Source organism: Schistosoma haematobium, chromosome 2 (genome assembly GCF_000699445.3).
Source record: "Schistosoma haematobium chromosome 2, whole genome shotgun sequence".
In the NCBI taxonomy this organism is placed as follows: Eukaryota; Metazoa; Platyhelminthes; class Trematoda; order Strigeidida; family Schistosomatidae; genus Schistosoma; species Schistosoma haematobium.
In genome coordinates this window covers 3,433,731-3,577,909 of record NC_067197.1, presented here as the reverse complement: position 1 = coordinate 3,577,909, position 144,179 = coordinate 3,433,731, and the positions used below count along the sequence as shown (strand labels likewise).

General features: G+C 36.8%; 4 protein-coding genes across 4 annotated transcripts in view; 2 read left to right on the top strand and 2 right to left on the bottom strand.

The window, feature by feature from the left end:
• Positions 1-6,543, top strand: part of MS3_00000217 (uncharacterized protein) — a 9,818-nt gene extending 3,275 nt beyond the window's left edge. Inside the window, exons 3-9 of the mRNA XM_051208068.1 lie at positions 359-456; positions 1,780-1,940; positions 2,681-2,811; positions 3,843-3,893; positions 4,949-5,023; positions 5,938-6,011; positions 6,366-6,543. Of these exons, the coding sequence (XP_051067285.1) occupies positions 359-456; positions 1,780-1,940; positions 2,681-2,811; positions 3,843-3,893; positions 4,949-5,023; positions 5,938-6,011; positions 6,366-6,462 (687 nt within the window). The 3' untranslated portion in view covers positions 6,463-6,543. The remainder of the gene's footprint in view (positions 1-358; positions 457-1,779; positions 1,941-2,680; positions 2,812-3,842; positions 3,894-4,948; positions 5,024-5,937; positions 6,012-6,365) is intronic.
• Positions 6,544-24,071: 17,528 nt separating this feature from the next.
• On the bottom strand, positions 24,072-32,291 carry MS3_00000216 (uncharacterized protein). Its single transcript, XM_051208067.1, has 9 exons — positions 32,103-32,291; positions 31,977-32,054; positions 30,217-30,314; positions 28,733-28,893; positions 27,862-27,992; positions 26,780-26,830; positions 25,649-25,723; positions 24,661-24,734; positions 24,072-24,306 (listed from the first exon to the last, which is right to left on the bottom strand). The coding sequence occupies exons 1-9, from the start codon at positions 32,190-32,192 to the stop codon at positions 24,210-24,212; spliced, it is 855 nt and encodes a 284-aa protein (XP_051067284.1). The 5' UTR covers positions 32,193-32,291; the 3' UTR covers positions 24,072-24,209.
• A 33,319-nt stretch (positions 32,292-65,610) lies between these two features.
• Positions 65,611-121,546, bottom strand: MS3_00010719 (uncharacterized protein; the record flags this gene model as incomplete). The annotated part of the gene is made up of 19 exons (XM_051219113.1): positions 65,611-65,969; positions 68,288-68,636; positions 71,340-71,471; positions 74,798-74,866; positions 76,317-76,402; positions 78,860-78,938; positions 82,095-82,283; positions 88,890-88,979; positions 90,484-90,561; positions 91,858-91,976; positions 95,767-95,878; positions 102,671-102,874; positions 103,652-103,827; positions 104,571-104,627; positions 106,372-106,550; positions 107,699-107,776; positions 112,553-112,658; positions 120,326-120,438; positions 121,488-121,546. The coding sequence occupies 19 exons, from the start codon at positions 121,544-121,546 to the stop codon at positions 65,611-65,613; spliced, it is 2,634 nt and encodes an 877-aa protein (XP_051067283.1).
• Positions 121,547-125,728: 4,182 nt separating this feature from the next.
• On the top strand, positions 125,729-131,281 carry MS3_00006048 (uncharacterized protein). The gene is made up of 2 exons (XM_051214148.1): positions 125,729-126,174; positions 126,217-131,281. The coding sequence occupies exon 2, from the start codon at positions 127,402-127,404 to the stop codon at positions 129,070-129,072; it is 1,671 nt and encodes a 556-aa protein (XP_051067282.1). The 5' UTR covers positions 125,729-126,174; positions 126,217-127,401; the 3' UTR covers positions 129,073-131,281.
• Positions 131,282-144,179: the final 12,898 nt, after the last annotated feature.

Genomic DNA, 144,179 nt, shown 5'->3' with positions numbered 1-144,179 from the left:
ACAGTTGTTTGCTTCATGTTTGTCCAGTGTATGTTATACTGTCACCAACAGAATGTAGACTATCGTGAAAATATAAAAAACGCACTAGTCGTTTTGAAATGAACTATCGTTTAGTATGCATAGTTTATATCTGATGCCAGTATCGTTTTAATTGATCTTCCAAGCAAAAGTGATCCGCCATATCGGTCAGTTTGTCGCTGTTATTTTATGTGCCTTCCATGGAATGGCAATGAAATGACTTCTGCATTTAAAGAAATGAACGTTGATATGTTGAAACATCTGTACGATTACGATTTCCTTCATTGAATAAATTGGTCACTTTGAAAATAATGAAAAAATCATTCTATTTCTGTTTCAGAATAAACTTTCTGCAGATAACTATTTTATAAATGCATACTACTCGATGAAAGCTAAATTTCTAACATCATTGAAGGCCACTTCACACAGAAACGAATTGTGAGTTGTACTTTGTTACTATGGCTTTTTAATCACTACCCACTCTCATGTAAAATAAACTCTTTGTTGACAGAACAAACACTGTTTATGGCATCGTGATTCACAAGTGGTTATGTTTCAAATAGTGATTTTATGAATAATGGTAAAATGGGTGACATCGCTCGATTTATTTGACAGTGAACATTAAAATTCTCTTTTGTTTAGAATATTGTCGTACCAGCAGAAGAAAACGAAATGTGTTTGTCAGTATTTCAGTGTAATGTAGTTGCATAGCATTTAGGGACAAAACTTCAGACCGTACAATCTACTTTGATCTAATGTAATTAAATAAGGTAAATTTACAACAAATCAATGAACGTGTAAGCACATTTAATTAGGCGATCGAATATGATCACAGAGTTTTATTGATACTATTAGGTGGGATTCAATAAGTTGTTACTCTAAAATAATTGACAAATTCTCGTTTCATACACCTTAATTCAATTTACCAATGTACATCTACTTTGCAAAATAAGTATGTCAACAGAATCGAAACATAAGGCACCAGTTTTTATACTATTCATCCAACATTACTTCTCCTGCACACCACATATAAGTAGATTATGACTACTGTGTTGATTTCTGGGACTTAAGTCTTTCGATACATAATCACTACTGCATGTGTAGTTTTACTGGTCCTATCCACACATCCTCAAAGCTGAACATGAGATAACTGGGAAGATAGATTTTCAACATTGAACACGATGAGAAGGCCAATAACGGTGAACGGGGGAATACTCATTCAATTTGATGACATGGCTCAGCATTGCAGACGTGATCGTTCTATATAACTTGTCTTTATTCGCATTAAATATATTATCCTTTCTTCAGCTCAGATGTGTTCTTCAAAAGTGCCAAGTATTATATTGTCAATTGTTACAACACAATGAATCAGTATAGATAATGACTTGACTTCCACGTAAGATCTTATAGATTAGGCAGTCACATCATGACATACGTAAAATGTTAGGACTAAGTCTGTTATCATAGCAGTGCTAATAGCGATCTCTGACATATTATCATACATATTCTCTCATTTTGTGTCGTACTTCGGATGCATCTATCATCATGAGGACGGTTGATCTGAAATAGTTGCATTCGGTTACGCAAATTGAATCCCATTCCTTGAAATAGGATATTCACTGTACAATATATCATTAATAAATAGACTTACACAAAATTAATTTATTGACAGGTTCATTCATCCACTCATTTTTCACGATTTATTAGTTCATTGATCTCTCTGAATCAATTAATGTTCGTTGCTTGTTTATAAATATTTAGACCTGGTTTCTTCACTTTCCAACCGCACATATTTGACAAAAATCTTACCGTGGTTATGACATCCGGATTATTACATCCACCGTTTCTAAATACATCACAAATAATGCCGGAAAAGTATGGAATTCTTGGTTGGCTTCTCGGTCGTCAGATTATGTCTGCAGGTAGGTTTCAAGATATCACTCCATGTCGGTGAACCACAATGGTATCACAATCAGGTATTAGGAATTGGTCACTAACAATTGAGAAATGTGCGTGTATGTGAACTGTTTCTGTGAACCTACGAGATCTGTGTGAAGTGAGATCAATAATGCCTATAGTAGATATTTTCGCGCAATTTCAATACTGACGATGATGTTATTTCTCTGTATTACTCATCCGGATGCAAACAGTAAGAATGAAGATGTGCCATCCACATGCAATCTATCCAAATTCACAAGACAGTGGTTCGGTTAAGTTCTTCACCCAAATTCAAGCAGTATTAACAACGAATAATTGTTATTTAAGCTTGTATTATTAGATTTGACGGCATCTGATTTCTGTGCAAATTGAAACTTTTTATTCCGAATATTCCTCATATTGATGTCGAACTATTCTCACATGAATGTGGCAAGTGGAATCTGAGTGTAGTTATTCTGATTTGATATATAAGTGATTGTATCTGCAATACGATGGACAGTAATATCCTCAGGTATAAATATACTATTTTAGGTCATCAAGATTTAACATGTTAAGAGGAATGGTTTTCATTGCGATGTTGTCTTGTTAGCTGTAATATATGAAATACTATTCACACTTGACATAGAAACCACTATAGCACTCATCCTATTTCCAATTCACGTTATATATACACGTATATTGATTCTCGAAAACCCAGTGCAATAAACGGATATTTACATTATAGTGTTTAGAAATGAACACGTACAAAATCAATCAGAATATCAGTCAAAGTGTTCACCATATGCTTCTACACCGTTAAGAACTCAACTATGTTGTTTATCAGAACAAATCAACTCTGAAAGACTTCAGAAAGAAGTAAGAAAAATTTAAACGTGCTTTTAATCCAAGAATTATTTCGAATCTTCACACAGTTTTCGGCATTTCAATTTCGAAATGATTTTTAAGGTATCCATACTGAAAGATGACTGGTACATATGGAAGGTGTAATTCATTCAAATTGTAATGAATATTATAGTAATAAAATACAGAGATATAATGGACTTGTCATCTGTACATAGTTTCCGAATGATAAGTTGATCAGTCTTTCAGTAAAATAGAAAAATAGTTAAAAGCAGATGTGAATATTGATATCAATAACTTGCTAGAAATATCAAGTTAAGGAAAACTGTAGAATTGTATTCATCCAATATGTGAGTTCAGGTGAAATGTCAACCCGAAACAAAATTTTTTTGACGGTTTATCGTGTCCATTTTCCCACTGTTGCCTTTGTCGAGTTTCTTGGGATTATTGTCAATAATATTGAAAACTTCAATTAACAAAACGTCTTACAAAATGAACTCTTCTTCACAATCGGAAGTTATAAAGATCTATTATAGTGTCATGTTGTTACTTCAGGGAAGACAAGTACAACGACTTAATCTTATATGAGGATCCACAAAACTTGATAATATTTGACTCGTTCAATTTGTCAGGCCAACACAGTTGAAATCACTTAACTTTGTTGTACTTAAATGTTCTAACAAATGCAGTGAATCACATATATGAGCAGTTGTTAGTGTAATAGTCATCTTAAAATCAGTTGTCACATACTGTGCAAAGATATTCAATATCTTCTCTGAAATATAACTAGAATGATGAACGTAATTAATTGAAACCTTCCGACATTGCCAGAAATGTCGACAACTGATCAATCTCATGAGTAGCCACGTTGTATTTCAATCTACGCACAGACACCTAAGAATTCAAATTCTTTGAGCGTTTTTCATGCCTAATCGTTACATTTTACTTGTCAACGAGACTATATAAGTTGAACTTAAAAAACGTGATGTATATGTGACAGACATTATATAAATTTATGTGATCTCAACTATTTTCATACTCACTAGAATTTGGAACAATTGTCAGCTGGTATAAATGGTCTTATGCTATCGTTCGAAGTAAGTGAATTTGAATAACACAGTATTCATTTTATTCCTCAATCGCTAATATTGGCAATTAACACATGCATTCTGTATACGCTCTCTAGATTCAGAGTAAACGAACTCATTGCTTAAATTTGAATTTCTTTGAATAATTTTCGAATGCAACATACAGTTGACCACACTCGCATTTCACAATAAAATGATGAATAAATCGATGATCTTTCGCTAGTGTTTGATCAGCTGTCTAACACGACGAAATTATGATATATTTATGATATTCAGGAGAGCGGAACATAAGATATTTGACTTTCCGGCATTTATTTTAGGTCGGTTCTCCAGTGTAGATAAGCAAAACTAGTCGATGTCAGGGACATGACTGGTCAGAGCAATTTGTAGATGGTGAAGATAGGATCTGTCATAGACGTATTGAGAGAATGACGAAGCTGTCCGATGTCGGAGAGATGCAGGCAAAGGCGACAATCATAGAAATAATGCTGGGGAGCAGGTCGTGGGTGACGCTTCATAGAGTGATTCTTGTGGACAAGATAGAGTCTTGGGATGTCCTCGATACGAATAAGCATGAAACATGATGTCAGATTTTTTGAGTGTAGAAACGTCGTAATTTATAAATGACGGAAAGGAAACTTATTTAAACGTTGCCACATGCCTTTTGTTCTTTGGAAGGAGCTTGTGGTTGTCGGATTACTCGGTAGATGTTCACTGTACAAAAGATGCGAGTTAAGGGCAACTTGTGAGCTTGCATATTTGATACGAACGCAGCAAAACCGTTGATAGACGAAGAAAACTGTGATAGAATAAGTAGTCTAACGTTCAGCGTAATAAAGTAAAAGCACAAGGGCGATAAAACACTCGAAAACCAGACTCGAAGAAATTTCTAGCTGCAGAAGGCACGAAAAGATTCAAATGAGTGACCGAAGTGTATAGATACTTATTAACTAAACACAGAAAGCTCTCTCGTCAACATTCGCCTACCAAATGCCTTGTTCAACAGCGCGATACGTTTCAATATATAATATTCTTTATTGTTAATTTACTCACATTTATTTCAGACATACAAGAAAAGTTTAACTGGAAAACGTGAAAGCTTAAATGAAAAGAAGTTGTTTTTCTCAGCATTTGCAAAAGTAAGTTAAGCACACTGTTCAAAATTCATTTGAATGAAATCTCACTTTCCAATGATTCATGCTAAATGTGGTGAGCTGTACTCAATATTGAGCATAGTAGTGGCACATTTACATTTCAACCAGCTTATGAGTAAAAATGTTATGCACGAAAGAAGCTGACTACAGAGACATCTTTGAGTAAGCGGAGTATACCACTTGAAAAACAAAACTGTGAAAGACAGATTCAGAAATGGGCATTTGCGAACAACGAATATTAATTGTGAAGGAGAGATTGCGTGACGTCATAAGATGTAGTGTTGAATTTGAGATGAACTATGATCAGAAAGAGAGTGGACAGGCTTGTCAATAACTCACGATTTTAGAATTATAGGGTTGATTTTCAAGCAATCGGTGGCAACCGGTACAATTTGTTTACTGTGTTTTATTTCAATACAAGAGTTTATATGTAAGAATAAATTATCACTCCTTCAGTCAACTGTTGTTTCTCTGCTTCAACAATAACTTCACTGGAAATTTTAGAGCCTAATATGTCAATCATAATAAGAATTTCCATTCATTGACAGCCGCGGTCCAAGATCTACTGACACTATAAAAGAAGGACAATTACTCACTGAGAAACGACAAATATGTCACATCTTACAGAACCGAAATTGATCATGTTGATTTTCGCGTTGGTTCATTTATTTGAATGAATAACAATTACCCAGTACTTCGGTGTATTCTCGTTCCTTAAGTTGTTTATCTTAATGTGTAAGAAAACATAGTTCAAGGTGTCTTTCCAGTTTTCTCGAAGTAACTATCTTGTTTCATGACGTTGTGAAATGATCATTAGTTACCTTCATTGAATTATAACTACACTGCACCAATACACTTTTGATTATTCTCTTTATTTCGCCTATCCTTAATAACTGAAGATGGTGTGCGGCGGCCTATCATCACAAATTGTTGATGACGATCTACGGTCGTCAATCCAAGTCTACAAATCTGGGTAATTCATTTGTATTTTCATAATTTCATTCGAAAATGTGGCCATGACATATATTTAAAATATTGGCAGTCAGTTGTGGGCTGTAACCACTATCATGGAATCTTTGATTTTCACTCAGTTATTTGATACAGGAAAAGCTCATGCTACAAATATGCTCTAATTTCAAGTGTAGTCTCAACAATGCATATGTGAGTGTGAACGTCATCTAATGCAAATATTTAGCATACATTCGTTGACATTAAATAAATACTGTCAACATTTGCGTAGTGTGTTCATGAATGAATTGTCGCAATAGCATATTAACTTTTTCATTAATAGTTCCATATAGTTCGTTCTAATTTTCTTCGTTTTCAGTGTGAACGATGTTGTGAAACACAGTGGAGGATTTTCAGAAACGTACCAATGTAAAAGTGGTTCTGCAATGAATCCTATGCGCAAGTGCATTCTTTAAATGAAAACGTTAACCGTGTGTGTGTGTGTGTGCAAAAATATTGGTTTTTCTGTTTAATTGATTCCGTAATTAAAACTTTTGTAATGTCTCACTTTAATTCATTGAATAATAAACATTTTAAAATTGCAAGTGAACTCGAATATTTGATTGTTACAGTCGGATGAATCGATTCTGACAAGCCAACTAATGGGGACATTATGGTTTTAGTTCAGTTGATGAATTACTCTGAAATATTGTTTCCACAACATCCAAATAAGTGTGCAGATCAAATAAATCAGTTGTATGTTGAAATTTCGGGCGACTACATTAGTGATATATTTTTGAGGAATAGTTAGACGGAGAGTAGGAACCATGTGACTTGGAAGAACAATTGTCACTTAACTGAAACAAAACGCTTTGTACATATTGGCAGCAATCCTGAAACTGAAATGTAGGAGTCCTGTAATAATAAACCTGATTTGTCTAACATTAGTGTCAATGTTGCAGTGATGTTGGTTCGAAGCGAGTTTTCCAAGTTCAGCAAATGTTTTGTTTGAACTTCCAACAAAGTAGCATCTGGTAAAAAACCCATTAGGAAAAATTTTCGAGATGGTGGAGGAGATTTGTAGCTCACATAGATCATAGACGACTAGAATTTGTAAGCTACAAATGACACTCACGTCAAAACATTTGGAAATCTTGACAACAGCCATCGAGAGATCATTCGAACGACACAGAGAACAAAGAAGAAACACCTTAAGGAAAAAACAAATCAAGAACTCAAAACCATTCATGTAAGAAAACACAGACAAGTTCGTGGTCGAAAGAACCACTAAAAAATACGGAAGAACACCTACTGCGAAAAGGAATAAACCACAACACAAGCAAGGTTTCAAAACTAGAATTCTTCGCAGCATTTGAACCATCACTCAAAACTTCCGGAATCAGCAAAGAAACAACAAGAAATAAGACAACCTATAGTACTGCTAACTCAACAGGTGAAGGAAAACAACCAACTGACTCCACAAAAAGAAAAAGCTTTGAAGAAGCCTAGAACTAGAAAGGATATTGTCATAGTTCCAGCGGACAAAGGACGCACCACAGTAATTATGCACAAAGAAGGAAACGTCAAAAACTCAAGGAACTACTTGAAGATATGAGTACATACAAACGGATGGATATAAATCCCGTAAAAAAATTGGACAACCGAATCTCAAAGACTTTAAACAAGCTAATCAAAGCAGGAGAAATAACAAAACAAGACCAATAGAGGATGAAATCCAATGGACCAGTACTCCCTCGATTCTACGGCAGACTCAAAATACGCAAACCAAACATTCCACTACGTCTAACTGTAGCGATCCCCGGAACGCCAAGATACAATTTGTCAAAAGGAATTTCACGAATAATGAAACATTTAGCAGATTCATCCAACCACTCCATCAAACCTTCAACGTAATTCCCGGACCAAATTAGAGAAATTCAAATCAACGACGACGAACTGATGATATCCCTCCCAGTTAAAGCGTCATTCACCTCAATTGAACCGTGGTTAGCAAAAGAAACTATATCCCTGCTTTTCACCAACGAAACAAATCTCTTTTCAATCAGTTTTTCATCATGGCTCTACACTAATATATATATATATATATGTTTTACAATAATAATATAATACTCATCGAGTAGATACGTTACGTTATAATTACATAATGACATTTAAATTAACATTGATTAATTGGAAGAAAGAGGATTATTAATATTCAAAGTGATCAAGAAGTTGCTAAGTTGCGTAATGTAAGAAACAAAGAAGGAACAGAATTTTAACGGATGGTCAATAGGATGGTAGTTACGTAAGAATCAAGAGATGAATGTTGAGAAGTTATTAAGTTCAAAAGCAACAGAAATAAAATTACAAAAGTTAAAAAATGAAAAATAAAAAATGGAAGAAGTATGAAAAATAGTTCTTTTGAAGGAGATCTTAAACTGATGGCCAGGGCAGGGAAAGTGGTTGTACGAATCTCTTTTGAATGCAAAGGTCAGGTTTGTAAACATGGATTGCGATGGCTTCCGCAATGTGCAAGAGGCGCACTCGTAAACCATGTGGCAAATTAGATGGGATATTGTAGATAACCTTAAAAGCTTTATTCAATTCGACTTGATGACCTGTGTCAACCAAGTGAGAGAGAATAGAACTTTTAATCACTTTTACCTGTCCTTTGTTTAACCACGACGGATGATGTTCAGTAATACGATGACGGACTTGCCGAATTGTACGCCCAATATAACTGGCTCCACAGGAGCAGTTGAAACGATAGATACACATAGATTTGGCGAATTCAGGCAGTCTGTCTTTGTTGACTGCTCTTATCTTGGGATAGTTGTAGAAGATTGCATTTATTCTGGCAGCATTAAATGTTTTTTGTACGACTCTTCTTAGTTTCTGAGTCAAGATTTCTTCAATGGTGTCATTTATGAATTGTAGTTTTATGAATAGTACCTTCTTATGGGCAGTGGGTATCTTTGTCCTTGTTTTCTTCTCCATCATATGTTTGTCGATGAATTTCATGGGATACCCATTCATGCTAAGTAGGTTCCGAATATTATTCAATTCTTCTTCGATGGTGTCTTCAGAGCAAATTATTCTAGCCCGATGTGTCAGGATTTTTATCAAGTTCATTTTGTATCTGATTGGAACTGCACTATAGAAATGAGTGTATTGTCCTGCTGCAGATTTTCTGTGTACCCCTCTTTTTAAAGTTCCGTCTGCTCTTCTTTTTAGTTGGACATCCAGAAATGATATGCTGTCGTTCTGTTCATCTTCTGATGTAAAATTAATTGATGGATGAACGTTATTAAATGTATTAAGTAAATTGTCCTTATCATTTTCTTTTTCTAGTACTATGAAGGTGTCGTCTATATAGCGGTAATAAGTTGGTAAATGGCTAATTATGCTTTTAAGTGGTCCGTTTTCCAGTTTTGCAAGGAAAATATCAGGAGTGCATAGAAACCAACTTATATCCAAAGTTGTATTGGAAATCTTTACGTCGCTCTCGAGTTCGACCAAATGGGAGGACTCTCAAACGCTACGCCCTTAACCAAATCGATTCTCTAATCTCATACATTGCTGAGATGGTAAAAAATATCAACGAGAGAATTTATGCTGTAGATGATCCTCCTGATAAATTAAGAGATCAGTATCTGGACTATGTTGAGATGGTTGTTAACTCAAGAAAGGAAAAGAAAAGAATGAAACTTAAGAAAAATCTAGACAAACAGATCCCAGAAATGAAATTTCCAACTTATTACCGCTATATAGACGACACCTTCATAGTACTAGAAAAAGAAAATGATAAGGACAATTTACTTAATACATTTAATAACGTTCATCCATCAATTAATTTTACATCAGAAGATGAACAGAACGACAGCATATCATTTCTGGATGTCCAACTAAAAGAAGAGCAGACGGAACTTTAAAAAGAGGGGTACACAGAAAATCTGCAGCAGGACAATACACTCATTTCTATAGTGCAGTTCCAATCAGATACAAAATGAACTTGATAAAAATCCTGACACATCGGGCTAGAATAATTTGCTCTGAAGACACCATCGAAGAAGAATTGAATAATATTCGGAACCTACTTAGCATGAATGGGTATCCCATGAAATTCATCGACAAACATATGATGGAGAAGAAAACAAGGACAAAGATACCCACTGCCCATAAGAAGGTACTATTCATAAAACTACAATTCATAAATGACACCATTGAAGAAATCTTGACTCAGAAACTAAGAAGAGCCGTACAAAAACATTTAATGCTGCCAGAATAAATGCAATCTTCTACAACTATCCCAAGATAAGAGCAGTCAACAAAGACAGACTGCCTGAATTCGCCAAATCTATGTGTATCTATCGTTTCAACTGCTCCTGTGGAGCCAGTTATATTGGGCGTACAATTCGGCAAGTCCGTCATCGTATTACTGAACATCATCCGTCGTGGTTAAACAAAGGACAGGTAAAAGTGATTAAAAGTTCTATTCTCTCTCACTTGGTTGACACAGGTCATCAAGTCGAATTGAATAAAGCTTTTAAGGTTATCTACAATATCCCATCTAATTTGCCACATGGTTTACGAGTGCGCCTCTTGCACATTGCGGAAGCCATCGCAATCCATGTTTACAAACCTGACCTTTGCATTCAAAAGAGATTCGTACAACCACTTTCCCTGCCCTGGCCATCAGTTTAAGATCTCCTTCAAAAGAACTATTTTTCATACTTCTTCCATTTTTTATTTTTCATTTTTTAACTTTTGTAATTTTATTTCTGTTGCTTTTGAACTTAATAACTTCTCAACATTCATCTCTTGATTCTTACGTAACTACCATCCTATTGACCATCCGTTAAAATTCTGTTCCTTCTTTGTTTCTTACATTACGCAACTTAGCAACTTCTTGATCACTTTGAATATTAATAATCCTCTTTCTTCCAATTAATCAATGTTAATTTAAATGTCATTATGTAATTATAACGTAACGTATCTACTCGATGAGTATTATATTATTATTGTAAAACATATATATATATATATATTAGTGTAGAGCCATGATGTAAAACTAATTGAAAAGAAATTTCTTCGCTCAATGCGTTCCTTCTTTATTTACGATATGGCAAAATGGGAATTTTCACTATATTGAATCAAATCTCACTAAGTTTACGAAGCTCCAAACTCAAATTCTACTACAACTCATTGAATTATGCCTAACAACATATATTTAATTCAACAACAAAATCTACGAACAAACGAAAAGGACATCAATGAGATAACAAATATCAGAATGTGATGATCAAGAGTATGTGAATTATAGTATGAACTAAGAATTTCAGAAATAACGCAATCCAATCAAGAAGTATCATACAAGCACGAACGAATTTACTGTGTTTAGAATCTGAAATCAAGTATCCAACAAGTACAAAGGAATCACTAATTCATTCAAACACCACATCCGCCACCGCCTTAATTGGAGTCTGTCCGTAATTGATTCTCCGTCTTCTTCTTAAGTTCATCCTGTGTTTGTCCGACAGTGTATTGAATATAGACTCTGTATTATCTAGGATGTGTTCATTAGTATTGGAATTAACAACCGAAATCGGAACAGACTCATCTGCTTCCCGGGATTTTGTACAATCATCATGTCAGTTGTGTACTGAAACCGCTGCTACCTAGAATTTCAATCATAGACTTTTAGACTATCCTCCCTCACCAAATAATGTTAAATCTTTATATCCCCTATTTATGAGTGATGTGGCTTATTATGAGTTCCAGTTAACTCTGAACTGCTATATGACTCTACACTGTCTTTTGAAATCGTTGATAAGGAAAAATGATCTTTAAGAACACTAGACTTAATAGAATCAGAATCACAAGACTTAATATTCGTTGCAGCAAGATGAGCAGTAGTACTACAAACTGACTGAATATGTCCAATATCACTACATTTAAAGCACTCAGAATTACGAGATTTACATGAATTAAAAGAGTGGAACTTGCCACAGGGCAAACATTGACCAGACTTGTGCCCATCTTCGTGAATTGCATCGCAACTCCTCAATGAATTGTCTACATAACCTTCAGTATGCACTGGGCTGGGATGACGTATTGTGGAGGAATTTTTTATATCCCCATAATCATTCTACGAAATCTTCCTCCCTTACCACATTCGACATTTGTATACTTAACATAGTCTAGCAGTAGATCCTTGAGAATTGTATAAGAAAGCGAAATGGGTTTTCCCGATAAGGCGAGAGTTTTTAATAAGCTATATGCTTCTTATCCGATGAATGTGGGGAAATGTGCTACAGTATTAGCATCCTCATCATCTTTCTTGGTCATAGCTCAAATTTCGAATCTTTCAAAGTATTCCTTAAAAGCATCAAAATCTGAATGAATGTCCAACCGTTCCATCACAGGCTCCATAGTTACGCTCATGGAATAAATAGGAGTATTTAAATTATAGTATGAAATAAGAATACCAGAAATAACGCAATACAATCAAGAAGTACTAGACAAGCATGAACGAATGTACTGTATTTAGAATCTGAAATCAAGCATCCAACAAGTACAAAGGAATCATTAGTTTATTCAAACACCACACAGGACTGACCGCAGAAGCAGTGATGCAAAGACTAGAAGCCACGATATCACCAGTGATAAAGCCAAAATTGTGGATTCGCCATGTAGACGACACATTCGTCGTCTTCTAAAAGAATGAGCTGGAAAACACTTGCAAGCTGATGAACAACGTTTTCGATGACATTAAGTTCATAATTGAACAGGAGTCAAACAACAAACCATCATCCTTGGATATATTATTCACTAGAACCGACACAGGAAAAATGGAAACTCATGTGTTTAGGAAACCCACCCACACAGATCAAATTCTCAGCTACAATAGCAACGACCCAATAGGTCACAAAATCAACTGCGTACAAATTTTGTTCAAGAGGTTGGAGACAAACTGCAGCACACTGACAGCACGAAAAGATGAAGAGCAATACCTGAGGGACGTATTTCAAAAGAACTGCTACTCAATAAGTTTCATCGAAAATTACCAACGGCATGCAACATCAGAACTCAAGTCACGCACAGAAATCAACAAAAGGATCGCTCCACCATACTAAAAGGCATATCAGAAACCGCAACGAGACTGCTGAAAACCTTCACGATAGGTGTGGCATACAAACCGACAAAAGTAGTGCAATCAATCTTATGCAAATCAAAGGATGAAATAACAAACGAAATCAAATATAACATCATCTACAAAACAAATAAATAGATTGAGATCTTAATTGTTCAGACTTCGTTAAAAACTGGTCCATACAAACATATAAAGAAAATTACATTACTGTTCAGGTACTTCATGGTTCTGACAGATACCTTCATTGACAGCACACCAATTGTGTGATCGTGGCTGTGTATATTTTGATAACATTATCATCAAGAGGTAAACTGTGGATAATATTGGCAGTTAACCATTTTGCAATCGATCTTAAAGAAACTCAATTTGCTACTTTAGTTTGCTGGTTCGGAAATGATTATATTGGTGATGTCACAGGTATTCAGTGTTTGACAACGCTTCTACCAGTAACACCTTCTAATGTATTTCGTTACCACCAAGAGAAATCAAAAGACAGAGTCGAGGAGATCGGAAGAGTATATTTGGCGATGACCAATATATCGGAATTCTCTGATCTAATCTGGCTAGCGATTGCGGTTGATGTTGAGCACGGCGTCACCACACGTGATCTGGTGCGGATGCCTGACCGAGCGCCTTCAGCTAGATGAGTCCACTAAAACATATGGTCAGCATCCAATGTCGAAAACTTACAGGGCTATTTATTTTGGGGGTTTATTTACCACTACAGATCACTCCCCCCTAGTGGGGCAGTGACGACCCTAAGACGTGGCCAGCCAGAAGTTTAAACCCAACGAGTTTGTCGTTGGTAAACACTCTTCTGATAGCTTGCTAGGATTAACAGCGTCTGGTCGTCTTTCCTTACTATATGGGACCGAGGTACAACATAGTAAAAAAAGAAATTGTACAATGAAAATTTCAGCTCCTCATAAACGTCATCGTTCTTTTCCAGCCGTCCTGGAAAAGAAAAAAGAAAATGCAAGTGCATGTCGAAATACACTCGTATGTTCGTAAAAACACAATTTCGGCGAAAAATGGAAAATAAACTCAAGCACACGTAATAGCGTTAAAAAATAATTTTGTTTTTTTTGTTTTTTTTTTAAAAAAAAATATAAACATATAGGCATATTAAAATTGTTTTGTTTAAAAAGAAATTATATATCGTAAAAAGAAAGATCGAGATAATATAAAATGTCGAGCACTACCTTACGTGCAGTAGTCGTTTAAATGTTCTGGAAATCTTATTCTTCTTCCAGAACGCGTCGTTTTAGGTTTATTTTCAGATACATTCGGAGTATCGTCGCTAGTGTTGGTTGTCGGTTGGGGAATTATGAGTGTAGGAGTCGTGTTGTGCGATTGTACTGAAGGAAAGTCGACGTGAATAGGATTTCCTTCTAAATTCGCTGCTTTTAAACGATCGATGCTGATGCTATCGTTTGTTCCGTTCTTATCGACTATATAGTACTAAGATTCACGTTGAAGAACTTTGAAAGGTCCTTCGTACGCTGATTCGAATGGTCGTCGATGCGAGTCTCGACGAACGAAAACGTGTGTACTATATCGTAAGTCAGGTTGAACGAAAACATCAGTTGATTGAGGTCGAGTGGAAGCAGGTTTAACTGAACGCATTGCGTTTGTAAGCCTGTTCGTGTAGGAGGTTAGATCCATGTTCATTGAAGAGGACGAAGGGTCCACGAATTCTCCTGGAAGTCGAAGTGTCGTTCCATAAACGAGTTGAGCCGCAGTGTATCCAATATCAGCTTTCACTGCATTGCGGACACCTAGTAAGACAAGTGGAAGAGCGTCGGTCCACTGTGAAACGTTTGCAGCTGATAGTGAAGCTTTTAGTTGTCGGTGAAAACGTTCTACCAACCCGTTTGATTGTGGGTGGTAGGCGGTCGTTCGGAATCGAGTGCTTCCTAATAGTGTGGTCAGACGACGGAAAATTTCAGATTCAAACTGACGTCCGCAGTCTGTAGTGATGGTTGAAAGGCAGCCGAAGTTTGCTACCCATCGTTCGACGAAGGTGCGGGCCACTGTTTCAGCAGTGATGTCCTTGATAGGTACTGCTTCTGGCCATCGAGTGAAACGGTCTACGCAGGTTAAGAGGTAAGAGTATCCATTTGAATCTGGTAAAGGTCCTACCAAATCTAGATGAACATGGTCGAAACGAGCATCGGGAGTTTTAAATGAGCCTAAGGGACATTTATTGTGTCTGATAACCTTAGATTTTCGGCAGCTTACACAGGAGCGTGCCCACTCCCTCACGTCTTTATTCATACCAGGCCAGCAAAACCGTTCTGCTATGAGCTTGATGGTTGCACGAACACCTGGATGAGAAAGTTTGTGCAATGTGTTGAAGACATTGCGTCGATAATGTTTCGGCACGATTCGGCGATCCCTACCAGTAGATGTGTCACACAGTGAGGTTTCCTTACCTGTTCCCATTTGTTTGATGCGTAGTTTAAGGGTTGTGGACGATAACTCGTGCTGAAGATCAGTGTCTTCTTTTTGAAGCTCGGCGAGTTTAAGAAGGTCGATTCCTTGGAAACTGTTCAAGGAAGTTATGCGAGATAAGGCGTCTGCAACTACATTGTTTGCTCCAGAGATGTGTTGAATATCTGAAGTAAACTGCGAAATGTAGTCCAGTTGTCGAGACTCACGGGGAGAGTACTTGTCAGAAGGAGAGCTTAACGAGAAAGTGATCGGTTTATGGTCGGTGAAAAGAGTGAATTCACGACCTTCGATGTAGTGTTGAAAATGCCGTACAGCACAATACATAGCTAGGAGTTCCCTACCGAATGTGCTGTACCTTGATTCAGTGTCTAGCAACCGTCTAGAGAAAAATGCCAAGGGTTGCCACGAGTTGTTAACCCATTGTTGTAAGACTCCTCCGATTGCCCAGTCGGATGCGTCTACTGCGATACTAATGGGTGCTTCGGTGTCCTGATGTGCGAGCATTGTTGCTTTAGCAATCAGTTCCTTGACTATGGAGAATGCTCTTCGTGCGGTGTCGTCCAAATTAATGGATTTCGCATTTCCACGAAGTTGGTCGGTCAGAGGTTTCATAAGTAATGCGCTTTTCGGTATGAAACGTCTATAGAAACTTACCAGGCCGTTAAACGTGCGTAATTGCTTGACGGTGGTCGGTTCTGGGTAATCCAGAATGGCCGCCACTTTGGTTCTAAGGGGTCGGATACCTTGAGCATCGATAGTGTGCCCCAGAAAGTCTAATGAGTCGGTTCCGAATTGGCATTTCTGAACGTTTACAGTTATGCCATGTTTTTGTAATCGTTCGAAAACAAGATCCAGATGCTTGAGATGTGTTTCTCTGTCCGGACTTGCGATTAGACAGTCGTCAACATACGCGTGTACGAAGTTGAGACCTCGAAAAACGTCGTCTATGAATCTTTGCAATGTTTGAGCAGCGTTCCTTAGACCGAAAGGCATTCGCAAAAATTCATAGAGTCCGAAAGGAGTTATGATAGCCGTTTTCGGTATGTCGTCAATAGGCATGGGGATTTGGTTATACGCTTTAACCAAGTCGATTTTCGAAAAGACAGTTGTACCTTTCAAGGTAGCTGTCAAATCGTGAATATGAGGCAACGGGTAACGATCGGGAATGGTTTTCGCGTTCAATCGCCGATAGTCGCCAGTTGGACGCCAATCGTTGCTGTCCTTTTTAGGGACCATGTGCAACGGAGATGCATATGGGCTACTTGACGTTCGTATGATTCCTAAGTCTATCATATGGTCGAACTCGTTTTTCGCTAACCTCAGCTTTTCAGGAGCTAGTCGTCGAACTTTAGAAAATACAGGTGGTCCTGTAGTCGTGATGTGATGTGTAACATTGCCGGTTACACACGGCAGTTTCGGTTGAGTTTGTTGTATCCCAGGGTACTTGTCGAGTAGTGGTTGATAGAGTGGGTCTATCATATGCTTAACTGTGACTGGGGATACTCTGCAACCAGTAAAAGAAGTTACGCAAACGGACAAATTAGTGTTTCCGTCTACTAGCCTCCGTTTGAGAGTGTCGATGATGTAGAAGGTCAATACCAACGATTGGCATAGAAACATCTGCAACAACGAAAATCCAGTGGATGGGTTTGCGTAAACCAACGTTAAGGTAAACGTACCTTTTGCCATACGTAGCGATCGGTTTTCCGTTTGCCGCCTGTAAGTTTGGAGCCGAATCTTGAAGCCGATCGTTGGGATTTGCTAGGAGAACGCTAACTTCTGCGCCAGTATCGACGAGGTAGCGAACTCTCGTTGTCACATCTGTGACGTATAACAGACGGCTATGTTCGCCGGCTACGGTTGCCGTTAACGCGTGCCGGCTTGGAAGTTTCCCGAACTGTTTTTCGAATCAGTCGGTTTCGTGTTGGGAAAATTGCAGGGTTTTCTGCAATTTCTGGAAGACTTTCCATACTGGTTATGATACCAGCACCAGTCGGGGTTATCTGTCTCTCGTGGTCTAGAGACAGATCGCTTACGAGAAATGCTTCTACGTGGTGTGCGCGATCTCTTACGGTCGGTACGAAGACTAAGATAACGCGTGAGTGTGTGACATAAGTCGGTTATATCATTCTGAGTCGTGTGAGGCTTTTCTTTGACTGAAAATACCTCGGTAGTGGATTTCATAATTTCTAGAATGCGTTCGGCGGATGCAGCTAGCTTGTCTAGGGCGTTGTTGTGGAACGAGACCAGAATTGCCTGCACCTGTTGGGGAAGTTTTGACAAGAAGAGTTGTTTGAATAGACCTTCGTCGAAAGTTCATGGGTCTATAACCTCTCTCATCCGTTGCAACATGTCTGTCGCAGAACCGTGTTGCAGGTCGATGTCATTGAAGAGTTGATCTAACCTTTGTCGACCGGTTAGATCTCCTCATTTAGGAGTCGAGCGTTTTAAGATTTCGTAAGGGTCGGAATCATCACTAGTAAACATACTAGGTGTTACGTACCTGCTGAATTCGCGCGGTAGTGCCTTGACTACTGCGAGGAATTGTGCACGTGTGTCGATCACGCCGTGCTCGGAGAAGTCGGCTTCTGCGTAGCAAAACCAGGCTTCGATGTTGTCGGGCCAGAGGGGCATCAGTTGAGACGAAGGTGGAGACAAAGTCTTAAGCTTGAGTACTTTAGGTGTCTGTTCAGTCATGATGAAATATAAAGTACGATAATGAACGAGGGGAAAATATATATATCCAGGAAAAAATACGAAAAAAAATCACGATGTTTAAAAAAAAATTAAAAATAAGGCAATGATATATAAAAATCCCAAAAAGTAACAGACTCACAGTTGCAATAAGGTGTACCAGATCACGTCGGTCTCACCAATGATGATGTCACAGGTATTCAGTGTTTGACAATGCTTCTACCAGTAACACCTTCTAATGTATTTCGTTACCACCAAGAGAAATCAAAAGACAGAGTCGAGGAGATCGGAAGAGTATATTTGGCGATGACCAATATATCGGAATTCTCTGATCTAATCTAAGGGCGGTTTTTAGCTGACGGTGAAAACGTTCTACCATCCAATTAGCCTGAGGATGATATGCAGTGCAGCGTATCCTATTGGAGCCTAGAAGTTTAGCCAAGTTATTTAATAGTTCGGATTCGAATTGCGCTCCTCTATCAGTCGTTATTGTTATGGGTGTACCAAAAATGGTTACCCAGTTCTGCATGAAAACCTTGGCTACTGTTTCTGCTGTGATATCCGCTATCGGGATGGCTATAGGGAATCTGGTAAATCGATCTATGCATGTAAAAAGATAATTAAAACCGTTTGAACGTGGTAAAGGACCTACCAAGTCGATATGCACATGGGCAAAACGTGCATCTGGTTGCGAGAAAACACCTATGGGTGAATTTGTGTGACGATTAATCTTTGATTGTTGGCATGCTGGACACTCTCTAACCCATTTGTGTACATCCTTCTGTAAATTCGGCCATATATATCTGGCATTGATTAGTTTAGTTGAAGCTTTTGCTCCAGGATGAGACAAAGAATGAAAGTTATTATATATCAACTTTCGCATATTTTTGGGAACGAAAGGTCGCGGCATTGCCTTGGTCGTTTCACAGTAAATTAGAATACCATCGATAGGTGATGGGAACTGTTTTAAATTAAGACTTGAATTGTTTGTTTTAAGTAGGTTTTGTAATTCTAGGTCCTGTTCTTGTTCGTGTCTCAACGTCTCGAAGTTTACTGTAGACTGCTGTAGCACGTTCATTTCTAGTCTGGATAAAGCATCTGCCGCCTGATTGTCCTGACCTTTGACATGTTAGATATCGCTTGTGAACTGTGATATATAGTCAAGGTGTCGGACTTCTCGAGGTGAGTATTTATCGGCTCTCGCTTTTAATGCATTCGTCAGTGGTTTGTGATCCGTAAACACTATAAATTCCCTACCTTCTAACATGTGTCGGAAGTGTTTAATGGTCAGGTAGATTGCAAGAAGTTCTCGCCCGAAGGTAGAATACCTTGTCTCGGCTGGAGCGAGTCTTTTCGAGAAGAAAGCAATTGGTTTCCAGGCGTTTTTAACCAGTTGGTTAAGGGTACCGCCTACTGCTTTATCTGAAGCATCCACCATCAAAGCAAGTGGGGAAAGAGAATTCGGATATATCAACGTAGTTGCTTGAGCCAGTTTATCTTTAAGCTGTTTAATAGCTTCGATGGCGTCAGAAGACAGTTTGAATTCTTTTGGTTTTCCTTTAAGTGAATCTGTCAAAGGTTGCATTAATTGTGCACAACCTGGTATGAATCTGCGATAAAAGTTAATTAGGCCTAGAAAACTTCTCAGTTGTGTTAGAGAACTAGGTACGGGGTATTGTTTAATGGTATCCACTTCTTTTTTGATAGGTTTAATCCCTTCAGGGCTTATTGTGTGACCGAGAAATTCTAAAGTTTGAACACCGAAAACACACTTACTTTGATGTATGTTTATTCCATGTTCATCCAGTCTTTTCAACACTGCTTGTACATGCTGTTCGTGTGATTGCAAATCGGGGCTGGCAATTAACAAGTCGTCTATATACCCCTGCGCAAATGGCATATCTCGAAGTAGGTTATCCATGAATCTTTGAAATGTCTGTGCCGCATTTCTCAGGCCGAATGGCATGCGTACAAACTCGAATAAGCCAAAGGGTGTAGTAACAGCTGTCCTGGGAATATCTTCATCAGCCACCGGGATATTGTGATATGCCCTGACTAAGTCAATTTTAGTGAATATGTTCATACCCTGTAAACCGCTGGTGAAATCTTGGATATGAGGTTTTGGGTACCTATCTGGTACGGTTTGACGGTTAAGGGCTCTGTAATCCCCGCACGGTCGCCAGTCACCTTCATTCTTCTTTGGGACCATATGCGAAGGGGATGCCCATTGACTATCTGAGGGACGGATAATACCCAACTGTAGCATATAATCAAACTCGGCCCTAGCGATTTTGAGCTTATCTGGTGCTAGTCTCCTGGGTTTTGCAAACACCGGTGCACCTTCGGTTTTGATAGTGTGACTTACTTTTAGTTTGTCTTTGGAAGGCTGTGGGTTTGGTTTAGTTAAGTTTGGAAATTCCGCGAGTATATCTTGGAATTTCGCTGTTGTTACTGGGGGAGTTTGAATCAAGTTAAGAGAGCTGATGTGACTTTCTTTGCCTTTTGTGTAATACGAAGTTTCTTTTAGTGTTAATCGCCGTTTCTTGGTGTCAACTAGAAATTCGTATCTCTCTAGAAAGTCCATCCCCAGTATTGCCAGATCTAAGTCGGCTACCGTGAAAACCCAAGGGAATTGCCTCCTGAACCCCAAATCTAGGGTTAAAGTTTTCTGCCCAAATGTTGCGATTTTAGTTTTATTTGCAGCTTGAAGTGTAATTGATGATGTTTCTCGACTAATCTCAGTTTTATTTTGAGGGATGATGCTAAGAGCAGCGCCAGTATCCACCAAGAAATTCAAGCCAGAGTTTCTGTCTCTAACATAAAACAAGCGACTGTTTAGGCGCCCCTCCTCAGTCGTCGCGACCTGGGGAGGGGTTACTCGTTTCCCGCTGTCTTAGAATTATGCTTAGGCCAGGCGCATGGTTGCACGCACTTGGTTGAGTTGACACCAAACTTCCAGTGGAACCAACAAAACTGCCCAGATTGTCTGGACATTTGTGACCTGTTTTGTGACTTGGCTCGTGGTCGTTGTGGTGACCTGCTCCTGTTTCTATGACCCATTTGCATTCTGGTGACAGCCTCAGTGAGACTCTTAACACTCGCAATGAGTCCTTCTATTACGGGGTCTTTTGCTGATTCTACTTTTTGTGTGTGATTTATTGTGCCTGATTCAGTTGGAGGACCTCTTTCCATTATTCTATCGGCTATACGCGCTAAATGAGATAATGAGATTTCAGGATCTTGTGCATCCAAACAGTGTTGGACGTAGCATGGGAGAGCTTGTATCCATCCTTGTTTTAGGACTGCTTCACCCACTGTGTTATCACCCACTAAGACTTGGAGGTGACGTAAAAACTGTGACGGCGACCGATCACCTAGTGTTTCACCTTGAAAAGTCTTTGGATTCTTTGACTATCTGATAATGATAAACGGTTCATTATCTCTCGTCTTAAGATGGTGTATGGTTGTTTAGATGGTGGATCTAAAATCAAGTCACGGACTTCTTTGGCGACTGAAGGAGGAAGGATAGAACACAAGTCTCTATAGCGAATCCCTTCAGATTTGATATTGTGTCTCGTGAAATAATGCTCTAGTTGAGCAAACCACAACTCAGGATCACTACGATCAAATTCTGGAAGTCGGGATTTCGTAGTCATAACAGTGTCTATCTCCACTGGTGACAAATCCTCCAGAATATGGGTTTCTATTGAGTCTGACATGAGGTATGTGACAAATATAGCAATAAAGTTAGCACGAAAAAATGGTTTCTATAACACGAATAACTTAAGGTAATTAAAAAAAGAAAAAAACTATTTATATATCCAACTTAGTTTACGGATAATCAGGTCTACTTTTACGATTGAGTACAAAAAATATAATATTAATAACAAAAATGAGGTTAAATTTGTGTTCAAAAGGGCTCAACAATTTCGTGTCTATAGGTAACCCTCGTGCTATTGATAGAAGAAACCAGACAAGTAGTGAATAGGTCTTTATTTCGATCTTAGCGCAGTCACAGTGGAGCGTGGGATTATCTGTTCAGACAAACAAAGGCTCTCAACATTCAATATAAGATAATAGAAAAAATAACGCTTATAAAAAATAAGGAAGTGAATGAATATTTGAACAATACTGTTTTGGCATATGCTTGGTTGTTTGTGGTCGACTCCAAGCCCACCAACCTAAGCTGTTACACCTAATGTATTTCGTTCCCACCAAGAGAAATCAAAAGACAGAGTCGAGGAGATCGGAAGAGTATATTTGGCGATGACCAATATATCGGAATTCTCTGATCTAATCTGGCTAGCGATTGCGGTTGATGTTGAGCACGGCGTCACCACACGTGATCTGGTGCGGATGCCTGACCGAGCGCCTTCAGCTAGATGAGTCCACTAAAACATATGGTCAGCATCCAATGTCGAAAACTTACAGGGCTATTTATTTTGGGGGTTTATTTACCGCTCCAATATTCAAAACGATCGTATGTACTTTGGAAAACTGAAGAGATGGTATTCGCGAATGCGTACTTATTTGAAATCCCGTGTCTAGACGAATCAACTATGCATCTCCTTCAAGTTTTCGATGGTTGTTTAACTAAGGACAGGCGATATAGTGGACTATTCGATTCTACAATCAGGACAAACCCAAATGCTGATGAAAATATCAATTGAAGTTTAGTCTATCAATGCAAATATATGTTTTGCTCTCGTTTGTTCTCACTATCACACTTAGTCTCGCGTTTTGATTCAGAATATTTTAGCTACAGATAGATCATAACACTTCATAACAGTGAGCATTATGTTTTTAGGAAACGTCAAATTGACATTTGAGAAACTGGTTCAACAATGTACCCGAAAGTTATTCTTATTGCGCGCACTATTTCCATCTCTTTAATATCAAACAAATGTGATTTGTTATCATGTTGTTCTGAAACATATACGACTACATAGTTTATACTATGAGACTGACTTAAAAGGTTTCTTCATCAAAATTCCAACGAAAGATGATGGATGCATTGCCAGTTTACAAGCAACGTTCTTCCTGAGTTTCACGGACACCGTTATATGGTGACCGAGATTGTTTTCTGTGACACACGTGAGAAACATTGACCGGGCAAGCATCTTCATTTTGTCAGGCCGTATCTCAAAGATTGGTTCAATAACATTTATGCTGAAATTGGCAAGCTGATTTCCAGGAACGAATCCGTGCTACCGACAGATATAATGTAGGACAGCACTAAGGTGTTTTCTCAAATTCTCTATAATTGCAATTAACCTGACAGTATCGTCGTTGTGCCAATTTGTAAGCCTGTGCACTATTATATAAAACATATTATCAACTGTCTACGTTTTACATATTTGAACGAAGAAGCGTACCACTGTGATGTTACAGTATGTAGAACGTTTGTAGCCTGCTATCGCACTCCAGTATGACTTGCATCCTCCTTTGTCATTCATCATTGATACTCATTTCAAGCAGAACTTCTCCAAGTCTTGATGCTAATTGCTTGCGTGAAAAACGACTGATTTTCGCTTGCTTACAGGCCTAATATTCTAATGCACTACCTTCCTGATTGTAGCTCTTACAATAAGTGTAATCTCGAGAAAACGTTTTGCGAATTTCTAGTGATTTACCAAGATTCACTACAGTACCACTGGAACTTCTGACGAAATGTAGAAATGATATTACTTGAGAAAATTTCACGAACGCCCATTATAGTAAGAAGTACAATTATAGTGACATAGTGTGTAGAACCTATTAAAAATCACTATGAGACTATTAAATCGACACAACATACAGATTTAAAAAGTTTACTATTCAATGAATTAAAGTGAGATATTAGAAAAGTTTAAATTACGGAATCGATTAAACAGAAAAACCAATATTTTTGCACACACACACACACACGGTTAACGTTTTCTTTTAAAGAATGCATTTGCGCATAGGATTCATTGCAGAACCACTTTTACATTGGTACGTTTCTGAAAATCCTCCACTGTGTTTCACAACATCGTTCACACTGAAAACGAAGAAAATTAGAACGAACTATATGGAACTATTAATGAAAAAGTTAATATGCTATTGCGACAATTCATTCATGAACACACTACGCAAATGTTGACAGTATTTATTTAATGTCAACGAATGTATGCTAAATATTTGCATTAGATGACGTTCACACTCACATATGCATTGTTGAGACTACACTTGAAATTAGAGCATATTTGTAGCATGAGCTTTTCCTGTATCAAATAACTGAGTGAAAATCAAAGATTCCATGATAGTGGTTACAGCCCACAACTGACTGCCAATATTTTAAATATATGTCATGGCCACATTTTCGAATGAAATTATGAAAATACAAATGAATTACCCAGATTTGTAGACTTGGATTGACGACCGTAGATCGTCATCAACAATTTGTGATGATAGGCCGCCGCACACCATCTTCAGTTATTAAGGATAGGCGAAATAAAGAGAATAATCAAAAGTGTATTGGTGCAGTGTAGTTATAATTCAATGAAGGTAACTAATGATCATTTCACAACGTCATGAAACAAGATAGTTACTTCGAGAAAACTGGAAAGACACCTTGAACTATGTTTTCTTACACATTGAGATAAACAACTTAAGGAACGAGAATACACCGAAGTACTGGGTAATTGTTATTCATTCAAATAAATGAACCAACGCGAAAATCAACATGATCAATTTCGGTTCTGTAAGATGTGACATATTTGTCGTTTCTCAGTGAGTAATTGTCCTTCTTTTATAGTGTCAGTAGATCTTGGACCGCGGCTGTCAATGAATGGAAATTCTTATTATGATTGACATATTAGGCTCTAAAATTTCCAGTGAAGTTATTGTTGAAGCAGAGAAACAACAGTTGACTGAAGGAGTGATAATTTATTCTTACATATAAACTCTTGTATTGAAATAAAACACAGTAAACAAATTGTACCGGTTGCCACCGATTGCTTGAAAATCAACCCTATAATTCTAAAATCGTGAGTTATTGACAAGCCTGTCCACTCTCTTTCTGATCATAGTTCATCTCAAATTCAACACTACATCTTATGACGTCACGCAACCTCTCCTTCACAATTAATATTCGTTGTTCGCAAATGCCCATTTCTGAATCTGTCTTTCACAGTTTTGTTTTTCAAGTGGTATACTCCGCTTACTCAAAGATTTCTCTATCATCAGCTTCTTTCGTGCATAACATTTTTACTCATAAGCTGGTTGAAATGTAAATGTGCCACTACTATGCTCAATATTGAGTACAGCTCACCACATTTAGCATGAATCATTGGAAAGTGAGATTTCATTCAAATGAATTTTGAACAGTGTGCTTAACTTACTTTTGCAAATGCTGAGAAAAACAACTTCTTTTCATTTAAGCTTTCACGTTTTCCAGTTAAACTTCTCTTGTATGTCTGAAATAAATGTGAGTAAATTAACAATAAAGAATATTATATATTGAAACGTATCGCGCTGTTGAACAAGGCATTGGGTAGGCGAATGTTGACGAGAGAGCTTTCTGTGTTTAGTTAATAAGTATCTATACACTTCGGTCACTCATTTGAATCTTTTCGTGCCGTCTGCAGCTAGAAATTTCTTCGAGTCTGGTTTTCGAGTGTTTTATCGCCCTTGTGCTTTTACTTTATTACGCTGAACGTTAGACTACTTATTCTATCACAGTTTTCTTCGTCTATCAACGGTTTTGCTGCGTTCGTATCAAATATGCAAGCTCACAAGTTGCCCTTAACTCGCATCTTTTTGTACAGTGAACATCTACCGAGTAATCCGACAACCACAAGCTCCTTCCAAAGAACAAAAGGCATGTGGCAACGTTTAAATAAGTTTCCTTTCCGTCATTTATAAATTACGACGTTTCTACACTCAAAAAATCTGACATCATGTTTCATGCTTATTCGTATCGAGGACATCCCAAGACTCTATCTTGTCCACAAGAATCACTCTATGAAGCGTCACCCACGACCTGCTCCCCAGCATTATTTCTATGATTGTCGCCTTTGCCTGCATCTCTCCGACATCGGACAGCTTCGTCATTCTCTCAATACGTCTATGACAGATCCTATCTTCACCATCTACAAATTGCTCTGACCAGTCATGTCCCTGACATCGACTAGTTTTGCTTATCTACACTGGAGAACCGACCTAAAATAAATGCCGGAAAGTCAAATATCTTATGTTCCGCTCTCCTGAATATCATAAATATATCATAATTTCGTCGTGTTAGACAGCTGATCAAACACTAGCGAAAGATCATCGATTTATTCATCATTTTATTGTGAAATGCGAGTGTGGTCAACTGTATGTTGCATTCGAAAATTATTCAAAGAAATTCAAATTTAAGCAATGAGTTCGTTTACTCTGAATCTAGAGAGCGTATACAGAATGCATGTGTTAATTGCCAATATTAGCGATTGAGGAATAAAATGAATACTGTGTTATTCAAATTCACTTACTTCGAACGATAGCATAAGACCATTTATACCAGCTGACAATTGTTCCAAATTCTAGTGAGTATGAAAATAGTTGAGATCACATAAATTTATATAATGTCTGTCACATATACATCACGTTTTTTAAGTTCAACTTATATAGTCTCGTTGACAAGTAAAATGTAACGATTAGGCATGAAAAACGCTCAAAGAATTTGAATTCTTAGGTGTCTGTGCGTAGATTAAAATACAACGTGGCTACTCATGAGATTGATCAGTTGTCGACATTTCTGGCAATGTCGGAAGGTTTCAATTAATTACGTTCATCATTCTAGTTATATTTCAGAGAAGATATTGAATATCTTTGCACAGTATGTGACAACTGATTTTAAGATGACTATTACACTAACAACTGCTCATATATGTGATTCACTGCATTTGTTAGAACATTTAAGCACAACAAAGTTAAGTGATTTCAACTGTGTTGACCTGACAAATTGAACGAGTCAAATATTATCAAGTTTTGTGGATCCTCATATAAGATTAAGTCGTTGTACTTGTCTTCCCTGAAGTAACAACATGACACTATAATAGATCTTTATAACTTCCGATTGTGAAGAAGAGTTCATTTTGTAAGACGTTTTGTTAATTGAAGTTTTCAATATTATTGACAATAATCCCAAGAAACTCGACAAAGGCAACAGTGGGAAAATGGACACGATAAACCGTCAAAAAAATTTTGTTTCGGGTTGACATTTCACCTGAACTCACATATTGGATGAATACAATTCTACAGTTTTCCTTAACTTGATATTTCTAGCAAGTTATTGATATCAATATTCACATCTGCTTTTAACTATTTTTCTATTTTACTGAAAGACTGATCGACTTATCATTCGGAAACTATGTACAGATGACAAGTCCATTATATCTCTGTATTTTATTACGATAATATTCATTACAATTTGAATGAATTACACCTTCCATATATACCAGTCATCTTTCAGTATGGATACCTTAAAAATCATTTCGAAATTGAAATGCCGAAAACTGTGTGAAGATTCGAAATAATTCTTGGATTAAAAGCACGTTTAAATTTTTCTTACTTCTTTCTGAAGTCTTTCAGAGTTGATTTGTTCTGATAAACAACATAGTTGAGTTCTTAACGGTGTAGAAGCATATGGTGAACACTTTGACTGATATTCTGATTGATTTTGTACGTGTTCATTTCTGAAAACTGTAATGTAAATATCCGTTTACTGCACCGGATTTTCGAGAATCCAAATACATGTATATATAACGTGAATTGGAAATAGGATGAGTGATATCGAGGTTTCTTTGTCAAGTGTGAATAGAATTCCATATATTACAGCTAACAAGACAACATCGCAATGAAAACCATTCCTCTTAACATGTTAACTCTTGATGACCTAAAATAGTATATTTATACCTGAAGATATTACTGTCCATCGTATTGCAGATACAATCACTTATATATCAAATCAGAATAACTACACCCGGATTCTACTTGCCACATTCATGTAAGAATAGTTCGACATCAATATGAGGAATATTCGGAATAAAAAGTTTCAATTTGCACAGAAATCAGATGCCGTCTAATCTAATAATACAAGTTAAAATAACGATTATTCATTTTCAATACTGCTTGAATTTGGCTGAACAACTTAACTGAACCACTATCTTGTGAATTTGGATAGATTGCATGTGGATGGCACATCTTCATTCTTACTGTTTGCATCCGGATGAGTAATACAGAGAAATAACATCATCGTCAGTATTGAAATTGCGCGAAAATATCTACTATAGGCATTATTGATCTCACTTCACACAGATCTCGTAGGTTCACAGAAACAGTTCACATACACGCACATTTCTCAATTGTTAGTGACCAATTCCTAATACCTGATTGTGATACCATTGTGGTTCACCGACATGGAGTGATATCTTGAAACCTACCTGCAGACATAATCTGACGACCGAGAAGCCAACCAAGAATTCCATACTTTTCCGGCATTATTTGTGATGTATTTAGAAACGGTGGATGTAATAATCCGGATGTCATAACCACGGTAAGATTTTTGTCAAATATGTGCGGTTGGAAAGTGAAGAAACCAGGTCTAAATATTTATAAACAAGCAACGAACATTAATTGATTCAGAGAGATCAATGAACTAATAAATCGTGAAAAATGAGTGGATGAATGAACCTGTCAATAAATTAATTTTGTGTAAGTCTATTTATTAATGATATATTGTACAGTGAATATCCTATTTCAAGAAATGGGATTCAATTTGCGTAACCGAATGCAACTATTTCAGATCAACCGTCCTCATGATGATAGATGCATCCGAAGTACGACACAAAATGAGAGAATATGTATGATAATATGTCAGAGATCGCTATTAGCACTGCTATGATAACAGACTTAGTCCTAACATTTTACGTATGTCATGATGTGACTGCCTAATCTATAAGATCTTACGTGGAAGTCAAGTCATTATCTATACTGATTCATTGTGTTGTAACAATTGACAATATAATACTTGGCACTTTTGAAGAACACATCTGAGCTGAAGAAAGGATAATATATTTAATGCGAATAAAGACAAGTTATATAGAACGATCACGTCTGCAATGCTGAGCCATGTCATCAAATTGAATGAGTATTCCCCCGTTCACCGTTATTGGCCTTCTCATCGTGTTCAATGTTGAAAATCTATCTTCCCAGTTATCTCATGTTCAGCTTTGAGGATGTGTGGATAGGACCAGTAAAACTACACATGCAGTAGTGATTATGTATCGAAAGACTTAAGTCCCAGAAATCAACACAGTAGTCATAATCTACTTATATGTGGTGTGCAGGAGAAGTAATGTTGGATGAATAGTATAAAAACTGGTGCCTTATGTTTCGATCCTGTTGACATACTTATTTTGCAAAGTAGATGTACATTGGTAAATTGAATTAAGGTGTATGAAACGAGAATTTGTCAATTATTTTAGAGTAACAACTTATTGAATCCCACCTAATAGTATCAATAAAACTCTGTGATCATATTCGATCGCCTAATTAAATGTGCTTACACGTTCATTGATTTGTTGTAAATTTACCTTATTTAATTACATTAGATCAAAGTAGATTGTACGGTCTGAAGTTTTGTCCCTAAATGCTATGCAACTACATTACACTGAAATACTGACAAACACATTTCGTTTTCTTCTGCTGGTACGACAATATTCTAAACAAAAGAGAATTTTAATGTTCACTGTCAAATAAATCGAGCGATGTCACCCATTTTACCATTATTCATAAAATCACTATTTGAAACATAACCAGTTGTGAATCACGATGCCATAAACAGTGTTTGTTCTGTCAACAAAGAGTTTATTTTACATGAGAGTGGGTAGTGATTAAAAAGCCATAGTAACAAAGTACAACTCACAATTCGTTTCTGTGTGAAGTGGCCTTCAATGATGTTAGAAATTTAGCTTTCATCGAGTAGTATGCATTTATAAAATAGTTATCTGCAGAAAGTTTATTCTGAAACAGAAATAGAATGATTTTTCATTATTTTCAAAGTGACCAATTTATTCAATGAAGGAAATCGTAATCGTACAGATGTTTCAACATATCAACGTTCATTTCTTTAAATGCAGAAGTCATTTCATTGCCATTCCATGGAAGGCACATAAAATAACAGCGACAAACTGACCGATATGGCGGATCACTTTTGCTTGGAAGATCAATTAAAACGATACTGGCATCAGATATAAACTATGCATACTAAACGATAGTTCATTTCAAAACGACTAGTGCGTTTTTTATATTTTCACGATAGTCTACATTCTGTTGGTGACAGTATAACATACACTGGACAAACATGAAGCAAACAACTGTGTAAACCATAAACAATTCAATCTTTTGAAGATTAATCTACATATGCTCGGAGATTTGAGGTATATGAAGTAGAATAGCTTGATGGAAGACTTTCATTTCTATTGTTGTACAACTGGCTTAATTCAGTTACAGAAGTAATGGGAATTGTTAAGGTTACCCAGGACACATTGAAATAATTTCTCTGAATGATGGCACCTCTGAAGAATAATGTGTGAGAACAAGTGAAGTTTCTTCTACTCTCTATATTTCTTTCTTATGAAAAGTCTCAAACCAAAATGCATTTCACAGACATACCAAATAATCAGTTAAGACAGTGAAACACGTAGTATAACAAAGGACATACTCAACAGCAATCATTGACTGAATGATCGATACAGAATCGAACGAGTAAGAGTATCATATCTGAAGCTTTGTCGTCACATATTGATATCACTTCGATAAACTCCACTCATGTGCAAGTAATTATGAATATTTATTCTATTATTTATAAGAGTTTATGAACGTCTGTAAATGTTTTCTAAACAACTTGACACATCACTTTTGGTTCAAGATAGTGTTTTATGGATATGCGATGTCAAATTTATACGCCATTCTATTCGTTTAGTAGTCTTTGCTTCTATCTGTCGTTCTGTTTAGCTGCAAAATAAGCTTGTTTGCAATGCGTCTTGGATAGCAAAACGCTTTGTGTCGGTAACGTTAGACAACGTAAGGCGAACGTCATAGACTGTCTTAAGTGAAGTGGGTGTAAGACGTGAAACCGAGACGTTAGCAATAGGAACCTTCAAAAGAAACACTAATACGTCTGCATGGAGTGAGCACTGAGGATGCCATTCAGGACGAATAAATAAGGCACTGCAATCAAACCATCTAGCTTGACAAATTCAACACTTCGAAATATGGTAATACTTATATATATATATATATATATATATATATATATATATATATATATATATATATATATATACTTATATTGTTCTATCCATGAATTGAAAACAATTACATAAGTCAGATTGTGAATAGGTTGATAGAAATGTCATAGTTTTCTCTACACAAAACCTAACTGTTTATTGTCAAGAGTTACTTGCATCGAGATGATTTATTTTTGAAACATATACAAGTCGTGGTGCTTGCGGAAGCGTTACGTTAGTCTTCTCAGATTTACCTTGGCCGTAAATGACACGCTCGACAGCTGTAATAATACAATCATTTAAACGAAAAAAAGTCGGTCAATTATTTAGCTGAGTCATTGATCATTAAGTTAAGCAATAATAAAATATTTAGTGTTACACTTGAGGAACGTACTTCGAGTATTTTATCGCGGCCTTTGTATTCCTCACTCAAGGATTCTGAATCCATTATTGCTACTTTCATATTGGAAACCTGAATAATGCAATCGGTTTTTATTCACACTATCAAAACTAAACAAACCGTTGAAATAGCTTTCTGTTTGTCATCTTCACTGCTCCACGATCCTTGAGAGAATAATTCAGTCAATTTGCGCTTCATTTCGTCAAACATTTGAATCACCTATTCCGTACAAACAGATATAACGATCAAAGTGACAAAATAAACGATGCACGTTATCAGAGATTATTTGTATTTTATTATATGACTGTAAGCTAGTTAGGAACTGAATAAATAACGGGAGAATTGATTTACACTCTTTACTATTATTTAGGATATCGCATAATTGTTCCAGTTGTTGATTAACACAGACTTAGTTAAACCATCCAATCCGATTTATGTTCACAGAGAAAATTAAGCTTTCAAAATACGCCTTACATTATTCGCTAGTTTCTTCAACACAATATGTAAATCGTGTCATTGTAATAACCTGTCATATTTGCAATTACGAACAATAGATAAATGATAAATTATTGAAATCGGAACTCACTTCATCTTTTGTACTCTTACTTATACTAGAATATTCGCGCTGCTTGTTTATTGTCCACCAGAAATTCTCCTTCAATTCCTGAATGCAACTTGGTGGCTTTTCATCTGAAATGTTTATTGAAATACATCAACATGTTGTTACACATACTTCAAGTTATAAACAGATAACTTTCAACATTAATAATCATAATTAATTGAAAGCAACACAACCTATTTCATTCTCGGATAATATGGATCATGGTGTTCATAATTCGTCTACTGTATTTGTATATTTTCTATTAACGATACAGTTTGAAATGACAAACAACGTCATGACTTTCAGTTGAACAATCTGACTGAAGTACAAGATTTGACACTTTAAGAAGTCTCACTATGCATTAAGTGTGGATAAATGAAGCTAATTTATCTGCGAATTTGTTTACTGGCTACTTGATCAGTTCTCCCAATTACGTTGTCCAGATTTGTTTTCCGGCTTGTATTCAAATAAAGTTGACACATATCTTGTTGGATGTATCGGCAAATAACAAAACATGGTTTATGTTTATTTGTCTTCTATCTATTTTAAAACTTTGTTTGGAGATAAAGCAATTAGTCTAGAAAACGTCCATGAATAATTATGTTTATGTAACTAGCAATGGTACTTACCAATATCTGAAGGATAAAAATCTTCGACATATTTCTTCAAGTAAGGTCGCATTTTGTACAAGAAATCTATCACTAACATATTATGTATACTTCTGCAAGAAAAATTACAAAATCCATGTACAAATTGCATCTTATTTAAAATCAACAGTGATTGTCGTTCCTAAAAGTCGATGTCGATATACTTCAACATCTAGTTTTATCAGAGAGACGTGATATGGAATGAACACAATAAACACTCTTCATATATTTCCTTGTCCGTAGTTTGGATGGGGAATCGACTGATATAATAGTCATTTGTATACTCTATATCTATACAGTGATTAAAGTGATTTGAACCAGGTCATATGATAATCTTGTCATTTTCAACACACATCATTCTTCCTACATGCTATGAAGCAAATTGTGGTTACAGATTGAGAGGATCCTGTAGATAATCATACACCTCCAGTCCATATGAAGATTGGATGAGGACAAAACGATTGATATGTACTGAAAGACATGTCAAACTGTCATCTTATTTTCTAATGAAAATTATTATCGTTGTTACCTTCTACGCCTAATGTGTATATATTGAGACTCAAATTCCGCCGGTTATAATGTTGATTTAAGTAACTAATGAGAATAAGTCAGTCTGTTGTTAAGTATAACTACATCAAACAGTATTTCTTATAATGAACATAGATGAATTTCTGAGATTCTCATGCATTATGCACATGTTCAACTAAATTAATTTGAAGGTCGTGTACATGAATGAGAACAACGGGATGCAGACAGGATAAGATAACATGGTATTCATGAAAGCAACTTGTTTCGGTGAGACTATAATTTATGGACGAGACGATGACATGCGTTTAGGGAATATGAAAATCTCAGCGTCAATTTGAATACCTGATTCTTACGTACAATCTGTTCACAGCGGATGTTAGAGAAGACGTGACAACTGAGCGGCTGCAACAAATGGGACTAGTAAGACTTTCCTTTATTTGTAATTGGGGTAATCACATGACATATGGACTTTGTGCAGACTAACATGATGATGTTGTTTTTCAACGTAATATAAGTTAAAGGAAGAAGTCTGATGGGATAAGAACTCTTTTGCTCGATCCATACTGAGACTAAGGCAAGCCATCATAATTGTTGCAAACCGTATAACAAAGGCTGCAACATTTGTAAATGTTACTGAAGCTTCTGCTGTTCAGTGGTATGAGTATTGTAGAAATATATACGTCATAAAAATGACAAGCTTACACAACCGGACTACACACAAATAATACTGAAGCTATGTGGTCGAGGTTGACAGAGTTTTACAATCATATCATGGCTCCAACGGTCGACAATTATGGAGCCATATGGATGAGTTCCTCTACCATATGCATTTGAATTTTGGAACATCTGACCCACTTTCTAACCTTGACAAGTTTTTGAGCCATGTTCAAGCAGTGTATCCTTATTAATTTTTTAGTTTTGTATACTGTATTTATACTCTGCACTAACTGTTTCCTGATTGACTAATATACTTCAGAGTGACTAAAGATTCGTTAATGGTCGCCCATGAAATAATGTTTCGCTCATGTTTATAAAAGCAAAAAAAAATTTTGATAAAATTACTTTTTCCCATATTTATATGTCATTTCTGATCTGAGAGTTCCGCAAATCTTCTTCAAGGCTTCTTTATGTTGGACAATAACTTGTGATTTGTTATACGATTCATTCATGTATACATTTTCGAATAAAACCTTCCAATCGATCTGATCAAAATGAATAATTCGAATTTAATTTACAAGCTCAACGAGGCAAGTTATGTTTGACAACAATATTTTCACATATTAACACAATATTCCACTGTTTTCATGTTGTCTGACACAGTCATTTACGTAGACTGCATACTGTTGTGTATGCTGGGTTTATCTGTCGACCTAAGCGGTATGTAACAACAATCATAATTTGGATGCCTGTCAATAGAAGACTGAGAAGATTGCACTTGAGAAAACAGGAAGGGAATCATGAAGGAATTCAGCAATGGAAGAAACATGAGGGATGTAAAGGACAATTGATAAAACATTCGTAAACGATGTGTTCACTGTATGGTTTTCACAAATTATGTAAGACTTTGCATTAAATAATGGAATGGTTATCCCAACCGAGTATTTATTCACTGCATACATATCGCTCAAAAGCTCTCACTATAATGTTTTATCTGCTCTCACGAGCCAAACTTGAAGGAAGTGTTCTACCCTTAGATCCCCCAATTTTTGATTGTGTTTTGCCTCGTTCTCACCATGGACATAACCACACATTGACAGCAAATGAAGTGACTCTTAATAGGATATTTTAATCAATGATAGTCATACATAAAACTCTCAGTTTAATCTGACCTTCAATCCATCGTCATCTCAAACACCTGAAAATATCATATAATCTTTGTATTCACACACTTGCGAATTGGGGTAAAGAACATCGAATTCCTCACATTATTAATGTAGTCAGTGAGTTAGCATACTACTGTGAAATCGACCTCATTCTCAACTTACTATTGAACAGAAATCTTCCAGTTCCTCAATCCTGACAGGCGTTGCTTCACCAACAGTGGTTTCTTCCTGTATCTAAGACATGATAATCAATACCAGTTATTTCATGCATGATATTCAAGGAGATTTAAAGTGAATGATTATGAATTGTCGTTGATTTCAAAACTTGACAAAACTGTTGCTCAATGCTTGTTAGTTTGCACTGCTCCATCGACTTGGTGTCAATATTCCCAGGAATTTTATTAATCTAATTTTTCAGTCTACGTTATACGATCGTGATCGGTATTGTCGAGTTTTCTGACAGCCTCGTGTTTTTCAACACCACCAGTATTGGTTTGATCTACCGCGGTATCTGAAGTCTATGATCGTTTGCGAAAATGATTCATTAGTTTCATAGTTATCTTTGTGATAAGAAAATCACATACTGTTTACATACTCAGCAGGAAACATACTCAAATGTGTCATTGTGAAGTAGGAAATTGAGTGTTCATGTATTCATGTGTTCCTGCAATTTCTGAACCTAAAGTTCTACCTGATGATAACTGATAATGACCTCTATTGTACTAGCTAAATGCCATGGTTTTCCATCGACTGAATATAAGTTCTACTCAACTACGACTTATTTCACTTATTTCTGTTAAGTACTGTAATCCATAAAAATTATTTGAAATTACCACTGTGAATAAAACTTGACAAATCATTGTCAGTTTGCTCACTTTTTTAATTTTCGAATACAATTTCAAAATATTGTTCATTATTAGATTCCTATCTTTACGAGCTCCTACGTTTTGAAGATAATTGAAAATTAGTTCTCCGACCTCGTAGTCCGGTCGACCTGACTGTTGGAAATGAAAAGCGCAAGACACAAATTTGTTTATTATCATATACCACACGAATTCAAAATATCATGATGTGGAGGATAAACACCATGGGCATGATGGAGAACACCAAATACGAACGCTTCATATCATCACGTGTACTTGTGGAGAGAACAGGAATTGCGAGTGGTTGTTGTCTGCATGTGTTATTGAAAACTAAGTTACACGTAGTAACGATCTCTTTTACAAATTCACATACGAACTATGAAAATCCCAACCTTCGAGCCGACACGAAGTCAGATAACACATATTTTCGTTAATAGAGGGCTAACAATGTGCACGGAAGACGTCAGAACAAAGAAAGGACATGTTACGCTACCGGACCATTACCTGGTCGTGGTCAAACTAAACATGATAATGAATAATCGTTGGAGAGTTGCACAGGTGATAATACGAGGGTTCAATAAACCATCTTTGATCACGAGAGAGCATTCGACAGCGTGTAAATGGGAACCTGGTGGGGAGAGATGAAATCTTTGCAGATGTGAGGCACAAAGCACTAGGATAAGGAAAACGTTCTCGAAATCGAGGTTGACCTGAAACCCAAAAGAAGTGTTAAACATGACCAAAGATAGAATTTTCAACACTAATGTCAAGGCGGCTCCATTGTACAAAGCTAAAACCTGGATAACTATTAAGACCATTAGCAAAATAAGGAATATATATATATAACTGCCTATTCAAAGTACTCCGAATCCATTGACCGCAAACCAATAGCAATAATCTACTCTGATATACAACAAACTAGCATTGCATGAGATCCCACGGATATTGTTTATGGGAATCTTTGAAGTGAAATGGAAACACAATCGACAACAATATTGAATTATTAGACGCTCAAAATTGTCAAATCGTATCATCGGAAGTTTGGCTTTCCTCGTTCTGTTTATCTGTATATTACCTCCTGCATTTCTCATTACTTACCCTCAAATCATCAGTTACTAGTCACTTTTAAGTGTTCCACGTAATCATGGTTGAGGTATCGAGCGATAGACAAGACTCTGTTTTGGTGAAGTGTTGATGAACATTTTGTCAAAAGACGCCTGAGGATAACGCTCAACCTGACCAACGTGTAAATCCATTCAAACATCAACATGAGGAATAGTGTACACAATATTACCTCAGTGGAATCATTTCATGAAATTCTTCGAACCGCGTTTACTCCTCTCGTTGTTCAAATAAACTTGACAAACTATTTCGTGTTTTGAATATCACAACTAGCAACATGTTAACAATAAACTAATAAACAAAAATTTCTTAGTCACTGCAATGAATATGATTGAACACGTATGTCAGTTTCATCGTACCATGTTTAATTTCTCCTCGTCAAATGCGTCAAGCGATCCTGAATAAATCTGGAAGAAAGTGCCAAAATAAAATGTCTAATAACCGCATGTTATTGTCAGGAATCATCAAACCCCCATTCACAACATATTTCATTCAATGTGTGCTGTGCTTTGACAGTCTTATTCGCTCATTATCAGGAGAACAAACATGTCTGATTTGCTGAATTAGATAACATCATTAGCACAATCAAATGGTGTTTCACCATCGAACAAAGGTGCACAGATTTCGAATATCATCAAACGAATTTCGTCGCCCCACTCTACATATTCATGTGGCCGTCTCATCCAGGTCAGCAAAAACAAGCAATTCGTCAATGTAATTGGAGATAAAGGAAACAGTGACAGTGAATTGTACTGATTTTGTTGATTACGAGTGTGTTTATTTACAACTGTGTTAAGCGACACAAACTGAATTAAGTAATGGGAACTACTAATAGACTGAATTCAAATTTGTTCATTATAAGTAAATTTTAGTGAGCCATGGAACAGTGAGAAAATACGCCAACTCGCACTGTAGGAAAAATCATTAGACCAATGTACTAGTAATTATCAGTACATCACGGTACTGTAGTCAAACTCATCAATGGACTGAACGAGAAATTGCCCACAGAATAATCCGACTCGCTTAAAATTTATTCAAAATTAACTCACGTTCGTGATAACCTGTTCAGTCATTTTACTGGTTTTCAATCAAAATTCAGATTGCCGGCATTGTAAGTTGATCAGATTATCTAAACTAAGTATTTCGAAATTATTATGCATGAAAATAACTAAATCATATATTGCTTGAAATCTTACATGAATTAGTCGATGGTCTCCTTGTGAATAACCTTCAGTCAGGTTAATGGAAAAGAAAGTTGTTCTTCCGCTTTGAAATATCAGTGGTAAAATGTAAGCGGTCAGATTAAAGTGTTCAGGTTTGAGAACGCTGCTCCAGAACTTGTTATATTGTTTGTCATTTGATGAAATCGCCCATCCGTTGAAAAGTTCTTCTACCATTTCACGAACTTTCGACTGAATCAGCGATTTTTCCATCGAATAATCTATCGTGCAAGTCTTGTAGAAAGTTTTAGCTGCATTAATACTCGATAAATCTTTAAATTCTTTACTTTCAATTAAAAGTGAAAGAAATCCATAAATTGATAATGTCAAATGGGTTTTAGTGATGTTTATCTATTTAATACCTATTTTTATATTTGGTAATACATCATGATTCGCTGTACACTGCTCCATTAAATGATGCCTAAGACATCCAATTCCATCATTAATCTCGTTGTATTCCACATATCAGTCATCACGTTCATCCATGCAAGAGAGGACGCTGAATTCAGTTGTTGAGATTCAGGCATACACACCTGAGCAACTCATTTTCCCAATGTTGTTGTGTTGACCAGTACTTGTCGTTTCCCAACACTCACTTCGATGTCTGAGATACATCTTGTTTGTCATACAGAACGCCGTGTTGTTATTTCGAAGAATCACTATATGTTCCATAGATAATGATTGCATTGAGGCGGTTCACGTAGCTGAACACACGCTTTCATCAATAGATACGCTATTATCAAAGTGCTTTGTAAACCAGTCGGGACACAATTATTCTAGAGACATGATCAGAGCAACAATACAAGACAGAATAGACAGTTGTTCGAATTTTCAACCTTTGAATAACAATACAAAACACTAGAAGACATCATCAAATTATTTGATACATTCCAGCCACTGTTCGGTTTCGAATGTTCTGTCTTTATTGAATGTGCAGACAACTGTTCTTTACTTTCTCTTTCTAGCTGCATGAAATAGGTTAGCTTAGTACACCGTGTTTTATGCGAAATGAACAATATTCAGAATAATAAACAGAATAAAAGCAATGAAGTGCTTGGATGAACTGTTGAGCTTGATTCTGATTAGATTTGTGCATGAAGTGTTAATTGTACATGAAACGTGGGTTGAAGTATCAATATATAATGTTTTGAATGGTGATTAACGGCATTGATCCAATGCAGCGCTTCATGAATTGTGTTCCAAATGTTAATACTATCTTTCTAGCCGTCTTTCAATGAAGCAAACTGTTCAGTTTCAACAAACTCGTTTGAATATGTCCGGATCTATTTTGGACTCGTGAAAACTAGTAACTTCGGTATCACGTTGCTTATTCGTTTTATTCAACACCAACCTCCATGGTGATGTATAATTCAGAACTAGCCTTCGTTTTTATATATTAGTAAATGTACCCGGTTGTGTAATTCCATATGTATGTTGCCTAACGAATGACGAGTTCTTAACAACAACCACCACATACTTATAAATACAAAGCATTGGATTCAATCAAAACGAGCACAAACCAAATCGACGTTAACTACTTTTAAATAGATCCAGTTTGAACAAATGTAACCACTAAACAAAATATATGAAACTCACACATCTTCATGATGATATCATCTGTTCCAACCGGCAGATTATCCGGATAATCATGTTGGGAGTATTTGTCACAAGAGTGTTGCTCGAAACTATCACAGAAAAGTTCACGCCCCTGAGAATGAATACAAGTAATGTAAATTTAGGAATGTAGGGTAAAATTCATTGACCGAATCACCAAAAATCCTTCAATTATTTAATCAAAGACAAGAGAAATATTTAAAACGAGTGAAAGCGATAAAATGGTTGAATGTAATCAGATTATTGAGGTGAATATATATAGAGAAAAAAACGTAGACGTGGAAGTACGGAAACAATATTAAACGACTAAATCTGTGAAAAATTCACAAACACGAAAGAAAAGTTGTAAAACGAGATCAGAATCCGAAAAGGGGAAGTTAGAGCAAAAAGGAAAGTGAAGAAAAGTAATGTAAACTAGAAATAAACAGACGATGACGCAACACATACACCCCGTCCGTACCTAGATCATCATGCATGAATTAGTGTGTCAGATAGGTTTTCTATCAATCACTTACAAACGCAACTATGTAAAGCCAACTACAAATGTAATTGTAGAGTGAGGTTTGTTGAGAATCGAGTGAAACGAGTCACTTGATGCACGCTTACTGAAACAGTGCAACATTACAGTGATCAATAGGTTTCATGAACAAAGCGACATTGATAAATATTTCTTTGAATGCTAAGCGATTCATGCTAGTTTATATTTATCGAGTTAAACGTGAACAGTCCGAGCACTGAAACTACCAGCATCTCTGAGCGTTTTCAAGAACACCTCAAATTAGAGTAATCAACAACTGATCACTACTGGTAAAAAGCAGTTCAGTTGAATCATCAGCACTTCACCACTTCTGTTGAACAGGATTCATAATGCCAAAGTGAAGACACGAATGAAGCAACTGCCGTACCGCATAACATAGTTCACCCTATCAACACTAGAAACGAGTGTGCCACTTCACGACTGATTCAGTTGACTGGGAGAAAACAATGTGGCAGTGTTTGTGTGAAGTGTGTGTCAACAATTTGCTGTTTTTCAGTGTGTCTTTTCATTATTATTATGTTATGTTTTATAGGCGAGCTTTATATTATATATATATATATTTGTTTTTAATAGTTTTATCTATGACCATCGTGTTTTATGATCGATATGTCTTTACTTTCAACAGCTTTTATGTTCCTTAATTCACCTCATGGCGAATATAATGATTTCCTTCAATTCAATCAATCTGTCATTTAGCATAACATCACTGTGTACTTGTTATGAGTAGGTTCTAAACAATCGGTAGAAATGACTCAACGTATATCCTGTTCATACTGGCCACCATCACTACACATGAAATCGTCTTCTGACAAATAGACACGTGTTGTGGATATATTTTCATGATGAAGCACATATCTTCTATGATTTCCGCTTTGTTATTCCAAACAGAGAATCTTGGTGTTTTGAAATATAAATTCCTTTTACATTTGAGTACTAGACACCTTTAAATTCAAGCACTATGCGAAGTAAATGTATATAACTTGAAAATTGGATTCTATGTTAATTCGTAATGAAATGTGACAATACAATCAAGAAAAATCAGTTTTCTTGTGGTTTGACTTGTTTCACTAAACTCTGTTTAACCAGATGTTCGAACTTGCAAGAAACACACAATAAGAAGTAGGAAATATTCGCATAATAATCGAATAACTAACAATACAGTCAAAGTTAATCTTATGTACCATGTTATGTCATCAAATAACTAACTAAAGCAAGATCGTCACGATATAAGTAAAATGAAATAGTTTTGAAAAACATACCAGATGAATGTCTCTTCGAGAAATATACGAATAATGCGATTCCAACAATCGCTGCACAAGCTACACTGATGACAAGAACAAATAATAAAATTTTCTGTCGTCTGGATAATTGAGAAAGTAGCATTTTCATCCAGAAGTATGAAGAAGGTTGACTGAGTTTATCAATATAAGCTGCTTATATACACAAATAACAAACATATATAGACTAACATGGACTGATCTATCTGATGTTGATAACCACATATAAAATGAATGAATTCCATAATAACAATAAGATATTTATCAGGTCACAGTTCCGCAAAAACAAAACACAAATATGTCAGTGCTTCACATCAATCAACTATGCCTATTTTCTAACTATAAAGAATTCTAATTAACACTGTCTCGAAATACAAAAGAATTCCTTAGTTATTTTCGAAGATTATAATAATATATAATGCAAACCACTCTTTAATTAACGTGGATACTTTGTTCTCATTTTTTTTAAACATACCAAGCAACTAATGTGAGTCATCATAGTGGTTGCCACACAAGTTTTATATCCATATTGAAAGGTAACATTTTGTGTATCAGGTCGTAGAATTGGTATTAATCTTGGTTGTAGCAAACTACTAAGCATTCAGTCATAATTTTGCTTAAGCTGTTCAACTTGATTTCTGTTTCATTCGACTCCTTCTTGTTTTTTACTTACTTGCTTACGCTTGTTACCCTCAATGGAGCGTAGGCCGCCGACTAGCATTCTACAACTCACTCTCTCCTGGACCTTCCATTGTAGTTCTATCCAATTGTTGTCTGTTCTTTTCATGTATATCTGCCTCCATTTCTCGGCGTAATCTGTTTTTTAATTCTTCCTCTTTTCTTTTGGTCTTGAGGGTTCCTTGTGAGCGTTTGACATGTGACGCAGTTGAGCGCTTTCCTCAATATTTGTCCTATCCACTTCCAGTGTTTTTTTCTGATTCCTTATTCTATTGGGGTCTGGTTCGTTCTCTCCCATAGTAGGTTGTTGCTGTTACTGTCTTGCCAATCGATTCAAAGTATTTTGTGTAGACAGCTGTTAATAGACATCATCTAGATGATGGCTTTCGTAGTTCTCCAAGTTTTCACCCAATACATTAGAACTGTTTTGACATTTGTATTGAAAATTTTGAGTTTGATGTTGATTGATAGACGTTTTGAGTTCCGGATGTTCTTCAGTTGTCGATATGCTGCTCTTGCTTTGCCGATTCGCACCTCCACATTTGTATCAGATCCATCGTGTTCGCCAATGATGCTGCACAGATATGTAAAGGTTTTTACGTCTCCCAAATCTCCGTCAAAAGTGAATGGATAGGCGCATGCTGTGTTGTATCGGAGAATCTTGATTTTCTATTTGCGTATGTTGAGACCTAATGCTGCTGAGGCTGCTGCTACACTGGCCGTTTACTTCTCCATTTGTTGTTGCGTGTGCTATAGAAGAGCCAGAACACATTATAGAAAGCGGTTATCCCAAACAACGTATACGGTTTTACAATTAAAATCATATTTGGAAATCATTTCAAACTTTTAATTAGGTAAAGGCTACATTTGACTGCTGTTTTAAAAGAAATAATTGTTGAATAGCTAAACTAAGAAGATTTACAAGTAAATCAATATTTCAATTGACGCCATGTTTCATATAAACGCGTGCTGCGTACTGCAAATAAAAGTAAGGATTCAGGTTCTACTATTTCCACATTCATTCTAGAAATTTATTACCCACGCCAAACGACCCAACAAGCTTTAGTATACCACAGATGTTCGGCGCTTGTTAACGCTTTTATCTGCAGCACCTTGGTAATTGAAGGATTTCAACCCAGTCAATTCAAAATTCAGGAATAAATGAGTTCGCAGCTAGATTTGAAAGCACGTCCTTGTGTTGGAAAGCGTTTGATCTAAGCTGGTTTGTGGTTGCAAGGGCTGCGGAGCGAGAAGCACCCACTCCCAATCTGGTGCAGATGTGTGACTGGGTGTCTTGGGCTAGTGCATCCAGTTAAATTGGTGAGGATATGACCAATGTCAAATCGTTGCAGCGCCATTTATCATGGATATTCATTCACCGCTACAAGTTCACTGTTTAGTTTCCAAGTGCGGTTTACTGTAACCAAGTTAAAGATTGGATAAACCTATCGGAAATTTATCACTGTCGCATATGGAATATGAAAGCGATAAGAGCTCAGCTTGCAGTGCTGAACAAAGAGTTTTAATGAAACTTTCAAGTCTTATCCTTATCCAGTTATCAAGCATCTTAAGGGCAGTGGGCACAAAAGTCCTCCCACCAAACTCACCCAAACCTGTGTAGGGACCTACTTTTATCGAGAGATTAATAATATAACCAATTGTACCAGTGATTGTTCTACAGTACTTGTTTGTTCAACTGTTGATTGTGACCTTTCACGAACTCGGTTACGCTCAGTAACCACACTTATAACCTGTCACGATCTCGGTATTCTTTTGATATCACGAGATCGTCAACAAATACATCTCGACTACAGATATCAACTTCCTTCTGATATCTTATCTATTAACCGGCATGTAGTCCTCTTGTAGTGGTGATCATAATCAACCGCGACTCAACGCCGTACTACTCCTGTATCCTCTTGTTATTTGATTTGCATTACTGTTATTACTAACTTTTTTATTCATATTATCCGCTCAAGCTTTTTATTAGTTCACTCGTTTCATTAGTCTTATGCCTCCCCAGATAGACAATTTTTTCAAAATTCTATACACATATTCTCATGAATCTATCACAAGTTCCATCATCAGTTTACGCAATAATTTGCATGCATTTATCTTCGATCTCTCAACAATAAAAACAGCTTGAACGCTGCGGATTGATATTTGTTATGTTATTTGTCGAATGAGTCACAATAAGAATATGACGTTCAAATCAAGGTATCCTGATGTTTCCTCAGATTAAAAACGCTGAAACTGACCTCATTATGTAGTTAAAATACCAAAGTTTTTCAAATGCAGTATTTAAAAGACGACCACTCGGCAAATGAAAAGCGAACAATCCCGATTTTAGTAGATAGGATCAATACAATTGATTGCATACGAAGTATACGGTAGACAAAAGTAAAAAGCGCTGATCATCCATACTGAACTTTTCTCTGAACCTTTATTAACCCCAAGCGCTTTAATATTTATTATCACAGATAACTTTGTGACGCTCATTACATATTTTCCTCACAATTTCGAACTGTGAAGCAGCATCGAAGGCCGTCTTCAGAAGCTTTGGACTTGACCGTTCCATGTTTCTAAGGAACACACCGAAGAGATCATCTTCCACACTATTATTAATAATAAGACAACGTACCACTTACGTAGAAACGTTTTTCTTCGAATTTTATTAATTTTGATTTTATCTCTTTTACTTGTGAATATATAGTCGTATAAAAATTGTTTTTACTTTCTCCAGAGGCTTCATGATTACTATATGGCTACATTTTGAAATAAGTGGTCACATACCTAATAATGAATTAACGAACGCGTTTACACCCAACTGCAACACGTGAAATCATCAGTCACTGAAAGACAAAGAATACCTGAAACCACACACACACACAATCTTAATCGAGAACTTCACACCAAGAGAGAGAACATGGATGGAAGCCATCAGTCGTCTATTTGAAAATTAAAATTCGCGGGTTATGTACAGAAAGTAAGGCTAGTTTACAAAATGATCTTATGAGTCATCTTGTAGGTTCATTGCATGCGAGGCTAACTCTTCTTCTTTCAAAGCATGTAAAACAGAAAGGAATGGTTTAAATAGTTCAGATGGCTGTGAACGGAATAGAAAAAGCTTTCGCTTATAGGTTCTCTGTGTGAAGTACCAGTGGATCACGTAAACCTCCAGATGGAAATCTTGGTATTTTAAAGATACTGGACGAAAAAAATGAAATTGGTAAGTCATAATAAGATGTTATCGTTAGTCTTTTGGGAAATTCGGGTTTCCGCTCCAGTGAAGTCGCTTGGACTAGTTCAGTCGACAGTGAATTCCAGCATTTTACAACTCTTAAGTACTAGAGTAATAAGTCTGACGATACCTGTTGTGGAAGATCATTTATATAAACGCCCTCTGCCCAGTATAAACGCGCTCTATTTAAAAGGACAGTGGTATTTTTTCTCGTTGAGTTAATTAACTGTTTTGATCGTAAATTACGCATCAAAACTACTGTTTACACTTTAATTGCATCTACCCCAGTTAAAGTGATATTTTATTGAGTTTTTCGATTTTGCTTCTGTGTATTTATTGCATCGAGGCATATTTGGTCGACTTTTACTTGGTTTATTTAGTTAAGGTTTGAAAATCCTTTTACATATACTGTTTTTGTCACCGTTCTAGTTGATTTTCAAGATGGCTAGGTCTGCTCATAAATGTGGACAACCATACTGCTTATTTCCCGTGGATGAAGGGATGCAATGTTATGAGTGTAATAAGTGGTTCCATAAGATGTGCACCCGACTAAGCCCCACTGCATATAAAAGGTGTTCAAAGCCCAACTCTCATTGGCTTTGTAGTTTTTGTTGCTCCAGCAAAGCTTTGCTTATCCAGGAAGCAATTAGTCTCCTGGTGTTGGCTAATAAGAAGGTTGATGAGGGCTGTACTGATAACATTGGTACTGATGGCGAAGATTGCGTTAGTGTCGTAAGTGCTATCGCGGCGCAAGCCAGACATCTGCCTGTGCAACCCGCAGTTAAACGTTCAACCCCGAAACGATCAGTGAGTGACACGTCATTAGACGTTGGTGGCCATATTGCTACAGCAGCAACCGGTGACCCAGATAAAACAATTACTGTCCCGAGTTGTGCTAATGTAGACGTTTCGACTGATGGAAAATGGATGACGCGAAAACGCAGAAGAGTAGGAAAGATAGCTAAAACTAATGACTATTTACTTGGTAAGTCCTTGGTGGACTCTCAGACCAATCCGCCAAAGTCCCATAGTAAAGCTTCGTCTGACATTGTTGTGAGTCATTCGCTTGACTCCCAGGACTCTGTTAAAATAAAAACTAATCGTAAGATACCAGTAGTTAAAATACAGGATCTAACGTCACGGTCGAAAGCTGTGAACACAGTTTCAAATGAAGCTAAACCCCTTCCTAGCTTAATTATTTGGAATCTAGAGGAGTCGAAAGACAACGACCCTGCTAGAAGACATGCACATGACCTGCAGTTAGTGGAGTCTGTGGTAAGGAATGTACTACCAGAAGAGGTTTCAGGGGACGGGTTACATCCACTGTTGCTGTCATCTCTTGCGAACATCATTTCAAAACCGCTTATGACACTCTTCAACATTTCCCTCTCACTCGCTCAACTCCCTAGAGATTGGAAGGACGCTGTAGTCAGCTCTATATTTAAGGACGGTCAGAGACAGATTGTATTTAACTACCGGCCTGTCTGTCTAACTAGCATAGTCGTTAAGTTACTCGAAAAGATAATTCGGGTTAGGTTGCTAAGCCTCATAGATTTACACAATCTGTTAGCTCCTGAGCAACACGGATTTCGTAACAAGCGTTCATGCTTGACTAACTTGCTTATTGCGAGGGAGGATTAGACAGCAGCCCTAGGTAACGGTCTGTCTGTCGACGTGATATTCATAGATTTTAGCAAAGCGTTTGACAAGGTTTCACACGTAGGTCTTTTGCAGAAGCTCACGAGCTTCGGAATAATAGGTTCTGTACAGGAGTGGATAGGAAATTTCTTATGTGACCGCAGACAGAGAGTTAGGGTCAATCGAACGCTATCCGATTGGAAGCCGGTCAGAAGTGGTGTACCCCAAGGCACCATCTTAGGCCCCCTGCTCTTCCTTCTCTACGTTAATGAGTTACCACTGTTACTTAGGTCGTCGACATTATTGTTTGCGGATGACGTAAAAATCTGGAGAACAATAAAAAGTGCGGCTGATCATGTGGATCTTCAAGCTGACTTGGACGATTTAGTTAGATGGGCCCGAGAGTGGGGCTTAGAAATCAATGCTAGGAAGAGTGTGGTAATGCACATCGGTCACGGTAGTAGTTGCCATTACACTATTGAGGGTAAACCTCTTCCATGCGTTCAAGAGCATAAGGACTTAGGAGTAATATTGAGTCATGATTTAAAAACAACTGCGCATTGCAAAGCAGCCGCTGTCAAAGGTTTTCGTGCGTTATGGTCACTTCGCCGAGCGTTCAAGTCTTTTGACGAGGAAACGTTTCGAATTTTATATCCCATATATATTAGACCACATTTAGAATACTGTATCCAAGCAGCTAGCCTGTGTCTGGTAAATGATACTAACTCACTTGAGCGTGTCCAGCGTGTGGGAACGAAATTAGTGAAGGGTCTTTCTAGACTCCCTTACAATGAGCGCTTAAAACGCCTAAATCTTTTCCCCTTGTCGTATCGTAGGACACGAGGTGACCTTATACTGGCATTTCGTATCTTTAATTATGATTTGGGTGTTAATATGTCTTATCTTTTTACTCCCTACAGCACTAATATTCTCCGAGGTTATAGCAAGAAGGTTCATAAACCACGATCTAATAAACTTAAAGTGGGATCCCGTTTTTCTCATCGAGTAGTCAATCATTGGAACGCCTTACCCGAACAAGTGGTATCAGCCCCATCAGTGAATACTTTCAAGGAAAAGCTGGACCTTCACTGGAAAGCAATGTGTCAGGATTAACACAGGTTCATCAACCTACTATCCTTATTACTGAAGACTGAAGAAGGGGTCCTAGTACTGAGCCCTGGAGGAACCAACTAGGACATCCCGTAGCCTTAGATAAAGTGAAATTAACTAAGTGTATCTCAACCATGGGCTTTGATTAAAGCAGTATTCATACTAACCACAAACGTAAGAGAGCCTAAAATCGCAAAAGGAGGGAGGGTGGCGTTACTGACCAGCAAACATGATGGTGAGGAGATAACTTCAATCCGCCCATGTCTGTAGGGCAGCACATTTTGTTTAATTGCGACTCCTTATGGTCAAGCGGGATATCACGAACTTATGGTATTGATGCTGATTTATCATGCAAAATACCTTATTAAATCGTGTTTAGAACGTTGAATTGGTTTTACTTCCTACCCAGTAATCCTATTACAAGCGAACTACACAATTTACTGATACACGAAGTCTACTGAAGACCCTATAAAATCTATAAAAAACTGATATACAGACAAAAAGGCTCCAATAGCTTCAATAAAAATGGAGATAGCCAACTGTCTACCACAATACTGTTTTTAGCTTTATATTTTATAACTGCATATAATTCCACACTCTCTGCTCCTTGCTGAACCACCTCAGATATTGAAAAGCGATATAAGATTGCAATTTCTAGAAGCTCACACCTTCAATGGAACTATCCCTGACCATCAGTTGCACGTCGCAGCGCCACTATCATGAAGCGCGCCAAATGTTACACTGACAATAACCATTTACATTTCATATTTTATAAATTATCAACCCTGCTGAGAAATTCACTACAGTGGATATTGTATCATTTGTAGAAATTTGATTTTGCCTGTAAACTGGCATGATTCGTGTAACAACTGTTATTTGAGAATAAATTATTATAATTATTATTACAAGATGTTGTCCCTGGTCCTAAAGAATAGGTCGAGTTTCCTCTTAAAGGACTCCTAGGGAGTCGCTTACACTAGTTCAGTAGGCAGTGAATTCCAGCATTTGACAACTCTTAAGGAGTAGAGGTTGTGTCTGCAGTCCGTTCTGCTCTATTGTGTCTTCAGTTTCTGGGTGTTACCCCTTAGGTTTGTATTGGGACTAAGCCTAAGTAGATGTTTAGGGGGATGTCCAAAAGTGTTGAGGATACTGTAAGCCATCAGAAAGTCACCTCTAAGACGCCTATATTCTAATGGGTAGAAGGTCAAGTGATTGGAAGCGCTCTTCATAAGGTTTGAATTTGAGTCCTCGAACTGATTTCCTGGCTCGCCGTCGGATACGCTCCAGAGTGTCCTTATCCTTTTGGAGTCAGGGAGGAAATACTATGTTTCCGTACTGTAAATGGGATCGGATAAAACTGTTGAAGATTATGTGGAAAGTTCTTCTGTCACACTGGCCAAGAATGTGCTGCAATATCGTCAGTACAAGGTTTGCTCGAAAGGGATTTCTGTCACAGTTAGCGTAGGACTTCAAATCACAGGGTGAGAGGACTCCTAAATCTTTTTCGACTCAGGATACTTCTAGAGAGGAGTTGTAGTGGCATTGGACAATAGCCACACAATCCACAAAGCTGTGAACACGAGACTACTCAGGAAATAGATATTCAATATTTAACGCGGAGAAATACCTAACGATGGAGAAGGCGCGAACAATGAATTGAATGGACTGGAGTTGATCGTATGGCATGGCTCGGCCATGCAGGCGTGGTCCATCTCAATGTTACTTTATATCTTCTATTCATATTAAATATATTGTTCTTTCTCTAGCCTAACCTTGTTCTACATCATGTATTGGTAATTGATACGATACAGTGAGTTGGTGTAGTCGATGGTGTGACTTCCACGTAAGATCTTATAGATTAGGCAGTTATATCATGACAAATCTACAAACTTAGGATTAGGTCTATTATTAGAGCAGTACTAATATCATAGTAGACCATAGTTCTACATTGGTGAGCCCAACTAAAGAAACGCAACCTAATATTGTTAATCCTTATTTCCACCTTAACCTCAATCGGATTTAATTTTTGTAAACCCACTATTCTAATAGTCCTTTGATTAATGGTCACATATATTATCGTAATGTTATATCTATTAGTTCACATAACTTACTAGCTCATTCGATAATAAAAACTGGTCGTCTATATTAACTAATTAGCTTTGATGGTTCGTTAACAAGCTTTAATAGCGTTTACATGCTTTAGCGACATAGGCTTGTTTAAGCATCAAGCTCTAGCAAATATGACCAGTAAATAACGCAAATATACATTGGCTAACAATGGAGCAAGGACTAAATAGTTACCTGGATCTAATATACAGTGTTCCTTATCTTATTACCTCATCCTGTTTTAAACTATACACTATCCTGTAATATCTTTTCTTCCGACCACTGCCTGCCTAATTTCAAATTTTCGAGTTCCATTGCCAAACAACAATGATGACACTTCTCTAAAAACATACGGTGAGTTTCAGCCATAAGTTTTCTGCAATCATAAGGTCATTTTAGATGGCTGATTCAATGGCACACACACAATTATCTGGATTCCTTCAGTTGTTCTGATCAGAGTGAGTCCCAAAAACGTCAACAGCATCAGGCACCCTGGATTTAATTGCCATACTGCATGTATTATTCTGGATGCTTTTGGATCATTACTACTCACAAATGGCGTTATATATGTCGTCCACTGAATCTAATTTTTAAAAATAACCCAGGCGAGTTCAACTATTTTACTGGATGATTTTTTTTTGTACCTAACATGTATATGTTTTCTAGTTGCTTTTGCCATATATTTGTAATTGTCCCTAGGCTAAATGCATTAACATCTTACGGAATGTTTATAACGCGTCATATTCCTGCCTGAAGTTTCATAAGCAGTCTTAACTTTAAAATTATCTTTCTGATCATGTTCATTATTTTCAAATTGTCATATACGTCAACAACCTGCATGTTAACCTGGCCCGTACATGCGTTGCACTATATCTTCATGTCTTCTAAATTTAGAAATCATTTGAATCACCTTTAACATTTATCGATAAATCCATCATAATGGTTGCTGCTAATCGTATTTGGGTGTATGGATTGGTTTATCATAGTAGCAGCCTAAAATGCGAACATAGTTTAGGTAATGAGATTAAAAATTTAGGTACTATCAACTGCACTAGTGAAATAACTAAATCCCTAGGTAGCTGTTGGCTAAACAAACGTTTGAAATCAAAACTCCGTAGCCTACTAGAATTAACACTACACGAATCTTCCTGAACTGAAAGTTATAATTAAATTAGGCGTCTCGGATTCTTTAACGTTATAAATTTCTGATGATTTCGAATCACCTAAAGCAACAATACCTATTTTTCCACTGGCTAATCCTCATTCAACACTATAACTAGTTTAAACATTATAGTTTCAGGATATCGTCATAAAGCATTGTCATGACTTGACAATCACGTAATATGATTGATAAAATTAATGAAACTATTAACGAAATCGGTCAACAAATTGACTTATCATTATCACTAGTGTTGTTTTTCTTTTATCTTCATTCACTACAGATGATTACAGTAGGTTTCTCTATCAGTTGCTCATTCAGTAAATATCTCAAAACCTTGTCAGTCTAATTGATGGTTTAGCGACACAATCATGCATGCAAATAATCAGTATAAGCAGTCGAGCAAATCTCCTGCAAACTGCAAAAACATCAATGTCGAATTTACCTCAACACTGACTAAGGTTCAAGCCATTATCATAGACATGAGTTGGGAGTGTACTCCCCCTGGTTACAACTTATGTTCTCTCTGATAATCACACGAGTACCACTCACTATTAATCATCTTGTAAAAACTTATTTAGCTAAATACATCTTGCAGTACCACATCACTTCGTAATATGACACAGGCCTAACTGATTTTAATAACTTATAACCACTATATCTCAATTTAATCGTATTCCGCCTTATGATAAACTGCATACTTGCAACTAACTTGTATGCCCAATCAGCCAGCAAGTATAAATATAAATAAATAGTCTTCTGCAGATCAGAACATTGAGTCTAGAGCATGTCTCTTACGAATACACTCATGTTTAACGATTTGTTCCTAGCTATCTGTCCAAAATTCATAGAATTATCACCCATGTATTTAAATTTTGTTTTGATAACCATTCATGTATATTAGTAGTCTTACTAAATTCTATCACGGTCAAGTAAAAATGAGGTTGAGTAAGTCTCCCCGTAACTAAATAAACCGTATCAAACTAACAGGAACACTAGTTGGAATTCTTCTCCACGGTATACTTTTGTTCCTTCAGTTAGCCTACTAATACAGATGCAATTGGAATTCAACTTATATGGACAACTTACCGGCATAATCGTTATTTGATTTCATAATTTAAACCAAAACTAATACCAATATTAACATTTCTACAATATTCATTACTTTAATATTTCTAAACACAATATACTTACTACCTGTACGTTAAGTTATTAACCAACGGCTATTAACACGCATCGTTTTATTATTATTATTATTGTAACCCCATTTTTTATAGCTCAAATAATCTTCACCCAAATTTTCATTTCAAGCATTTTAAGCATGAAGGCAGATATTTTAAAATTATTACATGTATTTCCCGACCAGATGCTGCCGCTTTCTTTTGATTTATCTTTCAGCTTATCAATACCCGGAGGATCTTTATTATCCTTGGTAACCTCCGGCGCGCGACGATCCCATCCAATTTGGTCTCGAACCAACATCACGTTGATTCTGGTGGGAGAGTAGTGTAGTGGCATTGGACAATAGCCACACAATCCACAAAGCTGTGAACACGAGACTACTCAGGAAATAGATATTCAATATTTAACGCGGAGAAATACCTAACGATGGAGAAGGCGCGAACAATGAATTGAATGGACTGGAGTTGATCGTATGGCATGGCTCGGCCATGCAGGCGTGGTCCATCTCAATGTTACTTTATATCTTCTATTCATATTAAATATATTGTTCTTTCTCTAGCCTAACCTTGTTCTACATCATGTATTGGTAATTGATACGATACAGTGAGTTGGTGTAGTCGATGGTGTGACTTCCACGTAAGATCTTATAGATTAGGCAGTTATATCATGACAAATCTACAAACTTAGGATTAGGTCTATTATTAGAGCAGTACTAATATCATAGTAGACCATAGTTCTACAGAGTCACTTAAGTTGTAACTGTAGTCTATAACATGTCGCTGATGGACTACTTTACACTTTGAAGTGTTGAAGGTAAGTCCGTTGTCGCCTGCCCAACTTTGAAGTCGAGTCAGATCCTCCTGCAGTGCCTGTATATCATCTTTGTAGTTCGGGATGCCGTTTTGCTGTCACAACTGGCATGCAGTGCGACAACTGCAAATATTGGTTCCACGAAGCATGCACAGATCTGACAGCAACTGCTTACAACAGACTCAGCAAGTCAGACCAAAAGTGGGTATTTGTCACGTGCAGCACGAATGCTGTAGTCTTGCTGAGTAACATCATTTTCCTACTGACAGGTCTTCGGAATAAGTTGTCAGTTAACTTGGATAACGATAGTAAAAACCTGTAGACAAACATGAGCGTGCGACGGATACAAAAGTGGGGATGTCGACAGGTGTACCATCGATGGAGCATCCATCAACACTAATGATGACGTGTCGAGGCTCAGCACCATCATTACGTCGACGGTATTAGACTCCCTAGGCAAAATCGGGTCTCCCAGCTCAGGGTCCCTGAACACAACAGTGGTTCCCAAAAACCCTGTAGGTGATTCGACCCACGTTAAGAGAGCCAAAAGAACCAGGCATCACCGCCTAAGCCGAGCAACCCAAGTGTTGCTGCACGGAAAATAACTGATGATTTGGTCACACAGTCTACCGCCAAGACTGTTCGTCCGGTCAATAAAGAGCCCAAGACTCAAAAACGCGCACTGACCTCCAAACAACAAGTTGTTAAACCTGAACCCATCGTGAAACCTGGTAAATTAACAACAGTTCGTGACGATTCTCTCATTATCATGAACCTCGTTGACAATCCTGATCTTCCTCTCAGTCTGCAGGACAAAAACGACAGGATGCTCTGGGGTGAATTGAACAAGAAGCTCGAACTTCCTAGAATAGAGCCTTTGACGGTCACCCGGCTCACTCGAGGAAAGGATTCTAATCATCTAAATCACCCGAGGCTTCTCCGAGTAACACTTAAGAATACTACCGACGTAGAGGATGTCTTGCTAGCAAGTCACTTGCTGAAATCCGATGGGAACGTAAGAATACTGCCCGTCATACCGTACTCTGAGCACAATATCATACGGAACAGCCCTAAAGAATCTCGCGAGAAGTTCTTCCGCGGAAGAAACATAATTGTGCAAGGTATATCGGAAAATGCAGACCCTACTCAATCAAATTCTGACATCAGGGAATGGAAATTTATCAAGCAGTCCTTGAGGCTCAATCACATACTGACTCAGCATGTGACGAGACTAGCCAAGAAGAACGGTGATCCTAGACCTCGTCTAATGAAGATAACCTTCCCATTTTCCCACATGGCGGCTGCAGTTCTATAAGCATTTCGTGCCAACAGACGTCGATTGCCACCTGGAATCCACATGCACCCGGATAGGCCATATGAAGCTAGGACCAAACACAAAGGCAAGTTGGAGCTGACCATTCCACTTGTGGACTGTCAAAATGATAAAAAACGTGTAAAGGACAGGGCCTACCACTTTGGCAAACCTCATATAGGTGGGCTACCTGTCCATTCACACAAGGCTCATACAGAAAAACAGGACGACGCTCACGCGTTCCAAATTGAAAGCATAAACTGCTTATATATGAACGCCGCGAGTCTACCGAACAAACTGGATGAATTACGTGAACTTAGCAATGCTAATAAGGACCATCCGATAGGAATATCTGAAACCTGGATATCTTCTCAGTTCTCGGAACAAGAATTAGCATTACCTGGGATGATTTTGTTCCGCAACGACAGAAAAACAGGAATTGGGGGCGGAGTAACCATATACATAAGCTCTTGCTTGGAGGTGCACCAAGTTCACAACCTCGAGTTTAACAATCTTGAGGAATCCATATGGTGCTCTGTAAGATTGTCTAGTACTTCGAGGTGTCTAGTCGGAGTCATTTACAGGAAGCAAACTGCCGACATCGAGTAGGATAGTCGTATGCTGGAAGGACTATCCTGCTCTACCCGTCTCGGTTTCACACACATCCTGATTCTAGGGGACTTTAATCTCCCCAGAGTCAACTTCGCGGAACACACGTACACTGGAGGCGAAAACTCAACTGAAGCTCGGTTCTTGAACCTCATCGACGACTTGGGCTTATATGAAAATGTGAGGTCGGCAACTCGTTGGCGAAACAGTCAGACACCATCGCGCTTAGACTGTGTATTCACAAACGAAGAATTCCTAGTCGACAACCTCTCGATCCTGGCTCCTCTGGGAAAGAGCGATCATGCCGTCATAGCCTTCAGTTTTGTCATCAAAACTAAGCTATGGTATCCCAACAATAATTGGCGTTGGAATTTTAAACGGCTGAATGTGCCAGCTCTGCATGACTATCTACAACAGGTGGTTTGGAATGTCCACCCTCAACTCGATGTGGACGGTCATTGGGACTTCTTACTGCACACGCTCTTATGTGCTGCAAACCATTCAGTTCCTCAAACGGTTCCCAAAAGCTGCAAGCCACCTACAGTAATCAAGAAACGTACCCTTCGCCTGCTAAGCCGCAAAAGACACTGCTGGGCGGAATACAAACGATTTGATAACGACGGAGCGTATAGGCAATATAAACATATCAGGAACATGTGCACGAAGGCTACAAGAGAAGACAGGTTTCAGTACCAAACAAAGCTTATGGACAAATTCGCCTGTAACCCTAGAAGCCTATTCCGTTATGCAGCCTCTCTTCGTCAAGCCAAAACAGGAGTTTCTCAACTGGTAGGTCTTAACGTCCCGACCAACAATGATGGCGACGCCGCTAACCTTCTGGCGCCACATTACTCTCAAACATTTCAACCGGCTGACATCAACTTTACTGACGACAGTTTCATCTGCAACTCCACAGGACTTTCGGAAGTAGACCTAAGCGATGAGTTGGTGTTCCGGAAATTGCAGCACTTGAGACTGGACACTTCTCCTGGCCGGGATACGGTTCATCCTGCCATACTGAGGGAGGCAGCCTCAATCCTGGCAACGCCGCTTAGCGTGATGTTTTCTCACTCGCTTAGCCGAGGCAAATTACCGGAAAATTGGAAGTTGGCTCACATCACACCAATTTTCAAAGGTGGTCGACGCAATGAACCTTCGAGTTATCGGCCGGTGGCTCTTCTGTCATTACCTTCAAAACTCATGGAGTCCCTGATATGCGACGGTTTAAATGACTATCTACTGTCCTTAAATTTCTTCTCACCCCAACAGCATGGTTTCAGGAAGGGTTACTCTTGTATAACCAACCTGCTGACTGCGGTGGACAGATGGACAAGCATCCTCGATTGAAAGGGAAAGGTTGATGTCATTTACCTTGATTTCTCAAAAGCTTTTGATAAGGTTAACCACTTGTGTCTTATCAACAAGCTCAAACGACTAGGTATCAAACCACCCCTAATCGATTGGCTTACTTCATACCTAAAAATCGACAATTTAAGGTTAGGGTTAATTTCATTTTATCTCAGGCTATGGAATGTACAAGTGGAGTCCCCAGGGCTCAGTACTAGGGCCCCTTCTCTTCTTGATCTACATAAATGATCTTCCTCAACAGGTGACGTCAGATTTATTACTTTTTGCCGACGACGTGAAACTTTGGAGAGAGATACGCAACCAAGACGATACACAGGCACTTCAGGATGATCTGACTCGACTTCAAAGTTGGGCAGACGATAACGGACTTTCCTTTAACACTTCAAAGTGTAAAGTAGTCCATCTGCGACATGTCGCAAACTACAGTTACAACTTAGGAAACTACTCTCTAGTAGTATCCCAAGTCGAAAAAGATTTAGGAGTCCTGGTGCCCCATGATATAAAGTCTCACGCTAACTGTGAGAAAAATGCCTTCCGAGCAAACCTTGCACCGGCAACGTTGAAGCGCATTTTTGGACAGTTTGACGGAAGAACTTTCCATACAATCTTCAATAGCTTCATCCGTCCCCAGTTAGAGTACGGAAACATAGTACTCCCTCCCTCACTCCAAAAGGACAAGGTCACTTTGGAGCGTATCCAATGGCGAGCCACGAAATCGGTTCGAGGACTCAAATCTAAACCTTACGAAGAAAGCCTCCATTCACTAGACCTTTACCCATTAGAGTATAGGCGTCTTAGAGGTGACTTTCTGATGGCTTACAGTATCCTCAACACTTTTGGACATCCCCTAAACATCTACCTAAGCCCAGTCCCAATACAAACCTAAGGGGTAACACCCAGAAACTGGAAACACAACATAGTAAGACGGAATGTAGACACAACTTCTACTCTTTAAGAGTTGTCAAAAGCTGGAATTCGCTGCCGGTCGAGCTAGTCCGAGAGACTTCTCAGGAGTCCTTCAAGAGGCAACTTGACCTGTTCTTAAGGACCAAGGCTAGCATCACACTAAGATTTAACAATTTCTTTTCCTCTTTTATTGTTAACATACCTAGGTTCCTGCCTGGAGGATTTGGTGATCCCCTGCTACTAGACACGGAAGCCTGTTAAGCGAAAGCTTCTTCTATTCCGTCCACAACCATTTGAAGCATTTGAAGTACTTGAACCATTTTTGGTGCTTCTTTTAAAAAGGGTTAGGTGTAAACGCGTTCCTCAATTCATGATGAGGTATGACAACAATGACTTAAACATAAAGCTATATAGCAATGCTGAAGCTTCTGCAGAAAGTAAAAGCGAATTTTATACGACTATGTATGCACAAGTAGAAGAGATAAAATCAAACATAAGAAAAGTTGAGGAAAAACTTATCGAAATTAGTGGTACGTTGTCTTATTATTACTAATAACGGAGAAGATGATCTTTTTGCATGTTTCTTAGAAACATGGAACGGTCAAGTCCGGAGCTTTTGGAGACAGCCATTGATGCTGCTTCGCAGTTTGAAATTGTGAGGAAAATATGTAATGAACATCACAAAGTTATCTGTGAAAATAAATGGTAAAGTAATTGGTGTTAGTCAGTGTTTAGAGAAAATTTCAGTATGGATGATCGACGCCTTTTAATTCTATTTACCATGTAGTGTGGATGAAATCAATTGTTTTGTTCGTTCTCTATAAAACTGTGTTTGACCACTTTGCGTTTGTCGAGTTGATGTATTTTGAATACAATATTCGAGAAATCTTTGTATTTTCACTAAATAGCAAGGTTATTTTCAGCGTTTTCGGCTTAAATAGATAATAAGAGACTTGAATTTGACTCTCAAATCCTTATTGTGATTCATTCGATAAATAGCATAAGGAAATATATATTTTCGGTAATTTACCATCACGTTTTATATCTACAACTATCTGTCCACAACGTTTACCCTATTGTTGTTGTTGACAGATTGAACATAAATGTCGGCAAGTTATTGCGTAAAGTGATAATGAAATTCGTGGTAGATTCATGGGAATATGTGCACGGAATTTTGAAAATTTGTCTATCTGTGGGGGCGCAGGTGTAATGAAACGAGTAAAATATTAAAATTTTCAGCGGATACTATGAAAAGAAAAGTTAGTAATAACAGTAATGCAAATCAAATAACAAGAGAATACAGGTTTGAGTGAGTTTAATCGAAGGATTTTTATGCTCACTGCTCTTGAGATGCTTGATAACTGGATAAGGATAAGATTTCAGATTCAGATTTGTGTAGTAAGGACAGAAGGCCTACGGCCTATGTTATTCCTTTTCTAATATGCTTCTGTGAGTGTCCAGTCTTCTCTTGAAAGAGTCAATTGAAAGTGCGGATACCACTGCTTCAGGCAGCAGGTTCCAAGTATTGATGACTCGGTGTGAAAACCTGTATGCCACCGGTATTTTGTTCATTCTTGGCTTTTCTACTCGCCTGCTATGTCCTCTGAGGTGTCCCGATCTAGTGGGAAGGAAGAGAGAGAATAAGTTAGGTCCAAACTCATTTCTCAGTATTCTGTACATCAAAATTAGATCTCCCCTTAGTCTGCGATAGGACAGAGTAAAGAGGTCCAGTTTTTCAAGTCACTCCTTGTATGATAAACCCCGGAGTTCCAGAATTGCACGCGTAGCCGCCATCTGTATTTTTTCTAGTATGTCTGAGTCACCTTTTAAGCAAGGGCTTGCAGCCTGAACGCAGTTCTCTAGCTTAGTTCTCACTAAGGATGTGTATACCGTGGTGAACATGGTAGTATCAAACTTAGTGAAAGTTCCTTTTAAAGCCCAGAGGGTTCGAAACCCCTTAACTGCGACCTCCCGGCAGAAGGCCGTCGTCTTTAGATCATTACTCACTGTCACCCCTAGATGCTTATGAGACCAGACTACCGGTAATGACACATCCCCTATGTTGTACGTATTAAACTTTGAATCCCCCAAGTGCATGTAGACACATTTTTCGAGTTGATAGGCATCAGCTACTCTTTAGACCAGTTTATCATATTATTTAAGTCTGCCTGAAGAGTAAATGTGTCTGTCTCCAGTTATTACTCGCCAAATTTTTACATCGTCAGCGTATAATAACATTGGAGACTGTACTATACTTGTAAGATCATTAACGTACATTATAAAAAGTAAAGGACCTAGGACGGAACCTTGGGGTACTCCACTAAGTACTGGTCCCCAGATGGAGCACTTGGAATTTATTCTTACTTTTTGTCTACGACCTACTAGGAAATCCTTAATCTATTTTAAAAGAGGTCTGGCAATACCAAGGTTTTCCAACTTCAATGGCAGTCTATTAGTTGACACCTTGTCAAAAGCCTTACTAAAGTCTATGTAGATAACATCCACTGAGTTTCCGTTGTCTAGCGCATTAATCCAGAACTCCCTAGCTATAAGGATGTTCGTTGTACAGGATAGACCCTTTCTAAAACCATGTTGTGCCATGTTCAGCAAGTTATTGGTTTCCATAAATGCCGTTATGGTCCGTTTGATTATTCTTTCCAGTATTTTAATTACAACACTGGTGGGGCTTACGGGTCTGTAATTCGATGGAACTTGCCGTGGACTTGAAAGCTTCATTAAAACTCTTTGTTCAGCACTGCAAGCTGAGCTCTTATCGCTTTTATATTTCATATGCGACAGTGATAAATTTCTGCTAGGCTTATCCAATCTTTAACTTGGTTATAGTAAACCGCACTTGGAAAATAAACAGTGAATTTGTAGAGGAAAATGAATCCATCATCTCAAGATAAATAGCTTTGTAAGCGTTTGAAACTGATAACGACCTCACCGGTCTGAGTGGATGCACTTTAGCTCAAGGCATTCAGTCAATCATGTGCACCGGATTACCAGTGGATGTTCTTTGCTACGCAACCCTTGCAATCACAAACCAGCATAGATTAACCTCTTCCTAACATAAGGACAAGCTGAAAAATCACACTGCAAACACATTCATCCCCGACTTCTGAGTTGACTGGGTTGAAATCCTTCAATTACCAAGGTTTTGCAGATAAAAGCGTAAACAAGCGCCGAACATCTGTGGTATATCAAAGCTTTTTGGGTCGTTTGGCCAATTTAGCATTTTCGAAGTGAGTAATTAATTCGAAAAATGAATATGGAGATAGTCGAACTTGAATCCTTACTTGTATTTGCAGTACGCAGCACGCGTTTATATGAAACATGGCGTCAATTGAAATATTGATTTACTTGTAAATCTTCTTAGTTTAGCTATTCAACAATATGCGTTAATAATGTGCTTACAATATAAAGACAGCTTATCAATAAAATTAGGCGACAACTAATTTTCTAATCCTGCCAGAAATTATTTTAACGGGAATCCCGTTGAAACCGAAAAATAGTGATGAATTTTATTGTTCACTTGGTACCCTGTTTTTGCTGACCAGTATATTAGGTTAACGTCTGTGAATGGTTCACAAATGCAGCCGATAGTATATATGAAAACAACACTAGTAACCAAAAATCAATAGCTTAACTGTCAGTGATATATTTGGCCGACGAATCTCAAGTGAGACGAGAGTTTAGATTTCACTGCCAGACATATTCCACTTATTCTTTTTGAAAAAGTAACAGATGTAATATTCATAGTCAGGTCTAAATAAGTGTACTTAGGAATACTAGACAACATTATTCAACAATAACCAAGACGGCTTTCATAAAGTGTGCTTCCCGTAGTTGTACATACTACGTTCCAGATCACCAGATCAGTTTATTTGAATTAATTTATGTAAACATTTCTCTAATAACAACACACAATACGAAAACTGATGTAATTTACGGGTAATAGCAGTATCTTAGCAACTCATCACTGTGGCTGTGAACCTGCATGTGGAGAACTTTGCATTCAGTGTGACAGACGACTTTGACAAGTTCAAAAATTTCCGCATAATTTCTGATAGGCCTTTGGAATTCGCAGCACTCAGTTTTGAATACTTTACCTTTTTGTTAAACTACCAACTACAACTACGGTATTAGTGGCTTCAAATCCATGAAGTCAATTTTGAAACCAACGAAGTCTCCACTTATTTAAATATACACATAAGTGGCCTTCTATGAATTTGAGAGACCAATACAAAAGAGATAGACGAGTAGGAAAGTTTCTTAAGTGCCGTGACTGATTGTTTTCAGTAACTATACATGGGATTTCAATAAAAGAATTTATAGCTGTCAGTCATATACTTATGTATCTTAATCCTGGTAGTCACTGTTTGAGAACTGAGTTAAACGGTGCTGTCAAATCATAGATTTATGCAAGTCAAGAAATACTTATTTTAACAATGCCCATATATTCTGGTGTTTTGCCCCGTTCGTTAGATAATCTAAATACTGAGCATCCTTGAATATCGTGTCGTTCTAGATAATCTCATCGGCTCCCACCTCTTCATGTTGAAGCATTCAACTGAGCTGTAAATCTTCTCCAACATTTGAAAAAGTAGGATGATAAATTATGTAAGTTAGTTGAATAAGCTTTAAAATTAGAAAACAACATCTCTGACCATCATTGAGGAGATATTCATTTCAACTGAAACTTAGTTTTATTCTTATTTAAAGTAAATACAGACAGAAAAAAATTATTAACTGAAAGTAGAACTTGATAATTTAAAAAAGAAAACAAACACCATCAAACAAAAGTTAAAACCGAAAAACAAACAAAAAAACAGAATTAACTATTAACATAATGATCATGTTATGATCAAGGTTCAATGAATTAAAATTACGATTGATCACGTGAAGTAAATTGTGCGACAAAAGATTTCAATACTACTTAATACTGATTTAGTAAGTCAATAAACAATACACCAACACTAACAACAACAACAACAAAAGTAAAAGAAGCAATAGCATCTTTTAGATGACTACTATATTATATATACAGAGAAATGCAATGGAATAACGATGATGGATTAGAAATTATAATTGACTAGGTGGAGTTTTCTGTTTGATCATCTCTACAAAATGAAAACATTTCCTTTGATTTTGAACATGGATAAACAAGAAAGATAATGATATGAATACGATGAGGAATCAGAATTACGTAGTTAAGAAAAACTAAAATGTGAATAAGGGGGGTTGGGAAAGAACAGAGATACTATGAAAGAATAGTAGCAAAGGGAAAGGTTAAAAGGTTAAAAAACAAGATGTAACTGAATAGATGCACACACACACAGAGAGAGAGAGGGAGGAGAGAAAGAAACGAATTTAAATAGAAGAAAGCACATTCTATGCAAAGTAACCATCCAATTGATAATAAGAATAACGAGAAGTTGAAAGAAACAAAACCATTTTGTCCAATTGTAACATTATTCACAACATTGTGTAATCATGATTAAATGAATCATAATTAATAGACCCATGTTACTGGTATCCATTGTGGAGTAATTTGAAAGTCATCTATTACACGTTTAAGTTGAATAATTGTTTCTTCAATATCATTGTTAATAATTTTTAAGTCGAAAAAATGACTATAATGTTGTTCTAATAATGCACTATCACGTGTTAATCTTTCAAGACTTTCGTCCTATGGAGAGAAAAAGTGGACAAATTAAAAGCCTAAATGTTTGTAAGGGAAAATCAATGTCTATTATTAATATTATCATTATGGGATTGTGGAGATTAATATGTTTTTGATTGGGATCATGAACTGATTGATGTTAGACCACTGCTTCAGTAGTCTAGAGGTTAAATGTTCGCGTGCGAGACCGAAGGCCTTAGTTTCTAATCCCACCAGCGGGATCGTCGGTGCGTACTGCTGAGGAGTCCCACAATAGGACGAAACGACAATCCAGTTTTCCAAAGTTTTTAATGGTGGTCTAAGATCAGTCGGTTCATGATCTCTATTATTATTTTTAGTGGTACTATACTGATAGTCTACAAAACTTTCTAAAACGCGCGTCTTGGATTCCACTGCTATCCACCATCCGTCTTTGCTCATAATGCTTGTAAATTAAGGCAATATCGAGGCAATACGCACAGTATGCACATATTCCAATAAGAGACTGATCAATTTCAGTCCTAAACATCAATGGTAAGATTTAAGTTAAACAATACCGAGTAAATTAATATTTATAAGATAATTACATGGATTTGTAGCTTATGATAATGTGATGTATGCTACTGATGTCAACAGATATCAGTAGTATGTATCGTCCATCAAAAGTGAAATGTCTGGCAGCAGAAGGTTAAGAAGATCAAAGGAAAGAAAACAAGAACAAAAAATGATTGGTGTGGAAACGAAGGAACAATCAAGTCGGAGACGATTGATTGACACTTTGCAACATAAAGTATTTACTGTATGCTTCTCAGATTTTATTTTGATGCTCTGTAATTTTGTGTTCAAATACATTCGGTTATGCCCACTTTTGTTCTCGTTCACCACAATGTGGATTTAAGTGCACTTTTTGATTCGAGTGGCTTAACTTTAAATTTCGCACCATCATTTTAAACAATATCCTTATCAGTTTATACTTTTTAAAAAAATGGGGTTTCAGAATCCCTCCACTATTAACAAAAATCTTATTTTGCCCACATTACATTGAATAGACTATTTTCATTCCACGCGATGTCATTAGTTGTGCATCCATTTTGATTGTCCGGGATCAGGTTAAAGGTAAACACGATTGTGAATAAATAATCGCTGTCAATATGGAAGCATGTTCAGCGTTTTTCTTCAAACATATAAATTAACTATTTCTATTATCCCACCTCTTTAGCCTCTTCTACCCACAAGGTCAAAGATTACCCAAATAGAAATGAATTGGAGCCTAATTACAGTGTAATAGCATTACAATTTTTAATTGGTAGAAATCAGTATACATTTATGGAAACAGCTGAATTTTTTTGTGATCATGAACCGATCGATGTTTGAGTGAAACCGAAGGTTCTGAATTCAAATCTCGTGTGCGATTTAGTGGATGTGCATTACTGAGGAGACCCATACTAGGAAGAAACGGTCACCCAATGCTTCCACGCTACCAATAGTGGTATAATATCGGTCGATTCATGATCTCAAAAAAATTCCAAGAATCCTGAACAGATTGATCGTTAATGAAAACATTAAAAATTCAGTGCCGAGTTTTAAAGAAGGAAGGTATAACTGAAAAAGTTATAAATCCGTTTGTAAAAATGATATTACGCAACTCACATTATCATTACCATTATTGTTACTATTATTCTGTCCATTAGTGATATTAGTGAGAGTTGGAGCTGCAATAAATACAATACATGGAGCAAATTCAGCAGTACGTAATATTTTCAATGCTTGTGGTTCAACATCCAATATAGCAATTAAACTAGTTGCATGTATTTGTCTTATTGTATCCAATTTTGTACCATACATTGCTCCTTCATGTGAACCATATTCTAAGTATTCATTATTAGCAATATCACGTATCATTTCATCATGTGAAATAAAATAATAATTTTTTCCATTCACTTCATCTTTACGTGGTGTACGAGTTGTATCTAATTGTAAAATAAATATGAAAATATTTTATTGGAGACTTTTTCGAAAAAAACAAATGACAATTTTCCAATATCTATATGAAGTATTAATCATGTTGTTAAGGAGTTAAGCAGTCAGTTAGTCAGTAGCAACGTAGAGCTATGTACGTACGTACATCAGTTCAAGTTGCCATACCACATTAGCACAAAGATACAATTTTCGATCCAAATCACATAGCGGTAGAGGTAGTAAACGTATAAGCAGTAATCGGAAATATACGCGTTTGAAGATGTTACTCAAGCACTATAATCCAGTGAAATAAATTTGGAAAAAGAAAAAAATAAAAGGACATGAAGAATTCAGAAGATTAAAATTTGAGAGAACACAAGGAGTGGATGCACTTGCACTCAAAGTTTATAATATTACAGTCAGTCATGTATAATGTAGGATTAGGCACTTATATGCATCGATCCAAGTTGCCATACTTCATTAGCACAACAAGAAGCTCAGCAAATTCATAGAAGCAGTTACATCAATGATAGTGATATATAAAAGAAAGGTTGTGTATCACGATATGAGACAGGGAGAAAGAATTAGTTCATAGACAGAAAGACATAAAGTAATTTCAATGTCATAGTTTAAGGGAAGACAAATAGTGTATGCACCTACACCACTGTGATCAATTCTGAGCCATGTCACCCAGATTCTCCAACCATTAGTTGCAATAGTTGCACGCACCCAAACTAAGTAATTTGTGTCAGAATATCACAAAAAAATTCGCTTATACGTTTTACTAAGATTATGACTCGATTATTATCAGTAGTACGAAACTCATCTTGGATGCTTAAAACAATTGTTTAATATTTGGATTTAGTAGATCAGTAGACAATATGTTGACATTTAAAGCGAAGGTTTGAATCTGAGTGATACATCATCAATTTAATATACATATATCCATCTGGTGAGACGTATATAGAATGAAACTCACCACCATATAACTTTATTATAATGATTTAATAGGTTTTAAAACTTTAATACTGTGGTTGCAGATAATGGAAGTTAGTTTTCGATCATAAAAATACAGACCGCTGGACTTCAGTAATCCCTTGTTTCGTCAATGTTGATGGATGATATTGTTGCAGTAAAGTCAGTTGATTAAAACTGAAAACACTGAATCTCTGCTTGTCGTCTCAATGGTCTTTGGGTTTAGTCCCTAACGAGGTTGTCAGCCTCATATTATCCTTATTCGTATTCCTCCATTGAAAGGAATAATAATCAAAGCAGCCGACTTACAAACAATAAGTGTCAGGTTAGACTCAACTCTATCTACATCGTTTCGGGCAATAAAAGAGTATGATTAGTCCTAATGATTAAATTTGAAAGCGATTAAATAGATTAAAGCTTGATCAATCAGAATTTTCATTATCAATGAAATCTATTAATTCGTGGTAAATTTATGAATTTTCGAGGTGAATTCGTAAATCTTTCAATTGATTAACAACGAAGGTGAAACCTTTCTAACATAGAACATTTTTAAAAGAGTAACAACTGCAATTGAAAGTATTTTCCGAGTGTCATAGTAAAAAGTACAGTTTTATGGTTACGTTCTTACTTACTTAAGCCTATTACTCCTCGTGGAGGAGCATAGGCCGCCAAACAGTACTCTCCATTCAACCATCTCCTACGCAACCCTTTCCAGTTCTTAATTATCCTCTTCATATCTGATTCTATTTCCCGATGTAATGTATTCTTTGGCCTCACACTTTTCCGCTTCCCTTCAGGATTACAAGTTAGGGCTTGTCTCGTGATGCAGTTTGATGATTTTCTCAATGTATGTCCTATCCATTTCCATCGTCTTTTCCTAATTTCCTCTTCAGTCGGAAGCTGAATTGTTCTCTCCCACAGAAGGCTGTTGTTGATGATATCCGGCCAATAGATGTTGAGTATCTTGCGTAGACATACGCTTATAAATACTCGTACATTCTTGATGATGGTTTTAGTAGTTCTCCAAGTTTCAGCTCCGTACAGTAGGATTGCCTTGACGTTCGTATTGAAGATTATCACTTTGATATTGGTTGATAGTTGCTTTGAGTTCCATATGTTCTTTAATTGTAGGGATGCGGCCCTTGCTTTGCCAATCCTTGCCTATACGTCAGCATCTGATCTTAATTGTTTATCGATGATGCTTCCCAGGTACGTGAAGGAATCTACGTCTTCCACAGTTTCACCAATAATTATTATTGGATTGTTGTTCGCAATCATTTTATTCAGTAAACAATTAGTTTATGAAAAATTATAAAATACGATTAACTTCTATCATTATGTATTTATAACTCACGAGGAATAGGATATGCAAATTTATCAGGTGATGATTGAATTAAACAATTTTTAATATGACGTCGTCCAACACCATGTGCACCAAGTAATACTAATGTTCTACGACGAAATTGTGGTAATCTGACAACTTCTTCATAAGTAACTAAATCTAATTGATCATAAATAGCTGAATGTTTATTTTTGTATTTATCTTTAAAATGACGTTTACGACGTTTAAACCATGCACCACAATGTGTAATACCCATTTCACGTGATAATTCAGCTGCTTTATTTGCCATACGCCATTCTTGAAGTTCTGGACTAGGAATTAAACCCGCTGGTGCTTGACAATCCGAACCCCATAAACGAGCCTGAACCAAATAAAAAAGAACGGTGTTTATGTGTAGATATAATTCAAAAGATAATAATAAACATTCAGAAGATTATCCAATATGGATTTTAAGAGGGGTAACTCATCAACTTTGAACACGTTACCCCAAAGAAATTTACGTGCAAAATCAAAATGTACAACTCTTCTTTTTTTCTATAGTTCTAATCCTTTTTCTCAACAACAATTAAATATGTACGATGGTACTACTTGCCTATTCTCTTATAACGTCACAAATCACGAAAGGTTTTCAATGAGATTTCTGTAGACTATGACCTACGTTTTGCGCTTGTTAGGATTTATTTGCAAACTATACACAAGGAATTGAGAAGTAATTCGAACGTTCAAAAATGTTTATACAAGAAACATGATTATCTAAAACAGCTTCCAAAATTTTAACGAAAGTGGCAATTATTAACTGGCCCGATTTTGTAAACTACTCGACAATCAATACAACGTAGTAGTATAGAGTCTCTGTAACTTGGCTTAGTAGCTTCACACTGAACATTTTAATTAATAAAACCAAATGATATGACAGACATTATTATTATTATTATTATTTATTATTTAAACACATAAACATTAGTACAAGGAAGCATTAAATAGATATACATCACATAAATCATTCAATTTGTGTGAGGGCTGTGATACTGCCTGGGTGCCCAAATCGAACCAGGTGGTTTTCTTAGGAAGCCACACCCGGAGCTTTTGACCCAAAGATCCGATCCACAAGGCAGTGGAGCAACGTCAGGAGATGCAGTCCCATGGTAGCCAGTGACCACTATTTGTTCCCTCGGGGTACTGGAGCCCATGTGCACCACTGGTTTGGAATCAGGGTTTTCCAACTTCCCTACGTGGGCTCTCCTTGTCCACTAACCCGGTTCAAGCGCTGGACATTCGCTTTTTGTCCTTTCAAGGTCGTAACTAACAGCGTGGCCTCAAGGAGGCATTGAGTAGAACTTCCCTGTCAGCAGTTGTATGCATGTGGTCATGTGAGAGCATTTAGAGAGGGAGAGCTGACTCTCCCCACTCTTGGCCGTACAAGGACATTTAAAGGCGATATGATAGACAAATTACTGATCGTCTGTCTAAATTTAATAGCTCTATAACTATTGGTAGGGGTTTGTATTACCTTACTGCCAACAATAATCTAAACACACTACAAGCTAGTAATTCGCAGGTTAAATCAAAGCTTTCAAATAAAGTACATAAATCTCAACAGGAACTGAACAATTCCAGTCCAAAATATCAAAAAGATGGAATAGCATAAAGTTTTATCAACACATTTATATCCATTAAACAAATGAGTGAGTACTATGAATCAATAGCTCAATGGTAGAATTTGAAGAAATAAGTACCGGGGTTTAAACTATCAATCTGACTACATTAACATTGAGGTCACAAATACATTGAGATGACAAATCTTTCAAATAGAATGAAACAAGTGTTTAGGATTCTCATTGTAAAACACAATTCAATTATACAAATGATCATAATGAAACTATTTTCACATAAAAGCAAATGAGTTGATACATTTGAATGGACATAAATCCATAGAATAAAAGGTATCTACACATTCTTCAAATATAGAAACATATATTGTTAGTATGGGGATTTGTAGAGATTGTAGTATTTTGATAGTTGAATTCACGAGTTGTTCTAAACTAGATCATCATTGAAGGATAAACTGTGTCGGTTGTGAGATCGATTGAAGTTAGACAATAACACCTTTAGATGCTGGATCGGTGGCCTGCAGGTTAAGTGTACGCGCGCGAGACTGAAGGTCCTGGGCACGATTCTCGCGTGCGGCATTGTGGATGAGCACTGGTTACGAGTCTCATGCTGGGACGAAAAGGCCATCCAGTACTTCTAGGTCTAGCTAAGTTCAACTCGTGAATACAACTGTTAAGAAATATATTAGTCATAGATTCAATCACTAACAAAGAATATATAAAAGGTTTCCTTAGTATCATTAAAAACAGTTAAATTATATGATAAATTTAATGACAGATACACATATTAGCATTGTAAGATATGGTAGATGAATGTATTAGTCTATATGTTGTCTACACCTTAGACTGACATAACAAGGAAAGAATGTAACAAAATACAATGTCAAAATTAAAGAAATGTGAACACAATCATATTCATGGCTTCATGAACTGATTCTTCGTTTGAATTTGACCGTCCCCAGCTTTCTTCCGACCTGTGTCTACACTAAGAAATATCGTATATCGAGATAGATTTTGATTAGAGAAACATGATATATATGTGTTAACCATTTCAGTAGGTGGAGTGTGACAGCTTCCTAAACAGATTTTTCCATTTTTCCCAAGTACATTGAGTTCAACCTCAACATTGTTCACATTCATGTCTAAGATCTTTAACTACAGATTATTATTGTTTTATATCAGATGAGTTTTGTGGATATCATAGTAATTTCAAAGGTTAAGATCATGAATCAGTTGAAGCCAGACCACCATGGAAAACCTGGAAGCACTGGATGGTCATTCCATCCTATTGTGGCATTCCTGGGCAGTGCGCATCCACGACCTCGGGATTCGAACCCAGGACCTACTGGTTTGCTTACTGCTGAGGAGTCCCACAATAGGACAAAACGGCCTTCCAGTGCTTTCATTTTAAATGAGTATATGATAAATGATTATAATGAATATCTATTTCTTACTTGCCACCAATTATGATCATCTTTACTAATAATTTGTAATATATCACCAATATGAAAATGTATACCAGCTTGAGTACATGGTATTAAATCATCAGTTTCAGGACTATAATCAAACATTGCACGAACATAGATCTAAACAAAAGAAAATATATATAATTTAACGGGCTTTAAAATGTATTTTTCAAAAGAATTTTATTCATCGGTTGAAGTTCATTTTCTTTACAGAGTGAAATGACTAACTTCAAGGAATCTTTACATTTATATTCTATGAGATTGATTAGTTGTTCATTCATTCATTCATGATAATAGATGACATTAAAGCTTACCGATTCATAGATCCTCTCTATGAATATGAAGCTGTGAGTTTAAAGTTCTCTAGAATTTTAGAAACTAAAAACTACAGCTACCAAATGTATCTCAGCTTCCAATAATTATACATAAAATTCCAGTAAATTTTCCGTAACTGGAGGTAATCACAAGAAAACTTTGAATTTAAGTATCATGTCAGTGTACTTTATAAAGTATGAACCCATTACATCCGCTATCTCATTTGACGGCATCATTATCGAGCTATTCGTGTTGTGATTTACTTCCTGTAAAAATCGATCAACATTGGAGACTAGATATGATGTTAGTTATTACACAGTTGATCAATCAGTATAAATTGATTACTTTATTCTGAGAAAAAAAGAGTTTGAGTACCGGATTCCCAAGTTTTCGAAAAACGTTTAATACAAGTTCAGTTCTATGTATTTGATAATAAGTGTGGTAACAATTCACCTTCAAAAATCAATATTTACCTCTAGAAGCACAGCTATTTATTAAGTACACTGAACAATGAAAGTCAAAATGATAAATGTCTATTCATTCTAATTAATAACATGACAAAAAATAATAAATATATTTTCATTATATTTCTGTTTTAACTTGTGACCGCCGATTAGAGAGCAGTGACTTATCGATCAAATCAATGACGCCTGAACCTGTATGAGTAGTCTAGAATCGTGATTGGTCCTACTTTCCGCCTAGCCTAGCCAGTTAAGTCCACAACATCAATCTCAGTCTCTGCAATATGAATCATATTTCAAACATACTGAGTCTATATACCAATCAAATAGACCACAACGTACCATGAAATAGAAAATACACATTTGTACAAGAATTAGCCGAACGTGGCTGTGAATGTGAGAGGTAGTGATTAATAGACAGGGCATAATTCAAGAATGGTAAATCGTATAATAATGGTTCATGGATCGAAATAAAGCTCATGACAAGAGAAACATGAATATGCATATTTTACTTATTCAACAATTATACGATGACAATGTACATATAGTTTTGATCCATAAATGGATCACAAAAGTTACCATACATTATGCATATCGGGACATAACCATTTCTGACGATGTTTTGTAACCGAATGTAAACCATTTCTTCAGAGTAAATAAAATAACTAACATTAAATAAACACAAGTGTAAGTAGTACAAAGGAAATGATGCAGAATAGTTTATTTGTTTTTCAGTACAATCAAAATCATAATAGGTCTGAATATGTCAATGTTAAGTTATTCTTGGTCAAGGTGAATTTGTATGACCAGTCACTGTATTCATTTTCCTACTCATTGGATTATAACATTTATATTTAAATTCTATCTAATGCTCCATTTATTTGAAATGATCATGTCCAATCTTGACATTGATGTTAATCGACTACTTTTCATTCATGGTAAACATTTGTAATTGGATAATCTACTGAATCTTTTTGATGATCTGCCATATTTCTTAACAAAGAAATAACACAATATCAATTGACTTATGATTTCAATTATTGAAATTATTACAATCTCCATAAACCCCCTTCTGAAATAACACAATAGTCTAATGATGAATTCATTTTCAAAAGTATATTACGTTTTGAGTAGTCTATAAAAGATAAGATAACCAAGTAATCTATCTGTCATATTTTTAATTTATATACAGTCAGTCAGTCAGTCAGTCAGTGGTCTTGAGTGCTGTTAGAGGTATGAGGGCGGTTATCACTTCCCGGTTGCCCACACCATGGAAGGGTTGTTCTGGAGGTGCCTGAAAAGGAAATTAGATTAGTGGTGGTCTTAGTGACCTGACAGCGTGACCACAGTGCTCAAGGGACAATTGCTTAAAGTCGGTCACACACGACCTTTTATGGGTAATTTTTGTGTTAGCTCCGTACTTGCTGAGACCATTACCGCCAGAGACGGATATCCATGGGATAAGGCAAGGTGTGCATTTTTAGGGTCGACCTTTTCTAACCCCACTCCTCCATTTGGGAAGGTAGCATCGCTGTCACACCTCTGTACAGTCAGCAGTACGACTTCACCTTCGGACCTTAGGTTTGTTGCTTATAGTTTTACCGCTCTTCAACCGACCTGTCTGACATGGTAGGACCTAGAAGAACGGTTGTTCCAGCCAGTATAGCTCGGTTGCTTCATCACGATAGGCAAGCCAGACCACCACGTCAAGGTAGCAACAACGGTCGGGAATTTATATACATATATCATATTATTGAGTTGGTGGATGGTTGTAATAAGATGTAAGAAAACTCTGGGCTTCAGTTTCATGTCAGATGACAATCTTTAGCAAAGCGTATTCACAATCTTGGATAATGGATATTTTCTGACATTTCAACTCAGTTTATATAATTTTGAGTCACTTAAATCAATGGTAGCATTGCAGACTGATCAATAGAATTCGATCAGTACTATATCACTACACAATTAAGATACTGGTCTTGACTCAAAGATCAATTAAACATATAATACTTGTAATTTTAAATCGATTAAATCTAAGGAATTGTAAATAGACAAAGAATACTGTCAACAAAATCGAATTAGTACAGTCTATTAGGTGAAAAATAAAAAAATTCATTATCCACAATTCACTTTGTTATGTTTCACTTGGTTAAAAGTCCATTGTTTTTTATCTCTACGTATAAAATTCAACCTTTGCTGAAGATATGAGAAAGAAAACTTTAAAATTCACTTATTCATCAAAAGCTTTGAAGAACACAAACTGTAAACTTGACCATTCTACTTAAGACAGATTACGACATCATTGTAGAAAATATGTTGAAACTATAATTTATGGACGACCTTTGAGAGATACTGAAGTGACACCATGAACGTGAACACCTACAGATTAGGACTAAATGACAGTTATAAAGCAGTTAGAATTCTCATGCACAATTGATGGTTTGTGTTAGAAATTAGATTTAGGGTTTACATCACGAACTGACATCAGCTATAATACCAAAACTCTATTTATTCAAATGGATGGATGAATCTCGCGCCAAAAATTCGTGACTCGTTATCTTATATCTTATATAGTCTTGCCGAAAATTTTATTATAACAAATCAAACAAAGTTTTGATATTTGTAATGCATTTTACATATTCAATCATTCATTTAAAAATAACCACTTACTTCACATTGTAATGGATGTGTTCTATAACTGGGAATAATTTTCAAACTCACATTTCCACGAGCATTACGCTTTGAGTAGGAATGGTGAAAAGAAAATTAAGTATAAAATATCTTTATTACTCATAAGTAAGTAAAATTGGTTTGATGAAAAAACTTAGTTGGTAAATGTACGTATTTTGAGCGCTTGATTGTATTCTTTGAAAGTTTTCCGAATCAAATGGAAATACTTTACACATTTTGCCTAAATAATACGTTTTAGAAATCTAGCAAACAATTGGCTATGCTTTCGATGGGGTTTCGTTGTCTGAGCTGGTTGGTTTGGTCGCGGAGCTGTCATCGTTCTTCTGAACGACATCATCAGCACAAAATTCTACCAGAACAAAACTCCATCAAAATCATCCACCTAAGCTACAAATCTTTTCCACGAATAATTATGGTTTTTTTGTTCTCATGGGATCACTGTTTAATCTTATCACCGATTTCATTATGTTTAACAGAAGATTCTAGAATTTCAGGGTCATAAATATATTCTATATACCTACCCTCATTTACCGTAAATGCTTGATGATTTTGATGAACTTCCTAACTTCTGCTATCTGTTCACGCTTTAAAAGTTTATTGGAGAAAAGAAAGTGACATGAAAGACATAATATATGTGCTTAAGTTTACAGCTTACCAGTAGGCATATTATATAGTACAATATATTGTATTTCTTACAAGTTAAATACTTAATCTTGTAAAATAAGTAGTGAATTGACTAATATACTTCCATAAATGCAATGAATAATGATAATCATCATCGTTATCCATTCTATAGTTGATTTCAGCTTCTTGTACTGTATATATGAAGCAATCATAATTTACTATTTGTATAACAAGTTTCCATCAATAATGGGATAAATAACTATAAAGTAGACTAATTTTTTTCATTGTACATAATTCCTATTTCTTATCATAAAGATAGAAGAAGCAAATAATTATGCTGAATAATATGAACATGTTCAGTTATTTAACGCCATATATTACTTAAGACATTGGATGTTCGTAGTAATAAGTTGTATATTTGATTAGACGTACAAGCTTTCTGGTTAGCGTTTTTACGGAAATCCTCAAACTACATCACGAGGCAAGCCCTAACTTGGAATCCTGAAGGGAAGCGAAAAGAGGAATGCCAAAGAACACATTACGTTGGGGAATAGAAGCGAATATGAAAAAGATGAATAACAACTGGAAGGAGTTGGAAACGATCGCCCAGGACAGGGTTGGATGGAGAATGCTGGTGAGCGGCCTATGCTCCTTGACGAGGAGTAACTGGCGTAAGTAAGTAATAAGAAGATAACATCAAATCATTGTATATTCAGTCCGAAATGCTTCAAAGTTAGTTATTGTGAAGCTAGAATTAAATCAAACACGGCGTCTATTATTATCCATAAGTTAATTGATACAATACAGGCATAGACATTTTTATGTGTTATTCTTGACCATGAAATATTTCTCAAAGTAGTTTCTGTAAACTAACCAATAAACGTTGTAAATGTTCAACAGATCGACCAGCTACTGGTTCATTATTAATTTCACGTAGCTCATCTCCAACATGTAAAGTACCTGTATTTATTGAAAGAGAGATAAATTGTAATTCAGTATACCATTATGTAAACAAAATAGATTGTGAAGATTGTGCATTAAAGTCGAGTCACATGGACTAAGAGTTACATTTAAACTTGACCGATACAATTGAGTTAACACTAAAGACTTGACAAATATAACATTGGTTAGTAATCAACGACTAATCAGAAGAACTATCAGGATAATTCATTCTGATACTCTCTAGTTGTATACATGTACCATTTTTGATTTGTAAATTTCATGACTATCAGGATTCCTAACGAAACTGGAGATCATAATCTCACTGGGTTTAATCAAAATATCTACAAAGTATCAACTGAAAGCAAACAATATTAATGCCATAAGACAGTACACTTGAATGATTGATAAATCTATCAAGTAAGATATGGTTAATATCGATGAAACAGGATGAAATTAACAAATATTTGTCATCAGAAGGGGAAAATCTGGAAGCACTGGACGGCCGTTTTGTCCTAGTATGGGACTCCTCAGCAGTGCACACCCACGATCTCGCACTCCGAAAGATATGAACCCAGGACCTATCAGTCTCGCGACAGGCGCTTAACCAACTAGACCACTGAGCCGACATCCAATAGTGTTAATATTTGTCACTGAATTGGTAAAACTTATTCATCTAATGTTACATAACTATGCCAAGAAAACTTTAAATTTACTATAGATAGTAACAAAACCTAAACATCTGGAACGAATATTATAACAGCAAGTGTAAGCAACCTTATTTTCTATTCCTAGAGAAGTTATACTGAAAATCAGTGTCTACTATAGATTTCGTAGTACTTTGTATATGTATTCAATTATACTTGTCAACTGAAATTTAATGTGTGATCAAAAGAAATAACTTTGGGTTTTTTCTTTTCATAGAAGGCAATAAATTAGAATCAGATAGTTGTTTCAAACTGTGTAAATCAATTGTAATGCAGTTGTACGCTACTCCCGAGATTGTTTGTAAGTAGTGTATGGCATTAAAGTTGCAACAATTGTCAGATGGAGTGAAGAGTTTCAGTGCATTGAAAACATAGAGTTCGTATAACACGTGGAGATTAGACGAAAAGATGGTTCAGAGTGAAGAACACACCAAAAGATGTAAATGAAAGATTGAAGGAAATGGATATGCATTATGTAAATACTTTTTAACTTTTCACAATACATTACTTAACCCTACCCAAGCGTTCGTTAACCACAGTAACATGATTTTATCTTTAGTTATAAATCTATGGTACATATTCGTAAATATTCTTTGATCATAATCGTATTATTGTCCGGTAGTTACTGCTCTCTCACTTCACTTTAGAAGTCTGAGTCACGATTATGGGTTTTCACCACACTATTTTGTTTCTCGGCTAGCCGGCACACTTGATATATTTTAGACGCGTAATACTTGACTTTTTGACAATTCACCGATTGAAAAACTTTTTCCATCAACTAGGAGGGTGGTTGCTAGTACATTATTGAGGGAATATTGAAGAACTCTCATTTGTTATCAACAACAAATGTCGGTGGAAGGGCAGTTTGTGGAGATTGAGCGTTAACAAGATCACGAACCTACCAAGAATAGACAACAATTGAAACCAAGAGAGCACATGATAGTTATCCCACCCTATTATGGGCTCATTAGCAGCGAGCATGCATGGATAAACCAGAGGTCTAACTAAGTCTATCACAGAGAGGTTAACCTATAGAACGGTGATCGGCATTTAGTGGTTTGCACATCTCACTTTAATCACTTCGTGATATCGCCCAACCATCTCCGATTATTTTCTGTGGGTAGGTGCCTCACACCCAATAGAGTTAGATCGCTTTGGTCAAGACTTCTTCACAGAATTCCAGAAATTTACCTACAAAGTTAGTCATAAGTGAGTGAATGATAACTACCAGCAAAGGAGTTTGCTGAGACAATTGGATCATACTGAGATCACAAACCGACCTAAGATGGTCATGTTTAGTTGTTCCGTAAATGAATAATTAGATAAAGTTATAAGGCTATAATTATTCGCTTATTTAAACTACATTTACAGATTATACGGGATGAGGTCGCTAACACCATGCCCAATCCTCCTCCTTTATCCGGGCTTGAGGCCGACAGTAGCCTCAGAGGGACTCCAGGCGTAGTTGTTATTCTATGTTAAGGAAAACAATTCTTTTTCTAGTATGAAATTAATAAAGTCAAACTGTGTCCAATTTATACCATGAATAAAACTATAAAATATTCCAGCTTATAGTGAGAATAATCGATGATGCTAACTATAAAAACCAAGATAACTCTCGACCATAAGAAATTAATTTCATAGAATAAACCATTCAAAATTCATAATAATTAGCTAATTTGAAAAGAATACACGATTCCTAACAGAAGTTGAATAGATGTACAACTTTATGAACAGTTGAAGGGAGCATATAAGTAATTACATTACTTACCTTGTCGATGTATCATTCCACCATGTAGAATCCTTGCAACAATACACTTATTCTCTTCATTTAGCTTTAATGTAATACCCTATAATATTAATCAAAACATAAACATGGATACAAAGGAAACTTCTAATTAACTAACAAGAATTACAATTTATTACGAATTAATTGAAGAAAGTTTGTAATTCAGTTGAATACTGCTATACAATTTCGCGGAAGGCAATGCCTATGGAACTCAAAACAACTATCAACCAATATCAAAGTCACAATCAACAATACCAACGTCAGGACAGTTCTAATATACGAAGCTCAAATTCGGAGAACTATCATCACGAATATACGAGTATTTATAAATAGATGTCTACGCAAGATAATCAACATCCATTGGTCGGATACCATCGACAACAACAGACTACTGTGGGAGAGAACAAACCACCTTCCAGTTGTAGAGGAAATTAGGAAAAACGATGGAAATGGATGGGACATACATTGAGGAAACCACCAAACTGCATCACGAAACAAGCCCTCACTTGGAATCGTGAAGGGAAGTGGAAAAGAGGAAGGCGAAAGAATACATTACGTCGGGAAATAGAAGCCAATATGAAAAGGATGAATAAGAATAGGAAAGAACTGGAACGTATTGCCTAGGAGACGGTTGAATGGAGAGTGCTGTTTGGCGGCTTATGCTCCTCCACGAGGAGTAACAGCCGTAAGTAAGTCATAAGGTAAGTATGTAGTTATCAAAAGGACGCCAATCAGATGTTTCGTACTTACCAACACGTCTAGGATTAACAGTCGATGACTTCATGAACTGATATTACATTTTAATTTGCTGGCTTTTGCTTAACCCACCACTATTTCAGTCAACTATTCGCATAAACGTTGAAGAGGGGTATAGATTCATTTTCGGGGGGGGTATGAGCAAACGACAACCGTTACTTCTACTACAAATCTAATACAATGATAACATTTACACAAGTATCATTAATAATCCCAAAACCCTCATTGGTACACACGTAGAAAAAAATATGAACTAGTTTCGGTACGAAAACGTTGACTGTCTCGAGAGAGAGAGAGAGAAAAAAAGCGCTTGTAGGGACAAATATTACCGATTAAATATTGTTCACATAACCTTGAATTACAGCAAAATAAATTGTTGAAGGAAAATAAAACAATTGACCTTAAATAATCAATGGAAAAGTTGTGGTCAATGGGATTTAAGGGTTTTTCATTTCAATCAGATCATGAAATAATAATCATTTCAATAAAGTCACTGTAACAAGTACACAAAGTAGAGGTAAGTGTGTATGTGTGTGTATTTTAGCCATTTGATGATATAAAAGATCATACAAACGGATGTTGGCGTGTTGATATTGGCTAGATCCAAAAGTATAAGTCATTATTCTTACGTTGGATTCTTAGTGATAGAACTAACTTCTTCACAGGTATGATATTAAATTACAAATAATAAAGTACAATTTATGCTTTCAAAATATCAATGTTACTGTCAAATCATATTATTGAATGTTGATATTTGTTTGAAATGTAATCAGGCATTGTAAAGCTCTACGGAAGATGACAATGTAACTTATTGTTATGGCTCAAAGCCGCCAATCAGAAGTAGCGAATAATCGATCGGACCAAGGACGCGTAAAACATGTGCGAGCAGCCTAGAGTCCTTATTGGTCCTGCTTGCTGCCTAGCCCAGTCAGTTAAGTCCAGAACACCAAACTCAGTCTCTGCAGTATGAATCCTTATGTTTCAAACATACTGAGTTTATATAACAATCAAACAGGCCACATCGAACCATAAAATAGAAAATAACATTTGTACAAAATTTGGCCAAATTTAGATGTGAATATGGGAGATAATAATTAATAGACTGGGTATAACAGTAAGTCGTATAACAGTAGTCTTTAGGTCAAAATAAAGTTTATAATAAGAGGAATATGATTATGAATTGTTTAGTTATTTAACAATTATACGATAAAAATATACGTTTAGTATTGGTTCATAAAAGGATTTCAAAATTACCATCCATTATTTTTAAAAGTTGGATGCGAAGGGATCTCATTTCAACGAATTTATTATCAAGCTGTACAATTACCATTCATTATGTTTATCGAGATCTAACACTTATGCTCTTTTTTTAAACATTTGTAAACGTGAAATAAAACTTGTCGTAAGGTAATAATTGAACAAAAAGTTTTATAAAGTTAGTAGGTAATTACACGTTTGACAAAGTTGTGAATGCAAAATTATGAGACAAGGCCAATGATTTATTGTTTATCGAAAGAGTGTTGAAAAATGTGTACTTTCAGCCTCGATATATCAAACTTAAAATCCATAAAACTAGATATTTTGAGTGGTAAAAGTTCAGTGTTAAAATCTTTTGAAGTCTTTTTAATCGGCATGTATTGGTAAAATGTATTATTCATGAATAGCCATTACTTAACCCTAATGTGTTTATTGATTTATTTATATAAACATATAAACATTGGTACAAGGAGACACCAAATAGATATGCGCCGCATAGATCATTCGATTTATGCTCTGATACGGCCGAGAGTGGGGAAAGTCAGCTCTCGCTCTTGAAATGCTCTCACAAGGCCACGTGCACACAACCACTGCTAGCGAAATCCTACTCACTGCCTTCTCGCGGCGAGGACGTTATTTACGAAATGGAATGTCCGGCACTTTAACCGGGTTGGTGAATATGGTGAATTCACCAAGGAAAGTTAAAAAACCCTGATTTCAAACCAATGGTGCACATGGGCTCCAGTATCCTGGAGGATCCTATTGTTGGTCACTGGGTACCATGAGACTGCATCTCCTGACGTCTCTCCATTGCCTTGTGGATCAGAACTTTGGGTCGAAGGCTCCGGTTGTGGCCCCCTAAGGAAATCATCAGTTTCGGTTTCGGGACACGGGCAGTGGCGCACCCTAATGTGTAGTGATGACTAGAATGAATATTTCAGCACAAACTTCAGATAGAAGTGAAGTGTATAAATTTCGCCACATGCGTTTCACAGCTTGTCCTGTACACCTTGACGTTGAAATTTTTACTGATGATGTCGTTCAGAAGGACAACGAAAGCTCCATGACCAAACTATCCAGCTCAGAGAACAAAAATCCATCAAAATCATCCACCTGAGCTACAAATCTTCTCCACCAGCGAGTTTTATTAGTTTTAAAGATTGAATTTGTTTATAAATGAAGATTATCTCTTTTAATTTCTTACCATTGGTTCATCTGTATTCTTTTGAAATTGTACCAAACGTACACGTGTCACTTGTGGTTGATCTGTATCTGATTCCATATGATCATCTTCATCACCATTTAAAAATGATGACAATGGTGGTGGAGTGACACGAATAGCTTCAGGGCCATAAACTTCTTGAGCTATTACATCATACGTTTGTAATAATGCCTGAAATAACAAAATTTTTATCATAATAATAGATATAATTATAATAAGGGAAACTGCATATTGCAATTATTGAGCATTTACATAATAAGATTTTGAGACGGTTAAAATCTTTGTAAAATAAGTCGTTTCTTTATCAAAGCCTCATATGAAAGAACCACAGTATGAGTTTTGTTTCTTTACAGATGTATATCGACTGATCAAGATTCAAAGAGATATTTAATGATTATTCGACTAGAACCATTTGATCAAAAATGTGAGGCTATTTCTTCTATAAAGTCTGGTACAACCATGTATATATTAAAGGTTTATGGTTAGTATTTGGGGATAGTGCCAATTTGCTAGATATATAAAATTTTAAGAGACAGAATCAAACATTTAGTAAGTTTACCACTAGCACTTTCCCTTTCAATCCTAAGTATTAACAACTGGGTAAGGAGGTTTGTAACTCCACCTGGAGTCCCTCCGGGGGCTACTGCCGGTCCCAAGCTCGGATAGAGGAGAAGGGTTGCGCATAGTGTTAGCGACCCCATCCCGTAAAAAATTAACTCGCTAAAAACGCTAACCAGAAAAAATTATTCAAACCATTTTAAATTCTGTCCTGGGAGTCAGAAGATCTTCATTTAGAAGAGTTATGACGCCTCATGATGAAAGTCGAGTTCCTTCGGAAGTTACAAGGCCGATGCCCCTTCTGACAACCACGGCAACTATTTATTTAGGTACATGTAATGTTTGTACAATGTGGGACACCGGAAGAGCCTTCCAAATTGCTGCAGAAATGAGGAGATACAACCCAGAGTTGTTTGGGATCAGTGAAACACATTGGACGCAAGTTGGACAACAACAACTAACTTCAGGAGAGCTTCTGTTATACTCCGGCCATGAAGAAGTAAATTCCCCACACACACAAGAGTTGCGTTGATGCTGTCCAAACAAGCGCAAAATGCACTTGTAGGATGAGAATCTCATGGACCAAGGATCATCAAAGCCTCCTTTAAAACGAAGAAAGAGGGCATTTCAGTGAACATCATCCAATGCTATGCGCCTACCAACGACTACAATGAAGACGCTAAAGATCAATTCTACAATAGACTGCAGTCAATCGTCGAAAAGTGCCCAACAAAGGACTTGACTATTCTGATGGGAGATTTCAACGCCAAGGTTGGAACGGACAACACTGGATATGAAGACATCATGGGACGACACGGACAGGGAGAAAGAAACGAAAATAGTGAGAGATTTGCAAATCTATGTGCCTTCAATAAGCTGATCATAGGCGGCACGATATTCCCACATAAACGCATACACAAATCCGCACGGACTTCACCGGATCACACTATGCAAAACCAAATCGACCATATCTGCATCAACAAAAAGTTCGGGAGGACGATGGAGGATGTGCGAACCAAGAGAGGAGCTGATATAGCATCAGATCATCACTTGCTGGTCGCCAAGGTGAAATTGGAACTCAAGAAGCACTGGACAACGGGGCGGACAATATCACAAAAGTTCAATACGGCCTTTCTTCGGGATACTGACAAACTCAAAAAATTCAAGATAGTCCTCAGCAAAAGGTTCCAAGCCCTTCATAATCTGCTCAGTGGAGAAGGAACTACTATGGAGAGCAACTGAAAGGGGATCAAAGAAGCAATCACTTCAACATGCTTTGAGGTTCTGGGCCACAAGAAGCACCATCACAATGAATGGATCACTGTTGATACACTGGATAAGATTCAAGAAAGAAGGAACAAGAAGGCAGCAATCAATACCAGCCGAACAAGAGCAGAAAAAGCCAAGGCACAAGCTGAATACACGGAAATAAACAAGCAAGTGAAGAGGAGCATCAGAACCGACGAACGTAAATATGTGGAAGATTTAGCAACGACGGCGGAAAAGGTTGCAAGAGAAGGGAACATGAGACAATTCTATGACATGACAAAGAAACTCTCTGGAAACCACCGTAAACCAGAACGACCACTGAAAAGCAAGGAAGGCGAGGTAATCAACAATGTTGAAGAGCAAGGAAACAGGTGGGTAGAACACTTCGAAGAACTCTTGAATCGACCAGCTCCACGGAACCCACCCAACATCGAAGCAGCACCCACGGACCTCCCAATCAATGTTGGCCCACCAACAATTGAAGAAATCAGCATGGCCATCAGACAAATCAAGAGTGGCAAAGCAGCAGGACCGGAAAGCATCCAAGCAGAGGCACTAAAAGTAGACGTAGCGGCAACTGCAAGGATACTCCACATTCTCTTCAGCAAAATTTGGGATGAGGAACAAGTACCAACAGACTGGAAAGAAGGACTTCTGATCAAAATACCGAAGAAAGGCGATCTCAGCAAGTGTGATAACTACAGGGGCATCACTCTTCTCTCAATACCAGGCATACACAGAATGCACCAATCCGATCACAATTGACGGAGAAGATTTGGGAGATGTAAAAACCTTTACGTATTTGGGCAACATCATTGACGAACAGGGTGGATCTGATGCAGATGTGAAGGCGCGGGTCAGAAAGCAAGAGCAGCATATTTACAACTGAAGAACATCTGGAACTCAAAGCAACTGTCAACCAACATCAAGGTCAGGATTTTCAATACAAATGTCAAGACAGTTCTACTGTATGGGGCAGAAACCTGGAGAACTACGAAATCCATCATCAAGTAAAAACAGGTGTTTATTAACAGTTGTCTACGCAAAATACTTCGGATCCGTTGGCCGGACACTATTAGCAACAACGTACTATGGGAGTGAACAAACCAGATCCCAGCGGAGGAAGAAATCAGGAAGAAGCGATGGAAGTGGATAGGTCACACATTAAGGAAAGCATCCGATTGCGTCACAAGACAAGCCCTCACAAGGAATCCTCAAGGCCAAAGGAAGAGAGGAAGACCAAAGAACACATTACGACGAGAAATGGAAACAGACCTGTGAAAAATGAACACAAATCGGACAGAACTGGAAAGGAAGGCCCAGGATAGAGTGGGTTGAAGAATGTTGGTCAGCGGTCTATGCTCCATTAGGAGTAACAGGCGTAAATAAGTATGTAAGTAAAGAGGTTTGTAGATCTTAAGTAAATCATTATTAGAGATTTCTAAGTATTCGATGTACGTCTTATCCTAGTACTGGACTCCTTAGAAGACCACGTCCGCAACCCAGCATTCGAGAGTCGAATCTAATGCATTCAGTCTCGTACACGAACGTTTAACCACTATGTGCAACATTGCAAACTTGTTGAAGTTAGATGTTAACAAGTCAGTTGCCGACTCTGTGGTTTAGAACATAAGCGTCCGGGAGCAAGATCGAAGATCCTGCATCCGATTCCTTGGTATAACGTCGTGGATGAGCACTGTTGAGGAAACCAATACCAGTACGGAATTGCTGTTCAGTGTTTTTAAATTTTTTATATTTGTGTAAATAAGATTAATCCGTGATTTACACTATAAAATGCAGCAATTAATCATTTGTATTTAGATATTAGAAACTTCTAACAGTGTATGGAAGAAAGTTAAAATGAGACCGAAGGTCCTGGGTTCGAATCCCGACAGCGGGACCGTGGATGCGCACTGCTAAGTCACATAGTAGGACGAAACAGCCTTCCAGTGCTTCCAGTTTTTCAATGGTGGTCTAACATCAATTAATTCATTGTGCAGTTATATATTGCAACGTTTTGACGGATTTTTTTTACAGTTGAATAAGGATTGTATAAAGAGTCTAGAGTTTTCATAAATGAAAAAGATTGATTATTCAACACTCTATCACACAGAGATAGCTCAAATGTTCATACATAATTCATGAAGACGGTGTTCTTTGAATAATTTTTGTTTCTGATATAGATGGCAATATGTAAGTATACTAATTAAGCATTCAGTTCATTGAATGGTGAATTATGTTCTATCACAACAAAACCGATATCTTACAATTATTGATAATTTGAGTACCGTCTCTAGTCATGTTCATTATTATGTTATATATAAATTCAGTACGAGAAAACATTAAGTTGCATTGTTTTTACTGGTCAGATATTTTATTCTTTGATACCCGTTTGTATTGCGAGGGCTTTTGGAGTCTATAATTTAATATTGATAATTGCTTAATTCAATTTGTAAACACGGATTAGCTATCATTTATAGTCATCTGTAAATGTTTACAATTAACGTTGCTCACATGAGATGGCTGAATATATTTGATTTGTGAGTTCTATAAATTTTTTTCTAGTGATAATGTATGAAGAGGAAAATATAGGGACTATTGTGGTGGTACTTCATCTCAATAATTAGATTTAGGTGAAGTTTTGAACATTTTATGAAAGCCAGTAATTATATACGCTTATTGAGCATAATTAGTTAACTAATGAAAGTATAAAATAAAAACGTTTATTTTCATTGTTAAAATCATGAATTGACCAGAGCTAGACCATAAATAAAAACCTAATAACACATACGTAAGACCAAAGGACTTGAGACCGAATCCCACGTGCGCGATCATGTGTGCGCACTGCTAAGGAGCCCACACTAGAATGAATCAACCTTCCAGTGCTTCCAGGCTCTCAATAGTTGTCTAATTTAGATCGTCTATTAATTTATAATGTGCAAATATCACGATCTCCACAAGTCCCTATATGAATAAAAGCAGGTTTTGAAAAATTTCGACCTAGAATGTTGAATAGGTTTAGTTTATCTACACAGACATTCCTATCGATGTCACTCCACCAACGACGGAAGAAATCAGAATGGCCATCAGACAAATCAAGAGCGGGAAGCAGCAGAACCTGGTAATATACCAGCCGAAACACTGAAGTCAGACATCGAAGTAACTACAAGCATGCTTTACCTTCTATTCAAAAAGATTTGGGAGGAGGAACAAGTGCCGATGAACCGGAAAGAAGGACACCTCATCAAGATTCCAAAGAAAGGAGATCTGAGCAAATGTGAAAACTACAGAGGCATTACACTACTGTCAATACCAGGAAGAGTCTTCAACAGAGTGTTGCTGAATCGGATGAAAGACGCAGTAGGCGCCCAATTTCGAGATCAACAAGCTGGATTCCGTAAGGATCGAACATGCACAGACCAAATTGCGACACTACGATCATCGTCGAACAATCAGTTGAGTGAACTCGTCACTATACATCAACTACATTGATTATGAAAAGGCATTTGGCAGTGTGGACAGGAGAAAATCATGGAAACTTCTTCAACACTATGGAGTTCTTGAGAAGATTGTCAACATTATCCGGAACTCATACGACGGAATACAGTGCAAAGTCGTGTACGGAGGTCAGCTGACAGATGTATTCCAAGTAAGGACCGGAGTCAGACAAGGCTGTTTACTCTCTCCCTTCCTTTTTCTTCTGATGGTCGATTGGATTAGGAAGACCTTGACATCTGAGGGAAAACACGAAATACAATGGACAGCTCAGAACCAAGTAGACGATTTGGACTTCGCAGATGACCTAGCCCTGCTATCGCATACACATAAAAAAATGCAGATAAAGACAGCCATTGTAGCAGCAGTCTCTGCATCATTAGGCCTAAATATACACAAGAGGAAAACCAAGTTCCTCAAATACAACACGGAGAACAGCAATCCAATCACACTTGATGACGAAACTCTGGGAGATGTGGAATCATTCACATACCTGGGAAGCATCATCGATGAACAAGGAAGATATGGTACAGATGTAAAGTCATGGATTGGCAAAGCAAGGGTCGCATTCCTACAATTGAGTCATTCAGTAACAACGTAGAACTTCGTAAGTACGTACATCACTTCGAGTTGCCATACCACATTAACACAGAGATGCAGTGGTCGATTCAAATCCCGTAGTGGTAGAGGTAATAAGAGTATAAGCAGTAATCGGGAAGATCAGTGTTTGGAGCTGTTACTTAAAGAGTATAATACAGTGAAATAAATTTGGGAAGAGAAAAAAAAGAGACAAGGAGGAATAAGGAGATCAAAATTTCGGAGAACACAAAGAGTAGATGCACCTGGGCCATTGCAAACTTTCAACTAACATCAAAGTCACAATCAACAATACCAACGTCAAGACAGTTCTAATATACGAAGCTCAAATTCGGAGAACTATCATCACGAATATACGAGTATTTATAAATAGATGTCTACGCAAGATAATCAACATCCATTGGTCGGATACCATCAACAACAACAGACTACTGTGGGAGAGAACAAACCACCTTCCAGTTGTAGAGGAAATTAGGAAAAAACGATGGAAATGGATGGGACATACATTGAGGAAACCACCAAACTGCATCACGAAACAAGCCCTCACTTGGAATCGTGAAGGGAAGTGGAAAAGAGGAAGGCGAAAGAATACATTACGTCGGGAAATAGAAGCCAATATGAAAAGGATGAATAGCAACTGGAAAGAACTGACCGGGACAGGGTTGGATAGAGAGTGCGGGTGGGCGGCCTATGCTCCTTCACCAGGAGTAACAGGCATAAATAAGTTAGTTTATCTAAGGTATTTCAACTTGACTACAATATTTAAATTGACTCAAACGATTATTTGTATAGTTTCCATTTCTTAATGTAAAGGGTTTTATTAATTCTATACAAAGAAAAAATGAATGAATCACTTACACGAAAGTGAGGTTGTTTCATATAAAATTTTAATTCTTCAACAGTCGACATCATTTCTGTTTTATTCAATACGGATAATTCTGTTATTACCTGGTTTGTTAAAATAAAATTTTAATTTAGAAAAAATACACGAGGAAAATAGAAATCTGATAAAAATAAAACGATATTCTTTATAATTAAATTGAGTTTGCATTATGAATTGATATTAGTATAAGAAGGGGACTCCTCAGTAGTGTGCATTCACGATTCCGCCCTTTGAAATTCGAACCCAGGTCCTATCAGTCTCGCGCACGAACGTTTAACCTCTAGACCACTGATCCGGTATTCAACGGTGTTAATGTTTAACTTCAGCCAGTCCACGAAATTCAGCGACACATCAACCATTGTCTTCAGTGAGTTACTATTTCATAAAGACCCAGTTGAAATCAACTGGTCACTGCTTCTCACTAGAACTCCTGGAAATACCTCTTGATATTAGTATTTTATCAAAATGAACATAAGGATAAGGCCACAATATTGATTTACTAAACGTTTTACTAGATGACATGATAAAATAATCAACTTCAAGAGTAACAAGTGAACAAAAGCTATGGGTTTGACTCTCGAGTTGAGATTCATGAATCACACGAGCGGAACCGGGGATGCGCACTGCTGAGGAGTTCCACCATAAAACGAAACGACCATCCAGTGCTTCCAGGTTTTCAACGGTGATCTAACATCAATCCGTTCATGATCTCAATCAAAAACTTAACAATCTCCACAATCCTGTACTAATTTTTTTAAGTTGTGTCAAATAGTATATGCATCCTGTCAAATAATCATGATGAGCAAATTATGTCTCTGATGAAGCTAATATTATTTCTACTTATTTGATTTTCATCTTGTTAATTGTATCTGATTGCTAATGTAAGGTATGGCAACATGAATCGAAACACCTTTGCGTCAAGGCCTATAATGACTATGACCAACAACAGTACGCAAAAAGAATGAAGCCCAGCATGAATATATATACATATATATATGACAAGTTAAACCATTTGATTTAAAATTCAACGTTTGAGACTGGGGCTACATATCCATACCCTAACAATCTTGAGTTCAATCACAAGAAATATTCATGTGTGTGAATTTAATCCAGAATACCGAGCAAATATTTTGAGAATGCTTCTATGTTGTCATATGTTGTCTAGTTAATATGTTGGCTGTCGTGTTTAACATTGATAGGTATCGTGGTCTAAGTAACATCGGCAATCTCGCCTTTTGGATGACGATGAAACGTTGGTATTTCTGTATCCGATATTTGACAACTTAATTGGTGGTCTACGTTTTACTCTCATTGGTAGAACTGAATGATGAAAACACTTACAGTGAAATGAAAATTATTATCTAGTAAATGTTTGATTTATGACGAAAGTCTTATGGTTTCAAACAAATAATATTGCGTTAGGTGCTCATAAAAGTGAATTATTCAATTAAAGAAACTCAACAGCATCAAAATTACTTTGATAGAATTTGAAAACCAGACAAATCATACATTTTACATAAGTTATCAATAATCATTGTTGCATGTATAAAAAATAACAGTAAAACACACTTTAGCCCAAATTTCTGTTGCATCAGCAGGAACATGAAAATCACTGCCTGGTGAATGTGTGTTAATATGATCATAGAGCTGTGAAAATAAACAATGAAAGTTGAAAAAAAGAATAACAACAATTGAGATCAATGATAATGAGATAATAGAACAAAAGCTCTGCAGACATTTTTTCTTTAGTGGAAAAACAAAGACACATGAACAAGATTCGAACCTAGGGCCTTCGGTCTCGTACGCGAACGTTTGACCTCTAGGCCACTGAGCCAGAGACGTGTCAAATTTGGGGCAGTTAGGCGCTGACAACGTTGGTTGCCGTCTCAGTGGTCTATAGGTTAAGCGTTTACGCGCGAGGCCGAAGGTTCTTGGTTCGAATACCGACCGTGGGTGCGCACTGCTGAAGGGTTCCATACTGAAACAAAAATACCGTCCAATACTTCCAGGTTTTCAAATGTGGTCGGTTCATGATTTCCATTAAAACTCAATCTCAACAACCTTACACTGATAATATCACATGTTTTAAAATTGAGAAACTCACAGATTATTGATATTTGAAAAGGTATTCGTTGTTAATACAGGTCTCACAGAGACCTGTATAGATATTTTTCTTGTTGTATAATAATTATTTGAGGAACGAACGTATGTACTAAAATCAACATCTTAAAGGAAGAATTTAAGTTTCATATATCCTATTACTATACTTTTCAAAGGTATCGGAAGGCATTAGAAGTTAAAGTGATTTAAATAGATCTGCGGAATTATTATTAACTGGTTTCCCAGCGTTTTGATCCCCATAAATTAAGCGCATACGCAGTAATGCACAGATTATCTCTGAACTAAACACTAAAAGTTACGTTATTGCTGCTGTATAGCTCGTCTGATTAGGTTGACCATTTTAGAGTATGTTCCAAAATATCCTCTTTATGAGTTTATGTGAACAAAAATTGGCCACAAGCTCATTTAATTAGAAAATACAAACGATATTGTTTATTTAATTGTCAAGTTATCTCAAACTTTTATATCTGAACAAGAAGTGCAATGAGGTCATGATAGGATGATTGACTGCACATGAATGTTTTGGGCACGGAGTTGAGACTTAAATGACTGAACTGCTCAAATCTCTTCAATACATACCAGTTTCTGTTTTGTGCTCAAAAGAAACATATTATGTTTAGCCTTTATTTGATATCAATCAGACCAGACATGACCAACTGGAAGAGAGATCGCATTATAGCCAGTCGAACACAAATACAGTGAAAACCTACCAATTATGTCACACCATTGCAACTACAAGAATACTTTAATTCAAATAAAGGCATATACATATGTATACTATTGAATTGATTAGTGAATAAAGGATTTTGAAAAGAAATTTACCTCTAATAAACAATGTAAATGTTCATCTTCAAATACTGGTTGAAATAGATCAGAATCTTTTTCAAAACATTCTGTAAGACATTGCATCTCTTCAAAACTGTCTAATACAGCACTAACAGCTATTTCAATTATTGAGTTAAACAATAAAAGTATAAATTGGATTAGTTAGCAAAAATTAACAAAATGAACTTTAAAAAAAATTAGTTTTAATAGAGTTCACAGTGATAACTTGTCAACCCAGTAGATATTTTCTTTTAATAAACTTTAATTGTAGTTAACAGTAGTGAATCTAGGTCATAGATTTCGCTTTCCTAGATGCTTGTCAGTCAGTCAGTCAGCTACAACGTAGGATCAGGCACATAGATGCATCGGTCCAAGTTGCCATACCTCATTAACACAACAAGATGGACACCGGATTCATAAAAGTAGTTAATTCAGTGATGGTAATATATGAAAGAAAGATTGTAATAAGGATATAGTACAGGAAGAAAGAATTACTTCGTAAAAAAAAAAGATATGAAGCGATTTTAATCTCTTAGTTTAAGGGAAGACAGAGAGTGTATACACCGATACTTGTCATCTAAATATACTTGAATTCTAGTGTTGATTTTAGCACTGTAACTGAAAGCGTATGTATATCACTGCATTTCACTATTTTATAATCTCAAATTATGTCAATAATTCGAAATAATTCAATACATTAGCTGATATGTGTAGTTGCCGGTCGGCGGCCTATTCTCCGCTGGGAGTAACAAGTGCAAGTAATTAAGTAATGTGTAATTGAAAAGAAAGCAACGAATTTCAATGAATTTGTCATATTCTGCAAATATTATTACTCTTGTTTTTCTTTAAACCTTAAATATGATTAGTTATTATTGACTTTTATCCTATCATATGTGAAGAAATTCTTATAGCTTACTTCGGCCTAAAGATAATGACAATGTTGTTGTCTAGAAAGATTATGAAAACTTACTGCACAACTAAACTACATAGATTAGGGAACGCAACTCCATCATATTCATCATCCTAAACAACAAATCTTTACCATTGTTAAATACAATATACAAACTTGATATTGATTGAGATCATAAGAAATAATAATACTCTATTTAGATGTTTCATTTTTATTATTATCAAGAGTTTGATTCTTTAACAATTTATAATCCTTTAATCACTTCACTAAGTCACATATTGATTTGTATAGTGTCAGAATTCTAGTAAACATTTGTTTCTTTTGAACGTTAAAATATAGTAGAAACATTGGTTATTCCATGAAATGAAACATAAACTGTATATTCAACGAAAATATATCCTATCTTAATCTGTCTTTATATTCGTCTTAATACATTATTACTGATATCACAGCTAATATTTTCATTACACTTAGGCTTATATTTGAAATTTGCCCTTGTTCCTTAATAACATTTTGTATCCTTTTAATTTTGTTTATTCTTCATTGTTCCAGCTATCATTTCAACTGATCTCCTTAATGTCTAGATCTTTACTAAATGAGATCAAATATTATACATTTATTTTTTTTTTTAATTAGCTTACATCACCACACATTGAAAGGCATACATACATACAACATACATATATCAGCTTAACGAAGTTGAGCAAACATAGATTATTTATAATGTAGTACAATGTTTATCAATACGATATCATGATTATATCCCATATCTAACAATTTTAATGTCTTTTATGTAAGTGATTATACAACTTCATAAAAAAATTCCGTGGCTTGGTTGAAGTTAGAAATTAACACCGTTGGATGCCGGCTGGCTCAGTGGTTTAGAGGTTAAGAGTTCGCGCGCGAAACCGATAGGTCCTGGGTTTGAATCCAACGGAGTGGGATGGTGGATGCACACTTCTGAGGAGTCCTTCAATAGGACAAACTAGCCGTCTAGTGCTTCCATGTTCTCCATAATGGTCTAGCTTCAACTAACTCATGATTTCAACGATTTAAAAATTATAATTAAGAGAAAAGTCATTTTTTTGCATTATAGGTCTTTGATTTTATCTTAATAGAATTTAGTAAAGTGTTATAACCTTACGTTTCTCAATGTTCCATTAGTAATCTATAGATTAGAAACAATCCGACTAGATATGGATGTGCAATTTGAGAGTATATTTTCGTAAACAAGAGACTTGGACTTGTTTTCGCTTGAAGATTTGCAACAATGTTGGTTAAGTTACTAATATCTGGTAAATAATTCGTAAAATCTCCATTTACCAAACAAAATCGAGATGCTTTCTTTTGAGCTAACAACTACAGTTTTCATATTCTCAAAAAAATTTGTAACACTTATCTCTTTCTTGGCCGAATAAGGCTTAAGAAACAGTTCTACTGGTTAATGTTATCCATATCTTATGTTTGACTCTTTTTCTTCACGTCTGTTCTGTATACATTTTTCACTAACTATTTGAACATTTCAAATTCCGTAACTGTAAAATCTTTAATGAGTGATATTTAACTGTTTATTTCTCTAAGTTTTTGATTTTTGTACTGGTTAGTGTTATTTTTAGCGAGTTCGTTTTCTACGGGATGGAGTAGCTAACCATATGCCCAATCCCCCTCTTTTATCCGTGCTTGGGACCGGTAGTAGCTCCAGAGAGGCTCCAGGTGGAGATTTTTCTACTACGAAACAGTAATTCAAGCCGTTCTCATTCTTATGATGGAAAGACAAGTCAGTTTTCGATTAATTTAGTCATTAAGAGTTTTGTTCAAGATTACTTCCGTTTTGATTCAATGTAATGATTACTCAATGTAGTATTTGTTTTCTTTTTCTCGTATGATATTTTATTCTGTATAATATGCAATATTCTTGTATTCCATTGACATTAACTATGTTCAGTATGTGATTTGTTATAACTCAAAGTATTTTTCATATATATGGTTTCATCCTAATTATTAATCAAAATGGGTGTACAATCAATATATAAATGAGTGTATTTTCTACTAGAATCGTCGTCGTCGTCGTCGTGTTTAGGGGTTAATAAATCATCACTTATACCAGTCTTTGTGTTCTTACTTTCGCGTCGTGAGAATTGCAGAGATCCCTCGTTCCTAGTATAAGTGATAAGCGTTTCCGACATAACAATCAGCGACGACCAGATATAAAAAGTAGCATTAAAAGAGTCAAGACAATAAGCATTCAAACGACAAGTTATAACAATCACCACTAGTACACCAATCGTCAAACGATCAATTTGTACTTTTAACTCATGATGTTTGGTTATGTAATCTATTTCGTTGTTATGATTGTCTAATAAACTATTTTGATTGATTTAATATTTTCATAATCGCATATAAATATTACTGTATATTAGAATAAAATTGATGAGGATTTAATTAGAAACAATATTAATCGCTTATATGTATTGTTCTGTAAACAAGTCGACGAATATATAATAATATACTGTAAAGTAAACACAAATACAGAAGTAGACCAACATTGAGAATTTTTAGAAAGAAAAGATTCAAACCATCATCATCAAATCATTTAGTATGATATTCTATTTACTGGTAGTTTTATTATTAAAAAATGAGAGAAAGAATTAAATCCATTACAATTTCATATTAATATCAACTGATTTCAGCTTGGAAACCATCGACAAAAGGACTAAGGTTTATGGATATGAACAGTTAGTTGGCAACCCAATGGTAGAAAGAGATATAATAGTGTGTTCACCTAAAGATTTTAGAATTCAATGATCCTTGAGAAGATCTTAAGTACCGATCGCTGAGGAGTTTTGCACCAAGATAAGACATTTTCCCAGTGTTTCCTTGGTTTTTAATGACTTATCTTGTTCATTTTAATAGTCTGTGAGATAAGTGGAGCTTCATAAATTGAACTTATCTTCAAATAAAAACTACATGGATTAAAAATAGTTTCAATGACTTACCAGCTGATGTGACTTCATCATCTTCATCTAAAATATCGTCATCAGAGAGAATGTTCGGCTCAGTGTAGAAGCTTGCCCATTTTGTACTTGAAACAGCAGCTAGAATAGCTCCCTGAATTGTTCGATTATTTTTGGATGTAAAAAAATGCAATAAGACTGTACGGTTATTATTGTGGTAGAAAACTAGCAATTATAACGGGACGAGTATTTAAAGTGTTAAACTCTTGCAATCGCTCTACCTGATTATAGAGACCGAAATCATATAACTATTTTCTCGATCAAATTGGACCCAATACAATTCATTTTGTCTTGTTTCCAATGAAAAAATATATACAATTTTAAAATTTACAATGGATAGTTTATATTCAATAGTGGAATCTAGGAAGTGCTGGACGAAGTCTCGAATAGAATGACACACTAATTCTAGATTCCATTGCTAGAAACAATCTATGCACATTCTAAATGATCTTGTAATATAAAAGCAATAATCGAAATAATGCTTAAAGTACACACATATGTCAGTAAAGACCAATTAAAATTCAGTACGGAATATCAATAAAGAGGTAATTTAAATGGTTGACAATAGTTGTACAACGGTTGTGATTACCCACCACCCATTGATGAGAAATTTTAGGGTGTGATTAAAAAACTTAGAAATAAGTGATTAGTAAGCTTGTTTTTGAAGGTGTGTGATCAAGTGGTAATGAACAAACATAACGTTAATTGTAAGAGTTTGTTAATTGGCTGTAAACTGTGCTTTTTTGCAATTTGACTAGTTCAAAGCCAAGAAGCACCAAGTACTTTGATTGGATGTAAAAATTTGCATTTTTTACATTTGAATTTTATTTTAAATAAATAATTCTCTCTGACTGTTCCATCCAAGTTCTGATAAAAATTTTAACTTCTAAATAAAGGAGACTCCGATTCTATTCGACTGCCCTTCTATACTCCTGTCTGTGAATGAATATCAGGATAAACATCTACCTGGAGTTTGTACTGATGATGTCGTTCAGAAGAATGATGAAAGCTCCACGACTAAACCATTCAGCTCAGAGAATAAAATCCCATCAAAATTCTTTCAATCAAGTAGAAATGAAAGTGAAGTCGTTAGGTATGGTGATAAGAGAAATAATATGCGATCATTAGAATATAATTTGAGAAAAACTAATAACTGCTTTTAATAGTTGATAATAGTGATTACTGGACTTAAAAGGTTGTCAAATGTAGTACGGCAAATCAACGTTAATGATAACTTAAACTTATTGGTACTAATTTTCAGTAAACACTAAAAGGTAAAAAAAATCTTGTTGTATAGAAGATAAGAGTTATCAGATGAAACAGTTAAACGACTTCATGAAGAAAGAGATTAAAAAAATTAATTGATGTTACTTTTTTAACGAATTGTAACAAAAGAATTCAAATCAAATTGTAAGTGGTTCTAAAAAGGGCCTTTACTCGGTCTCCTAACAGTTCAGATTTTCCTGAACAATGGCCACACAGTCAGTCAGCTATAACGTAGGATCAGGCACATATATGCATCGGTCCAAGTTGCCATACCTCATTAACACAACAAGATGAATACCGGATTCATAAAAGTAGTTAATTCAGAGGTGGTAATATATAAAAGAAAGATTGCAATAAGGATATAGTACAGGAAGAAAGAATTAGTTCGTAGAAAAAAAGATATGAATCAATTTTAATCTCATAGTTTAAAAGAAGACAGAGAGTGCATACACCGACGCCACTGTCATCGATTCTGAGCCATGTCACCTACAGTCTCCAACCATTGGTTACGACAGTCACGCGGACGCCATCCAATTAGTCTGCATCTATCAACAAGGCTAAGACTAGAAGTTAGTGACTTCAAGCACTGATGCCACGTTTTGGTTTGGCCGTCCCTAATTTTTTTCCAACCAACCCCAACACTAGTCAGCATTACGTGTCGCGGTAATCGTAGTGTTCAGGCATACGTAACACGTACTCGACCATCTCAGTAGATGAAGATTCACAACCTCATCAACTGATTCACCATCATTCACTAATACAATGCGTCTAACCTCATCTTCACTTAGCCGGTAATCACAGCACCAGCTCGGTTCGTAAATCGCGCCTCACATGGTTTAGTGGAATTCATGGAATTGTAGGAGTAGGTCGCATGCACAAAAAAATGAAACATTGCATTGCAGTGACAAAAAATCCAAGTGCTTCCATCGGCAGTTTCACTTGGTGCTAAGCAAGATTGTACATGTCACAGAGTCTGTTGTCGTGGACATCTTCGTCAGTGTCGTTGTCTCAGTCACAAAATTCTTCTGAGTTTATAGAATTAATTTCATTTTCGTCATTACTTAATGTGGCATGCAAATCGATGTTTGTTCGGTAGTTGGTACTTGTCACTTGTTGGATCAACGGCATTGTAATATCCATGGAAGTGGAGGCTTCCATCTGAAACTCAGTTGCTGCAGATAAGGTCAACGGTGTTGGAGCCATCCTTCCGTAAACCACTTGATGCACAGAGTTATAAACAACACTACATCGTTCTTCAGACATACGCCTTACCAAGGAATATAATACATTTTTAATGCTTTTTAATTGACAGTAGCAAGGCCGGTGAGGTAGATGTCTGACTGTAACCATCTGTCACTTTTGTGTTCACTTCAGCATTAGTATGTGTACAGTAGGCCAAAACATGACGACATGGCAATCCGTTTTTTAATGCAAAAACTACACGAATAATTGATGGAATTTCCGGAGACGGTCCACTAACCTTTAATAAACTTACAAAAGATGAAGGCCGGATATTGAGTGTTCATTGAAGTCCTTCATCAACAAGATAATAACACTAATGAAATTACATCCTTCGTCTAATCATCTGTAAGGATCCTCTAAGTGTTCTACAGCCATTTCTCCAACTTACAAATTTAATATACGACTTCTGATCTCTATGGAAATGAGAATCTCGTACCGCATAGTGACAGTATGCTGCCACCGTTCATAAGTTTTATGGTGCTCTCTTTAACGCTTTCAAGTAATTGAAACGCTACCAGATACAATATATTCAAGAACATGTTATCTGTTCCCATGACAATGTGAGAAACAACAGAACTTGTACTTTGTACGATATTTTCATCCAATTTAAGAAATCGTCAATTTAAAAAATAAATAAATAAATAACCAATTATAACGAATGTAAAACATTTAATTGGACAAGACGGAATGATTGAAAAATGGGATCAAAAAAGAAAATACAAAAACCGGGTGTTAGCGGGACACACCGGATTAAAGCATGCTCAATTCACGATTGCTTTGGTGCACGCTGATTGGTTAATTCTTATCCAATCAGCACTAGTCGATAGTTGGAGAATACTCTAGAATCTTCTCATGCAAAAAACTATAAATATACTGACGTTTTCTCTATTGGGCTTCTGGCTTGCATCTTACTTCCATCTAACCTTGTTATTTGGAATATAATCTCTTTCCTGTTCAACCGTGTTCTGATTTGGGGTCTTGTTGAGTGAATCGGTGTCCGAGAATACTAAGCAATAGGAATAGCTGGGACATAACCGTAAGAAGAAAGAGATTATAACACCGGGCATACATTTAAATTGTTACCAATGAAAATATAAATTTTTAAAATTATTAAATTTACAAAAAAGAGAAATGTTTGAAGCTGTAAAGCTTTCTTTGACTAATTTGTTAAATATTCAATGATGTGGAAAACATCTATGAAATGAAGTAGGCAACGATACCGAGTGATATTCACCATAACTTTAAGAAACAGAAAAGGAGTATAATGGAAAATGTTAGCAAAAAAACAGAATCATATATCCGATGAATTCGAATTGTAGTAAAGCTAAAAATCAACATTTATAAAATATCAAATGAGGTTTTATGGATATGATAGTAATTTTAATAGTTGAGATCATAAATCAATGGAAGCTAGACCACCATGGAAAATCTGGAAGCACTGAAAGGTCGTTTAATCCCATTGTGGGACTTCTGAGAAGTGCGCATCCACGACTCCGCCTCACGAGATTCGAACCCAGGACATATTAGTCTTACGCGCGAACATTTAACCTCTAGACCACTGAGCTGGCCAGCATCCAACGATGTGAATGTCTAACCTCAACCAATCCACGAAATCGTGCGACCATCTCCGATTGTACTGAGGTAGATACCCATATCTACGAGATATGGATTAGCTCCACTGGTCACAATTTCTCACTAGAACTCTGAGAATTATCTCACGAAGCTAGTTACCAGTGAACACATGATAACCTGGAAGCACGCTCACACCGTCGGACGTTGGCTCAGTGGTCTAGAGGTTAAGTGTTTGCACGCGAGACCGAAGGCCCTGAGTTCGAATCTTGAGAGCGGGATCATGAATGCGTACTGCTGAGGAGTCCCACAACAGGAGAAAAAACAGCCGTCTAGTGCTTCCAGGTTTTCAATGGTGGTTTAGCATCAATCGGTTCATGATCTCAGTTAATAACCTAATAATCTCCATATCCCTAAACTGATATTGATTAAGCCTCAAGTTTAAGAGATTCCTAGACAGTTTAAAAACCATTAAGAAATTGTCAGTGTTAAGCATTTAAGTACTAAACGTACTAAGGATTTAAATCCAACTGTGTAATACTCAACCAAATGTAAGTGTATTGTATTTATTTCATCTTTTGTCTCACTTCTTTAAACAATCTAAAAACTTGACTTTAAAATAAACTCCTTTTCTCATATATTTTTAATCCTTGCCAATTTTTCTTTTTCACTACTTCATCTCTTTTTTGAAAGAAAATCTCATTTCCTGTTTTCATTTATTTAATGTTCATAATAATAATTATTTTATGAATTTATAGTAAGGAGTTAATCTGTAGGGGGAAAAAAGACTTAATTCAAGATTTTATTTTATAGACTGGTAACAAAACTTTCTAATTTTGTCTGGAGCCTCTCTTAGGTTACTGCCGTTCCCAAGCCCGGATAAAGGATGAGGGTTGGGTATAAGGCCAAAGAAACGCTAAATATTAAAAAAAACGCAACTTTACAAAACGAAAAATGTTATCCTAGAGAATAAAATTTGAAAACAAAATTCACAAGACCAATAACAGGACAGATATTATCGTAGAATTATTCAAGACAATGATACCTTACGTCTTTGTATATTTTTTGTTGTTAATAACTCATTTAATGGACATTTACTTCGGATCAGTAATGTTAATTAGGATTAAAATAAATGGATTAGTGTTCGACCGGATGTGAATACTCTATTTTCCTTAATGTTATATCAGAACGACGATTGACAGAATGGTAACTCTCGAAACTAACCTATACACGATTATTACTTACTTACTTACTCCTGTTACTCCCAATGGAGCATAGGACGCCGACTACCATTCTCCAACCCACTCTGTCCTGAGCCTCCTTTTTCGGATATGTCAATTTTGTGTTCATTTTTCACATTTCTGTTTCCATTTCTCGTCGTAATGTGTACTTTGGTCTTCCTCTCTTCTATTGGCCTTGAGGACACCAAGTGAGGAATTGCCTTGTGACGCAATTGGATGCTTTCCTTATTGTGTGTTCTATCCACTTCCATCGCTTCTTCCTGATTTCTTCTTCCACTGGGATCTGGTTTGTTCTCTCCTACAGTAGGTTTTTGCTGATAGTGTTTGGCCAACGGATTCAAAGTATTTTGCGTGGACAACTGTTAATAAACACTTGCATCTTCTGAATGATGACTTTCGTAGTTCTCCAAGTTCTCACCCCTAAAGTAGAACTGTGTTGACATTTGTATTGAGAATTCTGACTTTGGTGTTGTTTGATAGTTGTTTTGAGTTTCAGATGTTCTTTAGTTGTAAATATGTTGCTCTTGCTTTGCCGATCCGCGCATGTATCAAATCCACCGTGTTCATCAATGATGCTTCCCAGATATGTAATGGCTGCATGCTGTGTGGTAACGGAGAATCTTGCTTTACCCTTTGTGTATGTTGAGAACTACTGCTGCTGAGGCTCCTGATACACTATTATTACACATATTCTTAACGTATAATTATTGAGTAATAAGATTACTGTGTCTATGTATTCCGTTTATTATAAGTTTTTTGTTGACACATTAGCTACAGTCATACGACTTACTATTCTTAATTTGTTATCAGTCCATTACTCACTCTTTCTCCCATTCAGAGCCACTTTTGGCTTGTTCAGGTATATTTGGTACTTTTCAGTTCGTGATGTGATACGTTCCTGTATGTCTTTATATAAAAATATATATAAATAATTATAGTGGAAACTGGTTGTTGACTTTTAAATTTAAGGTAGGACATAGAGAGAAGCTTGTGATGAACTTATTAGAACTTAGCTGTTGGCTCAAGATTAACAGTTCTTGTCGGGAGTGTGATTGGTGAGTTTGAACACACCAGGCTATCGAGGAAAAAGGAGACGCAAAATGTACCAAATCAGAATCAGAATTTTGATTGTTGATTTGGCGCGTGATATTGGCCAGCTGTCCCAAAGACATAACACCCTGTCTAAGTGCTCGTATACCACAGCTCATTTAAACCTTTTATCGGGTGAGTTCAATTCATGGTATTCAAGTGATGTGGAGTGTTTTTACAAAAATTAGACAAGGGAATGTATATTTTAAGTTCACAGATCAGATTGGTCAAGATGGAAGAACCACGGATTTGAAACCAATGGTGTACATAGGCTCTATGGTCGAAAACGAGAGCGAACAATGTAAGAATTTACTTCAATCACTGTAAACCATGGATCTATTGTAATGAACTGTAACTATCTGAACAAATATATTAGCGTCAAGTTTCAAATTATTTTTATGTTTTCCACCATCCAGAATCGTATATGTTTTTAAGTGACAGGTAAAAAAAATCGTACACAAAATACAGAATAAAATTACCTTAAGTTTGCGCCTAGCATTAAAACGCCTCATTTCTTCAACTGTTTCATGTAGATGTGTTTTAGATGCACGAGCTTTTTGACTAATCCATGGATGACGTAAAGCTTCTTCAATTGTTAATCTCTGTGTTGGATCCACTTCTAATAAACGTGATACTAAATCTCTTGCTTCCGGTGATATCATATTCCATACTTGAGGTTGACGCTATAAAAAAAATAGAGAAAAATTCACTAGCAAACTATCGTTAGTTTTATATTTCCTAACTTTATTATCAAATCTCTACTGGTGAGCTAGACGATAAGCAATGCTAACCTTAATCGGTATCTATAAACTTGAGGAAAATCAAATTCGTTGTAGGGTTCGCAACCATTTCAACTTGCCTGTCATATCTAGGGACGTTATCATTGAGTTATATAGGTGATACTCATTGCTAACAAATGGAAACTAAAAAGAAAACTAAGCTCAGTGGTTTAATCGATTGCTTTTGGGGGGGAATTCGATTGTTTAAAATATTAAATTATTTACACTAAATCCAGTCGAGTGAATAAAAATAAGTAACCAAAATGTCAGGATCAACATTTACGACTGTAAACTTTGGGTTCGAGAATCAAGGAATCACTATCAATGACATTGCATAGTAATCGTGATCTATCATGAACTAAATGAAGTTAGGTTTGTGGACCATTATAACGTAATTCAAAGGCCTTAAAATATCGTGCTTTCTGTTAAACCTGTGCGTCATAGGTTTGAACACATTTAGAGTACTGGATGCGCCTATACAGTAACCTAAAACTGTTGTTCAGCGCTCTGTGACTTTATATATATATATATATATATATATATATATATATATATATATATATATATATATATATATATATATATATATATATATATATATATATATATATATATATATATATATAATCAACAATAAAATGGAAATATTTGCATATTTTAAAATAAAACACAGGAGCATACGTGATAACGTCCAGAGACTATTTGTGTAAATAAAACATCTCGTGTTCCATAAAACGGTAAAGAACCACTAAGTAGAAGAAACAATAAAACACCGCAACTCCATGCATCTACAGCTTTTCCATATGGTTCATGACGAATCATTTCAGGAGCCATATAATGTGGAGTTCCAATGCGACCTAAAGTATGAGAAAATAGGAGTTCATCATTACAATGTTTGATATGAGAAGTTTCAGTTGGGCATTGCTTTTCTATCGACACTCGTCATAAATGAAATCAGTTTTTACCTAACAAGTATTTTCATCGTATAGGTTACATAAAATATTGAGGAACAACTCTGTTGTGCTTTGAAGGAATGAATTTTAATATACATACTACATATTCTATCAAAGGATAAACAAAAAGAAAAATATGTCAACTGCTGCTGCATTTTCGCCTTGCTAACAAGTACCAGTTTGTGACTTATTACTAATTGCCTTCAACAACTGGGCCATAATTGTAATTATACTCAATAAAGAATAATAACCTTACTATTTAAATTTACCACAGGAACAGTTGAAAGAACGAATAGAAATTCAGAGCACAAGTATACAAAAACGCTTACGTACATATTCAATCATAACAATAATGATTACATGGAGCATAAAAGGAGGTCAATTCAATATGGATAAAAGTATTATCTTATGTTTCAATCACGAAGACTGTCGAAATATTCCTAGCGCTTTGTATGCTCTATGATAAAATGAATTCACTATTTATATACCCTGAAAGGTAATAAGTCATTCAACTGATATCACAATTTGTAATACAAACAAGAAATAATCAGTTTTACCTACATTTTGTCATAATAATAATAATAATAATAATAATAATAATAATAATAATAATAATAATGAAATAGGAAGGGGATATTTTCACTTACCACACTGATCAGAACGTAGAGAAACAAAAATTTCTTGATCAACCGTTATCGGTGAATCTGTATGAGTTTATTTTTGTTAATATACAACAGAGAAGTAATATGAAAGGGATAAGTAAGACAAACATAATATACAAAGCATTATGACAGAAAATTATAACAGTCACGCAATAATATTGTAGATTCTGGTGGGGGAGGGTGACATAGTTAAAAATTGAACTAACCTCAATAGGTGACCGACCTAACCAGTGGACCAAAAAGACCACCTTCGCCATCCCGTTATATTGACACAAAGGTTAATACAGGTCACCTGGCCTTCTATTCATGCCTTTGAAGATTGAAAGCAACAACTTATTATTACGAATATCTTAGTCTACCATTCGATGTATATCATTTATGTCCATAACAAAGAAATCCCGTTATATGAGTTCGAGCTCCGCAGAAAGCATCAGTTCTCTCTATTTAATAATTATTTTTCTGGATAACTGTTTCTTCTTATTTATGGGCTACACTATCTTTTAGTGAACCTTATTGTTCATCGTTCATATTATTCTTCAAGATTAATTTTCAGCTCTACTCACAGATATATTTTGTGTTATATGATTATCTTTTATGGAGACAGTGAAGAACTGTTTGCAAAGGACTAACCGTTTTGTTCTTATCATATTTGGTGTTGTGTAAAATTTGAGGTGTTGCTGTTTTGCAAACCCCTCATCTCTTGATTGTTGTGTTAATTAAGTGCCGATGATCGTATTCTCATAACAATTGACAAAACTTTGACAAAAATTTAACCTGAGCAAAAATCTGAGACAGCTTCCTTCATGACTAAGAGTTGTGGTTTTTGAAAGTGAGGTTACATGTACTTGATTGTACATGTTTTCTCACCATTATTCACCAAAGGTGGGACGAGTTAGTGACCAATGTTGAAATTAAAAACAGAATAGTATAGACAAATATCAAATCAACTGATGAGATGAGCGGGACAAGTGTCGCACATATTCAACCACAGCCTACATTAACGTGTAACGCTGACATGAGTAGATTCGAAGAAAGCTAGAGCAGATCAAAATAAAACTTATGATGAGCCTATAAAGTCATTAACTGTCAACCTAAAACGTGTTGTCACGTGAAGCCTGTATGTTTGAGGTACCAGCGGTGACGGTGCTGAGTATTCGGTGACATCATACGATAAAGTCCAGAACCAGTTAAAGTGAGGCAGATGAATTCACTTTTTGTCTTCCCCTAAAACTTGACTTTCATTACTACTTCATACTTTTTATTACTTGAGAAAATTTACTGATCTCAACCATATTTTGTATGTTTAGTTTTCTTACTATCAAGGATAATGTTATTTCGGAACCTTGGTTGATTACTTATATTTTAACTTCATCTCTATGTAGTTAAATCATGTAGCAACTTGTGTCGACGCATATATATGCCATATGAATATAGCCGACTTCTCATAATAAAAACGATCGACTTCCATCCTGTTATGATTGGAAAACTTAACAATTAATTGATATCAGAAGGGGTTTTGTGGAGATTGTAGTAATTTAAACAGTTGATATCATGAGTCAATTGAAGCTAGGCCACCATGGAAAACCTGGAAGCACTGGACGGCCGTTTCTTCACAGTATGGAACTCCTTTGAAATCTCCACAAAACCCCTTCTGATAAAGTATTTTAATGACAAACTAGGTATTACCATAAAAAAACTATTTATAATAAGTATTTATGATATAATATATAAACAAATGACAAGAGTATTAAAACTATAAAGGATAATACAAATAATATTATCATACCTCCATTCACTTGATTTGTATCCAAATTTAGATGTATGGCTAGACCGAAACCGCCAAGTTTTACAGGTGCTGAATTCTCTTTACTTGCTAAGACAACACAATGTGGTTTTAAATCACGATGAATAATATTATTCTCATGACAATAATGTATAGCTTCTAGAATTTGTCGTAGATAATGACTAAATTACATAAATAGAAGAGGAATGAACTTTTGATACATGTTTCCTTAATAAATAAATATTAGAATAATAAGTAGTAGAATGTAATCGGGAGGAAGGCCTACATCTAGGTTTCGAGTAAGTTGATACCCTTTATCAAGACGTGTCTGAAATCTCGAGGGAACTGATTTACACGTGGGATTGGAACCTGGGTCAATCAGCTTCACATTCAAAGGCATTACCATTGAGTCACTAGGACTGAGACTGACCCCATGTACTGGTTGTGAGATCATGGATTAGGAAACTGGTTGACCTGGGCTCGAATCACACGGGAATTATCAGTTCTTTCAAACTGCAGGCTTTCCTGCCAATTATGCCCAAACACAAAAAGATGATAAGACTATGTTTAACATTTCAGCTATAAAGAGTACAGTTAATATAATTTGTCAAGTGTAAGTGATTTAAAGCATACACAATCATACTCAAACTTTTAATCCTATAGTTAGAAAGCAGATCTACTTGTTATTGATCATGATACTAGTTAGAATGCTGATGAGGCGGTATATCAGTTCTCTTAAGACAGGATGAACTTGACTAGTGATTGTAAACGAGCAAGAGCTTTCCTTAAGACTGCATCAAAAACCACCTGATGCCACACAAAGTACACTATGATGTTGCGTTACCTAGAATCAAGTCTATACCGGCTATACGGAAATTCGATTGCGAAATAATACAACGTTAGTTACTACTCAGTGATTAAAAAGTTTAGGTACTTCAATTCTATAGAAAGTCAATCAAGACACAATTATCTTAATAGGAGAGGTCCTAACAGAGACACAGATTGATATATATTAGTATGCTAGGCGGACGTATCACTTGCATTGATTTTGTTGATATTTCTTTTTGATAAGCAGTAAATAATACAATACTTGGGTTCACAGCTTTTACCAAACACTTAACATTCACTACTTCATTACAGATATGTTAAATGTCACGTAAATATCTACATTCAGATTACAGATATATTTACTTCAAAACATCAAGAAAAGAATACAGCCAGAGTAATTCATGATAATACAACTAAATAACTTTGTAACTAGATAAATGATAATCAGGGCTAATCCCCTTAGTAGTATAGAACATACTGAAGTACAAAATGACATACTAACCTTGCCACTGCTTCACTATAAACAAAGCCAGCTGTTGCACGTTTCACAATTTCAAATGCCAAATCAGCACCTTTCATACTTTAAGAAAAGAAAAGCATAATTATAAAGCAATTAGATTTCCTATGATTAATCCTTGTGCCTAATACAGTTTGATAATCTACGATTTGGTTTAATGTTCATACCAAACAAGCAATATTAGACAAAAAACCTAATAAGCAAAGATGAACAGTGGATAGCAGTGTAATCCAGGACGCGCGTCACTTCATCCTATTTACCACTCGTCAGCTGGATGTACCTGCATCTCAGAGCTGATGTTCAATCTGGGACTCGAACCCAGTACCGTTCGCTTCAAACCCTATCACATTATCCACTTAGCTACTGAGTCCTAATAGCCACCAGTATGTGCTATAGGGCGAAGTTTAAATTCACTTGGTGTTGCTTAGTTGTATCTTCCCATTATTATTTAGGACTGCAATCGATCAGAAAGAAACGTTTACGTCAAATGGTCGATTGTTTTAATAACATCCATTTCTACTAATCATATAGGTTTATCTAGAACTAAATATTGTTAAAATATTTTCTATAAAAGTAATTATTTTTTTAATAGTTGAAATTCACGAGCCAATTGAAGCTAGACCACAATGGAAAATCTAGAAGTACTGAACGGCCGTTTAACCCTAGTATGAGACTCCTCAGCAGTGCGCATCCACGATCCCGCCTCGCGAGATTCGAACCCAAGAAATATCACAGTCTTGCAAGTGAGCGCTTAACCTCTAAACCGTTCAACCATCAAATTACTATAATATCCACAAAACACATTTTTGATTATAAAAATTAATTATCTCAAATGTCATAAAAAATATTCTCAAGATTATAAATTCCTTGACAAATCTATAAATAAACGTTATTCCGTTTCACACAAAAACAGATAGTAGCTAGCAGTGAAATACAGGATACGCGTTTTTTCCTATTTAGGACTTCTCCAGGATTCCAATGCTAGCCATTATCCGTCTTAGCATATAATGCTTTTAAATTAAAGCTATATCAAGGCAATACGCATAGAATGCACATATGCCAATAAGAGACTGATCAATTTCAGTCCAAAAACATCAATGGGAAGATTCAAACAAACAATGCCAAGCGAAATTATTTTGTTGCTTGCTGGACAAAATTTATTTAATATAGATGTAAAAAAACATACTGTTTATAAAAATTAGATAAATTTAGAAAATGTCAACTAAGTTGATTGATTTAATGGGTATATAGTCGCCGTGATATCTGACAGTTTTAATTTTATTCTTATGTATAAACTATGACTGAAATATTATTGATTATTCTAGTTTATTGTGTTGCTTAAACTGAAATTCAGTTGTAGCTAATTCTTTTTTACAATTAAAATAAACGTTTTCTAAATTAAAACTACATAAATAATCAGGGTTTTTGTGAATATTATAGTAACTTTTAATAGTTGAATTCATGAGTTAGTTTAGGCTAGACCAGAATAGAAAACCTGCAAACACTGGATAGCTGTTTCGTCCAAATACAGGACTCCTTAGAAGTGTTTATCCATACCGGTCCAGCTTCGATTGACTCATGAATTCAACTATTAAAAAACTATAATATCCACAAAAGCTCTCTGTAATTATATTCATCATATTCTCACTAGTGACGGTCTCCTGGAGTTCTAGTGAGAAGCAGTGACCAGTGGATCTCGACCGGGTCTGTTGTGTGATAGTAACTCAATGAAGACAATGGTGGATGTGTCGCTGAATTTCATGGATTGGCTGAAGTTAGATATTAACAACGTTAGATACCGGCCGGCTCAATGGTCTTGAGGTTAAACGTTCGTGCGCGAGATTGATGGGACCTGGGTTCGAATCTCGCAAGATGAGATGGTGGATGCGCACTGCTGAGGCGTCCCATGCTAGGACGAAACAACCATCCAGTGCTTCCAGATTTTCCATGCTGGTCTAGCTTTCATTGACTCATGAATTCAACTATAAAATTACTATATATACACATACGTTATAATGGAGATAAGGGTGTGAAATTACAACTTTGGAGAGACTATGACACGAATAATTACTATTGACATCTTCATTGTGTAATTAGTAGACAGTTGTTATGTTGTATTTTTAGATATTCCTATTTAAAAGCATTCGTTTGACTTATAAATAGTTATAATGTCTCATGGTTCTTAATTTATCGTCGATTATTTCTCCATTACTCTAGTTTTGTATTACTGATGACTGTGTTATGTACATATTAGAATTCTTTAATTGTGTTACTGTGTGATTAAAACTATTTGGTATATCATCTTATAACTTTCGAGTCATTATTGAGCAGAATACAACATAGAACTAATCTCTGTTTTATCATCTTCTTCTGACTAGGCACTATGTTAAAAGAAGCCCAAGGACTAATAAGCATCAAAGCCTTGGTTGTTGTTTACTGCTTGGTGTGTCAATTGGGTAATAGGTCGCCAGTTCCATTGAGAATATAAGCTAACTAGTCGATAGTCGGATTAGATAGAGAGATGAGTCATACAACTGCTTTCCTACAATTATATCCTGACCACACAGACCCCAATGGAAATGAAGCTTTTTCCGGTCGTATCAATATTTTAGGAAAATTGTATTATTCATAGTGATTCACGTCTTCTTTTTGTTTATATTTAATAATGAATTTCGATCAGTCTCTTTCGGAATAGTGCACACCTTAGTGGATATATCAATTTTCTCCTGTAGTAACGAATTCATAATAACATAAAATGTCATAAATACTGAACCAGTTAGTATCAATTTGGACGTAGTAGCTAAGTAGATAACACATTAACACTTGAAGATTTAGGTACCAGTTTCGTATCTTAGTGTAAATATCAACACTGAAGTACACTTATGTTGAGCTTACAAGTTCTGAATTAAACGAAACACGCGTCCTAAATTCTACTGATATTAGGACATAAAAGATTCTAAGTAAGAGAAGAGAATTCAATGTAGCAGAATGTACTCATTTTAATGAAAATTGTTTTTCTTTTTAACATATTGCTGAATAATTTGTTTGGAAAGTTAATTTTATTAGCAATAACACAACCGATAATATATCAATTAAATAGATGTTGAAAAAGCATTAATAGGAACGTATCTTTAGATGACTTCAGTTTTTTTCCGTAAATGGAGTAGTGAAACAAGCCATTGAAATCATGAACCAATCAATTTGAGACCACCAGTAATAACCTGAAAGAACTGAACGGCCGTTTCGTCCTAGCGTGGAACTCCTCAACAGAGCGCATTCACGATCCCGTACGCAGGACTCGAATCAAGAACCTTCGGTCCCACGCGTACCCTTAACCTCTAGACCACTGAGGATAGAGTACCTATAATAGGCTCCCTCATATGTGTTTACCAACCCAACTGCTCTAGTGAAGATAGTTACATAAGCTGTACTCAAATACATTTACTCTTGTGCTCGTAAACACTTACTGTGATGAATAGAGAAAGGCTTCACAAGATTTATTAACACCGCCATCCTTTCACACTCGATAGATACTGGACATATTAAAATAGATCAAGCCTTCACGATTTTTTATCCCAAAAAATCTACCCCAATGATCAAGATTATGACTCATCTACGTAGCAGAAGTCATGGGAGCAACTGCAAAAGACCTGACTTATGTTTCCAAAAGAAGAATGTTCGAACTCTATGTTTACCTTGATTCACGACTGGATCACTACATATTCAACCTATATATTGTAAACCCCAGCGGAGGGAAAAATCAGAAGCGCTGGAAGTAAATAGGACATACATTAAGGAAAGCATCCAACTGCACCACAAGGCAAACCCTCACTAGAAATCCTCAAGGCCAAATGAAAAGAGGAAGACCAAAGAACAGATTACGTGGAGAAACGGAGACAGACAGACATGAAAAGAACAAACAAAAATTGGATAGAACTAGAAAGGAAGGCCCAGGACAGAGTGAGTTGGAGAATGCTGGTCGGCGATCTATGCTCCATTGGGAGTAACAGGCGTAAGTAAGTAAGTAAACATTGTAAACGCTTGTTACCAATTCTCTTTGTATTTATATCTGCTCTGCCCCGTTCCAAATTCACAGATTCATTTTTCTCAGTTCACATGAATTTCTCATCACAATCCCCTTGACAATATCTCTCTTATTATATCTACACAATGTTATCATTATTTTATTATATTGAATATAACTCGACTCCTCACAGCCAATTCTCCTACCCTTTTATAACTTACAAATGATACATATTCGAAGTAATTAAGTTGTAACAGATGCAAACGTACAACATCTTATTTTTAAAACTTACAATATTGTTTAATTCATTAATACATCTCCTATTTTGGCTTTTGTATTCCACAATAATTATGAATGGTAGAGTAGAATGGTGAAATTATTGAGGACAATTATTCATTCCAATCTTCTTTACTTTTGAATATTCTATGAAAACTTTTAAATTGCTAAATTAAATGTTCATTAACTTGTAACCCTGAAAAAGATCAAATCATAGTTTCATTTTATTTTATTCCCTTCGGCTCAGAATCGATCACATTGGCATAGGTGTATACACATTTTGTCTTCCTTTAAACTATGAGATTAAAATCGCTTCACATATTTCTGTCTACCAACTAATTCTTTATTCCTGTATTTCCTTATGCACAATCTACCACTGAATTAACTTTTTAATTAATTCGTGTTCATCTTGTTGTGCTAATGAGGTATGGCGTATGTGTGCCTGGTCGTACGATATAGCCGACTGACTGACTTATTCTCTTTAACATCATAAAATCCGTACGAAAGGAAAGAAAACAGTGATGAAGAAAAAGACTTACTATTCAAATATCATGTATAACATTCCATCACTACTGTAAGTTTCTACTAATTCAACAATATGTGGATGCTTCAGTAAGTGGCATATACTCGCTTCACGTTTTAAGTCTAAATTGATGAAGAAAGAGAACAAAAAATTAATCAGAAACAAATGATCATAGTCAATAGAGAATTTCGCTATCATATAAAGATTAGAAACATTTTAACCTTCTTTTAAAGTTTTTTTAAGCAAAGATGGGTAGTGGCTAACAGTGGAATCCAAGACGCCCGTTTCGTCCGCACACGATGCACATATGCAAACAGGGGACTGATCAATTGCAATCCTCAATAACAATGGGAAGATATAAGTAAACAACACCAAGGGAATTTAAACTTCACCCCATTGCACAAGAAGGTGGCTGTCAGGACTTAGTAACTAAGTGGATAACGCGATAGCGTTTGAAGCGAACGGTACTGGTTTCGAGTCCCAGAGTGAACATCAACTCTGAGTTGCAGGTACATCCAACTGACGAGTCCCAAATAGGATTAAACGCGCATCCTGAATTACAGTGCTAGTCACTATCTATCTTTGCTTAAAAAGCTTGTGACTTAGGGCTATATCGAGGCAATCCGCACAAGATGCACATATGCCAATAATTGACTGATCAATTGCAGTTCCAAATAACAGTGGGGAGATATAAGTAAAACAATAGCAAGTCGATTCTTTTAAAGTGCTTAGAACTGCTTTCCTTTTCAATTGACATACATCAAGAAAGTTTTTTTTCGAAATTTAGAATTATATGATCATTCATAGCTTGATTCCATAACAAACTTCATCAACGCCCATCCAATACCAAATACAGGAATCAAAGTCAGGATCTTTAGGTCTATTTTCGTATTTGGATTTATATTGTTATTATATGTTTACTTTATCAAGCAACTGAACTATATACATGCCTGTAGCTGCTGCGTTGACATGGTGGTGATCCAGTTGGGATATATTGGCTGGAACATTTATTCGTTTACACCCTACCTTACCTATCAGCTTGGTTGTAGTATGGTAAGACTAAAAGCATCAACTTAAGGCTCAAAGGAGAAGTCGTACTGCTGGTTGTATTTTATAATGTGGAGAAATTAAGGTATCCTCAAACAAAAAAACATCAGTAGTGATTTTTCTTCCTCACAACGGAAAGATGGAGTCAGGAAAGATCGGTACCGAAGTTGCTACATGTAACTTCGTCCACAGATTTTCACTGCTGACAGTAAGATCTTGAAAGTAAGAAAATAACACATCAAGAACTCACTACGAATTCATGTATGACCGGTCTTAATCAGTTGTCCCTTGAAATCAGTGATTACACTTCCAAATCACATAGATCAGTATTAATCCACTTTTCTTTTCATGTACCTTAAGGAGAAGTATCGTACCAAGGTGTTGGCAACCACATACTACAAGGAACACTTAAAACTGAACCACCCATCAACGAACTTAATTAAGTCTCGACTGTATATGCTTTAATGAAATTTCATAAATCGTAAACGAACAAATATTTCTTTATACTTTAATCAAACCGTTTAAAGAAAAACTCTACTTCAGCTGAACTACAAATCTTCTCCACCGTCTCAAAAAACTCTACTTTCTGAAAATATATTGTGACTAATGAATTTCCAAACAACTATAAATCAAATTCACTTAGTGTTGTTTTATTTGCATCTTCCAATTGTTATTTAAGACTGTAATTGATCAGTCACTAATAGGCATATAAGCATCCTGTGCGGGTTGCCTCGATATAGCCTTAAGTCATAAGCTTTTTAAGCAAAGACAGATAATGGCTAGCAATGAATATCAAACAGAACGAAAGGGAAAGAATTTTTTAACTAGGCAATTTTTAAATTCCTAAACTGTTTGAATAAAAACTAATATTCCCGTTTGGAGAAATTGAATTCTAGAAGTTGATTATGAAAGTCATACCTAATTATTCGATTAACATGTATATATGTTCTTTAGTGTATTATCAATTATTTTTCAGGTTAGCGTTTTTTAGCGAGTTAGTTTTCTACGGGATGGGGTCGCTAACCCCATGCCCAACCCTTCTCCTTTATCCGGGCTTAGGACCGGTAGTAACTCTAGAAGAGCGGCCTATGCTCCTCCACGAGGAGTAACAGGCGTAAGTAATTAAGTAATAGTGCATTATCAATGATATTACTGGACGATATACGTTGTTCAGTGTTTATGTATATTTTCAATTATTAGAATACTAGACACTGTAAATTAGAGTTTATAATTGTTGTTATTGTTGTTTTTATTTAGTTGAATTGTAAAGTAGTCCTGTTACATATATCACAAACTATAGATTCTTATATATATGGTTAATTAAGTGTATATAAACAAATCTACAATTGTTCTATCTGAGTGTGTAACATAGTGGACTAAATTAATATCATAGGATCGCCTTTCTTTTTCCTAACGGTATTTTTTATAACTATTGGTCTGGAAATGAAATGAATAGTGAACTGATTGTAATGTTCAGGATTCAGAAGGATATGAAATAGGATTTACAATGTATAGGATTTCAAATAAATAAAGAATTACATATAAGAATAACTTGTTTACATTTAAGCTTTACATAGCTACAAGGATTAACTTGTTAAGGTTTTATGTATCTATCTTGACTGTACAACTTTTTTAAATAACTATGATTTCTTTGATATACACAATGAGGTTATATATGTTAGAATTTATGTTTTAAAAGCTTGATAACTAAAAATCTATGTCAATAACCCATAAGTATAAACTAATCAATTCAACAATTTCCTTGACATCATAAACAAGAAGCAGGTTATCAACATTAAATTGCACTAGTTAATATTCATTAATTTCAGTGTGTTAACTGTAATTAAAGCACTTTTACGTAAACATTTCATGTTGTTAATAAAATCGGTCAAGTCCTATACTACTAACCGTAGGTTTTTTAAAACTTATCAACATAGTATTTTTTTTAACGATTCCATGAATTGCTTTTATCAGTATAGGGTTGTGGAGATTGTTAAGTTTTTGATAAAGATCATGAACCGACTGATGTTAGATCACTATTAAAAACCTGGAAGCACCAGATGACTATTTCTTCCTATTGTGAGACTCCTCAGCAGTGCGCATCCACGACCCCGTTCACGGGATTCGAACTCAGGACCTTTTGTCTCGCTCGCCAACGCTTAACCACTAGACCACTGAGTCAGCATCTAATGGTGTTAATGTCTAATTTCAACCGATCCGCGCACTTCTGAGAAGTCTAACCATAGGACGGAACAGTCATTCAGTACTTCTAGGTCCTCAATGGTGGTCTAACAACAATCAGTTCATGATTTCAATCCAGAATTAGTTTGACTTCGACTTTACCATCCCTTGGTATAATCCCTTGAATTGGTGAGTCAATATGCAAGGTTTTCAATGTTACTGCAGTTCATCGAGTATAATAATATCACGGACGAAGCGACGTTCATATTAGATGATAAGTTTCATGCAAGTTGGTCAGCTTGTGATCTTTCATCGTCTTAGGAATTTTCAGATGGAAGATGTTGAAATCAAAGTAGATTAGTAATGAAGAAGTCTAATTATCGACAGAACAACCTATGATACTTCTTTTTGAAGTTGGCAACTACTAGTTTAAGTTTTGTAGGGTAAAACGGTAGGTTGGGTCATTAAGATGGAAATCAGTGGTTGTAAAAACAAACTGGCATGACTTAAAATCAATTTCAGTGTCTCCAAATGTTCTGAAACACCTGAGGATGAGAAGAGCCTATTCTACTTCACTAAATGCTCTTCTGTTTCCATGAGTATATAACCTCTATCAAGACAGTCCTAGTTACTATCTTCACATGGTAACGTTTTCTATGATGGTGAGATGACAATTAGATAAAATTCGGTGCTTGAGCTGGTTTGGTAGACATGGAAGATCTACCCAGGGCGGTGGAAGAAACCTTATTTCCAAACTATTGATGTACATAGGCTCCAGGATCCTGAGAGGGTGAATAGTGAGTAAACCTATTTTGGTCTTCGGTTACCATATGACTGCATCTCTTGATTTTGCCGCATTCCAATGTGGAATAGACCTCCTACGCAAGAGGCTAGACTAGACCAATAAATCATAATTATTCAATCCTTCTATAATCGATATCACTGATAACAATGAAAATGATGTATCAGATCGAGAAAATTCTCCTAGTATAAACAAAATTGTAATGTCAGTAATTATTATTCAACTATGTATAATGATCAAAATAGATTTTTCTAATAACTGTTACTTATTTAGGCTGAAAACAATAATAAAACTTATTCTTTTTTACGTTCCAGTTCATTACTTTCATATAAAAACTCAATAAATTAACTTAATGGTAATAGTAAGTAAAAATCGAACTAAATCTTTTAGTCAAAAGAGAGGATTTCTTCTTCTCACATTTTCTTTCTGTTTTTTTTTTCATCTCATTGGTGCTGTGCACATGGATGGATGTATATGTGTCTATATGTGTGTATGAATGAAATTATAAATAAGAAAATGAGTGTAAGATAGACAGGTAGATAGACAACGATAGTAACCATATTTAAGCATTAATTTAATATTTTAGAAAATGGGAAAGGAGAAAAAAAAGTTCCACTTAAAAATAAAAAAAAAACAAATTGACCGACGTTTTTCCAACGATACACACGAATATATAAGGGGAAAAAAAGAAGTTATAAATGAGGGGGGGGGAAATAAGGTAAATAGATAGTTTCGATCGTTAGACATATATAAAGATACATACACTCACATTTGTACGTTTACAAAACCTTACAGATAGGAATTAAGATATCCATTGAAATCATTCAATGAAGAAATTGTTGTGACGATATAATTTTAATAAAACCTAAGGTTAGAGTAACAAATTGTCAATTATTAAAAGAAAAAAATGTGGGTTCAATACTTATTACTTAATATCCAATAGAAGGAAATAAAAAAAACAAACGATATTTGAGCAAACATATGTTTCTATAATAATGTCTAAGAAAGACAGTATAACACATTCATGATTCTTTTAATGAATCATTTGGTGTTATGTATAGATTGAAAAGAATTAGAACTAATGTTGATAGTGTTATAAGCAAAGATGGATAGTGACTAGCAGTGGAATCGAGGATGCACGTTTTGTCGTATGTAGGACTATTTATATCGATGTACTTACAGTTTAGAGTTGATGTTCGATACAAAATTTGAACTCAATACCGTTCACTGAAAACGCCATAACGCGTTATACACTTAGCTACCAAGTCAAGATAGCCACTAGCTTGTGCAATCGCCTTAACTTTAATTTATCGTGTGTTAGTTGTTTTAATTTTATCATTGTTATCTATGTCTGTCACTTATCAGTCTCCTATTGGTATATGTGGATACTGAGAGTATCCTTTTGATATGATTTTAAATTACAAGCATTATAAACAGCTGAAAAGTTCGAAATAGGACAAAACGCGCGTCCTAGATTCCTTTCTTAGCCACTATCCATCCCTGTTTATAATGCTTGTAACTTAAGGCAATATCGAGGTAATCTACACAGGATGTATATATGCCAATAAGAGTCAATGCGAGGATTCAAACATCCAATGCAAAATGAATTAATGTGAAGTTATTTAAATACATGATTTCTGGGTTTGTGTACATCCATAGTGTACGACCACATATTGCAACTATTGTGAGTTGCAATTAATAATGATAAATGGTTTGGTTGAGAAACTAGCGCGCACTTCGGCTATACTAGACGCAACTTTGGAATAATAGTAGGTATATTGCTTCTACATTTTAGCATTTAAAATACTGTTGATTTAACTTTGGAGACCATTTGTCTTCTCGTTCTATATTTGAATATATAAGACTTCTTTATAAAAAGAAATTACAAGAATACTTATTTTATAGTAGTAAGCTCTTCGGTTTTTTCATATATTCTTCTTGCAATGTGTAAGCAATATGTAAGCATTTGATCCCTTGATTAAAAACCTGAATAAAACTTATTTCGAATATAGTTGTTATATGACGATGAGAATAACGAATGGTAACTTTGGAACCCATTTATGGACTAGTACTATGCGTAAATTTTTATCGTATAACTGTTAAATGACTAAACTATTCATATTCGTGTTTCTCTTATCATAAGCTTTATTTCAATCAATGAACTGTTATTATACGATTTACCATTCTTGAGTTATACTATGTCTATCAATTACTATCTCCCTTATTCACAGCCACATTTGGCTAATTCTTGTACAAATGTTGTTTCCTATTTTGTGGTACAATGTAGTCTGCCTTGTTGGTATATAAGCCCAGTATGTTTGAATTACATGGTTCATATTTCAGAGGATGAGATTACTGTTCTGGACTTAACAGGCTGGGCTGGGCGGTAAGCAGGACCGATAGGAACTCTAGACTGCTTGTACGGGCTTTCACGAGTCATTGGTCCGATCGATAACTCACTGTTCTTTAATTGGCGGTATCATTACGTTATAAATTAACAAGGTACACAGGCCACAAGTTATAACAGTAGCCATCGATACAAATAGACCAAAACTAAAGAACCATTGAGAACGATAGAGTTGTTTAATTCCTATGTTATGAAATCTAAGTACGGTTTTCACTCATAACTCTAGCAGGGTTATCAACCTCGTTGCTGCTCTCTAGCTACTGATCCTCAATCAAAAGCTCTATATTTTCACTTGTGATTAATTCTTAATACATCAAAATATTCTTCCAATCAGTCAATTGATAACTTCTTTAGATCAGATATGACGACTCAGTTAATCATAGCTTCTCCATAAGAATCGTGAAAATTGATTTTGAAACTAATTACCTGTGAATAAGGTGTAAGAAGAATTTGTAAGGATTCACTCGATGTAAGTTAATTTTTATTTTGCAATAAAGTTTGAACGTATGTACATGGCCGAATATTACCTAGTGAAATTATCCTTTCAAAATGTGTTTTTACATAAGTGCATTCAATATTTCAGTGAAATTAATCCCAAAAAACGATACAAAATTTTAGAATTAGTTCACTCAAAACTTTTATGGGTATATATCTTACACTAGATATCGTGATAGAATATTTATGGATTAATCACTCTAAAGTCTGAGGAGGAGGTTACTAACGATAAATCTTCATTTATTATCTACTATAAAAAATGTAAATTTCCCCGTTGTCGACGTTCAGAAATAGAATGTTAAGATGAAATCCTCGTCCTGCACTCTCGAGATAACCATAACTCAAAAATACAATAAAACTTGTATCTATGAACAGTAATGAGTCATCCACTTGTAGTTCATGTACGTTAACAGAGACAGATGAAATAAAATCTTGAATATTAACAATGGAAAAATAAAGACCCTCAAAAATATTATTACATCCACTGAACCAGCTGATGGCTATCTAGACCTAATAACGTAGAAGAGTAACGCATTGAAGTTTGAAGCTAAAGTCACAAATGTAAATACTGATGAACTGATTGAACTCGGCGCAAAAACAAGGATCAATGACTGGAAACGTCGAATAGCATCGTTTTTAACCGGTCTTATTGGCAAACACATTCATTTCACATCTTCCTCTAAAACTTTAGTCCATTATCTCAACATAAGTATTTTCTTATTTCCAACCGGCGATAAGACAAGAAACCAACTAACAGTCGATCTTCACGTTTTTTCCCAGCTTAGTCTAATCTATAATTTCAAATATCAGATTAACTACTGCATATTTTAACCAAGATATTGTTGAAAAGTAGTTACCTGCTGTAGAAAGTCCTGGACTACTTGTAAACTTTACAACATCAACTATTTTAACTGCATACTCAGTACCAGTATCCCTACGAGTACATCGTCGTATAACGCTGAAAGGCCCTCTGAAAAAAATGTGACAAAATATAGTGATTAATAAAAGGGTAAAACACGAAAATGAGCTGCTTAGAATAATGAACTATACACCTCTTTCCCAACATTGCTATGTACATAGATTAGTCTGTTTTAAAGGAAACATGAGGTATGATCGACTGTAGTTTGCATGTATTTGGGTACAGAAGACCTCGACCTAACGATCATATACAGTGAGATCATTGAACAATCATTGTTCAATCTAGATGTTTAGTCCTGAAATGGTAATTCGGACAATTTCCACAGAACCTAATAAGGCTGTGGGGTTTTTCCCTAAACTTTTCACAAACTTTGGGGTAAACTACCATATTTATTACGACTTTGGGGGAAAATCCCAAAATTTCCCCAACTTTATTCCAGTCGCAATGAGTGACGCACAAGACACACCTAATTACGTTTCTTAGACGTAACAATGGAGACAGGTGTGTGCACAAATTTATATTTCTTAAGTTTATAAAGAAATTGCAAAGTCATAACCAATCTCCCTATTTTGAGGAAAATTTGGGGAATTTCTGGAAAATTTTTGGGTTTTCCCCAAAATCGTGAAACGACTGGCAGTTTCTTCCAAAGTTTCCTAAAATAACGAGGAAAACCTCAGTGTTATAAAATTATAGGGAAATATTGAAGAAAACAAAATATTCCCCAAACATTTTGGATATTTTCCAGGACTTTCGAAAACTTTGGGGGTTCTGTCCCACTTTCCAAAGATTTCTTAAAAGTTTTATATTAAGGCTTCCCCAAGGTTTATCCAAAAGGGACAACAATTTCCCCGAAATAAGGAAATTGGCTAAATGTCAAGATCGCAAATTTTTCTTAAGTCGTACCGAAATTGTGTCGATGAAACTAAGAGCACAAAAATGAAACAAAAAGAAACTTCACAGAGTTTTGGTTATCATCAGCGCTTCCAAAATAAAGCTACACTACATAACGTTTGTAAAATTCAAATTATTCCTCGTTTCATTAGAAAAACACGAGCTGATTCCTGCGGAAAAAGTTAAAACACCATGATCTTTGAAATTACTTTCCAATAATTTCATGAAGCTCATATACGTCATCGAAAAGAGCATCACTCTCGCTCATCCTGAAACACCTTTGAAAGTGTGCCTTGGCAAGGTTGCTTCATGAACTCCTTATGGATACAGTACAACAAATACATAAGTTGAAATTCAAGTTTGAAAATCAAATATATGGACGTTCTTGTTAAAGATTTTTTAGAACAGTTATTGAATTGTTCTAAAAGGTACATTAACTCAAAACTTTATTGCTCGATAAGCATTTATGTTAAAATTGGCATATGAATTCAGATCATAGAGTACAAACACAACCTTGGATACTTCTAGAGTGGAGTTACCAAGTTGTATTCCTAGTCTACGACATATCACAGGTCGACCACTTCATACTTTTCAGTGTTAAAAGTAAGTCAGTTGTTGTCCGCCCAGCTTTGAAGTCGAGTTCGATTCTCCTTAAAAGTCAGTTTATCATCTTAATTGCAAATTTACCTCCAGATTTTCACATCAACGTGGAAAAGTGATAAATCGCATGTCTCCTGCTGAGTAAAGTCGTTTATAGAACTTAAGAAAACAAGAGTTACGAGTATTGAAACTTGGGGGAACATCCTATAACATTCCATATTCTGAGAAAGAATGAGATCTAACTCGCTTTCAAAAAGTTGATTATTTAGGTGTGAAGTAACCCACTCCAACGTCAATGGCTTGGTGCTTAATCGTTTGAGCTTATTGATGAGACACATAATTTGTCAAATAAAAGGCCTTCGAGAAGTCAAGGTATGTGACGTTAATCTTCCCCTTGCAATTAAGGGTGCTTGTCCATCTGTACACTGCGGTCAGTAAAATTTGGCTATACAGGACTTTTGCCTACTGAAACCGACGAATGAGATTCTTTATCGCTGCAGGTTGCTTGTCGTTGCCGTGAGAGGTTGCCACAAAGACGAAGAACCAATATTGAGGAATTTTCATTTAAGAATTCTTCGTTTTTAAATATGCAGTCTAAGATTGACGGAGTCTGACTTTTTCTCCAACGAGTTGCTAACTTCACATTCTAAAATAATCCAAGAACTTCAATGAGGTCAAGGAATCAAGCTTCAGTAGATTTATCACCTTCAGTGTACGTATGTTCAGCAACATCGACCATGAGAAAACTGAATTTCATGGAGTCAGGATATGAATGCAGTCCAGACAAGTAGAGTGAAATAATCTTTTCGTCATGTGATTGTTGTACTGTATGCCATCAGTGAGCTTCCTGTAGACGTAACCATCAAGACACCTCGAAGTTTTAGACAATCTTATTGAGCACCTTACAGATTCATTATGATTGAACTCGTGAGTGTACACTTGATGTGCAATTGAGCAAGATCGTAGGTATATCGCTGCTACGCACCCACTACTGTTTTTCTGATAATTAGAGGTATACGAACTATAGTACAATCTAAGAATCCTAGAAATAACGCGATTGGATCACAAAGAACTAGATAAGCGATAACGTATGTTAGTTTATACAAACACCACATCCGCCACAGCTTAAATTGGAGTCTAAGTGTCTGTAGCTGATTGTATGTCTTGTTCTTAAATTCTTCTTGTGTCTGTCCGACCGTGTATTGGATGTAGACCCTGTATGATCTAGAATATGCTCATTAGCATTATAATTAACAACCGAACAGACTCACCTGGTTCCTGGAACTGTATTTGATCAACATGTCGGTTGTGTTTACTTAAGTCATTGATACCCTGAATACGCACCATAGATTTCCCGACGTTCTTCACCGCGATCCCCTTGGCTGGTCGAAGATCATTTCCACGATAACATGTAACTTCTGCGGACTCCAAACACCTCATATTGGACGAAAGAATTCTTCCTTTTGATAGATTTGACAGAGTCTCTTTCAACACGTCTGGCATTTCTATACTGCGATAGAAACGCATCTACTCCCCTCTCCAGCTCATTAAATGTCCAGGCGGCAATAGAATCAATAGCAGTTTGCAATGTCCTGACAAACTTTTCTGCTTGAGCATTAGGACAAGGATGTCTGGGAGCAATAAACGAATGTCTGCACCCTATACCATTCAACCAGGTAGTAACTGCATCCGCAGCGAAATGAGGGCCAGTATCGGTCACTAGCACCGTGGGAACCCCTTCTCGACTAGATATTTTTCCTAATGCTTGGATTCTGGTGTCGTGAAAAAAATTCAGGCCACTTTGAAGAAGAATCAATGACTACAAGTGCACAGTATTTGCCAAGAATCGGACCACATTAGTCTGCATAAGTTCTATGCCAGGCCTCAGATGATACTGGCCATGGAGTCCACTTCGAAGGATGATTTTTCAACTGGTGACATTTCTCACAATTGTTTGCTGTACGAAATATATCTGCATTTATCTCTGGCCACCAACATGTGAGCCTTACCAAGGACTTTATTTTCTCAACACCTACATGACCAGTATGAAGATCTTCAACGACAGATTTAGGCAATAAAGGAGGAATAACAACACGATCATTTGGACACAAAATACCTCAAAATGCCAGCTAATCCCGCTTTGATAAATAAACAGGAAATCTACGTTTCGAATAAGCAGTCCAGCCTTTCCGTATAGCACTGAGTATACACCTAAAGTATCTACGAGTTTCACTAATGAGATTTGGACATCTCACTGTTAAAGATTACACTAACAAACAGTATGGAGTATAAACAGGTCCGTCTTGTATTGATTGTCGAGAAATGTAGTCGACGCGTTGAATTCGTTTGACACTCCTGTGCTGAACTGCATAGTCTTAGGCACACAAAGCAACACTCCATCGTTGAAACATAGCAGCTGATGAACTTGTTAAGGATTTTTCAGGATGACAAATAAACATTAAAACTTCATCATCAGTGAGTATATTGAATTGTTCCGAATAAGTATTTATGAAGTCTTTTAACAGCCCAAAACACAGCTAATGCTTCTCGCTGAGTCTGTGAATAACCTTGTTCAGTAACAGTAAGTTTGCGTGAAACACAAATAACTGGTCTACATTCCTGCTCCAAAACTGCGCCAATATCCAAAGGCGATTCATCAATAATAAGCACAGAATGTACACTAGGAGAGTAGTTTTGAAGAACAGCATCACTTTGAAGAAACTTTGATAGACTTCGTAAGCATAACTCTTGTTCCTCACCGCATTTGAATGAATTGGATGTCAAAATATTAAATAAACAATTTGCACGACAAGAAGAATTAGGAATAAAACGGGAATAGTATTGAAGAGCATCCATTAGTGAACGTAATTCAGTAGGATTTTTTAAAGACGGTGCATTTGTCAGTGAAGCTAGTCGTTTTATATCTGGTCTAATACCACTACCATCAACTAGGTGTCCAAGGCATTCAAAACGAGGTATACAAAATGAACACTTATTTGGATTCACCTTAATATTCTTCTCATACAAACGGGGCAATAGGGCAATAAGTCTCTGGTCATGAACTACTATATTGGGACCATGAACAATGAGTTCATCCATATAAACGTAAACACCCTCAAGATCACTAACTACTTTATTCATAACTTCCTGAAATATGGCTGGAGAACAACTTAGACCAAATGGAAGGAAATTGTATTTTAACAGACCAAAAGCTGAATTAATTGTCGTCAAAATAGATGAAGATTGATCCAAAGGGATTTGAAGATAAGCATCTTTTATATCAACTTTCGAGAAAACTTAAGAACCATGAAGTGGATTTAGAATATCTTCAGCCTCTACCGTTGGGCACGTTTGCTTCAATAAACGGGAGTTCAATGTTAATCTATAGACATCACATATCCTAGGAGTCTTGACATCCGACTTCAGTGGCATAACAATAGAAGTACCCCATGCTCAAGACTAAATCGGTTCAATTATGCCTTTCTCACACAAATCATTTAATATCTTATGTCCTGCTTCTCAAAGACCATATGGAATTATTCGTCTTTTAAGAAAGACTGGATCACCCTGCACTTGAAGTTTTATAGGCTCAATTTTCATACCTCCGCAGCACTTGGCACACATAGCTATCAAATCTTTAGGTAAAGCATCAGAATTTTCTTTAGAAACTAGGAAAGACAACTCCACTTTAGGCCTTTACAAATTCCTCAAGCCCAGTATTGACAGTCCTGTTTCGCTAACTAAAAATTCACAACGTATGTATAGTGAATTATCATCTCTAATTAGCAATTCACAACATCCTCGTATGGGCAGACTGTGTCCAGTTATCCCCAATATTGATACATCAGTGGGTCGTACAACAACGTTAGGATCTAAAGATTTCAGGTTCTCGAATGAAATAACGGACTCTATACTGCCTGTGTAACGGAAAAAGAACAGTGAAAATCCCTCTGCAGCTTCTTTGTTGAACAGTATTTTCATTTATTTGTTCCTTCTCCCTTTTGTGTATTCCAACCTTAGTTTCGATCTCGTTTAACCATGTCTTTTGTTCTTCAGTCTTCCCCGTTTGAGCCTTTATTATGTGATTGTGATTAAAGACTTATTTTTGTTACCTAATTTTCTATTGCTTGTTGCCGGACCATTGACAGTAAGGTTGTGTTTGACTAAGCTCAAGGTCACGGCGTGGTTCAGTTTGTGACTGTTAACCTTCTGACTGTCTGCTTGGGAGAATTGCTGCAATCCCTGCAGATAGATATTTGATCCCATCTTATTGGGAATATTTGTATTGATTCTCAGGTATCAAACCCTTTAGTATTAACTGTCTCTTTCATTGTTTAGCGCGCTACTTTGCGTTAGAGAAACTTCTGACTGTATAGCACAGGCTGTACCGTTTGAGGTATTTTGTATTTTTGATGTAATTTGTTCTGTTTTCTTAATTAGAACCGTTTATATTGAGCACAGAGTTTGTGTTTTGATATAATATAATACGAGTATCTCAAAGACGCGTTGTGGGCTATACAGAGGAACTTGGTCTGGTCTAATCGAATAAATTTTGGGTTCGTCAGTCCGTAGTTCCAACCGGATATTGGCTGTTCGGTCGTTACAGTTCTCAAACGGACAGTAATCTCAAGTGACAAATTCTGGAATGCCTGAAAAGCGCAATAAGGTCAACGAAAACTTGGCATTGGGCCACGGAGAAATGCAATCGGATGCACCTCCAGATGCACGGCAAGTCAAATTAGATGCATTTTCATGTCATGGCTCTAATGTTAGTTTAGTAAGTAAACATAGCAAAGTTAGCTCTAGGATTACCTTAGCAGAGTTAAAAGAAAGACAATTATTAGAAACGAGAGACTTGAAAGATAGACAGAGGAAGCAACTACTGTGCTTTCAGAGAGAGTTTGGGTCGTTAAGGCTGAACGAAAGCACGTGTAGTAAGTTATCTTCTGTTTCTAACTGTGATGACAGAGAAAAGGAGCACGTTCACAGGTTCGCAAGTCCTCATGACCTTAGGATAAAGTCTCTAGAAAAGTCTAAACTGCTAGATTATCCAGGAACGAAGAAGAAGGAAGTGACCTTGGAATCTCCAAGTGTAGGTCTTGAACTTCCAACAGTAGAGCGCGATGCCTACTTCGATAAAAGTTACAATATTGTTCCTTTACCTAGAGGAGTGGCTGAGCAAGACATTGCTGCCCCTGTTATTGGCAATGAGTCTAGTATGTGTAAAGCTGGCTTCAACAAAAATGATGCTTCCAGAGCCGTATTACCCTCTATTGTTGGAAGAACTAGACATCAAGTAGTGACTGTGGGAATGGATGGAAAGGACAGTCATGTGGGAGACGATGCTCGGTCGAAACGTGTTATCCTGACACTGAAGTACCGAATTGAACATGGTATTGCGACTAAGCCAGTGATATGGAAAAGATATGGTACCACATATTCTACAAAGGGTTGTGAGTGGCAACAAAGAAACATCCGGTGTTGTTGAGAGAAGTTTCATTGAACCCGAAGGCAAACCGTGAGATGATAAGAATCATGTTTGAGACTTTCAATACACCAGGTACGTGTGCTTCTACTCAAACGGTGTTGTCACTATGTACATCTGGTCGTACAACTGGTATAGTGTTGAACTTAGGTGACGGTGTGACCCACACAGTTCCGATTTATGAAGATTATGCGTTACCTTATACTGTTTTGGGACTGGACCTTGCTGGTAGAGTTCTTGCCGACTTTATGATGAAGATCCTGACTAAGACAGGTTGCAGTTCCTCTGTCTATTCGTGGAACATACTCAGGCGCAAACCACCGGACATCGTTTTATTCTATAGTAAGTCTAGAGTGGCACCTATAAAACAGGTAACTGCGCCTAGACTGGAACTAGCAGCGGCAGTATTGAGTGCTAGAATAGGGGAAGTTTTAAATAAGAACCTTCCTCATGTGTTTGACAAGACTCACTTCTGGACGGATTCTATGATAGTACTGTACTATATAAAAAATACAGATAGTAGGTATTCCACCTTCGTGGCTAATCGCCTGGCCGCTATTCATCATTTAACATCTGTGGACCAATGGGGGCACGTAGAATCCAATAAAAATCCTGCTGACTGGACATCACGAGGCATACGGAAGGAGCAAGATTTAAAGAACTGGATTGAGGGTCCTTCCTTCTTGAGGAAGAGGGAGTCTGTAGGAACACTAACGCTTATGTGCGAAAACCCCCCAGAAAATGTTGAATTTAAAAGATGTCACACGACCAACGCAGTTGCGCTAAAACATAGCTTAAGTCCAATTCTGCTATATCACTCAAATTGGATAAAGCTGATTAAAGCGGTAGCATGGCTCAGAAGATACGTGACCTATATAACCATCATGTACTCCCATCACAAGGACAGGTCCCTAAGTGTGGGCTATCTGTCAGTTGATGAGTTGGATGCAGCTAAACACAAGATATTAGCCTTAGTGCAAAAGGAAGTGTATGGGGAAGCAGTAAAAGTGTCTCGATGCAATGGCGTAAGCGCAACTGATATAAAAGAGCTAAAAAATCTTTCACCTACGCTAATCGATGGATTGCTTTGTGTCGGCGGACGATTAAATTACTCGGATTATCCACTCTCAATCAGACATCCGGTAATTTTGCCCAGTCATCACTTCGTAACAGAACTTATTATTAGACACCATCACCACCTAGAAGGTCACACCGGGACATCACAAGTGTTAGCTACCATACGAAGAAATTATTGGATGGTTAAAGGAACCAGTGCAGTTAAACGAGTGATAGGTAGATGTGTGAGGTGTATACGCGCGAAAGCCACATTAGGCCAACAGATGATGGCACCTCTCCCCAAGTGTCGAGTGCAGCAAGGCTGGTTTTGCTTCTCCTCCGTCGGGATAGACTATTTTGGGCCGTTGATAGTTCGTCGGGGAAGAAGTGAGGAAAAAAGATATGGATGCCTATTTACGTGTCTCCAAACACGTGCCGTACATTTGGAAGTAGCTTTCAATTTGAGTACTGATGCTTTTATAATGGCCTTAATACGTTTCATAGGGAGGAGAGGAACTCCTAAGGAAATCTATAGCGACAATGGGACTAACTTTGTCGGGGCTACTTCCGAATTACGGGCTAATATGAGTGTGTGGGATAAGCATAAAATAAACGACTTAACGGTATACACTGGCATTTCAACCCCCCACTAGCTAGCCATCGAGGCGGAGTTTGGGAGAGATTAATACGGTCTGTTCGGAGGATCTTACTATCTATTTCCAACGGGCAAATATTACACGATGATAGTTTGGCAACTTATTTTGTGGAGGTAGAACGAATTTTAAACAACCGCCCAATCGTTCCTGTGACGTCATATGAAAAGGATAATTTGGCGCTCACGCCAAACACTTTGTTATTACTAAGAGACTGTGATGGTTTAGGAGTGGAGTATAGTGTTGCGGATAGGTATTCAAAGCGATGGAGCCAATACCTTCTGGCGTCGATGGATAAAAGAGTACATTCCTTTACTGCAAGTGAGGCAGAAATGGTTTTGCAAACACAGAAACTTAAAAGAAGGCGATGTTGTTCTAGTGGCTAACGATGCAATGGGACGGGTTGATAAGTGCGAGACAGACAGAGATGGATTGGTAAGAACAGTGATGGTGCGAATGAGAGAAGGTGTAGTAAGAAGAGATGTGCGAAAGCTCTGCCTTCTAGAGGGAGCCGAGTAATTGTAGATTGTAGCTTAGGTTTATGGATGTACAGGCGTATTGTTGTAAGTCCTGTGCCTCTCATTGATATAGAGCAGTTAGTAAGGAGAGCCATGACTGAAATGCATTCTAAGGTGTCTTTGCGAAGCTGAAGGGATTTTGGGGGCCGGTGTAACGGAAAAAGAACAGTGAAAATCCCTCTGCAGCTTCTTTGTTGAACAGTATTTTCATTTATTTGTTCCTTCTCCCTTTTGTGTATTCCAACCTTTGTTTCGATCTCGTTTAACCATGTCTTTTGTTCTTCAGTCTTCCCCGTTTGAGCCTTTATTATGTGATTGTGATTAAAGACTTATTTTTGTTACCTAATTTTCTATTGCTTGTTGCCGGACCATTGACAGTAAGGTTGTGTTTGACTAAGCTCAAGGTCACGGCGTGGTTCAGTTTGTGACTGTTAACCTTCTGACTGTCTGCTTGGGAGAATTGCTGCAATCCCTGCAGATAGATATTTGATCCCATCTTATTGGGAATATTTGTATTGATTCTCAGGTATCAAACCCTTTAGTATTAACTGTCTCTTTCATTGTTTAGCGCGCTACTTTGCGTTAGAGAAACTTCTGACTGTATAGCACAGGCTGTACCGTTTGAGGTATTTTGTATTTTTGATGTAATTTGTTCTGTTTTCTTAATTAGAACCGTTTATATTGAGCACAGAGTTTGTGTTTTGATATAATATAATACGAGTATCTCAAAGACGCGTTGTGGGCTATACAGAGGAACTTGGTCTGGTCTAATCGAATAAATTTTGGGTTCGTCAGTCCGTAGTTCCAACCGGATATTGGCTGTTCGGTCGTTACAGCCTGTGTCCACAATAAAGTCATGAAATAAACCATGCGATGTACATAGTCGCTTTTGAATATGGGCATTACGTTTCGAAATAGTAGACAAGGATAAGCGATCATTAGGGACATCCGAATTATTGAGATTCAAATCACAAGATTTAGTATTACTTGAAGCAAAAAGGACTGTAGCCTTGCATACTGACTGAATGTGTCCAATCTTACCACATTTAAAACATTTAGCATTGCTAAATGCGCATGAATCATGATAATGAAACTTTGCACATGATAAACATTTACCAAACTTCATCTCAACTCTGTGATTTGCTTTGTAATTCCTTGTCGAAACACCTTTCATATTTACGCGAGAATAAGAGTCCCTGTTAAACGAATGCAAGTTTGATGGACCCTGAGATTATATTTCATCATGACGACTAAGCATAGTACCAGAAATTTTCATCGACTGGATATCAAATTCATTCACTGTCTCGTGGTTAATACATGCAGTTCTAGCATCTCCAAGGGAACAACTCGGCATTCTTAACAGATCTCTTTCCAGGCCCGGTAAGTTAATTCCTGCAATTAATCGATGCCTCAGTTGTACATGAAGTGGATCACCAACATTACATTTGGCAGCCTGTTTCTGTAATTCAAGAATGAATTCCTCAACCTTTTGATCATTTTCACGAATCATCTTATGAAATTTCGTCCTTTCACGGCGTTCAAAACTAAGGCACTTAACAGGGTTAAATAATAGCTTCTTAAGAGTTGTATAAGGAAGTGAGATAGATTTTTCTGGATATGCCAAAGTTTTTAATAAGCTGTATGCTTCTTTTCCGATGAATGTCAAAAAATGTGCCATAATTTTATCACCCTCAACATCTTTCTTGGTCATGCTCCAGATTTAAAACCCTTCCAAATAATCCTCGAAAGCTTCAGAAGTTATATGAATATCTAACTGTTCCGTAGCAGGCTCCATCGCGACGCCAATATGATAATTAAGAGTATTTGAATTATAGTACAAACTAAGAATCCTAGAAATAACTCAATTGAATCAAGAGGAACTAGATAAGCACTAACGAGTGTACTGTACTTGGAATTCGAGATCAAGCATTCAACCAGTACAAAGGAATCGTTAGTTCGTACAAACACCATATGGATAATCCTAGCTCCTGACACATTTTGAGATGTCCGTGTTTAAGATATTGATATCAGACAAATATGATTGGCATTACTTAATTCAATCAACTGATCCATTTTGTTTGGTAAACTCACAGTGTTTGTAAATAAGCAGCCCATGCTTTCGATTTGAAACACGTGAGCTTTTTCGGTTTATTTTCCGAATGAGCCTTATGTGATGGACAGGCGGGAGTCCTACGAGTTTAACTGTAGAGTGAAAGAGCTCAGATTCAAACTGACGCCCAATTTCCACAGAGGAGTCCGAGGACTGTCAAAGTTTGAAACTCGTATTACGACAAAGGCGCAATCGTGAAGAAGCTTAAGCGACCCTCATTGCTTACTCGCCACAGATTTTTGCCAGATAATATAAGAGCGTGCTTATTCTCTCGTGTTTTCAATCATATAAAGCCTGAAATACCCCTGTGCCATGAGATTTGGAAAACCTGGATGAGCAAGCTTTTACAAGGTATTAAAGACACTATGGCGATAATATTTCACTCCAATTGAAGTACACATACCTTGAAATTTTACTACACGGCAAAGTATCTATTGTGAATCGCGAGTTCGCTACTCTAAATTCTACCGATTGACAAGCTTCAGATATCCGAGTTCGACCCCTATACTGTTCTAATCTCCAATATATCAGAACACGAACCGTAGATGTAAAATCGTTTATGGGGTCAGGAGCAGCAGAATAATGATTTACAAACAAATGCATATTTATACAGTTAGGATTACTATAAATATTGACCAACAGAAAGATGACACGTTAAATAATGTTGACCAATAGGAAAATGACACGCGAAATAAATATTGATCAGTAGGGAAACGACCAATAGGGAAATGACACCATTTAACGTTCAAGGGTAGCGTTAGACTTAACCGGATAATTGTTTTTGGGATATTTTTCTGAGTATCCCAACACCTCCCCTTTGGAGAAGTTAATAGCGGCGTAACCGAGGATTTACTTGAAGTTTCTTTGGGTGTCTTCTTTTGCGATCCGACCTCCGAGGCAACCACACAGAACCAGAAGGATGTTCTACTTGAGTAGATGACTTAGTCGTCTCTGTTAGAGGTATTGGCGGAAGTTGAAAAGTGTCCAACAGCAAGTCGAGTGGGACGTGTTTTGTAATTGCTTCTTTCTCCTTCGCTTCCCTTGACCTGAGTTGATTGTGGTGCCTGGTCCAGATTTCTTGGTTCACCTTGACATCATACATGACGTTCCCATGTTTTTGTGTGATTTCACCCTCTACCCATCTATCGCATCCGTGTCTATAATCTCGCGCATACACTTTTGTACCAACTTCGTAGGGAATTCGAGTATTCTTCATCTGGGGGCTTTGCTGGGCCACTTGCTTGGGTTTCATCGCACAATGAACTGTCCGTAGCTTTCGCCCCATAAGCATCTCAGCAGGGGATTTGGAGTTTGGTAATAAGTCATGCGGGGTCGTCCGGTACGCAACTAGGAAACGTTCTATGATATCTTCTGTGGTCCCCTCCCCTCGTGCTTTAAGCATGGCTCGTTTAAATGTATCAACGAACCTCTCAGCTTGTCCATTAGATTGCGGGTGATATGGCGGAGAGCGAACATGGTTGATCGAATTTTGCAGGCAAAATTCTCGGAATTGGCTAGATGTGAATTGTGAACCATTGTCTGTTACTATTGTTTCTGGAAGACCATGCCGAAGATCTGATTAAGGAGTTTGATGGTTTGAGTTGTAGAGGGTGGCGCAATCGGCAATATCTCCGGCCATTTGGAGTAGGAGTCAACCAGTATCAGGTATGTGGTACCATCTAGGAGTCCGGCGAAGTCAATATGCACTCGCGACCAGGCTTTTTCTGACTTTGGCCAGGGTACTGGAGGCAACTTAGGAGGATTTTTCGCAGCTTTTTGACAGTGTGAACATCTTTTGACGAAGTCGACAATCTGCTTGTCCATATTCGGCCAATATGCATGGCTGCGAGCGATGGATTTCATACGATTTATCCCTGGGTGTCCAGAATGGAATTGGCGTAGGACTTTGGAACGTAGGGTTGTTGGAATTACTACGCGATCACCGAACATCAGACAATCGTTAACAATACAGAGAGCGCTGCGACGATTCGCTAGTTGTTGCATATCACCACTCAGCTGCTTAACTGGCCATCTGCTCTGAACATAGGTGATCGCTTCTTGGATAATCGGGTCTTCTCTGGTAGCTTCCTGAACATCTTCAGAGGTGACAGGCATTGCTCGAACGGCATTCGCTAATAGTGTAGCACCGGAATCCTCTTCAGTTGATACTATGGCTATGAGTGTGTCCTCATCAGTGGTAGAATGGTTACTGATAAGTCTGGACAGTGCATCTGCTTGACCAAAATCTTCGGAACGTCGATATTGGATGTCGAAGTCGTACCCCAATAACGCCAACGCCCAACGTTGAAGACGATTAGCAGAATGGGCAGGAATGCCTTTCTTTGATCCAAAGATTGATAACAACGGCTTGTGGTCTGTGAGCAAGGTGAAACGGCGCCCGTAAATGAATTTGTGGAATCGCCGGACAGCAAAAATTAGGGCTAACGCTTCCTTCTCTATCTGGCCGTAGCGTTTCTCAGCAGGTGTTAGTGTTCTCGAAGCGTGCATCACCGCTTTCTCTGACCCGTCGGGAAAGACATGTGAGAGTACGGCACCCAGTCCATGCGTTGAAGCGTCAGCAGCAACCACAATGGGTAGTTTCGGATTGTAGTGGGTTAGCAGAAGATTGGAACTTAGCATAGCTTTAAGTTTTGAAAAGGCTGACTCACATTGCGTTGACCAATTCTAAGTAGCATTCTTTTCTAACAGACGATTTAATGGATATCGTACGTCATGCAGTGATGGAAGAAATGCTGAATAGTAGCTAATCATTCCCAAAAATGATCGGAGTGAGGAGACATCAGTGGGAGCAGGCATTTGTTGGATTGCGTAAGTATTTTGAGGATCAGGGTGTCGTCCGGAAGCATCAAAGATAAATCCCAGGTACTTAACGAAACGTAAGAAGAATTGGCATTTTTCTGGGCGAAGGCGAAAACCATTATCCTGGAGGCGTTGCAGAACTAAGTGGGTTCTGGTATTCAATTCATCCGCAGTTGAGCCGACAATGAGGACATCGTCAAGGTATGTAGCAACACCAGGAACATCTGCCAGAATAGTGTCCATGATCTGCTGGAAGATCGCTGGAGCAGTTTTGATACCAAAGGGTAACCGGGTATATTGGAAAAGTCCTCGGTGTGTTGATTGTCAACAACTCTCTGGATTCTAGAGCGACTGGAATTTGAAGGTAAGCATCTGCCAGATCCAGCTTAGCAAAATAGGTACCACCATTTAAAATAGTAAATAAGTCATCTGGGATCGGCAGCGGATAGTGATGCTGCTGTAGAGCTGCGTTGAGTCCTGTGGAAAAGTCTGCACAGATGCGTATGGAACCATTGGATTTTTTTACAACCACAATTGGAGCAGCCCATGATGAATAAGAAACAGGTACTAGGACACCCTCAGTTTCCAAACGTTGAAGTTCAGCGTCAACCAGAGGTAAAGATGCGTATGGGACTGGACGCTTTGGGCGAAAAACTGGTGTAGCTTCTGACTGCAGTTTTAAAACAGCTTCAGTTGTGGTACAAAGTCCGAGACCAGGCTTAAATAGTTCAATAAATCGTTTTCAAAGGTCTTCAACATGGTGTTGTGTAGAAGCAGTAGTTTGGACTTGATTGCAGATAGCGCTAATAGGAAGATCAGCGAGACCAAGTTCTTCGAACCAATCTAAACCTAAAAGGTTGAGCGGGGAATTGGTGATGTAGCATGTCCCATTGAAGGTTGTACCTCTGAATGAAATGCAGCAATAGAGTTCACCATGAAGACGGAGATGACCCCCACAGGCACTGACGGCTGTCTGAGAGGATGGTTTGATGGGAGGTTGACCCAAGGTTCGCCAAGTCTTTTTTGACAGAATGGTGATATCTGATGCAGTGTCCAACTGCAAACGAACTGGCTGACCATTGATTGAGAGGGTCAGAAATTTGCGTCGAGTCGCGGCATGAGTATGGAAGACTGCTGCTAAACTCCTTGATGAGGTAATCGGCTTTTTGTGAAAACGACGCTGCGTCTGTGCATTTCGACGGTTAATGGATCGGTTGGGTTTGCAAAAGCCGCTTTTGTGACCAACTTTCTGACAGCGATCGCACATATGCTGTTTGAATGGACAGAACTTCACGTAATGCCAGGCTCCACAGTGCCAACATGGCGAGGGGGGCTTCTTCTGAGCCGGTTTAGAGTGATTAGAGATAGAAACAGCGCTGGCGTTCGAAGGACTCGAGTTTGTCGATCTCGAAGATTTTTTCTGGTGCTGAACAGCATGAACTTCGGGACCACCCTGGCCCCCAGATTGGACCAAAGTGGTGTCACGCTGCAGATTGATGATACGCTGGTATTCGTCTATGATCGCATTAAGTGTCAGTGTTGGATCTTGTTCAAGGCGGTTAAGCAACCGAGTTCTGATGTCGGAGAATTTGGGTGACTGAAGACTGCATATGAGTATTAGGGACTTGAATTGGTCTTCAGTGGGGGATCTGAGCTTGAACCGTTCGCACTCACGGTTAACAACGCCGACGTGGGTCAGGAAGTCATCGGACTCATTCATGACCAATTTTAAGCAGCGATATCGGGTACTGAAGAGTGAGTGATGATCACCAAAAAGTTGGCTAAGGGACTGAATAGTGGCATCGAATGAACGGTCGCGTGAGTTCTGCGGTAGAATGAAGTTGCAATACTTATCCAGCTCGGATGGACCAAGTTTACGAAGAAGAAGACGCACCTTCCACGAATCATCTCTGTCAGCAAAGTCAACTTTGAAAAGGTCTTCATAACGTCTGAACCAGGTATCAAATGTAATGTTGGCATCAGGATCATAAAGAAATTCTGAAATACCATTGGTAATACCGTCAACTGATTCAAGAATCGTCGGTGTAGTTGGGACTCGAGAAGATATGTGCGTCTGAGTAATCATCTCCATCAGCTTCAGCTGCTGTTCGAAAAATTTTTCTAATTTGACTGGATCCATAGTTAATCACCAACTTGTTGCTAAATCTCCGTCGCCAATTTATTGTGAATCGCGAGTTCGCTACTCTAAATTCTACCGATTGACAAGCTTCAGATATCCGAGTTCGACCCCTATACTGTTCTAATCTCCAATATATCAGAACACGAACCGTAGATGTAAAATCGTTTATGGGGTCAGGAGCAGCAGAATAATGATTTACAAACAAATGCATATTTATACAGTTAGGATTACTATAAATATTGACCAACAGAAAGATGACACGTTAAATAATGTTGACCAATAGGAAAATGACACGCGAAATAAATATTGATCAGTAGGGAAACGACCAATAGGGAAATGACACCATTTAACGTTCAAGGGTAGCGTTAGACTTAACCGGATAATTGTTTTTGGGATATTTTTCTGAGTATCCCAACAGTATCCTTGTCTGTTCACACATGTTTGACCCATAGTTTTTGAACTGTCTCACATTTTTCGGAGCAGTTGACAGTGACTGATTTGAAGTCATTTAGGACGCACGCTCCTTAACCACTGTTTTTATGGTTTGCGTACTCCAAATATATGTATCCACACGAACATATGAATTCTTAAATGCAATTGGTTTTCATGGCTTGCATAATGTCTAGGCTTATATATAATCATAGTCTTAGCCTGTTAATTCATGATCAGTTCGGCGGCGTAATATGTTCTCGTGATGGCAGCTTTAAGTCTCTGTTTCAAAGCCATGAAGTTTTAATCTTCTCCAGGTAGTAGAGGGATATAAACCCTTTTCATCTAAGCAGAATTACAAAGGCATTTTGGTTTCAACTGACTCCTATATCAATTTCTAAACATCGGTGATAAACCGTTTCATGTCAATGCCTCCTCGTCGTTTGGTCAAAGCGTACAGTTAGAACTTCTACACAGCACAATACATGGCTAAGTGTTTCTCTCCAGAAGGACTGCTGGTTTTGACCTAGGTACATAGTTTCTTCTCATAAAATTTGATTATTGTTGTATTTTTACGGAACTCGTCGACCAGTGATCTCAATGGAGAAATTCGATTCGTCGAGAGACGTCAATAAAAAGTCATCAGTTCGTCGACAATGATTGACTGTGGCCGGTTGTGAGTTATCAAAGATACCCTTTACTTTGTTTTCCAGCGGGCATATACCTCGAGGGTAATGATAATTTTATATTCTGGAAATAATAATTACAGAACTCATGCCAGTTTACAGGCATGAGGAGATAACTTCAATCCACCCATGTCTGTAGGGCAGAACAATTTGATTAATTACGGCTCCTTATGGTTTAGTGGGATGTCACGAACTTATGGTGTTGATGCTGATTTATCACGCAAAATACCCCTTTAAATCGTGTTACAAAAATAACGAAAGGGGCTCTAATAGCTTCGATAATAAAAGAAAGATAGCCAATTGTACATCACGATACTGTTTCTAGCACTATATTTTATTTTATAATCACACATAATTCCATACTCTCAGCTCTTTTCCGAATCGCCTCCATTTGTCAGTTGTATGTCCACTCACACCTTGTTAACACTTATTTTCTTTAACCTATTAAAATGCTCTTTCTTAACAAATACCTTAATAAAAGAAAATTAGACTGAGTAATCATACCTTAAACATTCCTTCATGAATGTTGGCTACTCTCCCAAGCAACACAAAAAGGGGAAATGTCGCTTTTTCGCCTTTACGCCGGTTATTTAGAGGAAATGTCGCTTTTTCCCCCTTACGTCGTGTATTTGGCGGAAATTTGTTGACAGTTCTACGTAACGTACAGTGTTTGAATGAACCGCATCGGGAACAGAAGTTTTCATAAACTTTGACAAATTTATTCACCGCAAATTAAAAAAAAAAAAATATTGTCATAGAAACAATGTACAAAATACGGAACCAGGCTTTCGGTTGATACGCATATAGAGTGACTTCGTTTGTTGTTTAGTTAAAGTGTTCCGACGTGCTTTGGAGCCATCACAAAAAACTTACGTGATGCAGGTGAGTGACGTGCTCTCAGGATTTTAGGTTGATTGTGACTGATTACCTTCTTAGGCCAATAATATGACTTTTTCTGATATCAGTGAGAATGTTCGTAGACGTAGGGCAACTGTGAACTTGTCACGTTCCCTTGGTTGTCACAGAACCACTTATAATCGGAGGTGGAATAAAATGAGAGCTGCTTTAATGAGGCAGCTGCCTCTCGTCCTTTATTTTACTTGCTCCCTCTTTCAGTCCTCTTGTGATATGGAACGGTGATTTCATCCTGCACCATCCTCAAAGCCTTAGACATTCCAAAGGGACATAAGGTTGCGACATTTAGAAGCTCCCACTTTCAATGGACCTAACCTTGACAACCAGTTGCACATTCGCAACGCAACTTTCGTAAAGCGCGCCAACCGTAGTACTGATTTAAACCATCTACATTCACATCTCATAAATTATCAACCCAACTATGTAATTTACTACAGTGGATATTATATCATTGTATCAATTTGATCTTGCCTGTAAACTGGTATGCCTCATGTAACAAACTGTTATTTGAGAATAAATTATTATTATTTTTTTAAATTTGATATAAATAGTAATATTAGATGTAGAGGACAAACATGCGTTAGAAGAAAGTTTTAAGTTCAGTAGTTTCTTAAATAGTACATGTATTACAGTAATCCAACGCATCAGCCGATAATTTTTAATATTTCTTAAATGGACAGCCCGTTGATATATGAACGGAGTAATTAAGGTCATTTCGTGTTCCAAATTGAACTAATGATAACTTCTACAACTAGAGAAATTAAAACGAAAGTAGAGAGCACGGAACAACAAAGCAGTAATTGCCAAAATATATGAATCAGGTCTACCTAAATGCGTGTGTCATGTGACACAGTTATATACTGTTGATGTTATTCAAATTAGTTAAACTTGCTAAGGACGGTGTTAACATAAAGTGACAGCAAGTAGGTGGTTTTACTTAGGGGATTCACTAATAAAAATGGCTAAACTTTTAAAGATCCTATAATAAAACTTGTGGAATGAGATACACATACAGGTGCCAGACCGTTCAATGCATTTTCAGAGGAGCAGTATGCATCGATGCAGCGAACAAATAATGGGAGTGATTTTATCGTACAGATAGATTCTGGTAGGTTATTCCAGAGTCTAGAAAATAACATACCCAAGAAAGTTGAGGGAGTTGATTACACTTAGGCGATTCTGTTTGTTTGCTGTAATTCACGTTCGTGGTGTCGATGAAAAGCTAGGTCTACGTGTTGGGAATTAAATTATCTGTTTGAACTATTGTACGCGCCGAACACCTTTCCTCTTGAAGCCCGTGAAGTTAAAAATAATACTGCTTAAGATTCCTCGAATTCGCCAATCAAATTACAAGAAAAGTCAAACTTTAGAAAACAATCCATCGACCAGACAACAGCGATTTCCAACCCAGTGCGGCCAGGAACCGGGGAAACATGCCAGAGAATGTGACGACCCTCATATAATAATAATATATTTCCGCACGAGCAGGTACACGCCCCATTTTTACAGGCATGATCTATGAATTACAACATTTGTTGGTGCACAGCATGCTTCCCAACTTATTAAGTTTATGGTTGTTGTAAAGTAGACTCGCAGAGCGCTTGCTGTAAACCATGACCTTGAGCAAACGCGTACGTCGAGTTGGTTTCAGACATCAGAAGTTCCATAGCTGTGCCCTCAGAGCAAGTTTCTAAAGAAAAAAGAGAAAGAGAAGCAGAAGTGCAGAGAGGCACTTGGATATGAACGCCAAACGTTGTTTACATTGTGTAGTAGAACAGACAGAGGTATAATAAATTAGATTAAATTCATATTGTCTCTTGTTAGAATGAAATGAAGTCAGAGGCTCCATATAAGAGAATGTAGTAATAACGAACAATGAGTTGTGTTGCTTAACAAGTTGGAGTAAGCTCACATGAAGGAAAGGAAGTCAAGGCTGATACAAGGAAAGCGGTTTATTAGAAGGGAGTGTGCATATAGAGAGTGAAGTGTTAAGAATACTAATGGCTATATCTTTTGTTGTCTAACTTTTTTTCCTTTTTTTGTTTATCCGATGCCAGCCACACAATCGTAGTGTAAAAGCCCGAGTTAGCATGTTATAGGTTGTCTTAATAGAATAGCTAATCCAGCATAATATTGGAAACGTGAGTCCGAGTGGTGAGTGGTGAGCGTAGAAAGACAATCTATAAAACAGACTGACTGACTTATTCTCAACCATAAAGAGCCTGATAGATTCAAAATGTTCTGCCCCACAAACACTGGTGGATTAAAGTCATCGCCCTCACCATCAGATCTTGCTGGTCAGTAACTCCACCCTCCCTCCTTTTGTGATGTTAGGCTCATTTAAGCTTAGTTTTGGATAGATATCGTACCTCACACAATCCTCTGTGTTTTACATCCTGTTAGAAGACACTATTTTTATAAGTACCATTTTACAAGCTTATCAGGCAGTTACAAGTTATGGACTGTGGGTAAGGCATCGCTGCAGTACTTTTGTTGACTAGAGTATAAAGTATAGTTTGCCAATTACAGTATAAGCATTAAAAAGGGTATATTGTAGGATAGTTGTTTATTAAAGCAGGCAGAAAAGTATATGAGTTGTAGATAAGGTAACGAGTGGAGAAATAATATTAATTGCTAGTCAACATAGTGTACAGAAGAGTAAAGAGCTAATAAAGAATAAACAGGAAGAAACTCACACTAACTTGGTGCTGATGTCATTTTGTGTTGTCCTAACCAGTTGATTGGTACCAGGCTCCATAGACGCAAGACCACTGGAAGTAGGCATCTAGACGTAAAACGAAATACAACTATGTAGCATCATACTGAACAGAATATTAAACTATCCAGAATAAATAAGCAAAGTAATGGTTTCAAACACATAAATAAACTATAATACACCTTGAATTCGATGATGAATGTATGGATGACGTTTTAATTGCTAGCCATGCTCATAGGAGTGAAATGACCTGTTGACACTCCTACATTTATCGTATCCAGAGTCAGTGTTACTAACGGATCTTATTTAAGTACTACATCACATCTGCCGGCCCTCGTGGTAGAGCGAAGGCCGTCCACCAGCATTACCCGTGGAACTCTGTCCTGGGTAATCCTTTGTAGTCGTTTCCAGTTGCTATTCAACCTTTTCATATCTGCTTACAATTGTTTTCTTAGTTTCCGCCGGTTTGTTCTCTCCCATAGTAGGGTGTCGCTGATGGTGTCCGGCCGACGAACGTTGAGTACCTTACGTAAAAAATTATTTATAAATACTTATACTTTTTTGACGATGGTTGTAGCAGTTTGTGGTGGTATTTATTACTGACCGCACGACCTTTGAATCTGAACGTATAAATACTGAAAAGTTTTACATTCACCATGTTCGGCTCTCCTCCGTTGTTTATGCACGGCATGCTGATCTTCTTGTAACTTACGAACCTAAAGTTAACAATAGGTCCAAACTACAAATCACGCAACGATGTTTATCCGCAAGTTACAAACAATCGACCTAAAAATCATTCTAATAATAACTATAATACTTACAAAACAAACCTTATATTTTTACGTCCCTGGAGCGAAAACTCGTAAATACCAAATCAATCACGAAGGGGACACAAAATGTCGCAGGATAAAGATATAAACAAACAAGTTCAGAAGTTGAGTAAAACATAAGCATCTAAAAATAGTGAAATTATTAAAACTCAACACAGCAGTTTATAAACAGTCAAATGTCTTCAGTTCTCAGCTCTTCCAGCATATTACTGAAATACGCAAATACTTGCTACGAGCAGTACTGCTGTGGTACAGTGCATCACATTTACTAAAGCTGAACTAAATTTCAGCGTCATCGTGTCTGTAAGCATTGCAGTTCACAGCTGACCTTGAATTGACTGTTTTTCTTTTTTCAAACTGCCTAAGGTATGGACGGTGTAGTAACTTGGTTATATTGCTTCACAAAGCCGTTGTTTATCTTTTCAATTAGTTCTTATGAGTTGATTTTTTATTTCCCATGGGGAGTTTAAGAAATGGTTGTTTCCTTGCAAGCCTACTATACAACGGTCCAGTTTGAGTATTAGCTTTATAGACCATACCACAGTTGGAAATGCACACAACGATCACGTAGTTATTTACTTCGTTTGCTGGCAGTTGCTCAATTCTGTTAAGATAGCCTCTATGAGTGAATGATAGACAAAGGACAGGTATAGACCGCCGTACTTCTTACACGCCCGAAACCCCAACATATTCCTCATGAAAGATCTTGGTTGCGCACTGCTGAGAAGTCTCATACTTGGAAGAAACGGCTGTCCAGTGCTTCCAGGTCTTCACTGGGTGTCTAGCCTACATCGACTCACGGGTTCAATCGTTGAAATATCAAGTTTAAATGAAAGAATTCGGATTCCAACAGCTTATGAAGGTTCACATCCACTGAGATCCATGTTTCTATGTAAGCTCAGCCAACAGAAGGGTTCATCACTCACATGTAACCGGTGGATTTTTAGCATATATTTCATATGGTAGTAATGTTTCATAAGTCCGTGTAGTGATATGGCGTTAAAAACAGATAACTTTGAAAATATCACGGATATACAGAGCTTGAGAACACTTTAATCCGTAACCACCCCTAATGTAAGGACCCCAATGACGATCAAAACAGGAGTAAGAGATTGTGCTGTGCCAATATATTTTTGAATTCGAGATCAATCTACCGTATTCTACGGGATACAAGCTGACCAAGTGCCACAGACTACATGGAATATCAAAACGTGATATGGTATAGATTATATACTGGCCTCTTCAAGCTAGGAGCTTGTAATCAAGCTAATAAAGTTAAAATGAGATTTTAGGACTTGTAAAGTTGTTTCGATTGGATTGATTGTCTCCTCAATTTCATGCACTTGAAGATGCCACAGGTATTTGGAGTTCGACAACGCTTTAGCCAGTAACACCTAATATGAATCGTACCCACCAAGTGAAATCAAAAGACAGAAGCAAGGAGGTTCGAAGTCATATTTCATAGGTTATCAATATATCTTGGATCGACTGGTCTAATCTGGCTAGCGAGTGCAGGGGATGTTGAGCACGGCGTTCTCACTAGTCTTCAGTCTTCAGTAATAAGGATAGTAGGTTGATGAACCTGTGTTAATCCTGACACATTGCTTTCCAGTGAAGGTCCAGCTTTTCCTTGAAAGTATTCACTGATGGGGCTGGTACCACTTGTTCGGGTAAGGCGTTCCAATGATTGACTACTCGATGAGAAAAACGGGACCCCACCATAAATTTATTAAATCTTGATTTATGAACCTTCTTGCTATGACCTTGGAGATTATTAGTGCTGGAGGGAGCAAAAACATAAGTCATATTAACACCCAACTCATAATTAAAGATACGAAATGCCGGTATGTCACATCGCATCCTACAATACGACAAGGGGAATATGTTTGGGCGTTTTAGGCGCTCATCGTAAGGGAGTCTAGGAAGACCCTTCACTAATTTCG

Bases quoted from the DNA above. Each gene is read 5' to 3' on its own strand.
- MS3_00006048 (XM_051214148.1), top strand. From the start codon at position 127,402: ATGATAAGAATCATGTTTGAGACTTTCAATACACCAGGTACGTGTGCT.
- MS3_00000216 (XM_051208067.1), bottom strand. From the start codon at position 32,192: ATGTTTGACGAAATGAAGCGCAAATTGACTGAATTATTCTCTCAAGGA. The intron at 32,055-32,102 runs GTTTGTTTAGTT...TGCATTATTCAG, and splicing joins AACAGAAAGCTATTTCAACG to GTTTCCAATATGAAAGTAGC. The intron at 25,724-26,779 runs GTAAGTGAATTT...CATTTATTTCAG, and splicing joins GTCTTATGCTATCGTTCGAA to ACATACAAGAGAAGTTTAAC.